Consider the following 130,341-nt stretch of genomic DNA (forward strand, 5'->3'; position numbering starts at 1 on the left):
AGCCAAGCTATTTTCTTACTGATAAAATGAAATGAAAACTCTGCATTACTACTTCAACTGCAATTAATTTGGCTGGTGGCAATGTGGGTATGCATACTGAAATTAAATCAGTCTGGAAACAGAATTACTACATATCTGCATCTAGTTGACTATCTTATAACTACTGTATGTAGTTGAGCTACTTATTGGGTGAAAGTCTGTAACTACAGCAGCACCAAAGTAAGCTATATTGCATCAATGCTTGACTCACTTTTATTATGGATACGAAATGCTGCCCAATTTTATTGACAGAAAATGTCATGATTAAATGATGGTCAGGTCCAAAGCACCTGAAAGCAGGACAAGAAGCAATGGATGGAAACTAGTCAAGGAAAGAAGCAACCTAGAAATAAGGAGAAACTTCCTGACAGTTAGAACAATTAATCAGTGGAACAACCTGCCTCCAGAAGCAGTGAATACTCCAACACTGGAAGTTTTTAAGAAGAGACTGGACAGCCATTTGCCTGAAATGGTATAGGGTTTCCTGCCTGAGCAGGGGGTTGGACTAGATGACCTCCAAGGTCCCTTCCAACTTATTATTATTATTATTATTATTATTATTATTATTATTATTATTATTATTATTATTATTATTATTATTATTATTATTAAAGTTATTCATTTATCTACCATTATATCCATGTCATACATTTATCTACCATATACTTATACATTTCTGATCAATAAATGCAAAAATGTTTATATGTACATTATGTGTGTATATATGTGGTGTATCTGTCTGCTTTGTGGTGGTAGCCAAGCATGAATAAATATTCTAATAAGTTATAACTAACCAGCATGGCTGACTGAGGAATTCTGGGAATTGAAGTCTATATTTCTTAAAGTTGCCATAGTTGGATACCTTTGAACTAACCTAATATTTGAAATTTAAGTACGTGAAATTTACTTTATACTGCTTTGCTGATAATATAAACTCCCTTCCATTTTTCCACAGCAACAATCCTGTTAGGTTGGTTGGACTAAGAGAGTGACTGGACCAAAGTCACCCAGTTGTTTTTACAGCTAAGGCAGGATTTGTACTAACTGTCTCCTGCTTTTTAGCCTGGTGCCTTAATCACTAGATCAAACTGGCTTTCAATTTTCACATTTTATAAATCACATTTATTTACCCATCCCCTCTGGGCCTGATGCATTTGGACCTCCAGGCGAGGTTAAATCTCCTTAGAATCACCTTGACCCTTGCTAACTCCATGGATACATCCACCTTGTTCTCCCAACAACATTGAATAACTGCTTTGCTATGCATTTTTCTTCAGGTTGTTTTTAGTTTCCCAGTGTATTACTGCAGCCTTATCTATATCCTTTTCTTTAAAAAAAATCATACAAGTATGTTTGCAAATGTTTGAAAAGTGTAACTGGATTGGGCTCTGAATACAAATTTGTTTTCAGCAACATGGCTAACCTTCTGCAAATTTTAAGAGAATAAATATATTGTCCTGCTTAAAAAGTCATTTGCACCCTGGAGCTAGCAACATTTCATGCTAGCTACAATAGCAGACTAGTGGTTTGGAATGTAGACATAGACCCCAGGCAGAACAAGCAGATGGAAATGGTAAATTAGAACAGCTCCGAAGGTTATTTTTGTGCATAATCTTAGTGACCCATAAAATAAAAGGTGTTTAAATAATCTGCTACACCAATTCCATGTGAAATAATACAAAATTCTAACAGGTCATGATCAACCACACAGAATTAAATCCCAATTAACTGAAGGTTGCAAAGGACAAATCAAACTATCAATAAACTTGGGTTTAAAAATAACTGCACATGGCTTTTTAAATAAACCCCTGACAGTTGTTTCTTCTAAGAGTTCTATCCATTCAGAGTAAAACAACAAAGTTATCTTTCCCTAGATAACATTTTTTCCCTTGAAGCTTCCCCCACCCCCCACCCCCAATATGGTAATCATGGATTTTTAAAAAAAAGTGCAGTACTGTCTTAAAGTTTGTAATTTTATTCCTCGCTTTAAGAAAAGTTTAAAAACTGTTTTTCTGCCTTAGGATATTTGAGATTTTTAACAATTTTCTCAAGTGTTCTTATATGTGCTATTATTTGAGATGACAGATACCTTGTTTTTTGTTAGAAATTTATCATTGTCTTCACTTACCAATCTGAAAAAGGACCCTCATAATGTACTTTCTTGGGATTTAATTGAAGCACAGGTTTCCCATGGGTGCTGGACTTCAGGAAGTAATGGCAAACTAAGACAGCTTCGCTTTTCACGAAGCTAACAATAGCGATGGAAATTGGAGCTGATGAAGAAACCAGAACAACAGAATTGGAAGGGATCTTGGAGGTCTTCTAGTTCAACCCTTTGCTCAAGCAGGAGACCTTGTACCATTTCAGGAAAATGGTTGTCCAGTTTCCTCTTTAAAACTTTTAGTGTTGGAGCATTCACAATTTCTGGAGGCAAGTCATTCCACTGATTAATTGTTCTAGCTGTCAGGACATTTCTCCTTAATTCTAGAATGCTTCTCTCTTTGATTAGTTTCCATCCATTGCTTCTTGTCCTGACTTCAGGTGCTTTGGAGAATAGCTTGACTCCCTCTTCTTTGAGGCAACCCCTGAGATATTGGAACACTGCTATCTTGTCACCCCTACTCTTTCTCTTCATTAAACCAGACATACCCAAATCCTGCAGCCATTATTCATATGTTTTATTTATTTATTATTTTATTTGTTTTGATTTATATACCGCCTTTTTCCCGAAGGACTCAGGGCGGTTTACAGGACAAATTAAAACAGTGCAATGTACAAAGTAAAATAAAATTAAATTAATAGCCCCGAAACAGTTTAAAATTTAAAATTTAAAACCTTAAAACCCCTCAGTCCAGGCCGGCTAAGTCAAATAAAGAGCCTTGGTGGAGCAGTGGGCTAATGCCTCCTTAAGTAACACCAGCTGCCTGCAATTAGTGCAGGTTCGAGTCCCACCAGGCTCAAGGTTGACTCAGTCTTCCATCCTTCCGAGGTAGGTAAAATGAGGACCCAGATTGTTTGGGGCAATAAGCTGACTTTGTAAAAATGCCGCTTGGGGGCCCCCCGAAAGCCCTAATAAGCAGGCATATACATAGAATGAAGGCTATTGCCAAGCACATTGATTTGTGCTTCTTAGATTGTAAGCCGCCCTGAGTCTTCGGAGAAGAGCGGGATATAAATGGGATTTTTAAAAAAATAGCCAAGTTTTTAGGTCCCGGCGAAACAAAGGAAGGTCGGGGGCGATCCGGAGTTCCACAGGCAGCTGATTCCATAGGGCAGGCGTGCCCACCGAGAACGCTTTCCCCCTGGGGATTGCCCACCGGCACTCCCTGACCGGCGGGACCCTGAGGAGGCCTCCAGCCCCCTAATCGCCAGCTCCTTAAATTCCTCTCAAAGAAGGAGAGGACTTGGGATTATCCAGAGGGCTCCTTACAAACATTGCCCATGATGATATTGTAAAGTAGTGATCTCCAGTGGGTTTTAGAGCCCTCCTCTCTTAATCACTTTTATTGGAAATGCCTTAAAAATCGCTTTTTGGACATGAAGAACATCCAGAAGGACAAGTTTCATTACACCTGCGATTTTCCTTCAATCTGCAGCAAAAGATTTATGTAGGTTGAAAACTTAAAGGAAAACATCCTTAATTTGGAAATAAGCAGCAAAAGGGCAATTAGAATGTTGATTTTGGAAAGATTTTAAACTGACTAGGGAGCCAGATTGACAGGAAACAAGACTGAAAAAATTCTAAGAATATTTCTTGCTGTTTGTTTAAAATCCTATTAAAAATGTATGAAGATCTGAGTTGAAGTATAAGAAATCTCTTCCTGGGAAATGTTCTGGATGAGGAAAAAAACATGATAAGAGAAGTCCTTGTAGTATGGTTACTAGAGACAACCAGGAAGAATTAAAGATTATAATTAAAGGAGACTTTTAATTAAATGAGAACTCCCACTAATACAGAATACAGAAAAATTTAAAATCTCTGGAGGAATGTAAGGATATTTGTCAACAATGTTCTCAGAACTTACTCTTTTAACTATGATACAATAAAATGGGCTTAAAAGAAGAATTAGAAGAGAAGATAGCTGAAAATAAGGCTGTTTTTGTTGTGTCCGGATCGACGACACACACACAGCGAGGTATTGCAGCAATCGTCTTTATTGATACACGTGGAGTCAACTAGGGATCCCCGTCCAGGTGGCTCAATATATGTCCGGCAGCCGCTGGACGCTAGCCAACCCCCGGCCGGGAATCTCCCGCCATAGGAAACAACACCCAACCCAGGCTCGTGGATTTCCCGCCGGTGGGAAACCACTCCCCTGCTAATCTACCTATACAACACCCCTTCCCCCCCAGATAAGAGTTATATTATCTAACGTAATCTTTTAAGTAAGTGGGTGGCTTGTGAGCCCTAACAGGATATCTCCCCGTTGGAATGTCAGCTCTGTTGTTGGTTTCCCCGTTGGGCCTTGCCGCCTGTTGGGGTGTCGCTGCAGGTGTCGGGTCTAGGGGTTGTTGTGTTATTATGAGGGCTGCTGGCTGTGCAGCCGTGTTCCCCTGAGGTGGTGGTTCCACTCGCCTAGGGTGTGTTTCTGTTCCCCTGCCCGATGGTGTAACTACCCGCCAGTCTAGACTATTGTTGTTGTCTTGTGTTATGGGGTCCCCTCTGGGCGCCCCTTGAGTGAACTCTGGAGACCTTTTCCTCAGCTGATCAACGTGCCTCCTGATCTGCCGTTCCCCTTCCCCCTCTATGATGTATGAAAGTGGCCCCGTTTTGTCTATGACTACCCCTTGTGTCCACTTTTCCCCCGGTCCATAGTTCCTGGCCCACACTAAATCCCCAATGTTCAAGGACCTGGTTGCACTGTCTTGTTCTGCTTCAACGGGCAGCTGGTCTGGGTGGAGCCTGTCTAGTTTGGTTGTCAGCCTTCTGCCCCACCTCATTTCCACTGGACTTTTCCCCGTTGCAGTGCAAGGTGTTGTGTGTTGGGCCAACAAGAACTGGGCCAGTCTCTGGTGCCAGTCACCTTGGATGATCCTTTTCAATGCTTTCTTGGTAGTCCTGACGTTCCTCTCGGCCAATCCGTTGGAGGAGGGGTGGAAGGGAGCCGACGTGGCATGCCTAATCCAGTTGGCCTTGAGGAAATCCTGAAATTCAGCAGATGTGAATTGCGGGCCATTGTCAGAGACCAGTACGTCAGGTAACCCATGGGTGGCAAAGAGTCCCCACAAGACCTGTATTGTTTTGGCGGATGTCATGGTCTTTACCGGCACGACCTCCAACCACCGGGAGTAACTGTCCACTACAACCAGGAAGATCTGTCCCTGGAATGGCCCAGCGAAATCTATGTGTATGCGTGACCACGGGTTGCGAGCTACCTCCCACCTGTGTACTGGATTATGTGTCAGTTCTGGCCTAGACTTCTGGCACTGGTAACACCCCGCTACTCTGACCTCAATTGCCTTGTCCAGTCCCGACCACCATAAATGACTTCTGGCTAATGCCTTCATGCGCACAACCCCTGAGTGCCCCTCATGCAGTTCCGTTATGACTGTGTTCCTTTGTACCTCTGGTATGACTACCCTGTTTCCCCACAGCAGGCACCCCTGATGTGACGACATTTCGTCCTTCCTCCCTGAATTTTTCCAGTACCTTTTCCAGCCTGTCAGCAAGGATTTCCTCAATTTTTCCAGCCACCAGGACATCATCGAAGTAAGGGCATACTCCAGGTATGCCCTTTAAGGTCCTCTCCATCACTTCTTGGAAGATGCCTGGAGCTGCAGCAATTCCAAATTGCAGTCTGTGGACTCGAAACGCCCCCTTGTGGGTAACTATCGTTTGAGCCTCGGCGGCTTCCTTAGACACGGTGAGTTGCAAATACGCCTGCGCCAAGTCGAGCTTGGCAAAGATGGTGCCGTCCTGGATTGTCGCGAGGACCTGCTTCACCGTCGGAACCAGGTAAGCATGTTTTTTCATGGCTAGATTAAGGGTGGCTTTATAGTTGGCACAAATCCTCACGTCCCCGTTAGGTTTAAGGGGAGTGATGATTGGTGTCTCCCAGGGGCCTCCTTCTACTGGTTCCAGCAACCCCTGGCCTACTAACTTTTCTAGCTCGGCCTCGATTTTTTGCTTAAGCGCAAATGGTACCCTCCGGGCCTTAAGCCGGATGGGCTTAACCGCTGGATCCAGGTTGAAATTAATGGGGGGCCTTTGTATTTCCCTAGGGAACCATCAAATACGTCTGCGAAATTATCGCAGACGGCCTTGAGGTTTCGGCGATGGACTGTGTTTATTCCCCCCACCCAAATGCCTAGGGCCTTGAACCAATTGAGGCCCACTAGGCTGGTTCTCTGGCCCTCGGTGAGCAGAAGATCTAATGGGCTCTTAAATCCCTTGTAGCTGACGGGTATGGTGACCTTTCCCTTAATGTTTATGGGCGATCTTTGGAAGTCCGCTAGTTGGATTCTAGTTTGTTTTAGGGGAATTTTCTGCCCACTCTTCGCTTCGATATGTGCCAGGGTACTGCCTGAAATAATTGATACTGAGGCCCCCGAGTCCACTTCCATCCTGCAAGGAATACCCTGCAGCCGGACCTCGATTTTTAATTTGGGGCTCAGTATGTGGTTGATCCTGGGGTTCCCGATGTGGTTGACCCCCACCCCCTTCCCGCAGTTGGAGGATCGTGCCTTAGGCCTGGGGTTCTCTCTGCCACTCTGTCAGGGGGTTACCATACCTGAGGGCCACGTGTCGATATCGTGCAGTTGGTTGTCGCACGGTCTACCTTGGCAGATTGCTTGAATGTGACCCGTTTTTCCGCAGTTCCTGCATTTAGCGTTGTGGAACCTGCAGGTCGATCGGGGGTGGCTGCCGCCGCAGCTGCCGCACCTGGCATCGGGGTCTCGTGGTCGGGTTGAGTTCTCCCTCTGGAATCTTTGTTGTGGTAGTTGCTGTTGTTGTTGTTGCCTTTTTGCACGATCCGTGCCGTCTGGGCGGTTGGTCCTTGTCGGCATCTTCCCGAACCTTCGGGCGACCTCGTCGATGTCGGCTTCCCACGTGTAGTCCACCTCCCCACCGTCCACGTGGCTTTCCAGATTGATTTCTGCTGCGGCGCCATTGCTGTTGTGGGGGGGTCGCGTCTCCCTGTTGATTCGTAGGTGAGGAGCTCATCCAGCACCTCCTGCAAGTCTCCGGTGGGCTTTGCGATTATTCTATTTTGAAGTTGTTCATCTCGCAAGCCCAGAACCACCCTGTCGCGGATCCTAATCTCTAAATTATCATATTTGCAACGCAGGGCGGCTTCCCTCACGGCGGCCACGAACTGCGTTATCGACTCGCCTGGCTTCTGGTTTCTTTTTTCAAAGATCCGCCTCCAGTATAGCTCTGATCTCTTGGGGGTGAAGTGCACCCTTAGCTTAGCCAGTAAATCTGCATACGATACGCTTGCCACCGGCAACGGTTGGCACAGTCCTACGGCGACTCGGTAAACCGGTGTGCCGCTGATGGTGAGGAGTGCCGCCGCCTTTTTCCGGTCGTCCGTTATGCCGTTTACGAGCAGGAATCCCTCGACCTGGCCGACGTACTCCTCCCAGTCTTCTGGGTAGTTTGGGTCGAATTCCTTCAGGGATCCGACTTGTGCCATTCCGCTTTCTGTTCACGGCGATCGGCTGCTTTTGGTTGACGGCGATTTGAAATTCCCGCTTCGCGTGTTGCTGGCTTCCGCCCCTTCCTTCGCTGTTCCGCCGATTGATCCCACCTTTGTCGCCACTGTTGTGTCCGGATCGACGACACACACAAAGCGAGGTATTGCAGCAATCGTCTTTATTGATACACGTGGAGTCAACTAGGGATCCCCGTCCAGGTGGCTCAATATATGTCTGGCAGCCGCTGGACGCTAGCCAACCCCCGGCCGGGAATCTCCCGCCATAGGAAACAACACCCAACCCAGGCTCGTGGATTTCCCGCCGGTGGGAAACCACTCCCCTGCTAATCTACTTATACAACAGTTTTGAATATGGATTTCAAACTGATAGGATATAAAATGATATTTACAAACATGTTACACAAGACCAACAAATGAAACTCCTTGAAATTTTAATAGTTAAAAAGAACACATAAATAATAAGTCAGAAGGGTGGTTTGGATATGCTGATCTTAACTCAGAAAAGAGATAAAGGCATTCCTGAGAAAAGGAAGAGAGAAGAAATCAATTTTTGGAACATGACCTAAAAGAAATAATCAAGACTCTTAAAACTAAAACTAAGATTTATAAAATAGGCCTATTTTCTATTTATGTCTTCTCTTTTTTAACAGCCTTTAATAGGTATTTTTAACTATTATTATTTAACTAGGATTGTTTCTGGATAAGATATGGATTTTTAGAGAAAAACTAAGCTATGGTAAGCTATGATATTATAGTTCACCACTTTCTCTAAAAATACTGAGATGAAGAAAAGATGATAAGAAATTAATCTGTGGGACATCGTTTGAAGGGATTAAATATTTTCAATTGTTTTTAGTTCTGTTTCATGGAATTTTGATTGTTTAAGTGATTAGTTTTAAATATTTGTTTACGTACATAAGACATGGAAAGAAGAATTTTAGAGAAAATGAGAGGTACTGGGTAAAGTGAAGGAAACAATTAAGAAATTGCTTTACTTGTTTAATGTTAAAATATGTATATATATTTTTCTGGTAGCTCTTAATGGACTTGCTGATTGAAATATGAGACTTTATTATTTGCCAGCAGATAAAACATGAAATATGGGATGAAGAGAGCTTTGGTTTAAATATTAGAGGTCTTCAGCTATTGAAAATGTTTATACTTGTGATAAAGACAAAAATTTTCTTTCTTTCTTTCTTTCTTATTTATTTATTTATTTATTTATTTATTTATTTATTTATTTATTTATTTTTCTTATATATTTTCCCCTCTCCCCCTTTTTGCACTTTCTATTTTTCTTTCTTATTTATATTCTCCTTAGTATTAGTTTTTTATCTTCAGACAAATAACAACAGCAACAGCAACAGCAACAGCAACAACAACAACAACAACAACAACAACAACAATAACAATAACAATAACAATATCAATAACAATAACAATAACAATAACAATAACAATAACAATAACAATAATAATAATAATAATAATAATAATAATAATTGTTCTTATCTCAGGTCTTTGGGAAGTACTCAAGGATAAAAACAACAAAATCAGTCTAAACATCTAAGTAACTGTGTGATGAACCATAATAATAATAATACAAAGAAAGGAAATTTATCAAAAAATATCTTCAGTTGTCAAAATCAAATTATTTCTTATAAAATTGAATTAGAACTAGAAAGGGAATCATATTTTTATTTTATCTTTGTAAGGCATTTAGAACTTGTATGATAATGGGGTGATATATTAACATTCTAAACAAAAGGTGGGGTAGATCTAGAATTAGGGAAATTTATCTATTTCTAGTCAGCTATGAAGCTAACGTTGCAGTCAAATATCACTGTTTCACTCTCTGATACATTAATATCAAGGTTGTTGTCTATAAGGTGCTGTAGGGCTTCATAGAACCGGTCAATTTCATCCTCTTCAGAACCGGTGGTTGGGGCATAGACTTGGACTATTGTGATATTGAATGGTATCGTGATATTGAATGGCCCTGCACGGCATAGCTCATAGCTTCATTGAATTACGCAAGCCCCTTCACCACGACAAGGCAGTAATCCATGAAGAGGAAGATCAAGATACTGATAAGTAAATGCCTCCTTCCCTATCAATGGAACCAAGTTATCAGTTTTATACTAATTTCCTCAAAACTCATAGTAAAATTCTTAATACCTCACCTACAGAAAAGATGTACTAGGGACATTGAATGAATCATTAAAAACATTTTCTGTAACCTTAAACTCATTCCAAATTATTCTGAAATTACTCCTTACCTCCTGCCATAAACATGGCCAGACTATTATCTTGAATGAAACCAAATTTTAGTCTGCAATGTAAACCTGTTACTTTTCCTATTTTGCATTGGTAATTTTCCCATATCCCAAATTTCCAATTTCCAATTTTTCAATACTGCCTTAGTCCTAATTAGACCCAGTTACATAATTTACATGGGCTCTTTAAAACATAAGCAATATATGGCAAGTTTCAATGTTGCAAAAGAAAACACATCCTTTCAAAATGAATAAATAAAAAAGGTCTGTAAATGAAACAACTGTGCTATTATAGCAGAGTGTGATTAGATTTGGCAGTATTTGTTGATGTTTTTCCACACTTTCATGGTACACATTCATTAGATGATAAACTTTCATGCCTGAATGGATTTTTCAGTCTCTAAAGATCAAATGTATCATAAAAAAATCAGATGGTACAGAAATATTGCTGGCATGAAATTATGTAACTATCATTACCTATGGATCCTCATGACTGTTTTGTAACCTGTACTTCTATATTCTATTTACTCTTGAGAGGAAGACATTATAGTTTCAAAAGACATCTATAAAGCTTCCAGTCTTCATTGGCTACCGTGAAAATCTACTCCAACATCTGGGGAAATATTTATATTTTCAGAACTTCTGGGCACAAGTTACAGATCCCATATTTTATCCAATATATGAACCAAGCTGAATCCTGCTGACATCTATTATATTCCTTGAGGTATTAAAGCTATTGCAGCCTGCATTTTTTTCTATTTTAGTACTATATTTCCAAGAACATATTTTCATTCCTTCTTTCTTCTTTTCCTCCTTATTGGTTAAAAATAATTTTACTGCTATTTTATACTGCTTTTTGAGATTTCTGCTTGATAGATTGTATTATTTCAGATCAAACAGATTAACATTTCTGTATTTCTTTGTTTTTGTAACTTCCTCTCATATTAGTAAACTGGGTAACATGGAATTGAAACTTATACCAGCTGAATATATAAATGAATGTCTAATAATCTGATTTTTCCCTGGTGATAGTCCATAACTCTATCACAGAATCGAATTAGAATAGAATAGAGCTGGAAGGGACCTTGGAGGTCTTCTAGTCCAGCCCCCTGCTCAAGCAGGGGAACCTATACCATCTCAGACAAGTGACTGTCTAGCCTCTTCTTAAAAATCTCCAGTGGTGGAGCACTCATGATTTCTGGAGGGAAGCTGTCCTCACTGTCAGGAACTTTCTCCTTAATTCCAGGTTGCTTCTCTCTTTGATCAGTTTCCAACTATTGTTTCTTTTCCTGTCCTCTGGTGCTTTGGTGGATAATGTGACCCCCTCTTCTTTGTGGCAGGCTCTCAAATACTGGAATACTGATATCATGTCATCCCTATTTCTTCTTTTCTTTAGACTAGCCAAACCCAAGTCCTGCAGCTATTCTTCATATGCTTTAGTCTCCAAGCCTTTGATCATTTTAGTTGCTCTTCTCTGAACTTTTTCCAAAGTCTCAAAATCTTTTTTATAGTATGGTGACCAAAATTGGTTGCAGTATTCCAGGTGTGGTCTTACTAGGGTTTATAAAGCAGTACTAATACTTCGCGTAATCTTGATTCTATGCCTCTGTTTATACAACCCAGGATTGTATTATCTTTTTTTGGCTACTGCCGCACACTGCTGGCTCGTATTCAAGCGATCATCCACTAGTATTCCAAGGTCCCTCTCACAGTTACTGTTTTTGAGTCAGGTGTCACCTAATTTGCACTTATACCTTTAACTTTCCCTGTTCTGTTGTAGGCCCAGTACTCTTCAATATCTTCATAAATGACTTAGATGAGGGAATAGAAGGGGAATTCATCAAAACTGCAGATGACACCAAACTGGCAGAGTAGCCAACACCCCAGAAGACAAACTCAGGATCCAAAAAGATCTTGACAAACTTGAACAACGAGCCCTATCCACCAAAATGAGTTTCAATGTGGAGAAAAGCAAAGTCTTACATTTAGGCAGGAAAAATCAAAGATACAAGTACAGATTAGGCGAGACCTGGCTTAAAAACAGTAACTGTGAAAGGGACCTTGGAGTCCTAGTGGACGATCACTTGACTATGAGCCGGTAGTGTGCAGCAGCCAGTAAAAAAGTTAATACAATCCTGGATTGTATAAACAGAAGCATAGAATCAAGATTATGCGAAGTATTAGTACCGCTTTATAAAACCCTAGTAAGACCACACCTGGAAGACTGCAACCAATTTTGGTCACCATATCACAAAAAAGATGTTGAGAGTCTGTAAAAAATTCAGAGAAGAGCAACTAAAATGATCAAAGGCCTGGAGACTAAAACATATAAAGAACAGCTGCAGGACTTGGGTTTGGCTAGTCTAAAGAAAAGAAGAAATAGGGGAAACAAGATAACAGAAGGGAGGGTCATGTTATTCACCAAAGCACCAGAAGGCAAGACAAGAAACAATGGTTGGAAACTGATCAAAGAGAGAAGCAACCTGGAATTAAGGAGAAACTTCCTGACAGTGAGGACAATTAACCAGTGGAACAGCTTGCCTCCAGAAATCATGAGTGCTCCACCACTGGAGATTTTTAAGAAGACAGTCACTTGTCTGAGATGGTATAGGTTCTCCTGCTTGAGCAGGGGGCTGGACTAGAAGACCTCCAAGGTCCCTTCCAGCTCTATTCTATTCTAATTCGATTCCGTGATAGAGTTATGGACTATCACCAGGGAAAAATCAGATTATTAGACATTCATTTATACAGTATATTCAGCTGGGATAAGGTTCAATTCCACGTTACCCAGTTTACTAATATGAGAGGAAGTTTCAAAAACAAAGAAATACAGAAATGTTAATCTGTTTGATCTGAGGCTATACAGTCACTTGTCTGAGGTGGAATAGGTTCTCCTGCTTGAGCAGGGGGCTGGAGTAGAAGACCTCCAAGGTGCCTTCCAGCTCTGTTCTGTCCTGTCCTGTCTTGGCTTGTCCTGTCCTGTCCTACCCTACCCTACCCTACCCTACCCTACCCTTCCCTACCCTACCCTACCCTACTCTACTCTATTCCTGAATGCAAGAAATCAAACATATTTACCACAATCCCCTTTTAGTATCATTTGTGAGTTCTCTTAGTATGCAGATAGACAATACTTTTTGTGTTCATAATATTTAACATTAATCCAGACTTTTCACTTTCTATTTTTGGTTTCATAGTGAGTTCTTTTAAGCCTTTCTTTAGTTTCCTTGAATATCTTTCAAAATGCAAACTATTTTTAATTTTGATTTCAATTAATTTAATAATAAAAAATATTAATATTTATCCATTTATTTATTACAAATAAATGAACTTGATATTATTAGCTACCCTTTTATTTGAACTGAGACCATTCTGCCATTTTGGGGATGTATCCAAGCTAATTATAGCTACTTCATTGTTTTTATATTTTTCTTATCCATAATAGAAGTATTGAAACTGCTTTGATATGACATGACCCATTCCAGTCCATGTCAGTTCCCTGATTCCAAAAATGTCAATGTTCAATCTTGACATTTCTGCTCTGACAACTTCGTACTTGCCTTGGGTCATAGTTTTCAGATTCCACAAGCCTAATGTTGCAAAGATATACAAATCTTTGCAACATTAAACTTTCCTTTTGCCTTTAGGCATATCAGCAGCTGTATATTCTTTCAGCTTTAATCCAGCCATAGTAAATATAAGTGAAGTTGTATTTAGCCTCTGTTCTTCCCTAGTAGTTCATTGCACATTCTCCAACCCAGTGAACTCATCCTCCAGTGTCATGCTGATGTTATCCTGATGGTGAATGTTCATTTTCTTGGCAAAACACTGGAGTAAGCTGATGTTTCCTTTTCCTTGGATAATGTAGTCTTCTCTACCAAATTATAATTAACAGTATAACTGAGATAGGCAACCCACTCTTTAAAATAAGGTGATGATTCATGAAGTTATGCAAAATATAGTTGGCTGCAAAAGAAAGCATCAGCTCCCAGAAACATCTTTATTTCCAAGAATGGCCATGGATTCTGCTTAAATCCTCTAGAAATTCTGAAACAATTTTTTAAAAATGTCATTGCAGCCTACTGTTTGAAAATGTTAGGGAGGGATAGTAAGAGCTGGAAATTTGGCATTCTAGTAGGTCTGGAATTGGTCACATTCCTTCCATGGCCATTTTGCAAACAAAGAGTCTAGCTTCCATTACAACTGAATCCAGTGCCATAATTTCTCTTAACAATATTTAATTCTTAAATTCACAGCAACGAATGCTCAAGGACTTACTCATTCCTGCATTTTCATCATAATGAAGGAACTATGCTGATTGGACAACCTGTGTCTAGGTACTAAGTTAAGCTGGCATCAGATCAGTCACTCAAATATGTTAGAACACGATGCTTGCTGTCAAATATATTAAAAATCATTTTTTCAAGAAATGTCATTGGATATTATACATGAATTTACCCAAAAGTAAGTCCCAACAAAGTGTACTAGAATGTAATAGAATGAGATATAATTCTAGTAAGAACAGTACATATGAGTTAGAATTATAATAACTTTCTAAAAGAATAGAAGATTGTAAAGAAGAGTAAGCTATGAAATTAAACATATATAAATGGTGAATTTTGAAGAGATGGTTGGTTGGTTGGTTGGTTGGTTGGTTGGTTGGTTGGTTGGTTGGTTGGTTGTTGGCTGGTTGGTTGGTTGGCTGGTTGGTTGGTTGGTTGGCTTGCAAGATAGTAACTTCATATCCCTCCTTTGACCAACAGCTTTGGTGATACATCAATAATAAAAACCTTATGGATTGAAAGTATCATACTCTTGACACCATACTTACCTTAACAGGAGTATCCAATAGGCTAGAAAAAGGCAAGATATTTGTGGGGGAAAAGAGAAAATATCTTGTGCCATCAGGTGATAATGAAGGTTTGAGCAATATGTGCCTCTCCAATAATGTTGTTGGTTTATAGCTTTCATTATCTTCATCATAGGGCATGTTAATGAGGAATATTTAGGCAATGGAATATAACAAAGGGCATCACTGTTTCCGAAAATGCAGTCTGTTTCTAGATGCTACTTTGTCAAGAGTAGGTATCAGGATTGCAAATTTACTCAGTCCATTGTTTGGATGAGAAGTAACTAAATATCAAAAAAGCTCCTTTATCAATGGTCAGATATTCCATTTCTGCTCTATTAATCAAATTGTGGCAAAGCAGAAGGAATACTTTAACAATTTTCTATTTTATCATCTCAGCTCCAGGCAGTCATATATTTTTCTTTTTCTTTTTTTCCCATTCAACAGATTGAATACACTGCTTACAACATAAACAGCGTTGCTCATTTGTACCCTGTACTTTCCCGATAAGCTATTTTAAGAAGCCCAATCTGTTAAAATATCTGCTGCCCTCATATGTGAATTACTGAATGGATTGTACCCAAAATTGCACGGAAGAGTACACAACAATTATATATGATGACACAGTTATATTTAATCAGCTTAAACAGCCAGCTCCATAGAAATAAAAGACATTGTTTATTGTCTCTGATGATGACTAGCCCAGATAACATTCAAAAGTAAGCAATTCTTTGTCAGTACAGATCACGAGCATTGAATATATTGCTATGATATAATCTCATATCAGGAAGCATCATTCCCCACATTAGTAGAATAGTACTGCTAAATCATCTATTTTGGGCCTTAAACAAAAGCTGGATTGTTTTTAAAAGAATGGCCAGATACCCATAGCTATGTGAGACAGTTTTAATGGTTCTTTCTCTATTCTTATTCTATTCTCTGGTGAACTCATATTTTATTTGCCAAAGAACTACCATAGCTGCACTGAAAAAATTTGAGACAATCCCTTTGATGGTGAAGAAGAAATATAGATGGTATCTTTATGAAACCATCGATATTTCTTCAGCCCTGATGTGATAGAACTATTCTCCTGACATTTTGTTGGACACATCTTGGAGGTAGTAAGAGCAACCTAGGGGTGTGTGTGTGTGTGTGTGTGTGTGTGTGTGTGTGTGTTCTAATATTTCTTATTATAGAGTCAGCTCAAGTTGCAGCTTCTGCATGAATCTGAATCAATTTGGCTATATTAACAAACAGTACAAGAACACCAAACCTTTATCTGGGCTCCTGAAAGATGCTTTGATTGCATCTAGCACTAGAGATAACAGCTTGTTTTCCTTAAAAATAATGGTTGCTCACTTATTAAAGGAATAAGTTATAACACTCTTAAAACACTCTGCTCATTCCCAAACCAGCAATGTTTTTATGTCAAGAGCTGCTCTATAACATACCCAGGAAAACTCACTTATGTTTCCTGAACTGACTGGTATAACCCTCTGTTCTTCATTGAGATTACAAGCTGTATCATGTTTAGGAAGAAACTAATCATATTTCTTTTTCAAGAGAATGCTGTTCTTTACAAACTGATTCCCAACTGTTCTCTGGGAATCTTGTAAATGTAGAGGCAGTCCTTGATTTATGATCACAATTGGGACCAGATTTTCCATCATAACTTACATGATTGTCAAATTGCACCTGATTTTGTTACCTTATTGTCATGGTTGTTAAATGAATCAAATGGTCATTAAGTATATCTTGCTTCTCCCATTGACTTTGCTTGTCAGAGGTTGGTTAGGAATGACAATTGCATAATCCCAGGACACTGCAACTGTCATAAATACTGTACATCCCAGTTTCCAAACACCCAAATTTTTATTATGTAACTGCAGAGATGCTGCAATGGTCATACGTGTGAGAACCAGCCTTAAGAAACGTTTTACTACCATCATAACTTTGAAAGTCACTAAACAAACAATCATAAGTTAATGACTACCTGTACATCAACTTGCTTTTGTAAATCCTCCAATATTATAAAAAATATACAAATTCTACTGTTTATCATGTAAGATGCCCAAAATCTCGATTGGTGGAAAATGGAAGAAAGAATCATGGTTAGTGGAAAATGGAAGAAATTGTTACAGATCTTAAACTATTCTTTTAATCTGTATTCATTACCCTAAAGAGCCTTGGTGGAGCAGTGGGCTAATGCCTCCTTAAGTAACACCAGCTGCCTGCAATTAGTGCAGGTTCGCATCCCACCAGGCTCAAGGTTGACTCAGCCTTCCATCCTTCCGAGGTAGGTAAAATGATGACCCAGATTGTTGGGGGCAATAAGCTGACTTTGTAATAATGCCGCTTGGGGGGTGTATGAAAGCCCTAATAAGCAGGCATATACATAGAATGAAGGCTACTGCTAAGCTTGTAAGCCGCCCTGAGTCTTCGGAGAAGGGCAGGATATAAATGGAATTAAAAAATAAAATAAAATAAAATAATTCTAAAATCTGTACATAGAGTCTGCAAAACTGGTATTTGTACAAGCAATAAAATGTATTACAACAGGTTTGCCTTTATTTAAAAACATTAGCCTCTGGGCACTATATATTCATCATATAGGTTTTCATCTCTGTGATAAGCATTCACTATATTAAATTAAAAGCAGCATATCATTTCATGAAATCACAATAAATGGCACCAGTCAAAGATGAAGCATGGCACCTGAATTCCACCATATATAGTTTATGAAATATTGGAAATGATCAACAAGATATGTTATTAAAAATGAAGTGATGGAAATAGTGCCAATTAATAAGGAACAGACCACATGCTTAACCACCTTTTTCTGAGGACAAAGGATCATACTCTTCCTACCTCTTCACTTTTCTTTGAAGTAAAAAAGACCAACTCTTAGGGGGGGGAGATTCACAAAAAATGAATTTAACAAAATATGTGCTGCAGTTTGAGAATTGAGATAACACTAATATAGTTTTCCACGAATGATTTACAAAGCACACTATTAGCAATCTTTAATTCAAAGGAATATGTCAGACAACAGAATTATGTCTTTTCCTCAAGTAAAGTTATACTTGTTGTTGGGTGCAGAAATAAGTTCAAACTTTGGTGCCCAACTTTTTCTGTCAGAAAAATGAAATATAGAAGCCAAAATCAGTGTCTGTCAGGTTATGCATATTACCAAACAGGATGTATGGCCTGGTATTTCTCTCCTCATTTGGATGTATGGTAAGCTTCTATATACAGATAGTTCCTGATTTAAGATCACAATTGATCCCTAAGATCACAATTGAACCCTAAATTTTTATTGTTAACAGTTATTAGTGAGTTTTGCCCCATTTTATGATCTTTCTTGCCACAGTTGTTAAGTGAATCACTGAAATTGTTAAATTAGTAACACAGTTGTTTAGAGAATCTGGCTTTCCCATTAACTTTGCTTGTCAGAAGTTTGCAAAAAGTGATCACATGATCCTGGGACATTGCAACCATCATAAATTTGTGCCAGTTGCCATAGATCTGAATTTTGATCATGTCACCATGGAGATGGTCAATGGTCATGAGTATGAAAAATGGTCATGTCATTTTTTTGAAGAGGGAGCATGGTTGATTTCTTTCTCAGAAACTTCTTGTGAAATACATATTGTGGTCCATGTGGCTCTAGAATCTGTTTGCTCTACAAGCCAATATCCTGATGAAGAATTCCTCTCCAAGCAAAGGATTTGGAATTTCCAAATATACTGAACTTCAGTGTTAGACAAGAGAAATATTGTGACACAGATGAGTGCATAGGGCAGAAGCTTGGATGAGTGCATAGGGCAGAAGCTTGGAGATCTCAAAATTCTTATTCCATAAATTCTTTGGACTTTCATTTTTTGGCTTTCATGTCCTATCTTCCAGGCTGACATCACCTGGCATTCTCGCTTTCACCATAATGTGAAAGAAAAGGTTTTTATGCCTTGGACTTTCTGGCAATAAAAAGGTAAAACAGGGGAGGAGAATAATAATAAGAACTAGTCTCCTGGTTCTGCAATTCCTTCTCTTCTTCCAACCCATCAAACCTCAATATATATATAAAATATAAATTTTAAATTTTCAGTATCCAGAATATAAGCATTCAGAGAAGAAGATAAATACAAATATTTTGCAATGCAATAACTGCTTTCACATAAATGTTAAAACAAAACTCTAAAATAAAATGTAATACTCTAGTTGGCAAGAATAATAATAATAATAATAATAATAATAATAATAATAATAATAATAGTAATAGTAATAATAATAATAATAATAATAATAATAATAATAATAATAATAATAATAATAATAATAATAATAATAATAATTTTATTTATATACCGCCCTTCTCCCGAAGGACTCAGGGCGGTGAACAGGAATCTGGTCCTGTCACTGGTGTGCCACAGACGAGTCATGGTGGCATCGGGTTTAAAGTGCAGTATTGCAGGCTAACTCTGCCCACAGCCTGAAATTCAATTCTGACAGGAATCAAGGTTGACTTAGTCTTCCATCCTTCCATGGTCAGCAAAATGAGGATCCAGACTGTTGGGGCAATACGTGTGTGTGTGTGTGTGTGTGTGTGTGTGTGTGTGCAAATTATTTAAATTGCTAATAAAGAATTTAGGGAGGCTGATATGGCCATTACGAACTTCTTATGTTCTCATCAGTCAGTCATACTTTATCTGAGATTCAAACCTGGGCTGATTATATATTAGGCAGTTGTTTTAACTCCTGAGCCACAAGTTCTTTCTCTCTTTATTAGCTAGGAAGCAAGGGAGATATATGTGTTAAGTATTGTCAAGTCTTTTGAATGCACCTTGCTAATTGAATCTCAGATAAAGGATATGACTGACTGATGAGAACATAAGAAGTTCAAAATGGCCATATCAGCCTCCCTCAATTCTTTATTAGCAATTTGAATAATTTACACAAATAATGAGCTGTCATAAGTTGTGACTATATCCAAGAAAGAAAGATTTAATTAGCAAGGTGCATTCAAAAGACTATATATATATATATTCCTTGATAAGATTAAAAATGCGAATCTCAGGCATATTAAAATTAACAAACAAAGCGAACACTGGGATGGAATAAGAAAAACTAAAACAGTTTTTATTGCTAAAAAATCAAGCTTTCGTTGGCTAACTGCCAACGTCGTCAGGATGGAAACGCTGGGGTGGGGAGATCGCGTTTATACTGTTGGTGTCTGCACTCCGCTTATGGAGCGCATCACCAGTCTGTTTGTTGAGGCCGGCCATATTCCTTTGAGTTGTCGCACATCCATTTTGGGGGGATGTAGTTGTCTCTGGGTGTCTGTTGTCAAACGTGGACTGCTGACAGTTCCATGTGTTATAGCCATAGCTCTAGTCATTGCCCATGTTCTTATACCAGAGGTTCTAAATAATTGTTTCTCTTCTTCCCTGTGTTCTACAATGCAGGGTGGTTGTGTGTTTGTGCAATCTTGATTTTGATACAATGAGGCGCTCTGTAAGTGCTTGCGCTGTTTGCCTCCATATCGCGCACATCATTCCTCTTCCCAATTCCTTAGTGCCTGGTATGCAGGGGGGAGGTCTATGTCCCAGTTGATAGAGGAGTGGTTTGAAAACCAAGCTTCCTTAAACAAACAGCCATCTTTAGTGTTGTCACTGGCAATTGCCTCAGTCCCTGTTAGATTAAAGACATGGTTATGTGTAACCATGTGTGCCCACACCTGTGAATGTTGTTCTTGTCTTCTAATAGCAAACTTGTGTTCGTACACTCTAGTCCTCAGTCGTTTTGCCGTCTCCCCAATGTAATTACAATTGCAATTTTGGCATGACATCTTGTACACGACCGAGGATTTTTCTTCATTGGGGAGTGGATCTTTAGGGTGCATGACACAAGCTTGTAAAGTCCGATCAGGTCTGTGGGGAACATTGACCTTGTGAGGGGCTAGTATGCACACTGTGGCCTTGGATACACCGTGGTTATAAGGCAGTGTTATCCATGATGTTAAGGCATTTTCACATTGATGGTGGGTAGGTTCACCTGGCCTGCTGTATTGTCTAATGAAGTTAGGTGGATACCCATTTTTTCTGCAGACACAATAAAAGCGGCATTTTTCTTCCCTTTTTGCCTTATTCGTGCTGCAATGCGTGTCTATACATTTAAAGAGGATCCTAATACAGCTGGCCTTATGGGTTGTGGGGTGATTACTTTCATAATGAAGTATCCTGTCTGTATGGGTGGATTTACAGTAGACCGATGTGTGTAACGAGCCATCAGGTTGACATCTAACCAACACATCTAAAAAGGCCAAAGCCCCATTGGTCTCTTCTTCCTCAGTAAAGCGGATATCAGGATAGATGGAATTCAGCTTCCTCATCAGCCTGTCCTTGTCCTGCCTTTTGACGATCACAAAGGTGTTGTCCACGTATCTCACCCAAAACCTGAGGTGATACGTGGATATAACCTAGGCCTCTAACTGTTGCAGGACTGCCTCTGCAATGACACCAGAGATGGGGGACCCCATAGGGGTACCCTTCACCTGTTCATAAGTGGTGCCTTGAAACGTAAAAAATGTTTTCAGACATAGGGACATAAGCTGAAGCAGATCTTCGTTGCTAAGTAAATCTTGATGCTGCTCCGCTCCCTGCTGTTGCAAGTGGTCCCCAATTACAGCAAGTGCTAAGTCTTGTGGAATTGAGGTGAATAGGGAGGTGACATCATAGGAAACCATTATCTCCCCCTCCTCTATGCTGACAGATCTAATTTTCTCTAAAAATTAACTAGAGGAGTTCACAGTGGTATCATTGTTCATTACATAAACTGCCATATAGCCATTTGGCCAGCCCCTAGGTTGGAGTTCCCCTAAATGACACAATGGGTCTTAGGGGAGCTCCTTCCTTATGGATCTTAGGGAGTCCATAAAATCTGGCAGTAGGTGTGTCTCTGGGGTGCATAGTTCTTAAAGCCTCCTCTCCTATTTTCCTTTGTCGTTTTAATCTCTCCAATATATATATATATATATATATATATATATATATATATATATATATATATATATATATATATATATATATATATATATATATATATATATATATATATGTATATATATATGTATATATATATATATATATGTATATATATATATATGTATATATATACGTATATATATATATATATATACATACATATATATATATATATATATATATATACATACATATATACATATACAACATACACACACACACACATATATATATATACACACACACATATATATATATATATATACATATATACATACATATACACATACACACACACACACACACACACACATATATATATAAAAAAGAGGAACAAACCACTACCACATGCTTCTCCCAGAAGAAGGAAGCTGAAGCCACCAGCCTGAGGATGACAGATGGGATTCCGTCGAAACGTTGCTCCTACACCTTCAATTCTACGCGGGGAAAAACCCGAATGACCAAAGATCCATATATATATATATATATATATATATATATATATATATATATATATATATATATATATATATATATATATATATATATATATGATTACAAAGTATCACCACCAACACCAACACTACCAACATCAACCCCAAAGATAACGAAATCCCTTCACTATTGCTATTCTGATATTAAAGAATTTGTTGTACAGATTGGAATAACATTTCAGTTTCTTATTCCAAATCATAACAGATTCTAAAGAAAAAGTATTTTCCCATATCCAAGTTAGGATAAGCGTAAAAAACTGTAATACACACAGGTTTTGCATGTTGTCTCTCAGTCACCCCAGAGAAATAAAAGCAGGAAATGTACAGAAAAATAAACATCAATATTCTAATGCAAATTCTTTTCTAGACTTATCTATTCCTTCTGAAGCAGAAATCTCTTGAAATTAGACGTTTCCATTTGGATCTCCTTTTTTCCTAGAATTTCCAAATGTCAGTTGGGGCCTATGGGTATCAGTTTTAGTCCCTTTCTATTTTCACCTCTTCTGGCTTGGTTTTAAAAAGAAAGGATAAAATGTCTCCCACACGGAAGGATTTGTTTGGCATGTCTACGTGACAAAAAGAGCATCTGTATCTTGGTGCTCTGGTGTTGTTTGAATTGACAGACTGTCTATCTGTATCAATGTCAGTAGTCTGTACACTCATAACAAGAATGTCAACATCACCAACCTATTGCCTGAAGTGAGGCTCTCACCTTGACCAGAGGGAAGGCTAAACCTGAATCTAAGCTTAGTTAATGGCACTTAAATTCCATTGCTATCAACCACAAATATGGTTTAATGTTCATTCCAGTGGATGTGATTAAATAAATTTGATTGTGATATATGATTTCATACTTTCTGATGTTATTCCTAGCAACTGCCATGATTCAGATCCAAATTGACATCAATCATTTGAATATAATGAAAAACAAATACATCCTACTCTTTTGTGAACTCAAACTTTTCTAAAATAGTACTATTTTCAAGCATGCTGCACAATACTAAATCCATTAGAAATAATTAAACATTTCTAAATGTTTAATAAATGAACAATTAAAAATAAAACTGCCATAATTGTCCCATCAATAGTCCCAGTTTACACTTTCAAAATACAGAGTGTGCATCCATCAATCTCTAAAACTGATCTGAGATTTTAATAAGAACCTCTGTCTTATATCCCATGTATAATTAAATACAATATGCCACATGTTTATTTTAGTAAGCATAATGAATGCTTTCACTCATCTACAATTCTGGCTCCTCTCACTGAAGTTTCACATCTCCTCCCTTGGTCATGGATAGATGAGAAAGATGATAGCAACAAGGCATAATGGCGTCTTCTTCTGCCATTTGTCTGAGGAGAAGAGAGGAGAGTATCAAGATCCAGAGGCAAGATGAGCCATGAATCTCAACCATTGGGAAACATCCTGTCATTTCAGAAAAAATGTTGGAAAATGTCTTCTGGAGCAAAGGTTGATCTGATTTTACCCCAACATAAGCTGATAATCAACCCTCAGCTATTAATTTGAGACTGTTGCTACCCAAATTAGAAGGCTTCTAAAATTTTAATCAAATCACATACTGGTCACTGGTCGGTGATTTTAGCCATACTCATAAGGCCAGCATTAGATAAATGTTTACCCCAAAATAAGTCCATTGCCTGCTTTTTGCAGGGCTGAAACTATGTGTTAGTAAAAAATAACACATTTATTTTTCCAAAATTAAGTTATTCAGTTGAAAATAATCCAGTAACACATAAACCCAAAGATCATATTAATTCTTGAGCGCAGAAGCATATCCTAATTAGATCTGAGAGGTGAGACATCCAGTTTATTCTCAAACTCCCCAAAAATCCAACAAAATCAAAAAAGTGACAACCAAACAACACTATACAATATGTACCCTGATGTTGCAAAGCTAAAACTAGCCTCTGTTGTAGTGGGTTATTCCAACTTTTGCCTCAAAAGAGCATTGGAAAACACACACAATATAAACATGGCAGTATATTTTAAAAGGAAGGGACACGGTGGCTCAGTGGGTTAGGACGCTGAGCTTGTCGGTCAGAAGGTCGGCAGTTTGGTGGGTCGAGTGTCGCATAGCAGAGTGAGCGCCTGTTACTCGTCCCAGCTTCTGCCAACCTAGCAGTTCAAAAGCACATAAAAAATGCAAGTAGAAAAATAGGGACCACTACGGTGGGAAGGTAACAGCGTTCCGTGCGCCTTTGGCATCTAGTCATGCTGGCCACATGACCACGGAGACATCCTCGGACAAGCGCTGGCTCTTTGGCTTTGAAACGGAGATGAGTACTGGCCCCTAGAGTTGGAAACGACCAGCACGCATGTGCGGGGGAACCTTTACCTTTTTTTATTTTTTAAAAAGAAAAGAAAGGAGCAGTGTTTCCATCTGAACGATTTATTTGATCACTGAGAAATTAAACCATAAAATCTAGAAGTTGTAAAACTTCACTAATTTTTCCATTATTGTAGCAGCCTTATTAATCAACAAAATTTGGGGAACTTTTTGCTCATCTTTAACCCAATTCTATTAAAGGAAATAGTTATGGACTTTACAAGAGATCAACTATTCTATTTTTAAATGAAGAAACACTGATTAAAATAGAATTAGGGAAGTACAATCTATCTAATCTATAATTCAATTTCCCTCAAAAAACATTTTAATCTATATCAGATTAGCCTTTTCTAGAGGGAATTCCAGAAAAATATTGTCTTCAGTTTTTTAATTAAGTCTTAAGGCTTAGACTACATGTTGTTTCCCATTTTATGTCATCTTGGAAAGGTCTCTTTAAATCGTTTATGACAGGTCTATACATTCCCATCCAAACGTTTCAATTATTTACTCAAAGGGAGGCATTGCTCCATTTTTCAATGGTTTGCTTTTGTCCCTTCCAGGTGAAGCATGGGCTGATGGAATTCGACAGGGCTTCCCCTCCAGCAGCATGCTAAATCAAATGAGTTAGGCTTATTTTTTGATGGAGGCAGATATAAATGACAAGCACCTGCCAGCCCACAGCTGCCCTCCTACAAGAATTATCTGGCTTTGACAGAATGCACTTTTTCAATAAACCAAGGAAAGATTATTTCTACACTTTTATTTTTTATGCATTTGGCCTTCATATTACTTCTAAATTAAAGTTACTACTTGCACCAAAAAGGGCTGAAGAACTTCACTAGAGCCAGTTTGTTTCCAGTGTTTAAGGTACCAGACTAGAGACTAGGAGACTGTGAGTTCTGATTCTACCTTTGGCATGAAAACCAGCTGGGTAATTTTGGGCCAGTCACCCTCTCTCAGGCCAATTCATTTCACAGGATTGTTGTTGTGGGGAAAATAGGAAGAGGAAGGAGTATTAGGTATGTTCTGTAAAAGCAATAAAAAGATGGGGAAAGTATCTAAAAATAAATTTTCCAAACAACATTTTGTTTAGACTTTTCTAATAGCTAAATTGAACTTGGGGGTGGGGGAGAGACTCAGCTTCATTCAAAGCAATGACATTTTCACAAGATAGTTTGTCTTGAGGTACATTGGACTTGTCAATCAAACCTACTAGAAATCCAGAGAAATTTGTTAGATTAAGAACTGTTGTAATGCTCAGCCCAGAGGAGAGAGAAGCATTGGAGCTCCCTAATTTATCATCAGATCACGTTAATGTATTGTAATGAAGATTTTCTCTCAAGCATTTCTTTGAAGAAAATATAAGAACAGCAGTGGTAGGTGAACACAGAAAGATGTAAGCAACTTTTAATTTTTTCATGTAAATAGCACTTGGGATTAATTTTAATGTTAAAAATTCAGTTGCACTGACTTTTTAGCTCACCATAACGTACTGAATGTAAGGAACAACATGATTTTCTTTGGCATTGCGTCTTTATCTGTTACTCCATCTGCTCCTGTCTCTTAGATTGCTAATCTTTACTTCCCATCTTTGGGCATATCTGCACTGACATGCAGAAATGTCAACTGTAGTTGAAATAAATAAAATAAGTAGCTCGTCACTGAATGATGAGAATCCCAATGTTTATCAGTGCTACAGGCAACCATAAGGAACCATTTCTGAACAAACAAATATTTGCAAGAGAAACACGGCTGTTATATCCCCATGTCAACTCTCAAGCATACTAACCTATAATGGCTTAGCTATAGCAATAAGTCAAAATCAAGACCAAGTGGAACAGAAAGGTATAAACCAAAAATGACATAGAAGGAGGCAGAGTTTTGTTTACATATTCCAGTTAACCATTGTTTGTTATGATTTATATAATAAAATACAATTGATGAATTTGCATAACACCTTAAGCTATAAACTGATTCATAAAACAAAATGATTTGTTGTTGCTTATTTCAAGGTTTCCTATTTAATATGGTGAATTTTTGATAACTTTGAACCGGATTTTTAATAAAGGAGAAATGATAGTTTGGTAGCTAAGAAGCTCCAGCTTACAAATATTCAGATATTTTACAGATCACCAGAACAACATTGTCAGTAATGAAAATGAGAGTGGAAAGAGAGTTGTGATACAGATTTATTTAATTCCCTTTTTATGTACAAAGAGGTGAGAATCTTGTTGCTTCAGGATTGCCAATAGCTTAGGCAAGGCAGAAGGGTTTTTTTATTATTTCTTGTTGATTAGCTGAAGGCAGAACATTAATTGACTTACTACTTCCTCCATTCCAACAAGGACAAAGATTATTGGTAAGACTGCTTCAAGATATGTATTTGAAAGAATGTAGATATAAAAATAGGGACGCGGTGGCTCAGTGGGTTAGGACACTGAGCTTGTCGATCAGAAGATCTGCAGTTTGGTGGGTCGAGTGCCGCATAGCAGAGTGAGCGCCTGTTACTCGTCCCAGCTTCTGCCAACCTAGCAGTTCGAAAGCACGTAAAAAATGCAAGTAGAAAAATAGGGACCACTACGGTGGGAAGGTAACAGCATTCCATGCGCCTTTGGCATCTAGTCATGCCGGCCACATGACCACGGAGACGTCCTCGGACAAGCGCTGGCTCTTTGGCTTTGAAACAGAGATGAGCACCGGCCCCTAGAGTTGGAAATGACTAGCACGCATGTGCGGGGGAACCTTTACCTTTACCTTTAGATATAAAAATAGTGCCAAATGAAAATGACTTCATCCCACCATGACTTCCTTATCTTGACTATCTTTATAGTGGCACTATTTTGCCTTTGTTTTATCTGAAATAAAAACTCCTGTAAAATTATGTGTAAATACAGTATGATGCATCTCTGCTGAACTTAATCTTCATTACATAAATTATTTATACTATTTTTGCATTGTTTGAAGGCCTTGTTTCACATTCATCTCAGTGTCACCGTCTCATCCCTCAAGATTTATTTTTTATTTATTTATTTATTTATTTTATCAGAAACACCTTTTAGATCAGTTATAAGACTTTGTTTTCAGAAAGACAAATTCAAAGTATAATTTTATTTCCCATGAAATGGAAGATGTGACATTGAACATGTCAGTTATGTTTTTTATACCTTTAATATTTAATTTTTATGGAATCTTTGGCATGCTTAATAAGACAATTGAGTTACATTCAGTAATCTGGGAAGCAGGGACTGAACCTAGATGTTGCTATATCCTGATGATATCACAAGGTTCACATTTACTCAAATACAAATTGGTATATTAATGATTACTTTTTATGAACTAGTCAAACACCAAAATTTTCTCTTTTAAAACTACAGCAGTCATGTGATAATGGAGATGTTAATCTCCATGATTTTACTCTATACTATTGGAAATATTTTGTTAACATCAGTAAGGTAGTGAGTTGAAATTATATACAATATGGTTCCTTATGGGCTAGCTGAAGAATTATTGCTTGGCTTTCTTGAAACCTTGACCAGTACTTGGTTCCATATATAATAAGAATTACATTATATTTCCCACACTTAAGGCAAACACATTTGGACATTATTCAGTTAAAAACTTAAAATTATTAATTCTCATGAGAAATTCTTTGGAATAGTCCATATTTAAAAGTAGCTTAAAAACATTTTGGAAATTATTTTGGCCAGGTAATCTATGCTTAATTGGGTAAATTAAAGCCCTAAATGGCATGGGTCCGGATTACTTACAGGAGAACCTGCTGCCGGCGTCAACTTCCCTTCATCCAGTGCGCTCCCACAGAGAGGGCCTCCTCAGGGTGCCGTCGGTCAGAGAATGTCGGCTGGTGGCCCCCAGGGGGAGGGGGTTCTCTGTGGGCGTGCCAGACCTTTGGAATCATTTACCGGTTGAGCTCCGGATGGCTCCTGACCTTCGCTCTTTCCGCCGTGACCTGAAAACTTACCTATTTGAACAAGCCGGCCTGGTCTGATGGGTTTGGGGTATTTTAATTGTAATTTTAATTAACTTTTTACTGCAATTGGGCTATTCCATTTAATTCTCATTTTAATTTTTGTATATTGTATTTTTATTGCATTTTATTGCCCTGTACACCGCCCTGAGTCCTTCGGGAGAAGGGCGGTATAGAAATTAAATAAAATAAACAAATAAATAAAATAAATAACACAACTTCCTAGATCAGGTAGCTCAAGTATTTATTTATTTATTTACAAGTGAAAGCTGTCTGATGTTCTTGGCTTTTTATAAAACTGCTGAATGGATGCCTCAGGATACTACTTTACTTTCCTTGCTTTAATATAACCCCAGGCTCATGTGATTAAAATTAAGTAGAACAAGAGATTCCTAAATTAGTAACATGAGCAAAACATACTAATTTGGATATTCTGCAGCGATCACTCAGAATCGTAATATAGTTGATTATTCCCTGGAAAAAAAAGAATAGAATTTGCTCACTTGAACTGATAAGATGTTGCATAATATTATGCTCATTCGTTTTATAAAATAAAGTAATTTTCATTTCAAACTGGTTCATTTGTTTCAGTAGGAGAGAGGGAGAGATGGAAATCAGTAACCATTTGCGGAAAAAGAAAGTATTACTTAGTATCACTTAAATTGTTATCTGTTAATATCTTTCACTTTTAAGAAATATTTTCTGGTTTATTGAAGCATTCACTATCAAGCTCCATAGTACAAAATACAATATTATTAACTAGCAGCAACAATAGTGAAGGTCAGGTGTACACATTGCACTAGTCATTGTCATTGAATAAATCACAATTGGACATAAACACTACTGTATCGAGCTCTGACAAACTACAATAAGTGGCTGAGTTCTTACCTTATACTAAACCTTAATCAATGTGACTTTGTGCAACGTGTAAACATTTGAAGCCAGACCTCTATTCCAATTTATTCTCTCAGCTTTAAGAAATATATCTGGGAAATTGAATCATTTGATCCACAGAGAAGGAAATGCACCTACAGCGATAATTACAGTGAGGTAAGAGCACTTAAGACGTATTAAGCCTCTTTTCTCTCCCAATCTGTAATTCATGCAGAAAATATGTAGAAGTGCCATAGTAGTGTGGCTTTGTTATATCTAATCTAAGGAAAAGCAATATCCCTCACTCCTTTTCAAGGAGCAGGCGGCAGCCATGGCTATGGAGTTGATTGTGCTCATTCCTAGAGTGGGAGAATTTGTTCACAGTCACCCATGCCTATGTCACTTCTTATTTGGACTACTGCAATGTGCTCCAAATGGAGCTACCTGCGAAGACCATCTGAAACTGTCAAGCAGTCCAGAAATCAACAGTGCATACACTTCTCAGTTCCCAGAGTTTTGCTCATGTTACACCACTGCTGCATGAGTTGTACTGACTTCAAGTTTCTGCAAGATATAATTCAAGATACTGGCTATTTATTTATTTATTCATTCATTCATTCATTTTATATGCCACCTGTCTCACTATGCAGAGTGATTCTTAGCAGCTTACAATGGCATAAAAGCATAAATATAAAAGCATTAGGAACATTAAAATTAAGAACAGTTAAAGGAGGTTTAAAAACCAGGAGCACAGGTAGTACAGGGGTGGAGTTTTGTCTTGCCACTGAAGGTGAGATCTGCCTCCATCCTTCTGGCCTTCTGGAAGGGCCTTAAAACCTGACTTTGCTGGTTGTCCTGGGGCACTGCTGGGGGTGCCAACTATTTCCACCATAGCGCACCCCCAGCAGTGCCCCAGGACAACCAGCAAAGTCAGGTTTTAAGGCCCTTCCAGAAGGCCAGAAGGATGGAGGCAGATCTCACCTTCAGTGGCAAGATGTTCCAGAGGCCAGGAGACATAGGAGAGAAGGCTTTTTCTTGATCCTGCTAGCCAAAATCCCTTGGCTGACAGTGTCCATAGAAGGCTTCTTCTGCTGGAGTGAGTAGGGTGGGCCAATCCCATTGGTGCGACACAGTCCCTCAGATAACCTGGTCCCATACCATGAAGGGATTTAAAGGTGATAACCAACACCTTGAATTGGACCTGGAAACAAACTGCAATCAATGCAGTTTGCATGACAGCTCCACCCAGGGGTCTCCAGAACTATATGCCCCACTGCATTCTGAATCAGCTGTAGCTTGCAAATACTCTTAGCTACCACATTTGAAGCCCTGCATGACAAGGGGCCAGGCTATTTGAGCAACTGTCTATTTTAAGGAAATGCACCCATCTCACCAAACTGAATAGATTTGGAACACTAGAATTGTCTCTATTACATATGGCCATTTGATGGAACCTGGAAATAACATTTTTCTGTACTAGCATCTACCCTATAAAATAGCCTCCATCCAAGATACAGAAGGCCCTTATCTTCCTTGCCTTCCAGAAGACTGTTAAGACTTCGCTTTCCCCTCCGGCATTGGGCCAGGATGAGAGATAAGTCCAGCATTTTGTATTCTTGAGATGGAGTATTAGGGCACTAGTGTTACATAAGAGCTATAATTTAGTTGTATTTGTTGCTGTTATAGGTATTTGTATCCTAGGCATTTTTTATATATAATATAGGCAGTCATGTAATTTTTTAAAAATAGGTAAATCATATTTACCTTCAGAAACGAAAGTGCTCACACTTTTAAAAATAATCTTTTTTCTGAGCAGCTTTCTCAAATTTGCACAAATGTTTGGATGCCTCTTTCCAACACACATGGTTTTGTATAAATTTTTCAAACTGAATGGTATGCATGGTAGGCAGTGCTAGGCATTGGCAAGGTTCACATGACCCACTAAATCATTAAATGAGCAGTCATATGGGCTTGATGTGTGAACCCTTTCCATGTGATTAGTCTGTGGGTCTCTGGATTGTATGAATGGGGTAAGTTTATTTATTTATTTATTTATTTATTTATAATGAGACTTGTATGCCGCCCTATCTCCCGAAGGACTCAGGGCGGCTAACAACAATAAAATACAAATAAGTACAAACATTAAAAAAAGAATTAAATTATGTCAAAGTCCCACTAAAACCAATAAAAACATTTAAAATCATAATTAAAAACCCCATTATCATCAGTCCAGGTCGGCCTGTTGGAAAAGATATGTCTTAAGGTCACGGCGAAAGAACCGAAGGTCTGGGGCAATCCGGAGCTCCCAGGGGAGTTGATTCCACCAAGCAGGTGCCCCAACAGAGAAGGCCCTCCCCCTGGGGGTTACCAGCCGACATTGTGTGGCCGACGGCACCCTGAGGAGGCTCTCTCTGTGTGAGCGCACAGGGCAATGGGAAAACGTTCCTGGCAGCAGACGGTCCTGCAAATATCCCGGGCCTAAGCCACGTAGGGCTTTATAGGTAAGAACCAACACCTTGAATCTCACCCGGAGGGCAACCGGTAGCCAATGCAGCTCACACAGGAGGGGTGTAATATGGGAGTATCGGGATGCTCCCATCATAACCCGCGTGGCCGCATTCTGCACCAGCATGAATAAGCATGTCATGCAAACAGCTTTTCTCATCTCATTGATGTAAGAGACTATATGCCAGCTCATACTATATGAAGCCCCCCAAAAAGTTTGACTCTGTTCTGCTTGCACAATAGGTGAGGCATCAGTATAAAGACAGTTGGTAAGAAATAAGGTGCAGCCTTTTCCTATGATACCTGCAGGATTTGCCTTGCTTACAATCTCTTTTCTTGCTTATTTTGTGAGGCCTGTAACCTTTCTATTCCTCCAGGATGTACATACAGACATTCAGGTCAGCTATCCAATCACCATTTCCTTTCCTTCTTTCCCATAGCAACCATCTTCTTTCAACAGCTGTGATTGCTTGAAATATCCCAGGTTTTCCCTTCATGTCATTCTGCCTATTCAGTCTTGTTGCCTTAATCGTATCATATCTTTTCTAGTGTTCTCAGCATGAAATGGTTTCAAAAAATTGTTCTCTTCTGTTTTGATGCTTTGCTTGTATAGCCTTTCAGGCTATAAATAGGTTAATGTAATTCATATGTGAAGCTCTTAGTTTTAGGGAGAGCACTGCTAAAATCACCATCAGTATATCTCTATAAAAGTAATTTTATATAAAAGACAAAATATTCTTTTGAACGTTTTATTCCAGAAGAATTTTTCTGTTATGGTCAGTAAAATTCAAAAATATTATTTAAGTACTGTTTCATTATTTGCTCAGGACTGAACATGTTATTTTACTGGACTGTATGTAGAAACAATGGTGGGAGAAATTCCCCATCAGTAACAAAACATAATAATAATAATAATAATAATAATAATAATAATAATAATAATAATAATAATAATAATAATAATAATAATAATAATAATAATAATAAACCTTTATTGTCAAAGTACAACATGTGTACATTGAAATTAGCTGAGCCTCCCCCCATGCTCTCTCCCCCCAACACACAGTGACAACAAACCCTCCATCCCACCACACTATGTGAACCAACTACACCACACACTGGCCTCCCAAGTCAATTCTGCATAAGATTATGTCCTATTTAAAAGCCTAACAGCCCACGGATAAAAGCTATTTTTCAGCCTGTTGGTACGGCTGGCTATATTGAATGCTGCATATTAAACAAAATGCTAAAGGACACCATGTGAATATCCTGTAAAATATAACCAGAGAACCTGTGGGCCTCCAAATGCTAATTTATTTTATTTATTTATTTTATTGCATTTATATACCGCCCTTTCCCTGAGGACTCAGGGCGGTTTACAGGGAGTTAAAAATCAACCATACAAAAGTTAAAACCCAATTTAAAAAATATTAAATCAACCCTGTACTATTAAAATCCCCGATTAAAATAAATGTCTCCTCAGCCTGGGCCCGAGAGCTCAAAGAGCCAGGTCTTTAGGCCCCGGCGGAATGATCGGAGGTCGGGAGCAGTCCTCAGCTCCACCGGCAGCTGGTTCCAGAGGGCAGGCACCCCCACTGAGAAGGCCCTATCCCTGGGTGTCACCCGCCGGCAATCTCTTACCGGCGGGACCCTGAGCAGACCCTCCCTGTGGGAGCGCACTGGGCGAAGGGCGTTTGATGCCAGCAGCAGGTGTTCCCTCAAATACCCCGGACCCAGGCCATGTAGGGCTTTATAGGTGATAACCAGCACCTTGAATTTCACCCGGAGGGCAACCGGAAGCCAATGCAGCTCGCGGAGTAGAGGTGTTACATGGGAGTATCGGGAAACCCCCATTACAACTCGCACGGCCGTATTCTGCACCAGTTGAAGCCTCCGAGTGGTCTTCAAGGGCAGCCCCATGTAGAGAGCGAATTACAGCTTTCACAATCTCTCCCTGTTAGCATTGCTATCTTCTGCTAGTGGAAGTTATAATTCAGAAGCATCAAGTTGCTTAAAAGATGGCAAAAAAGATGGCAAAAAAAATCATTCAAGCAATAGCTCCTATAGATTGCTACTTGTCAATGAAACCTAAGTTTCTAAATCTGGGTGAGGCAGTTGTCTTCATGATTTATTCATACATTTAAATGACATCTGAGAAAAGTGTTTTTGGTGTAATGTATTATATTGTCCTTATAATTATACTTCACATAGGGGTGGATTTTCTATTATGTAAAATGAACAGATTTTTATCCTTTATTTTGGACTTTTTTTAAAAAAAGCCAAAGATTTACTGTTCAGAACTGCAGCTGTTTTTACTTTGAGTGGGCCAAGATTAGGTCCAAGCAGCCCAGCACTAATTGTGTTGGCCATAGAAGTGCTCAGTACATGTTCACCACATTGTTCTCTTCATGGCACATAAAAAAAAAGAATCCCCCACATCTATATCTATAGCTTTCTATATAGGTTCTGCTGCCCCTGTGAACTTGAAAGATAAAAGCTGGAACAACCAAAAGCTAATGCTTTGGGGACCATTCAAGCTTATGTTTCCAGTGGCCCTTTTAACATAGATAATAGTTACTATGAATTCTTCCCTGTAGTTCATTTTTCTCTCTTTCCTTAGTTTTGCTTGCCTTGTCCTATTTTGCCAGTTAACTCATATTGTTTACTGATGTTTAATAAATAAACCTCAAGCTATAGTTTTGGCTAGTGATGGGGGTTTCCCGATACTCCCATGGAACACCTCTACTCCGCGAGCTGCATTGGCTTCTGGTTGCCCTCCGGGTGAGATTCAAGGTGCTGGTGATGACCTATAAAGCCCTAAATGGCTTGGGTCCGTGATATCTGAGGGAACACCTGCTGCCGGCATCAAGCTCCCTTCGTACAGTGCGCTCCTGCAGGGAGGGTCTTCTCAGGGTACCGCCGGTAAAAGATTGCCGGCGGACAATACCCAGGGGGAGGGCCTTCTCTGTGGGTGCACCGGCCCTTTGGAATCAGCTGCCTGTAGAGCTTAGGACTGCCCCTGACCTTCGTTCATTCCGCCAGGACCTGAAGACCTGGCTCTTTGAGCTTTCTGGCCTGGTCTGAGCATATTAATTGGGATTTTAATTGTATTTTAATTGTAATTGGGGTTTTATTTCAAGGTTAATGTAATCATTTTAATTGTTTTTAATTTTTTTGTAATTTGTTGTATTGTTTTTAAAAAAAACCTTGTGAACCGCCCTGAGTCCTACGGGAGAAGGGCGGTATATAAGTCTAATAAAATAAAAATAAAATAAATAAATAAACTGAATGTACTGTAGGGCTTGCTTATATTGGATGCAAACTAAGCTGGAAAGTGCCCATACCGTGTTTTCCCGAAAATAAGACCCTTTCTTATTTTATTTTATTTTATTTTATTTATTTATTATTTTATTTTATTTTATTTTATTTTATTTATTTTATTTTATTATTTTATTTTATTTTATTTTATTTTATTTTATTTTATTTTATTATTTTATTTTTTTATTTTATTTTATTTATTTTATTTTATTTTATTTATTTTATTTTTATTTTGCCTACAAAAGAGGCACCAGGTCTTATTTTCGGGTGGGAGGGTGTCTTTTCCACGATCTCACCTTGCTTGATGGCACCAACAGCCTTGCCCAGCCGCCCCACTTCTGCAGCCGAAGGAAGTGCCTCTGCAGCTGATAATGGAACTCCGGCCTGCATTTCGCCATCCAGAAAGACCTCTGCAGCCAAGAGCTACAGATTGAATCATGGGAGGCCTGGCTGCAACGATAAGCAGGTGTGGGGCGTATGAGGCAGCCCGTCTCCCCCACCCTAGCTTGATTTTTAGGCCTGTACCTTGCCCCAAAACTAGGGCTTATTTTGGGGATAGGGCTTATATTAGGCCCACCGCCAAAAATCAAGCTAGGGTAGGTTTTTACAAAGTAAAGGGAGGAAGTCTAATTAGACCCATGCTATACTATCTGGCCAAGCAAGAGTTAGTGGCAGATGGCAACAGTTACATTTCCTAGAAACTTGTTTTCTCTGTGAGTAGGTTCCATGGATGTGTTAGAAAAACATCTCCCTCTCCAGACTGTAACTGATAAGAATCAGATGAGAGAACATATTTGATGTTTTCATGATGTGTGCTTATGGAGAGTAAGACGTATTGATTTTAATTGCTTGACATCTGCAAGCCAGAAATAGATTGAACCATATTTGTTGCAACAAACAGCGCAGATTTCTATCTCATAATATCTCTGTGGCATTTGGCAAGAAGCACTGCAATATCTGAAGGAAAATGACAGCAAATTTAAAATAATCTTCCAAAAGGCAGCAATACATATACATGTACATGCCTATCAAGAAAAATCTTTGTCCAGTAAATTTGTACATGACACACATATGTCCATATGTACAAATAAGTGTCTGTCAATGGCAGCAGCCATACTGAAAAAATGATAGGGCTAGGATAAAATTGTACCTTTATACTACTTGAATACTCACATTAAAACTACATCGTATACCCTTGACCGAAGATCGGTACACTCTTTCCATCTGGAATGGTCGTCCTCTTCCACTGAGAGCACAGTTTTGGGAGGGATGCACATGGAGCAGTGAGGGAGGAAGGGGACATCTGCCTAGCCAGCCAGATCAGCAGAATCAACCCTGGTGATCAATGGGGTGACTGTTGTGATTCAGGGTCAGCCTGTGGGTTCGGCAGTTGGGTCGGATGACTCAGATGAGGGGGAGGAGGGGGGTGTTGAAGAACTTGCTGATGATGGCTTTGAGGCTCCGCAGAGCCCCCAGCCAGGCCCCTCCTACCTGGTGGAGACCCAGACCCAGCTGTGTGAGCCTGACAGTGTGGATGAAGATGACCCACAGCTGGCCCTGTTCAAGGACGCCCGACGCAGGAGGCAGTCAAGTAGGAGCAAGCAGAGGAAGGCTGTGGGACTTCTCGGAAGGTGGCAAAGAGAGGCCACGCCCTGAACTCTTTATAAAGGGAATGTTTGGGGGAGGGCTGGTTTGCTGAAAGCAACCGCTCCGATAGAGTTTCAAAGCTCCGGTATCTTGTTTCATGTTTTGTTTTTGTAATAAATTTGGCAGACGTATTCCAGCCTTTTGCCGTCTGTAAAGGGGTTGCCTTTTCTGCAAGGCCGGTAGCAGGCTGGTACAGAACAGTGACAGATGTCGCAGCCAGATTGCCCTCACATCCGTTAAAACTACATTAAAGTAAGCTGAACACAAATCAATCACTGTCTGCATCCATCCAACACTTTCTCACACACACAGTGAAACCCTTTGCACACACACGGGCATGTACAAATATACACTCACACACACACTCCTCATTATTTGCAACAGAAATAGCTAAAAATGAAAGGAAGGAAAGATGAAGATAGAATAAAAGTACTGCAGCATGAAGGGAAGAGATGTGGTAGAGTAAGAGGTCATGACAGGGAAAGGGGGGAAAAAGCAGCTAATCTTCAAAGCATCTGTGCTTTTCAGCAGGGAGGCTTGAAAATTATTTGGAACCACTTGCTCTTTCTTTTTCTTTTTTAATAGTGCTTGCTAATGTAATTGTTGGAATACATGTTAGAATGTATTTTGCATAGCAAAATTACAGAATTATTCAGCCAGTACATGGTAATGTTTAGTTTGCATCTATGGTTATAACCTATGGTTCCTTTACATTATATTATATTATAATCGTTAAGTGTTTAATTTTATCTGTATGGCTATGTAACCATCCTCTACTTCCAATCTGTATGGCTATATAATACTGTAATCCTCTGGTACCATTTCTATATAATAAAACAGAATTTTCTAACAGTAATTAATGAATGCGAGACAATTGCCAATTCACTAGTATGCAGGAAAACAATGAACTACAACAGGAAATGACACATTCACAAAAAGAAAACTAATATTTTGTGAATTCCACAATGCTGTGAATCTAGAACACAGTTTTGTATCAACTGTATCTCACAAGTGAATCTGGCTCTGTGAAAATGTTGGAGACAATGGAAAAGACATAGGTGTTTTTTAAAAAAATCTTTTTTTGTGTGCTTCATGTCCCCCTTTTTTTCTTTCGGAACTGATAAAGAGCCTTTGCTTCTTTATTAGCCAGAATCAGTTCTTTCACATTCAGTATTAAAGGTATACAACACCTATTTTTCATAAGAGGCTAACACAACTACATATGTTAACTTTTGCACAGTAATTGTATGTGCTGGTTAAATTTTATTAGCATCAGTTGTAGCTTTCTTAATGGAATTGTTTTCCTAAAGAAGCTAGAAAGTTGTATTGAAAAAAGAAGGTACTTACAAAGACCGTTGATTAGAAAAGATAGGAATCTATGTTAAGACATTTCTGGGATCCTACAGCTCTCCAGACAGTTGGCTGTTTTGTATAGCTCTGCATAGCCCAGAAGCCTAAGACAGCAAACAGCTACAAAATATGTCCCAAACGTGTTTGCAAAACTGTATTGTTTAAGTTTTGAAACATGTAATCTTAAATATGTGTAGAATTATCATATCTAACTGAATGTTGATCATATCACTGACCTTGTTAACAGGATGATTTTTTGGATGCCATTGAAAAGGCAAGAGAACTTTTAGTCCAAAAACTTGGACATAGCTATTATTCAGAATTTCTGATTCCTTTGATCTGTAATACTTCTGAGTTCTTGTTTACAACTTTACCATTCCTACTAATCTGGCAAAAGCAAGCAGAAATCCACTTTTAAGATTGTCTGGGACACTACACATCCTCTTCACAACCTGTTTTCCTTGTTACCTTCTGGGAGGAGGCTCCGTGGTATCTGAAGCAGGACCTCCAGATTCAGTCACAGTTTTGTTCTATACAGTATTAACCTTATAAACTCTAAAGCTTCCTCCTTCCGTTATGTATTCAAGATGGACAGTGATTAATATTTATATGTTACTTACATGCAAGGGTGTAGGTCTATACATATGTTGTATATAGTATGTTTAAATGTGTGTTGTGTATGTGTACACTTTGAGAGCAAGCAACTAAATTTCATTTTTAATGTATGCCATTGTGCCCACAGTAAAAAATGACAATAAAGGTTACCTTATCTATCTATCTATTTATCTATCTATCTATCATCTACCATGTTTCCCCAAAAATAAACCCCACCCCCCCAAAAACGACATATCCTGATTTTGGGGGGTGGGCCTAATATATGCCCTACTCCAAAAATATGCCACAATGGGGCAGGAGGCCATGCGGCACATCGTGCCACTGCCACAATGATGCTAGGCAGGTGGGGGAGGGGGTGGACCTGCCCCACACACCCGGCACCCAATTCCTTCAGACACCCCCCCCCAAGCCAGGCCATTCCTTGTTCCCTTTCACTTCCCTCCCAAGCCAGACTGCCATGCTACCCTATGGAGGATAGGCAGGGTAGGCCTGTTCCCCCTCTGCCATTTCAGAGCCAGGGAGGAGTGACGGTGAAATGCTCCACTGCCATTGTGTACAACTGGAGGGGCTTTCTTCACACTCCATCCCACAGATCACCTGTCTGGTGGCAGCCACCACCTCTTTCTCCTCCGTTAACTCTCCCATGGCTTGCGCCATGACTGGGCAGCACTGACAAGCCTCCTCTGCCACCTCCCTCCACCAACCCTCTGTCGCCGCTACTGGAGAGAATGGAGAATGGGAAGTTGGAAGGTCTGACTGAACTTTTTTTAGTCCCATGAACTCCCTTTCAGCAGGAGAGAAACACACCAGAGCTGGAAAGCAGATTAGTGTTGAATGTTTTTGCTTTCAGGAGGAGAAGCAGCAGGAAACGGGGCTGCCATTTTGAGAACAGAGAAAGGAGATGTGGGGTGATGCATGGCGGCAAGCAAGTGCTCTTCTCTGCTCTGCATCGTTCCACAGAGCTGCTCTGCTTCCCTTTCTCCATTCTCTCCAGTGGCAGCAACAGAGGCTGACGGAAGGAGGCGGAGGAGACTTTTGCCACCCAGTCATGGCACAAGCCACAGGAAAGTTGACAGAGGGGAAAGAGGTGGCAGCTGCCTCCAGACAGGTGGGGAGGAGTGTGAAGAAAGCCCCTCCAGTGATGCACAGCAGCAGTGGAACCTTTTGCCATCACTCCCCCCTGGCTCCGAAACAGTGGAGGGGGACCAGGCCTACCCTGCCCATCCTCCGTAGGATAGCATGGCAGTCCAGGTCGGGAGGGGAGTGAAAGGGAGCAAGGTATAGCCTGGCTGGGGGGGGGAACCTGAAGGAATTGGGTGTGGGGCACGTGGGGCAGCTCTACCCCCTCCCCCACCTGCTTTGCATGATTGTGGCAGTAGCAGTGGGCCAGCAGCCATGCGGCTCCTGCTGGATGGGGTTGATGGTGCCGCCACTGCAAGGTGAAGCAGGTGTCACAAAAAATATAAGGCACTACCCGAAAATAAGACCTAATGCCTCTTTTGGAGGCAAAAATAATATAAGGCCGGGTCTTACTTTCAGGGAAACACGTTATCTATCATTTTTGTATGTCGTCTTTATTTGTATATACTACAAGCAGCCTTGTAATATCATAAACCATATTCTTTTCATCCTCTATTTTAAATGCAAAAATACAGAAATTTTCCCTCAAATAAACTGCTTCACTTACAAAGTCCAATATATCCTAGGAATTTTCTGCTATATATTGTTACTGGGATACCAACAACTTCCTTCAAGTGATAACATGCCAGACCTGAACTTGTTACACAGAAGTAAAGATTACAGTAAAAGGATTAGTCACTGTTCTTTTTTTCAAATCTGCTGGTGTTCCCTACCTTTCTAGTTTTTCTGATATTAAATATATTTGATATATTGTTGGATTCCTCTTAAAAATGCACATATTTCTTTGCTAACTCTGTTAATGATGACAATATTAAATGGAACTATTTCTAAAACAGAGCTGCTACCAACTGTCTTCATTATTCCAGTAGATTAACTTCCTTTGAGAAATATGAGAAGTGTCAGTATGAAGGGGGGAAAAATGAGACATTTTCAGAAAATATAGTTTAAATTTAGGTTTCAGTGACCTAAAATAAATTCAGCAATGCCCTCTCTGTTAGAGCAGGTCCTGGTACTAAGACAATATGTCATGTGGCTGCTCTGACATAAGTGCTTTTTCATTTATCATTAAGAGCACTCTTATAAATATCTGAACTTCTAACCTTATTTTATGTTATCTCGGCTGTGCTCACATGGCATGACATCCTTAATTTATTCAGAGATGGCGGTATAAATACCTAAAGACCATCAAATGTGGTGTTAGGAAGGTACAGTTTTGACCCAATATAGCCCCTGTTATGCCATTTATTTGAGGTAAGAAGCCATCCCTGGTCAGTTGTTTAATCTGAATCCAGTTAACAATGGAAGTTGCTATATTTTGCCTCCTCAGTTCTTCAAGAAAGAATTTGGGCTAGAAAGCAACTGGAAAAGCCAAGGTCTCTGTTATATAATTTATTGCCAAATTATTATAGCCAGTGAACACATTTTCCTTGTACTGATTAACTGAATAGTTACAACCAACCACATATCACCAGTTTAGGTTACCTTCAGCCAAGACCTTCACACTTAAGCCTGAAAACATTCAGCCCTAAATATAATAACTAACACTGTTTGAGAATTGTGTTTGCATTCCCAATGTAGATGGAAAAGCCACTGGGTGTTCTATTTGCCTATAATTCTGGTTATGAATTAGGAATGTTTTCTAGATTACTTGCATGTATTCCTTTTTCTTTCTTTGTGGATTTATTGTAGCTGGAGATAGTTTTTCTTTGTTGCTGATAATATCTGAGGTGTGGGAGGGGGATTTTTCAGTTCTCTCTCTGGCATTTTCTTTCTTAGAGTATTCTTTCTATGTACCTACATTTAGACTGCAAGTTCTCTGGGGCAAGAAAATTATAATTATAATAATAATAATAATATAAAGTTGGAAGGGACCTTGGAGGTCATCTAGTCCAACCCCCTGCTCAGGCAGGAAACCCTATACCATTTCAGGCAAATGGCTGTCCAGTCTCTTCTTAAAAACCTCCAGTGTTGGAGCATTCACCACCTCTGGAGGCAGGTTGTTCCACTGGTTAATTGTTCTAACTGTCAGGAAGTTTCTCCTTAGTTCTAGGTTGCTTCTCTCCTTGACTAGTTTCCATCCGTTGCTTCTTGTCCTGCTTTCAGGTGCTTTGGAGAATAGCTTGACTCCCTCTTCTTTGTGGTAGCCCCTGAGATATTGGAACACTGCTATCATGTCACCCCTCACCCTTCTCTTCATTAAACTACACATACCCAATTCCAGCAACCGTTCCCTATAAGTTTTAGCCTCCAGCCCCCTAATCATCTTGGTTGCTCTTCTCTGTACCCTTTCTAGAGTCTCAACATCTTTTTACATCATGGTGACCAAAACTGGATGCAGTATTCCAGGTGTGGCCTTACCAAAGCATTGTAAAGTGGTATTAGTACTTCACTTGATCTTGATTCTATCCCTCTGTTAATGCAGCCTAGCACTGTGTTGGCTTTTTTGGCAGCTGCAGCACACTGCTGGCTCATATTGAAGTGATTGTCTACTAAGACTCCAAGATCCCTCTCATACAGTAGTTACTACTATTGAGCAAGGTACCACCTATACTATACCTATGCATTTGATTTTTCCTGCCTAAATGTAGAACCTTACTTTTTTCACCATTGAATTTCATTTTGTTAGATAGTGCCTAGTGTTCGAGTCTGTCCAGATCCTTCTGTATCTTAAGCCTATCTTCTGGAGTATTGGCTATTCCTGCCAGCTTGGTGTCGTCTGCAAATTTGATGAGTTCCCCATCTATCCCCTCATCCAAATCATTAATGAAGATATTGAAGAGCACTGGGCCCAGAACAGAGCCCTGGGGCACCCCACTACACACTTCCTTCCATGTAGATGCGGTTCCATTGAGGACCACATGCTGAGTACGGCCTGTCAGCCAGCTACGAATCCATCTGGTGGTAATGCTATCTAACCCACATTTTTCTATCTTATCAAGTAGTAGGTTGTGATCTACTTTATCAAATGCCTTACTGAAGTCCAAGTAAATTATATCTACAGCGTTCCTCTGGTCCACTAATTTTGTCACTTGGTCAAAGAATGTAATAAGATTTGTCTGGCATGATCTGTTTTTGACAAACCCATGTTGACTTTTAGTGATGACTTTGTTTGCATCAAGGTGTTCGCTGATTTGTTGTTTGATTATCTTTACCAGAATCTTCCCAGGTATTGAGGTCAGGCTGATAGGTCTGTAGTTTCCTGGATCTATTTTTTTCCCTTTTTTGAACATGGGAACTACATCAGCTCTCTTCCAGTCCTCTGGTAGTTCCCCAGTGCTCCAGGATCTTTGAAAAATATAGTTCAGTGGTTCTGAGATCACGTCTGCCAGTTCCTTGAGAACCTTGGGGTGTAATCCATCTGGTCCTGGTGATTTGAACTCGTCTAGGCTGGACAGGTGCTCACTTACCATTTTCTTGCCTATCTTAACTTGCGTTTCTATTCTGTTTTTTATGGCACTGGTTTGGGTAGGTTGGACTGTTTTTTCCCTTTGTGTAAAGACAGATGCAAAAAACGAATTAAATAGTTCTGCTTTCTCCCTATTGCTTGTCACCTTCTTGCCACTTTCCCCCAACCTGGATTTGTTTCAGGTTGATTTTTGACTGTAGAAAAAGAAATTCATGTATAGATTTTTGTGTTTTGTGTTTATCAGACTTCAAATGAATTTCAGCAGAAGATATCAGGCAGAATTCTTTCCATAGGTCTGTATTTGGGTCTTACTGCTTCACACATTCTGAGATCTGGACCCACAATATTCCTTCTTTTAAAGATAGCATAAGGTTGCCCAAGTTTTGGCCAGGGAGATAATGCTGTATGAATTTAGATGACAAGACATGCAGGACTGACAATCAATTGATATGACAATCAACTTTGAATTGGACCCAGAAGCAGATTGGTAACAAATGTAGCAACTGCACTATTAAATCTGTTACTCCCAGATTAGCTGCTATATTTTGGGACAGTTGTAGCTTCTGAGTAGGGTGTATTACAGTACAGTAACAATTATTGATTTGTTTATTTTTTAAAAAGAAAATGCTTTGCAAATCTTCCATGTTAAACCTGTCAGTCTTTCCTGCATGGAATGGGAAGAATCAATTACAAGTTGCTGACAACCATAAAATTATTTAGAAATAGTTTTTCATCATTATAATTTAAGTGATTGTCTGAAGGACCAGAAAAAAGATGAATGTTAATGTTAATCTGTCAATGTTAAATTTGTAGATATGGAAAACAGACACAGCTGCACAGTTTGGAGATATTGGCATAAACACAATCCGCTGTTCTCCTTGCTTCATCTGAAAGAGAGTCTAATGATGAAGCAAAGATTATGTATAAATAAAACATGAGGATGGATTGCCAGACTCAAAAATAGTCTCATCAAAGCTGGTTGTTTTTCATATCTAAACAGCCTAATTTATTATTATAATATATCTGTATTATTTGGGATAATTCCACAATAAAACCAAATATGTTGTTCTGGTGCAGTGAGGTTTAACTGTATTCCATGTAATAAAAAATGGAAAATTATGTCTGAATCAGAATTGTTATTAAATAGCTGCCAGTAGATGATGACTCGTTGGCAGATGATGGGCATCTGCAAGTATATTTCTATAGAGTCTGAACTAAGAACAAGACCTTGATAATTTTTCTCTTTAATTCTGAAAAAGGACTTAAGTGATCACTGAGCCACAGTTATGCTCTTAGAAGACATTTGACTACTATTTTCTCCCTTCAATAAAAAAAATTGTTCCAAGTGATCAAAGGAGAATTTTATTGCTGTAATATACAAAACATTAGCAAACAAAAAACTACAGCAAGGAATAATTAGTACTATTCCAGACTAAAAATATCCCGAAGTGTACAAAAGAAAAAAATCAACAAAATAATCCATAAAGAGAGTATGTGAGGAAAAACATAAATTTGCAGATATTAAAAAAGTAAAAGTATGAAATCAGATTGATCACTCTTGCCATTATATCATAAAGTGCCAGTTAGAAAGCTGAGAGTGGATACATTTCAGTCCAAAACTTTAGGCTAGAGTGATAATTTCTTTCCAAAAATTCAAAAATATTTTTAGCTGCATTTGAAGTTCATTACCGTAGTTTCCGGCGTATAAGACTACTTTTTAACCCATGAAAATCTTCTCAAAAGTCAGGGGTCGTCTTATACGCCGGGTGCTGAAAATTTAGGGACAGGGATGGCTGGAAAACCTGGAGCAGATCTCCCATTTAGTCTGTGCAGGGAAAGCGGGACCAATTGGAGAAGAAGCTGCAGTCTGTGATTTTTTACAGGCTGGGGTCTGGGCGTCTTTCCTTCTAAAGTTGAAGAGCAGCTGTAGTATATCCCAACTTGAAAGGCAGGTGGGGAAGGCAGCAGCCAGAGCAGCGGCTTAGCTCTAAGGACACATTTGACTCAGGAACTGGGCGGGCTGGCTGGAAAACCTGGAGCGGATCTCCCATTTGGTCTTTTTTTTTTAAATCCCATTTATATCCTGCCCTTCTCCGAAGACTCAGGGTGGCTTACAATTTAAAGCACAAATCAATGTGCTTAGCAATAGCCTTCATTCTGTGTATATGCCTGTTTATTAGGGCTTTCACACACACCCCAAGCAGCATTATTACAAAGTCAGCTTATTGCCCCCAACAATCTGGGTCCTCATTTTACCTACCTTGGAAGGATGGAAAGCTGAGTCAACCTTGAGCCTGGTGGGATGCGAACCTGCACTAATTGCAGGCAGCTGGTGTTGTTACTTAAGGCTCTGCGCAGGGAAAGCTTTAGAGTGAATTAGGAAAAGTGAAAAAGTGAATTAGGAAAATAGGGAACGGTTGCTGGAATTGGGTATGTGTAGTTTAATGAAGAGAAGGGTGAGGGGTGACATGATAGCAGTGTTCCAATATCTCAGGGGCTGCCACAAAGATGAGGGAGCCAGGCTGTTCTCCAGAGCACCTGAGAGCAGGACAAGAAGCAATGGATGGAAACTAGTCAAGGAGAGAAGCAACCTAGAACTAAGGAGAAACTTCCTGACAGTTAGAACAATTAACCAGTGGAACAACCTGCCTCCAGAAGTGGTGAATGCTCCAACACTGGAAGTTTTTAAGAAGAGACTGGACAGCCATTTGTCTGAAATGGTATAGGGTTTCCTGCCTAAGCAGGGGGTTGGACTAGATGACCTCCAAGGTCCCCTCCAACTACTACTACTACTACTACTACTACTTATTATTATTATTATTATTATTATTATTATTATTATTATTATTATTATTATTATTATTATTATTATAGTTTCATCCACTTGCACTGTTATATGTTTACATGTTTGATGACAAACAGCCTTATGTTTATAAGTGACAGTTTTCCTATTAAGCACCTGCATGTCATAAGCATTTGAATTAAAATTACCATATTAAAATCAAATCTGATGTTTTTTAATTTTTATTTGGTGTGCGTTGGAAGAGGGGTAGTCTTATACGGCGAGTATAGCCCAAACCCTATAATTTAACAGGAAATGTAGGGGGTCGTCTTATATGCCCAGTCGTCTTATACGCCGGAAAATACGGTAACTATAAATTTCTTCATAAATGATTAAATTCCATATTTGGGAGTACATAATTCAAGATCTAATTAATATTTCATATCTTATTTACATTACCCAAAGTTTGTTCATATGAATATTAGACCAAAATGGGACACCTATAGGGCAAATCCAAATTATATGTGACAGAACCCCTCAAATATATTACATCTTCACCATAAAAAGCTTGACACCCAAGCCATCTTAAACATTCCCTGAGATCTCCAATAAACCCAAATGTGTTCCCAGATATGGTTCTGAGTCAAGAAGCAAGTATAATCTGAGCAGGAACTACATGATGGTTTGATATTTTATATTTTGGGTTAATATCATTTTTTCCCCTGCTCCTCTGATTTTCTTGGTTTTAGCAGAGGATTTTACTACTAAACAGAGAGGGTTTGTTATACAAAAGTTTCACCACTGCAAATATATTCACAAGAATATCTATTGTGTCTATTAGCTATCAGTTATGATCAGGCCAAATCAGATCTAAAGTAAAATGCTTTCAATATAGAAGGGCAATAAGTACAAACTCTCCTACCTAAAGGAATTTATTTTGGTAGGAAGCTTATTTATTCCAGTTCAGCTAGATATTTAAGTTAAATTAAAATGTGTATCTATTACATATTTGTAGTATTACATTCCTAATATGATTTTTAAAATCTATTTTTACTTTGGCCACAAGTAACATGCCATCCAAACCTCAGAACATGATCTTCTAAATCTAAAATGCTCTAATTTCTTAATAATAACTATTCCTTTATCCAAACCAAACAGCAGGCAGCAAAATGCAAAGACAAATGCAAATTTCAAAATTCAGGAGGGTATATAATTAGCACATTTTAATGCATTACCAACAGCTGTACTAGAAAGAACCCATGTAGTCCAGAGACTTACCATTGTAAATAATGGATAAAAAATAATAATTCTACCAATTACATCCAATGTTCCTCTGAACTAAGGAAGCCCTATTATTTTATTTTATATGCTATTTTTCAATTATTTGTTCAGAATATGTCAAAATAGCTACATCAGGATTCTGTGCTTTTCTAATATTAGCAGTTCAGTTAATATGTTTACAGTAAGAATCAAAGAATTCGTATTCTATTGCACTGGAATCTCTTAAGCTTTTTTTCATATGATTAATTAATCTTTAAGACAGGCTCTCTATCTCTTATATATGTGTGTAATTTTAAAACAGGTTTTTCCTCCTTTTTTAAATTGTATCTTCTATATAGGAGAGTTGTACCTATTTCTGTCTTTAGACACCAGATGTTTCTTACTATTTTTAATCTATTAAAACTGTCTATACAGGCACTCTACTATTAATTTTTCAGTTTTAAAATCAATATTTAAGTTATGCTGAACCTCCCTTTCCCAAGAATTTTCATAAAAATAAATATTCCCACCAAGCCCCCATGCATGAATCCTAACATTTGCTTGAAAATTACTGATATGGTACAAGCAGAAAGCTTGAAAGATCAAAAAAACTGTCTTTTTTATCATTGCTTCTTAGGCAATAACAAACTCCCATTGGTGGACTCATAGGCAAAACCTGCATCTAGATTTACAAAGCAATGCCTTATTAATATTTCATTCTTTTATTTTCCATAATGAATTGGAAAATGCCACTGCTCCATCATTATAGTACAGCTGACAGAAGGGAGTAAATTAATTCCAAAACTTCCAAAGAGGATTTTATTATAGCTATTTAGGGGAATGAAATTGGGCAGAGAAAATCTAGTTTCTATTTAAATAATTGGGGCAATTTATATTGTGCAAATGTTCATGGCCTAGTCAGATGTATCAGATGTTTCAGGACCAATTTCAGATTTATCTTCATGAAACAGTTTAAGGTATGAAAAGGCAAATTGTGGCTGGTAAGCAAGAACTACCTGTATCTGCTACTAAGTTTGTTGTCAGGGACCTCTTAGCACTGGAAAAGGTAAGAACTTGTAGTAGTCTGAAAAGACCACTATTAGCTGTGGAAACTCCCCGAGTAACCGTAGGTGCTATCCTGTCTTAGCACCACCATTAACCCAGGGTGGTTATTAAGAAGAAAAATTGGAGATGGGTATACTATGAATGACATCTTAAGCTCCTGGAGAAAAGGTAGAATATAAATCTAACAAACACTATTTAGAATTATTTGTGTTATAGAGCCTATAAATTGTCCAAACTAATCTAATATACTGAATATGGATATTTTGAAAGAATTTATATGTGGTGAGTACACAAAAGGAAAAATGCTTTTAATGTTTAATTCCTTTTTTAAATGCCTCCTATGGGTATATATATATATATATATATATATATATATATATATATATATATATATATATATATATATATATATATATATATATATATATATATATATATATATATATATATATATACAGTCATGCTCGAAATTGTTGGCACCCCAGAAATTTTTCCAGAAAATCAAGTATTTCTTACAGAAAAGTATTGCAGGAACACATGTTTTGCTATACACAGGTTTATTCCCTTTGTGTGTATTGGAACACAACAAAAAAGGGAGGAAAAAAAGCAAATTGGACATAATGTCAAACAAAACTCCAAAAATGGGCTGGACAAAATTATTGGCACCCTTTCAAAATTGTGGGTAAATAAAATTGTTTCAAGCATGTGATGCTCCTTTAAACTCACCTGGGGCAAGTATCAGGTGTGGGCAATATAAAAATCACACCTGAAAGCAGATAAAAAGGAGAGAAGTTCACTTAGTCTTTGCATTGTGTGTCTGTGTGTGCCACACTAAGCATGGACAACAGAAAGAGGAGAAGAGAACTGTCTGAGGACTTGAGAACCAAAATTGTGGACAAATATCAACAATCTCAAGGTTACAAGTCCATCTCCAGAGATCTAGATTTGCCTTTGTCCACAGTGCGCAACATTATCAAGAAGTTTGCAACCCATGGCACTGTAGCGAATCTCCCTGGTCGTGGACAGAAGAGAAAAATTGATGAAAGGTTGCAACGCAGGATAGTCCGGATGGTGGATAAGCAGCCCCAAACAAGTTCCAAAGGAATGCAAGCTGTCCTGCAGGCTCAGGGAGCATCAGTGTCAGCGCAAACTATCCATCGACATTTAAATGAAATGAAACGCTATGGCAGGAGACCCAGGAGGACCCCACTGCTGACACAGAGACATAAAAAAGCAAGATTACAGTTTGCTAAAATGTACTCGAGTAAGCCAAAATCCTTCTGGGAAAACGTCTTGTGGACAGATGAGACCAAGATAGAGCTTTTTGGTAAAGCACATCATTCTACTGTTTACCGAAAATGAAATGAGGCCTACAAAGAAAAGAACACAGTACCTACAGTGAAATGTGGTGGAGGTTCAATGATGTTTTGGGGTTGTTTTGCTGCCTTTGGCACTGGGTGCCTTGAATGTGGGCAAGGCATCATGAAATCTGAGGATTCCCAAAGGATTTTGGGTCGCACTGTAGAGCCCAGTGTCAGAAAGCTGGGTTTGCGTCTGAGATCTTGGGTCTTCCAGCAGGCCAATGACCCCAAACATGCGTCAAAAAGCACCCAGAAATGGATGGCAAGAAAGCGCTGGAGAGTTCTGAAGTGGCCAGCAATGAGTCCAGATCTGAATCCCATTGAACACCTGTGGAGAGATCTTAAAATTGCTGTTAGGAAAAGGCGCCCTTCCAATAAGAGAGACCTGGAGCAGTTTGCAAAGGAAGAGTGGTCCAAAATTCCGGGTGAGAGGTGTAAGAAGCTTATTGATGGTTATAGGAAGCGACTGATTTCAGTTATTTTTTCCAAAGGGTGTGCAACCAAATATTAAGTTAAGGGTGCCAATAATTTTGTCCGGCCCATTTTTGGAGTTTTGTTAACTTTGACATTATGTCCAATTTGCTTTTTTTCCTCCCTTTTTTTGTTGTGTTCCAATACATACAAAGGGAATAAACCTGTGTATAGCAAAACATGTGTTCCTGCAATACTTTTCTGTGAGAAATACTTGATTTTCTGGAAAAATTTCTGGGGTGCCAACAATTTCGAGCATGACTGTATATATATATATGTAGACCTTTGGTCATTCGGGTTTTTTCCCACGTAGAATTTCCCACGTGGGAAAAAAACCTGAATGACCAAAGATCTACATACAAACACCCGCGAAAACCTCAGAAAACATTATAGATAGATAGATAGATAGATAGATAGATAGATAGATAGATAGATAGATAGATAGATAGATAGATAGATAGATATAGATATAGATATAGATATAGATATAGATATAGATATAGATATAGATATAGATATAGATATAGATATAGATATAGATATAGATATAGATATAGATATAGATATAGATATAGATATAGATATAGATATAGATATAGATAGAGAGAGAGATTTATGTTTTAATTGTCTACCATCCAGAGTCGCTCTGTAAGTGAGATGGATGGCCTCCAAATTTAATACATTAAATAAATAAAATAATGGTAGTAGAATGCATATCATTTTGGAACTCTTAAATGAGTGAAGAACATGGGTATTTTTGTTATAATTTCTGCTTGTTCTTGGAGATAATTACAAATACAAATTACTAATATACAATAATAGCAAAAAGAATATTGAGAACATTAAATGATGCACAGCCAACAGAAAAGACAAGATTCAGAAGTGGCTACAGGTTGTTCAGCAAGTCATTGAAAGGCAATAAGTACATCATATGCATGGCTTTCATTGACTATGAAAAGGCATTTGACTCAGTATCCCAACAAGCAATAATCAAGGCATTCCTTAACCAAGGTGTAGACAGTGCTTACATAAACTTAATACAAGCAATATATATGAAAAACAAGGTGTATGACAAGGCAATACAATATCACCTATCCTTTTTTCAGCCTGCCTTGAAGAAGTATTCTACAAACTAGAGTGGGCAAAAGATGGAATAAAAATCAATGGTGCCTATTTAAATCACTTAAGATTTGTAGATGATGTTGTTCTCTTCTCACAAGACCCAGAAGAGCTACAAAGACACATACATCCAAGAGATACACAAAGCAGGAGAACCATTTGGCTTAAAAATAAACCTGTGTTTAATGAATTCACAAAAGAAAGAAAAAAATTTATACCTGGAGAAGAACTAGACGTAGTAGACCACTACATATACCTTGATCAACAAATTTCAATGGAAGGTGATACAATAAAGGAAACTGAACTACATGTTAAATGTGATTGGCAGGCATTCAGCAAGCTAAGCATAATTTTCAAGAACAACATCCCCCTATGCCCAAAGAGAAAAGTTTTCAATCAGTGTGTGCTACCTGCTCTAATATATGCCAGTGACACATGGACAGTAACCTCAAAATCAATACAAAAGCTATGAGCTGTGGAAAGATACATGCTCGGCATTACAAGACAAGATAGAAAGACCTGCACATGGTTTAGAGAACAAATGAAAGTATACAATATCATCAAGACAGTAAAGGAATTGAAATGGAAATGGGCTAGTCACATAGCAAGAAGACCAAACTGGACCAAGGCAGGCATAGAATGGATCCCGCTTGATAAAAAGCATCCACAAAACAGACCAAAACAAGATGGATTGATGACACCAACAATGATTGTGGGCCCAATATAGCTCAGGACTATATTGGTTGGAAAACAATTGACATATATAGTGATGATCTAACCACCTTATATCATAAAACAATTCCAGAGTCATTTTAATATGCTAGGATGAGCTTGTAGAATTTATATCATAGCCCAGGATATTTTTTAACAAAAGCTTTACCTGGTGAGAGGACTTCATTGGGAAGACTACATTTGATCTACATGAGCTACGAAATTATTCACAATGATTCAAAGCTTCAGTGTTTTAACATAAATGTTCTATTTGTTTCTCTAGCTTTCCTGCTGATTCCTTTTTATCATGATGTCAGCCAGTGGGAGCTCACCTGTTTCTCTTCAAGAATCTGCCTGCCTTCTTCAGGCTAATTTGTTTACCCCCTCCTCCCAGGCCATACATTTTGCCTACTCTCAATTACAATTTTTATGACACCAGAGCAGTGTCAGAGAGAAAGGAGTTTTATAGAAAGACTCCAGACTCATAAGTTTGTTTTACCTAATTTAGTTTTATAAAAATAGCTTAAAGAAATGAAATACAATAACTCAGTTACCAAAAGGATAATCATAATACTAAGGATGGCCCCGGATCTCCAGTCCTTTCGCCGCAGCCTTAAAACATTCCTTTTTCATCAGGCTGACCTGGACTGACGACAGGGATTTTTAAAATGTTTTTTTAAATTTTTAATTTATTAATTTTAATTTATTTTATTGGGGCTGTTAATTTAATTCTTTTTAACTTTTGTATCACTGTATTTTATTGTTGTTAGCCGCCCTGAGTCCTTCGAGAGATAGGGTGGCATATAAGTCCCAAAAATAAATAAAATAAATAAATAAAATGTTTTGTTTTTAGATTTATTATTTATTTATTTATTTATTAAATTTTTATATTTTTTTATTTTTTTTTATACCGCCCTTCTCCCGAAGGACTCAGGGCAGTGTACAAGGCAATAAATATCAAAATACGAAATACAAAAGTTAAAAAACATTAAATAATTATGCCCGATATGATACATTAGTTAATATCCATGTTAAAACCCCAAACCCCAAACCCATCAGACCAGGCTGGCTTGTTCAAATAAATAAGTTTTTAGATCACGTCGGAAGGAGCGAAGGTCGGGGGCCATCCGGAGCTTAACTGGTAAGCGGTTCCACAGGTCTGGCGCGCCCACAGAGAACGCCCTCCCAATGGGGGCCACCAGTCAACATTCTCTGATCGGTGGCACCCTGAGGAGGCCCTCTCTGTGGGAGCGCACTAGACGGAGGGAGGTTGACACCGGCAGCAGGTGTTGCCGTAGGTAATCCGGGCCCATGCCATGTAAGGCTTTATAGGTCATCACCAGCACCTTGAATCTCACCCGGAGAGCAACTGGAAGCCAATGCAGCTCACGGAGCAGAGGTGTAACATGGGAGTATCGGGAGACCCCCCAACACAACTTGCACGGCTGCATTCTGCACCAGTTGAAGCCTCCGAGTGGTCCTCAAGGGCAGCCCCCATGTAGAGAGCATTGCAGTAGTCTAAACGAGAGGTCACGAGCGCATGAGTGACTGTACGCAAGGCATCCCTGTCCAGATAGGGCTGCAACTGGCGCACCAGGTGAACCTGGGCGAAGGCCCCCCTAGTCACAGCTCCTATATGATCTTCTAAGGAGAGATGCCAGGATGCTTCACTTAGGTCCTAATTATAGGTTGTTGAATACTTGGCAATTGAAATGACATCAATCTTTGTAAAAGCAGCTTATTTTACAGTTGGCTAAATATTCTAAAGGACTTGAAATCATTCTCCTATGATCTGCTGATTGTGTAGGAAGTAGTGCTGCTTTCAAATCTGACAACTTGTGAAATAATTCAATGTATGTATCTAGGGAAGACACTGAAGCATTCTCAGAGATATCTAGGATCTTGAAATACTCAATAGAGATTATCAGTCAGGGATCAAATGTTTGATTTTCTCATTAAGAAAAAATACATTTTCTTGTACTATCATGTCTACTCTGTGGCCTAAATATGATCTTGAACACAACATTAAAAGCTAAAACTACAAAATGACATACTCAGAGGGTCCAGTTCAGTTTTAATGAGAAATCATAGTTTCCAATTATGCAGATTATCTTGCATATGCCTCTCAATTACATAACTCCCCACTCCACCACTGTTTAAAGCAAGTTCTGCTTTAACACATTTCCTTTTCCAGAATAAAAATATAGAACTCAAGCAAAAAAATAATAATCACAAAGAAGCTGCATGTATATACACACAATGAAAGAGAGAGACTTGAAATGTATTAATCAGATAGGAAGACACGTTTCCCCTTCATATAAACACAGTTATTAGATTAGGATTTTTTAATATAAGAATAGAAGAAATTGGAAGAATGGGAGAAAGCAGAATAGGCAGGATTCCAAATATCACTCCCTGATATCGTTGCTTGGGAAAGGCTGCTTGTCTGCTTACATTTAAGTTTTTTTTGATAAGCATAGCTTGTTTTTTATTTCCTTCCTGTTCCTTTACTTCTTTCCCCAAACTTCTCTGTATTCCTCCTGTTTTGCTCATATCCCCACAATTTCATTTCATTTCATTTCATTTATAAATGCACCCTTCCTGTTTGCGTCCTGTTTTTTTTTATTCTTCTGCTAGCTAGAAGGAAAATAATTGATCAGATGGGAGATTCTTATAAACAGAACATCTTATTTTACAAGCAATTTGGGGCTGCCCTTGAAGACCACCCGGAGGCTTCATCTGGTGCAGAGTGCGGCTGTGCGGGTAGTGATGGGAGCACCCCGATACTCCCATATTACACCCCTCCTGCGTGAGCTGCATTGGTTACCGGTTGTCCTCCGGGTGAGATTTAAGGTGCTGGTACTTACCTTTAAAGCCCTACATGGCTTAGGCCCGGGATACTTGCAGGTCCATCTGCTGCCGGGAACGACTTCCCATCGCCCAGTACACTCACACAGAGAAGGCCTCCTCGGGGTACCATTGGCTAGACAATGTCGGCTGGCGACCCCCAGGGGGAGAGCCTTCCCTGTGGGAACGCCAGCCCTATGGAACCAGCTCCCCCCTGAGCTTCGGATGGCCCCAGATCTCCAGTCCTTTCGCCCCGGCCTCAAAACACTCCTTTTCCACCTGGCTGACCTGGACTGACAGGGATTTTAATTATGTTTTTAATTTTTAACTCTAATTTTTCATTTATTTTAATTTTAATTTATTGTACAGGGACCTTTAATTTTAATTTTTATTTTAACTTATGTATTTATTGTATGTTATTGTTGTTAGCCGCCCTGAGTCCTTCGGGAGATAGGGCGGCATATAAGTCCCAATAATAAATAAATAAATAAATAAATAAATAAATAAATAAATAAATAAATAAATAAATAAATAAATAAATTTAATTAGTAAATACTAATTCAATTTTTGAAATATATAATTATACACATGCACACATACACACAAATGTGGGATATGTACAAATTTACTGGAGAGAGGTGGGGTTTGTTTTAGTTTGAGTTGGCAGTTTAATTTTACAGATAGGAAAACTGAGCATTGAACACGGCCACTGGGTTTATTTAAAAAAAATGGTATCTACACTATCTTTTAGGAGCCAGAGATCTTCTTACTTTCAATGTTGCTTTTCTTTGATTCAGGTATGCATACAAAACTATGAAAATACATTTGATATTACAAGAGAACACAAATATGTCATCCGTATGTAATATGTTAATCTAGAACAACATATATTTAGTAGAGCCTAATATATTAGGAAACACATTATTTCTATAAATAGTTATGGTTATTAGAGAATTGTACTTTATTGTACCATTTTTCATCATTCTTAGTAGTTACAGTATAGTAATTTTATGCTACTGTAATTTCTCACATTTGAATACCACTAGTCCAAAGAAAGATTTATTTTAATTTGTAGTGTTTTGCAATAACAAACCTAGCAATGAACGCTGAATAATATATTATGCTTCATCATTTTATAGGCATTAGGAACTAACAACTACATTCACGGTGAAAACTGTTAGGGAATCAATGTTAATCAATTCATCCTCAGTTCAGACAATATACATCAAATCAAGTTTTTTTAAAAAAAATCCTTACTGCAAGGAAACTAAACTGCAATTACTCATATGAAAAATAATTTGGATTTTGAAAATGAATACTGTCCTGTACCAGCAGTTTTTCTTTTAGCCATCTCCCATTTTCCCCTTAATTTTTCCTATTTACATAAGACACCTAATCTTTGCATATAAATATTTTACCAGTTTCAAACTTCAATAGATTGAGACCTTTTAGATTATAGGATACATCTTATATAAATAATCACCCTTTCATATTGCCACTAAAATGATTTAATCTGGTATACAATCACTTTTAAAACACTATTTAGTAAACATGAAGTCTCTTTACCTTATTCTGTGATTTGGAACTGATGGGTTCCATATTCTGACCTCAGCCTCACTCACTATGCAGACGATCAAAAGCCTGTGGGAAGGTATTTCTTATGTCTTGGAGAGAAAAATCCAAGATAGGGCAATTTTGTAATAAAAAAAGCAACAACTGCACTTTGGAAAGGTGTTCCTCATTCATCAGATGTATTAATGTTTCTGTGATCATTTCGGTCACTCTTACATTTTCTATTATGTGGGTCTTCTGAATTGACCATTTCAATTAGCAGCATTGCAAAATTATAAGGTGCACCATTTTGATATTAGTACTGCTTTGTTTGGTTATCAATAACAGACACTCGCAGATACAGAACTTTTATTATACACATTAGAAAACTACAACATTACATTACTTTTTGGCATAATCACCATTCAAATTGAGGCACTTGTCATAACGTCTTACAAGGTTTGAAATTCCTTAGTACTAGTTTTTCAGTGCCAAATCTGGGCTATGGGGAGGGGGCAGGTGATCAAAAACATCCCAGTGGAACTGCTTCAAAAGTTCTTGGGTGTGTCTAGCAGTGTGCAGGTGAGCATTATCGTGAACCAACACCAAACTGGAAGTGGTGCCAAAGAAAATCCCACCAAATGTGAAGCTGTCGAGGGAGCACTGCTAGTGAAGTTCCTGGAGCATGGTTTGACCATCAATTTAGAAGTCTACTGTGAAACATTGTGAAACTCAGAAGAGCCATCCATAGCAAGCATTAGGGCATGCTGACTTCCGGTGTGGTTCATGATAATGCTCGCCTGCACACCGCTAGATGCACCCAAGAACTTCTGAAGCGGTTCCATTGGGATGTTTTTGATCACCCCCCCTATAGCCCAGATTTGGCGCTGAGCAACTACTACTAAGGAATTTCAAACTTTGTAAGAAGTTATGACAAGTCCCTCAATTTGAATGGCGATTATGTCAAAAAGTAATGTAATGTTGTAGTTTTCTAATATGTATAATAAAAGTTCTGCCTGGTTATGAGAGTGATCAATCATGGATTTGAGATTGTATTTACAACCATAAAATGAATTAGAATTGAAATGTTTTGTAGACACTGATTGGGCTAATGATGTACAAGATAGAAAGTCAATTTCAGTATTTGTTGTAATGTTTGCAAACACACTAATTGGCTGGAAATCTAGAAAACAGATTTAAGTTGCATTTCCACAGCTGAAGCAGAATTCATAGCATCATCAGAGTCATGTTCAGAAATAACATGGTGTATATATATATATACAATTGTTAAAGAATTTGAAAATAACAAACATGTATACAAATGGCAACAGGTGACAATAAAAACCAGAAGCAAACATGTTGACATAAAATATTGTAATGTCAGAGAAGCAATGAAAGAAAATGTAATAGACCAAATTTATTGACCATCAGAAGATAACTTGGCTGACCTCATGTCAAAGCCATTGGGTATGCAGAAACACAAGGCTCTTATGAAACAACTTGGTTTAAATACTGTTCAGCTATAAATTGAAGGGGTGATATTTAAATTTAGTAGCTGGGTTGTGCCAGAACATGCAGTTGTGATTGATTGGAGAATGCTGGTTCCTGCATGTGGCAATCTGCACTGTGATTTGTTGCTGGGGTGTGGAGGCGGAGTTTCCCTTTCCCCCCCCCCGCCTTTTTCTTCTGTATGCTTTGTGTGTTCTGTGATCTACCTCATGATGTAGTGATGTGCCTATCTTGTTTGCTGTATATATAGATGTCAAATATATTTATTTATAAAAAACTACAAGTTTGTGCTAGCATATCTGTCTTCATTTGGACACTTGCTGCACAATTTCCTGACAAGAAGCAATGGCATTTTAGCAGCACAGAGCTTTCCCAAGGAGGAGGGAGTACATTCCATTAAAAAGAAGCCCAAATTAAGAGACTACACAGTCCCAATCTGGGGGAGAGGGGGAAGAGGTTCGCAGTAGCCATATCTGGAAATTCTCAGGCTATACCTTGTAGGTTAGAAGGTTATAACTTTAGATTGGCAAGATCCGTCCATTAAGCATAAGCAAGTAAACAATTGGACTCAGTTCGATTTTGCTGTGTTGTCTTTGGATTTGGGCCCGACACAAAAAACCCTCCTATTCAACACACATAAGATTGGAATGAGCAATCCTTAGTCTTGAAATTCCAAATATTCAATTTAGACAGTGTCTATGCACTTTTCTGATATACTGCTTTCCTGAGACTTTTTAAACTTTCAAAAAATAGGTACTGCGTTTTAAAAATGTTATACAATGTTATAAAGTGCTAAATAAATTTAACAAGCCACTTCTAAGATTATGTTTGAACAGCAGACTATAGGCCAGAGGCATCAGCATGATTGAAGCCTGTCCCCATTATACATATCTTTGACATCAACACATATACAAAACAGGTGCTAATTCAGTTGTGCTGCTGTGATTGCCATCTTGGCTGTTCGGACTCTCCAAACTCCTCCATTGACTTTAGTCTTCATGTATTACAAGAGGAAGTGCTTACCATAAGACCATTGTTAGCCACAGTTAGTATATTCCTCCTTCATGCATAGTCACCAACAAAAGGATGGTAGTATTCCTTTAGACTTCCTCTTACATAAAAGGAACTATATATGGATATAAACAATTTCTTGAAAAGCACACTAAGTATATACAAATAAACCTCCTTCCCTTTGATAGCTCTTCCACAGTTAAGTGAAGTATTGAAGATGAAAATATTTTTATGAGAATTATAATACCACAGTCTTACTAAGTATCACTGAAACTAGTTGCTATGTATTTCACTTATGTATAGGATTGCAGTGCAATGAACTGTACAGAAATGGAACATAATTTAGAGGCAGGAAACAATTTGCTTCAGAGATAACAGATTGGTTGTAATTAAAAGAGATGTGCATGACAGCTCTGTCTCTCTTCATTCATGCATTTGTCCTCTTGTTTTATGGGACACTGATTTCATCCTGAAATAATCTGTATAAAAGACACTCACTATAATCAGAATGGCCAAATACTTCTTAAACCAAAGAAGGAGCAAGAAAAAGGAAACAGTAGAGAAAAGAAAATATGAGCAACTTTGTAGTTGTGTTCCAACGTCTTCCCCAAGATCTTTTGCATTTTATTCTCCATTTTGGTTAGTTACATGGCCACTGGCTTCCACCAGGCTTCTGCATGCACCTTTTGACAGTTTCACAGAAAGGTCCACAATACAGAGTTTCACATGTGGGAAATGTTCTTACATTCAAAATAGAGTGACAAACAGTTTCTGGAGAAGGTCTTATTAAACAGCAGGGAGAGAACATAAGTTATCACACAGTACCTGGCAACAAAGCATCATAGACGTTGAATAGACTAGAACAATTTTATCACAAAAATCACAAAAAAGTAAAGAATTTCTCTGTTATGCAAAATATACATTTTAAGATCTATTTCATATTTCCTACTTTAGATTTACTAATATTGTTTTGTGGTCATTTCAATAAAAAAACTATAATATATTTTACTGCCCATATTTTATTTCTTTCAATACCTATGAGGTAACAATGAAGTAAATCAAAACAACAACAAAAAGCATCTATACAATTCTGGCAAAGTCTGTGATTTTTTTTCTTCAGCTTACTTCTTTCACCTGCATTCACACATCTCTGATCCAGATCAATCTAAACCATCTCTTGGCATATTCAATAGAATTCATAAAAATATAGATAAAGCAAACTGAGAGTGCAAAAACTTCTTGCAAAATCCTATGACATTAATGTTCTTAAGTTACAAACTTTGCAAAAATACAGTTGCTATGAGGAAATGTATGTGCTCACATCACTATTGTTAAATTGTGTGCCTTTTATGATCCACAGTATGGCCTGTTGTAGTGACCAAGAAGAATACACAAAAAGTTCTGTTGCTCTTTTTTCATGGGGTTTCAGAGATGCAGCATCCCTTGGCATAGATGTCTAAAGCTGATATTCCATGCACACATATCTTATTTACAGTTGACTCATCAATAGTGACTAATAACTGCATCTGCTGGCAGCAGTTGTTAAAATTGGTCCTTAATCCTCATAACAAGCTTGACTTCCATAGGAAATTAGAAGAATCTCTTCAAGGCGTTAGGTGATGATCAGGGCCCATTCAAGAGGAGCAGTCTCTTTCCAGTACAGTCCTTGGTATGGCTAAATTCCATTGTCCCTTTTTCAGCAGTCAAAAATCCATGATAAATTCTGTATAACACTGTAGCCAATAATAGCAGCATCATATATTAATTTCTTGATGAATCTATTTACATATTAAATATATGTACTGTACAGCTATATCTGCAAGTGCTATTACCAAAATAAATGTACATCTACATGCATCTTATGCAAACAATGTTACATGTTTAGATAGACTTTTTTTCTTAGCAATCCTAAACATACAAAAATTTCAACAGTCTAAAGGATCTCTTATAATACTTTAAAAAAAAACCTGTAGTCTTTCACATTGTTGGTTTTTTTTCCTCACCAGCCCAAAACTTCATATCTGCAACTAAGTTCATAGTGTTGCTTAACTCATGTCACCTTGTTTTTATTATAAAGAAAAAGCAGTTGTAGAGAATAAAATTTGAACATAAAAATGAATGCAGTTTGTAAAAATGTGGGATTGAAGCCGCAATCCTAATGAAATGACAAAACCATTGCTAAATTCCACCTTCTGAAAAATGTTAAGGAAGTGGCCATTTATCAAGCTATTCTTCGCATATGCATAGATACATGTGTCTAAAAGTGGGGGAAGGAAGCAAGTGCTTTTAGCAGTTAAACTTACATGAAAAGAGCAGCTTTGAAGAAGGCAACTGTGGAACATGAAGACAGATGAAAAATACAGACAGGAAAACTGTGACACAACAAACGTGACAAAGCATTTAAAGAAAAAATAAAGAAATATTGACAAATAAATTGTGAAAGCCTTAGAGTTAGAGGTTTAAGGCTGGTCAAAACCCCATTTTAGAACTATTGTCCTCTTATAGCTGTGACAAACCCAAACAAAAATTAAACTAAACTAAAGAACAGAAAAAAAGAAGTCTTGTCACTCTGCATCTGAAAATGTTGAAGAATCCTGGAGAAGAGAAATAACTGTACTACCAAGCAGCACTTGCTAACTTAATATTGCAAGCCTGGATTGTGTTTACCTTTCTTTCATGTTTTGTGCCTTCCCCAAGCCATTAAGAAAGAGATCTGGCCTCTGCTTGCGTGTACCCAGTAATGACAACCTCTTTGCAGTTATCTGTGTGCAAACAACCGGAAATATTCAGAACTCTGATATATTAACCCAGTTCTAAAATAAATCAATCAAGAAATAACATTTTTAAAAAAAAATAACTTAAAATAAATAAAAGAGAACCAAAATAAACACAAACTACCCAATCCCACATGCAGATCAATCAAACATCACTCTGATTTCAATAAGATGGTACAATTAAAACAACAACAAATCTACACAGTCCTTGGTCATCTAAGGTTCCAATTAATCTGCAAGATGGATTTCAAGTAATGGAAACAGAATGGTCAATGAACATGATTAGACTGAAGTCACATCCTATGCAATTATGACAAGATCTAACATATTCAGAACAGGTTGGAATCACAAGAATGAAGGTCTAATGGAATAATTATCAATGGAAGCACATTTATTTAAATATATCTCCCTGAAAATATGGTCATTTATTTACACTGTTCAGTTATTTTATTGCTGTGGTAATGTAGGACAATAGCAGTGAAGAGGAATGAAGCCTACTGTACTTCAGAGGATCTTACAAGCAAAATTAAAATCTTCAGCTATCCAAGTGCTACTGTTGGGACACTAACAAGTATAACACAGATTTATACTTCTGTCAATAGAACTTGGTTAATGCTATAGCTATTCCATTAGTTAATAAGCAGCATTTAAATTGCAGTAAAGTAATCAACTTATAGCCTCTGGTTTACAAGATAGATGGGATGGGAGATCGAGAGCGTCTTAGACAAGGTGAGCTGTAAGGTGATATTACTGGAGACAGTCTCAGGGCATTGCCTGCCATGCCAGTTATGTTGTTTAAACTTCTGGATTTTTCGTAGCCTTTCATGAGAAAATGCAGACATTAGTTGAATTCAGTCAGAAAATAGACAAACAACACAACACAGTGCAATGTAATAATATGTTTTCCATGGGTGCTTATAAAAGTCCTAATATTTTCTTAAATAATAGACAAAAAATAAGGTGTAACTAGTGATATTTAAAAAACAAAAAACAAATGCTAGAACTGGCTCTCCTATAGTGTAATTCAATATCATAGTTATAGAGCATATTAGAAGTGAGCATTAGGCTGGATGCCCTCCCCTTCCTTCACTTGTAGTAGGATCTTGTTCTATTATCATATCTAAATTAGAAGCTACTAATTTAGGCACAGCAGATGTCCATCATTAAAATCTATGTCCCATGTGAGTTGGGCAAAGGTGATAGAGAAGGAGTCACCCAATATTTCACAAACTATAGTTTCAACATAAATGAAATATGAATTTACTAAACAAGTTTAGTCTGTGGCCTACTTCACTAAGTATGATTGATCTATGTTGAAGCAGCAATGGATTCTTTATCAAAGCAACTAATTCTCAGGTAAATGCAATATACACAAAATGGCATTCTTATTTGGATTACAATTTCATATAAGTTTAACTGGGAATAAGTTCCACTTACTGTATAAAGAATCCATTGTGAAGCAACTAAAATATACTGTATATTGTAACTGAATTATACACAAAATAAAGATGATAATTCTTATGACTTTCATAAGATGTATAATATGTATAATAATAGTCTCTTTAGCTACAATCTAAAGAAGTCACTTATTTCCAAGGAAATATCCCTCTCGGGTCTTGGGAGATTCTCAGTCATCCAGGTCATGGTTGTCCCATGAGGCAACTTTTTTCATGAGCCAACTGACTTCCTTGTTTTTCTTTGAAGATGTTTCACTTCTGAGAAGCTTCTTGGATGAAAAGCGAAATGTCTTGAAAGAAAAACAAGAAAGTCCAGTTGCTTTATCAAAAAAGCACCTTTGGGTCTCACTCTTGTGTAAAGAATTATGTATCAAGGCAAAATACACAGTACTCCTTTCTGGAAATTTCTCCTCAAAACCACAGTCCTCTAAGATAGGTTGGGTTGAGAGAGAATGAATGTGAGTTTCCATGACAGAGGTTGGACATGGTCCAAGACTTCCTGGTCTTGGTCTATAAATTAACTATGCAGGTTATCTTGTCAATAGGAACTGTAGAGGATGAGATGAATAGAAACACAAATGCTATTTGATCTCAGAAACAACAGTCCTTTAAGGTAGCACCCATAATTGCTGCAAATACACCAGGGTTTCCCACAACAAACACATAAAATAGGGATGACATACCTAGGGATGTAAAAGAAATCTGTGGGAGCAGATTTGCAAGATTCCCCAGTATGGACTCTGTTGCAATAAAGACAGTAGCACTGAACTGAGTCCGCTAGTATCCATCTTTCTCTGGTCAAAAATCCGCATAAAAATTCCATTTGTTTGTGAAAGATGCATCTGAAAAAGAGTGTTATGTTTCTCAATGCTGCATACAAAAAAGGGGTAGTTACATAAATATTAAGGAAATGTACATTTTAAAAGGCTCTACTTGGGAAATTTATGAAATAAAGATTAGCATCATGGAAATTTGCTTTAAAAATGATTTCTTGGGGAATTTATATTAACAACTATATACAGCAATAGAAAGTGTATACTAAAATGCCATATGTTGTGGAAAACTGTGAACAAAAGTGGATATGGATTTTTAAATGCTGCTTCCAGATCCTAATGCAAAGTAGTATTTAATTTTTTACAAGAAATAAACAATAAATAACCATCTCTTTTGGGGTTTTTTTTAAAGATTGGATTGAGATTCAAAGATGCATGGGACCTAGGCATGCCATTGAACTTTCATTAGTTTGCTGCAGGGAAAAATGTAGTAACACCGGTGTAGCTGAAGCAATTTTCTTTTCAACATAGTGGAACTATCCTTAACTTAATTGCTTTGGGTAACCATTTTCTTCTTTCAGTTTAAACACTTTGTAAAAAATAGTACCTTAAAATTTTTGTTTCTTTTTCAGAACTTTGTTTTATCTACCTGAGTTAATTAAGCCATTCTTCTACAGCATAAACTAAATTACAATAATTAGCAACTGATTTACATGTAAGCCATCCCACAGCAATTTCCAATTGTTTAGAAATTGATCTAAAGGAAAATGGTCTAAGCTACATCTATATTCTTTCAGGTAGACAAATGAAATCATGAATGAAACAGTGACATATTTCTCAATGAATTAATGAGCCAAAGACATTTCTAATATGAAACAAGAAAGGGACAAAGAAAATATGAAGGAAAAATGCATTGATCTGAATATAGTATTTCCTATAGCATGTGTTCACATCTGCTTTATTTCAGGATTATTTGTTCAGAAGAATAGTAATAATATTTATAGTCTGATGAAAAAATCCATACCTTTCCTGATTCCTCCATCAGTAGCACACGGGTAATCACCTGCTGTCAGTAGAAAACATGTTCCCTCTCTTCTGTTTTTGTCTCGGGTACTAGAGCGTCTGATTGGTGGGGGCCTTTCCATAGGTGACAATGGCTGCTCACTTTCTGTATTGTCTTCACCTGATAACACTGGTCAAAGCACCATGCCCATTTATATCATATAGCCAATGAATAAATGAGACATCACAAATAACTTGCCTTATACTCTTACTACTAAAGGTAAAAAAGAAGAATAAGCAGCAGTAAGTTATGAAACGAAAAAAATGTTCCTCATAAAGTTGAAAACCTATGACTTCCTAAGAAGCAAACTGACCATTTTAGATTGATGCTGTCTTCAGTATTTAAAAAGGCAGCAAATGGTGTTACTATAGCATTTCATTCACCACTGAAAGAAATCAATTGGCATTTACAACAGCAGGTATTATATTTCTAAATTTAATAATTAATAATTAGGGAATTCTTCTGGATTCATCCAAAATATTTTGCTGTTTAAAATAAAAGTGGTGGCAATCTCCTGTTTATTTCATGAGGAAAAATCACTGAGACTAGGATCTTTCTTCAGTTCTGGCAGTGAGGCAATATATTTCACAAGATAGGGTACAGCTCTGTTTTCTAACACTTCACCATTGCTTTTACATACGCAACACCTGCAGTCTAAGGCCCATCTTTCACTCGACATAATGTTAGACTAAGACACTAATGAGTAACTTAATGTTATTTAATAGAGATTGTAAGTCACAAATTTAAATGCAGCTCATGACCTATCATCTGTAAGATGTTGATAAATGTGTTACTTTGAAAAATATTCATAAGGCAGCAAAAGCAGGAAGGCATTAATCAAAAGGCAACGTGCAATACAGCTAGTGGCTAAATTCAGTGGGTAAGCCCCAAATTGTATAGGTAGAATATGTTGCAAGGTTTATATGGTAGACAATCAACTAGTGGTCCTTAGCAATTCACAGAGATCTGCTGTTTTAACAGATATGTCTAGGTTCCCTCTGTTTCAAATTTTGCAACTTCAAAGGAAATTTGGTTTTTCTAGGTTGTCTGTTAATAATCTGCTAACACTACAGAACTCCCTTTTATATAGAAGTCTTAAAGTTCCCCTACCTTCCTACTAACACATTAATCTAAATTCTTTTCTATGTTGTCTCCTTTTCAAAGAAAAATCTGTACTCAAGGACCACACCATATTTTAGCTCAACTGTGGAGCAGATGATATTTACAAAAAAGGCTAAGCTATTTTCTCCAATCATGTTGCTCCCAAGATAAAGCCATCTTATTTGGAAATTATTGGATATAAATCAGATTTCAAGAAAACCAGGTTGGGGAAGACTGTAGTTCTTTAATAATATCTAAGCCCTTTCATTAACTGACTAAAAATAATATTATGCAATATATTAATATTTTTTAAGATAGAGCAATTTTATTGACAGCAGTGGAAACTGATGAACATATAGACATTTGAAAAAAAATATAAATTTCAGCTTTGATCATCTATTTCATTTCCCTCTATTCTCTCCTCACCAGCACCCATTACCCTATTCACTTGCAAACTGTGCCTTCTCCATATTGGGATACGATAGAGAAAGCTCATGAAACATAAAGATTGTTTCTTCATTTCTGCATTTTTTAAAACTCTCTCTGAGTGTGTATATCAGATTTATTAAAATTATATCTAAAGAATTGCACTTTTATTATTTGAAAGACAATTGGTTGAAAGAAAGTTCCATTTAATTTATCAGTATTTATATCCAAACAAACACATGGAGGATCGCGGTGTTAATAACATTAAGAAAATACTGTATGGATTATTTACTTTAGACAATTCTAAATTACAATCTTGTAGCATTCATACCTTAGTCTACTTAAGATAAGGTACTTTTAAGTTTAGATCCTAATCCAAACTAAATATATTTTTACTGATCTTAACTTAACTTAAATTTAATTTATATTTGTTTCCTAGGTCAAGGATAACAGCCGTAATTGTAAAAAGAGAAGTGAAACTTAGATAGACAAAAGATGTCATTATTCTTATAGAATTTTAAAACTACTACAAAAAATTGTTCTGCTCTGTGAATATCAGAGAAATTACTACCTATTCTAAATTATGAAATGATAGTATTATTATAATCTAGAAAACACATTTTTGTATTATTATTTGTTCCATTACATGTAAATTAGACCTGCCCTCTCATCTTAGGATCCATGAATCCTTGACTCTCAGAAAGCTTTGGCTTCAATGGTGACTAGTTACCTAAAAGCCACTCATTTGGGATAGGACTAACTTACTGTGTGTTTAAGTAATGTAAAGATTGCTGCTAGTATTTTGCAACACCAGCAAACAAGGGAAACATTACATAAGATAAAAAAAATCAATAGAATGACAGCATAACTGTATAGCACAAGCATGTGCTTGAACTAAACATCTGTACAATGCAGTAAGCAAAAACAGAGGAAGCCACCACTAAAAAAGAAAAAGAAGAAACAAAAAGCAACTTAGCGTTCAGAATACATTTAGCAAACACTTTATAGAAAGCAATTCACAGATCCAAGAACATCTAGCTACTTTGCCATTTATGAGACTGGGGCCTAAAGACTAGTTGAAGGGAGAAGTGAATAATCTAACTCCTTCAGCTGTAGAAAGTTTAAATGCTTTCTCATTCTTTATATTGCCAGACATACCAGACATGCATCTGGAATTGTGTCCTACCTGATTTATTATGTTCCATCAGCCGGTTGTCTTTGCCAAGACAGACTTCTCCTTGTGTGCTATTGCAGGCCATATTCAAGTCTGTCTTGCAAAATGTAGGGGACCGTGCCTGAGGAGCAGGTGGGATGTGCTTCTTTCTCTTTCTTGGAAGCTTCTGTTTTGCCATGGCCAGAGAATAGTACATTCCAAAATTGTTGACAATAACAGGCACAGGCATGGCTATGGTCAGCACTCCAGCTAAAGCGCACAAAGCACCCACTAGCATGCCTGACCAAGTCTTTGGATACATGTCTCCATATCCAAGAGTAGTCATGGTGACCACAGCCCACCAAAACCCAATGGGGATGTTTTTGAACTCTGTATGTTCACTAGCTGATGGGTCATTGGGTTTGGCACCTATTCGTTCAGCATAATAGATCATGGTGGCAAATATCAACACTCCTAATGCCAAAAATATTATCAGCAGCAAAAACTCATTGGTGCTCGCACGGAGTGTATGACCAAGCACCCTGAGGCCAACAAAATGTCGAGTGAGCTTGAAGATTCTCAATATTCTCACAAACCTTACCACCCTGAGGAAACCAAGCACATCCTTAGCAGCTTTAGAGGAGAGCCCACTCAGACCCACTTCTAGATAGAAAGGCAAAATCGCCACAAAGTCAATGATATTCAAGAGGTTTTTTATGAATTCACGTTTGTTGGGTGAAAAAACAACACGGACTAAAAATTCAAATGTAAACCACACCACACAGACTCCTTCGACATACGTTAGAGCTGGATCTGTCTCTATTTCATACTGCAGAACTGGCTCACTACCTTTGATAGGTTCTGTTTTGTTTTTGATGGTATTAAATGCTTCATGGGTTTCCAGGCAAAAAGTGGTAATTGAGAGTAGGATGAAGAATAAAGAGGCAAAAGCAATGAACTGTAAAGAAAGAAAAAGAAAATACATTAGAAAAAGACAGTAAAGTCTAAGAACAATATTACAATTAAAACCTTTGCCCTAACTTATATTAATTAATAATTAAGTACTATAAAGGAAAGGGCTAAAATATAGAATAGGATATTTCTCATCTAGGTTATTTTGATATTAAATAAATTCACTTAATTTATGCCTGCCAAAAAAGACATTGCTAACATTCTCAAGAAGAACTGAACTGACAAGTTTAAAGAATAAAAAAACAACGGATAGGAAAGTATGGAACAGAGTTATTGTGAATTCTGTGGTGCAAGGCACATTTACCTATATTTCCCTTTCTTTTTTTTCAATGTTGTGCTTTTGATTTCCTTGCTATTTCTTTCTGCATTTTACCCAACAAGATTGAGAAGAGCATGATATGTATGTATATAAGTGGCTGACATTATGTATATCTGCAAATAGTAACAAAATACACGCTTCTGACAATGTACTTAAGCAAACAGATATTTAAGCACTAATGCAATAATATATACAGTCCTCACTTTTATTAAATTCACTGAAGTTTATGTCAAAGAAGAATGTTTCCAAGACTGAATCTTCATTCTTTCCAAAATGTTCCAACATTACCCTTTATCTTTGGAAGCGTCATTGGAATGGCTTGCGATTTTACTCCATATAATGGAACTAGGATAAATGTTAAGGTCTAATATTATATACTTTCTTTCTCTGTCTGACAGAAAACAGTGAGACAAAGTCGCAAGGACAAAAATGTCCTCACATGTGGAACCAAATGTAATACTTATTTGGGGTTTGATAATATTCCATCTTTAAATAAAAGTAAAGTAAAGATGATCTTGAATGGAGCTCAACATCTAGTGACTACATAGACGCAACCATGTAGACTATTTTGCAGATGTCAAGTGGTTTGCCATTGTTTTTCCAGCATGTTTTTCTACTTATAGATCTAGAAACACAGAGTAAACTGGGACGGTAGAAAGTTAATTACGCAAACTACCCAAATACTATTTTTCAAAAAAGGGAACTATTATTGCAAGCTTCAGTTGCTCAAGACACAACTTTGCTTGATCATAAATAATAAGGGCACAATGGAAATTCACCATTCTTATTATTCTTGATTAGCTGGAGAAGCAGGGAGGGGATTAATTCAAACTAGAACCTTCCATAGGAGGAAGAGGTACTACCAAAGCAACAGTCAGATAAAAGGGTGCTGAGCCCTTGTAAGAAAGTAACATGAGTAAACCTCTCAGACAAGCCCCCCCAATTCACATGATTATAAAGAACGAGAGGGAAGAGGGAAGCACATTCAGAAGCACATTTAGCTGAAAAAAACTATAGTTCTACAGTACATGCGTTCTTTTCTCCATTCATCCGCTTATTAGAAATTTGGCTTCTAATCCAGATTTGTTGACTACCAACTGTCTTTTGCTTTATAATACCAAATTGAGTTGCTAACATTCATTATGAGCATTAAGAATATTTATTGTTAATTCCATAAATGAAATAATGGTAGGCAGGTAAAATAATAGGTAGGTAAAACATGACAGAAAACACACAAATGAGAAATGCAATTTGGCCTACTAAGTAAGAGAAAGACTTAAATGTTACAGTTGAAAATCATTTTCATGTTTCAAAGCATCCCACAAAGTATTCTGCCAAACCCTATATTTGTTGTCTGAGAAGCTCAGGGAACTATTTGAAGTTCATGTTCCTGTTCTCTGAGGCAGAAGAGACTTTTTATCACCACTGTGAGGAAATCCCAGCAGAATTATCTTCTGGGGAAGTATAGGCATAATCAGACAATAGAGGTAGCCCATATCAACCCTTTGAAAGGATTTGGAATTTCAATACTTCTAGTAGAAGGTTCAGTAGAATACTTTAGACAGTTTCTAAAGCACCTAAACAAATGATTCATATAGACCTAATAAATGTACACTTATGAATTCTTGTATGTTATTCCTTTGGAATTCATGTCTCTAATCGTATTCTTCAAATAATCAAGCAATAATCAGTCAACCAGTATTATATACAAGACTTTCCTCCAAAAACTCTGTTGACCTTGGTGAAATTTCCATTACAAAAGTTCCTATCCTCAACAATTTTATTCATTATACAATCATTTTATAATATAATACATCAGTGAATATGATACATTCACAGTTCCAAAAGAAAATTTTCAAGACATGCTGGTACTTCTTAGAAATTTTGTAGCTAGGGAAACATTAGAAACACTCTTCCCTTCCTATATAATTTCATTTTATGGCAGCCCTCCCAAGTGTCTTCTAGAATAGATAACTGGTACAATGCCTACCAGGATAAGTATATGATATGTTGTAATTCTGTGAGGTTTTTGTTCAGCACATTAGAAGAAAAAGGGGTGACATTAAAGGAGGATCCAGCAACAATGAAGCAAATTGATGAAAAATGAAATTATATAGGCTTAGTTGTTAAGGCCCAAATATTTAGCATTTCTAGTCCCTTTTGCTTGAGTAAGAAGCATAGTGTCATCATTTATTCATTAATTTGTGTGATACCGAAAGTTACAAGTCATGTATCTTAGCAATACATTAGGATTCTGAACATGTTCAGCTCTGACCACTATCCTCACAGCCATAGTGATAGTGGTGTTTTGATTTCAACATACATCAAGAAATATGACACCATTATCCATGCAACACATCACTTCTTTCTAAATAATATATATGATCATTCCCACATTTTCTTCTACCATTTGAGTATATCATCAATTCACTACTGTAATTTATGTTTGAATTACTAAAGCATGTAGATATGTCCTATCTACAACTAACCCTTCCATTACAGATCTCTGGTCCTTTTATAGAGGTAAGTACTTCTGAGAAAAAGGGAATAATGGGACTATAGATTTGGTTTGAAGTTTTCCTAAGCTTTCATATATATATGAAAGCAATTATATATATATATATAATTGGTTTTAACTATAACCATCTCCAGTGCCTGGCGTACAGCGTGTTGTCTTGGTTTATATTTTAACAAGAAAAAAAGGACAATAATAATTAATTAAAAATCAATAATGATTAAATTTGATAAGTCCATAATTAATATATTAAGTAATGTATATTTCTTTGATCTTCCCTTCTCCCATTTATATTCACCTTCTTCAACCTTAACCAAAATATAATTCTTAATATTTTCAATATATAAATGATTAGATACATGCATTTTTAGGGATGCGGTGGCTCAGTGGGTTAGGACGCTGAGCTTGTTGATCAGAAGGTCGGCAGTTTGGCGGGTCGAATCCCGATTGCCGCGTAACAGAGTGAGCGCCTGTTACTCATCCCAGCTTCTGCCAAAAGCACGTAAAAATGCAAGTAGAAAAATAGGGACCACTACGGTGGGAAGGTAACAGCGTTCCGTGCGCCTTTGGCATCTAGTCATGCCGGCCACATGACCACGGAGACATCCTCGGACAAGCGCTGGCTCTTCGGCTTTGAAACAGAGATGAGCACCGGCCCCTAGAGTTGGAAACGACTAGCACGCATGTGCGGGGGAACCTTTACCTTTGCCTTTTACAGGCATTTTTTTATATTTATACAAATAATAATAATCTCTATGTTTAACATTTTTTTCTTTTTTTTTATTGAAAAGTTTTAAAATACAGTTTTCCTTTAAGAGTCCCCCCTTCCCCCTCCCTCCTCCCCCCTCCCTACCTCCCCCCCTCCCCCCCTCCCCCCCCCGACTTCCCAGAGCTAAATACAAGGTATATATATAAAAAGCAATCATAAATAATCATATACTAACAATTATAAACTCTAAAATCCATCACTCTCTAGCTTATATAAGATAAAACAAATAATAATAATATTGAATATATATTAAAAAAAACTAAGATAATAAAGAAAAAAAAAGAACGAAAGAAGACTTATTCAAATGCTACATAAAACTTCTTAACCCTATACTTGTTCTGGATAAAATCAATCCATTTTCTCCATTCCATAATATAGCGTTCTTGCGAATGATCTTTCAAATAGGCCGAAATCTTCGCCATCTCTGCCAGGTCGGAAACCTTTAAAGTCCACTCCTCTATGGTCGGCAGTTCCTCTTTCTTCCAGTATTGGCCTATCAAAAGTCTTGCCGCCGTAATTAAATTCAACATCAACTTGGTGTCCACAACTGTGGCATCTGTAATTATTCCCAACAAAAAAAATTGCGGACAAAACTTTAACCTCTGTTTAAAAATCTTCTGCATATTCCACCAGACTTTTATCCAAAAAGCCTTAACCTTTTTACAAGTCCACCATATGTGAAAATATGTTGCATCTTCATCACCGCACCTCCAACATTTAGGCTGATAATTCGGATACATACTTGCAAGCTTATATTATTCTTATAACCATCATCTCATTAGTTCAGCATGCATCCTATTTTCATAATTTTTGTTTACACTTAATTTCTCTTATATTCAATCCAATTCTTATCAGTCATAATTTCTTCATATGTTAGTCATCTAACTGTCCAAATTTTCCCATTTAGGTACATCATCCCAATATTTTATGTCATGCATTATAAAAATACTATACTTTTTATCTATCTTACAGTATCTAGATATAACATCCTTTTTAATCAGTTAATATTTCATGTATATTAATAAAAGTTACATCAGCCTGCTATTTTAACATTTCATATATTATAGAACATACTATATTAATTAAATCTCTTATCCTTCTTGTTATAAGGTCCCTTTAGGTTCAAAATTCTCTATTCTTTTAGCCATATTCAAACAAATGTTTATTGACATAATAGTCCAGCTGGTAGGACGAGTCAAATCTCTTGTATCTGTCTCTGGTCGTCTTCTTTTGCTGAGTAAGTTGATGTAATCCGCTTACCCAGCAGTTCCTGTATTTTAACAAATGTTGTTGGGAGTACAGAAGATGAAGTAAGTAAGATGAATACTTTCTGTCTCCCAAACTCTGATGGTTCTCCTGATAATTCTATAGTCCATTCCATTTTTCTTGTTGTATCAGAACCTTGTAGATTTGTTCCTGTTTGCATTAAATTGTAATTCTTTTCATTTGTTATTTCATCTGTTTGATCACAGTCTTCTAATTTGTAGTCTGTTATCTGATTTATTTGTTCATTCATTCTTATTTCATGGGTGTTTTTTAATTATAGATTTAGATTGGAAATATGCTTATTTCAATCATCAAAGTTGTTTCAAATTTCCTCATTGTTTGAGTCTATTGTCATTTGTATTTGTCCTAACATTACATATATTTCCTCCTGGAAAGTATTTATCTTTCCTTGAAGTATTGCTTTTGGAGGCCCTTGATTTTCCAAGCTAAGTTCTTTAGGAGAAAATATTGAATGTAGCGTCCTGTCATTTTTTGATACGTATGTGATATCCATGTTGTCCCCCCTTCAAATAATCTTTCATCAATGTTTTAATTCAAAAATCAATTTATCAGTCAGTCAAAATCACAGTTCAGTGTGTTAAGCCACTTTAAATCCTTCCTGTAGATTCTCCTCTAAAAGATTAGCCAAAAGCCAAGGTTTTGCTTTTCTATAAACAGTTCTTAGATTTAAGCAACAGTCCAGGTGAGTTTTTTGTTTTTGTTTCAGACACTTTTTAATCTTATAGCTGGCTGTTCCTTTGTTCCCAGCTGTCTTCAAGGTTATTTGCAATTCAAAGGAACAACTTTTTCTTTGTTTCTAGGCATTCCGCCAATTTCTGAGCCCTTATTGTTAGTGTTCTATTCTCTGATTCTCCACTAGATGTCAGAAGTTTGTTTGTTTGTTTTTCTTTTTTTCAATCAAAAAGTTATTTTTGTTATATATTTTTATAATTCCATCAAAAACTCTTTAGGGTATAATCTTGACAGTTTTTTAGTTCCTAGATTTGTCCAGACTGTAGTATTTTAAATCAAATTTTAGTATATCTCTTTCCTCCTTAATATATATTTGCCACTTCCATCTGTAAGGGAATGCGGATATAGTCCCCTCCCTTCACTTCCGGAGGTCTTTTGCTTTGAGGATCTTTCTCAAGGATTCAATTAGTAGATAGAAGAAAGAAGATCAGTACTCTCACCAATTCCAAGCACGCTGTTCACCGATGTTCAGGTTTGTGCTCTAGGACTTTGGCTGCAAGCAGCTTGGGCTAGATGCTGATCCCATGCTAGCCTTTCTCTTGTTGGGTTAGGAGGGCTTCCCCTGGATCAAACAAAGCAATTGCCATCACTTCATAATCAACAAGGTGCCCCTTCTTCACACTCTTCAGGTCCCCCTAGCAGGACGAAACTAGCCATGGGGAGCGGAGGTCTGCTCTCACCTGGCCACGTGCTATGAGCGCATAACTGGAAGTGGGGGGGACTTTTAAAAAACCAAACTCTTGGTCACATTACAAGGACAGAAAAGATTCCTCTTACACTGTTATGGGATAAACTTTCATTAATATGGAATGTTAATGATGAAACTATGCTTCATATAATACAGTGCAATGATTTCCATATTTAATTTTCAGCTGGCAAAAAAATGACATTGCAATTCAGCTCTAGTGCTCTACAAGGGGTTAAGTAGCATTCATTCCATAAAGTTTTTATAGTTCATAATAAAGTTTTGTCTTCATTTTAGCCATATTTACTAAGACAAACCATAACAAAATTAATATATAATTGGGAAAATTTGAAATAATACATATAATAATACAATAATATAATATAATAATAATAATATAATAATACAAATAATAATGCATATCGAGTCACTTGATACATTATCTAAATTATATTTTGAAGTAAGAAAATGAAACTTTTGTTTTAAATATTTTGATGTTTATTTAAAAAAATGCTAACAAAACCAGTAAAGTATTATTCAGAGAAGTTGTCATATATATAATGTTATGAAACAATAACTGCTCTAGAGGAATTATATTGGAAACAGTTCATTTCAAAACACTTTAGAAATAACTCCTCTAGGAAAAATCCTATGCTTATTACACAAATATAAATGGCAAAGAAGCATTAGACAACATATAGAAAGTGGCCACTGCAAGTTTCTTGCATAAAGTTTGGCATATTTTTCTGAGGAGAAATGGTCAAACTCTATTCAGTGATCATTGGTGCCTGCTTTCCACAAAAGAGAGATCCCAAACAATAGAAAAGCAGAGGGTTATTTTTTAAAAAATAAACTTTGAGGTTTGAAGGCAGGAAATTTAAAGGATTTGTGAATACATTTTTTGCAAGTGAGATAAGTGTTTAAATAAAGGAAAATGTATTTTTTTTCTAATATAAAGCAAAATTGTGCTTTTGTAACAAGACAACTGAGGTAAGGATTCCATTGTGAAGAGGATGGCATGTTGGGATAATCAAGTGTACATGAATAACAGCGGTTTCTCATCTCCTGTTTTCTAGATGAACTTTTAGGTGAGGGCTTTTTTTATTGTTTTCCTAGTGATAGGAAAAACGGACGTGGTGGCTCAGTGGGTTAGGACGCTGAGCTTGTTGATCAGAAGGTCGGCAATTTGGTGGGTCGAATCCCGAGTGGCGCGTAACAGAGTGAGCCCCTGTTACTCGTCCCAGCTTCTGCCAACCTAGCAGTTCGAAAGCATGTAAAAAATGCAAGTAGAAAAATAGGGACCACTACGGTGGGAAGGTAACAGTGTTCCATGCACCTTTGGCGTCTAGTCTTGCCGGCCACATGACCACGGAGACATCCTCGGACAAGCGCCGGCTCTTCAGCTTTGAAACAGAGATGAGCACCGGCCCCTAGAGTTGGAAATGACTAGCACGCATGTGCAGGGAAAACTTTACCTTTACCTTTAGTGATAGGAAGCAGGAACATGGCCATGTTTTACATTAGTCTTGGACTGACCCAGTTTAGATTTGGTAATGGGGAGGGAGAAAGGACAGTAGAGGGAAATGGGGGGAGTCTAGGGGGGGCAGAAAGAGGCAGAGGAAGGGGAAATAGTGTACAGCTTTATTTTATATATTTTTTCTATCACAGTTGCTATTCCTCCAGGAATTCAGGCAGCATACAATAGCAGCCTCTCTTCATTTTCTCCCCACAATAACGAAACTGTGAAGTAGGTTAGATGAGAGAGACTATCTAGCCAAGTCATTCAATGAATTACTGTAGCTGAAAGAAGTTTTTATCTGGATCCACTCATCTAGTATATGTTAACTATTACATCTCACTAGCATTCATAAACTTTAAAAAAGGAAAGTAAATTTTCATCTGTGAAATAATTTTTTCAAATTAAATTACCTTAAAAATCCAATTTTAAAAAATGAGATTAAGGTAGCTTCCTTAAATTTCTCTGCTAATTTTTGGCTAGCAAAGAAAGCATTTTAAAACACAGACTATTATTAATATTTTAAAATCATAATTCTGATCATTATTCTAACAGGCAGAACACAACATCATTTCCAAATGATTCATATACTGTAAGAAGCTGGCATTATACAGAAAGGAAAAAAAACAGACCAAATGACCAGATTTTCTTTAAGAAAACAAGCAATTATTATCTCCTTACAAAAGATACTCTTTGTGGTTTATTATAAGAATCGTCTCTTTTTCAATATTCTGATGGAACTTATTATTCACATTTCTAACTGATAATAAATATCCTATATTATTTTAGTTTAATAGTACAGATTGCATAATCACTTCTCTTTTTATTAAAAAGACAATGGAGTGGGAAGAGAAGAAGGATAGCAACAAATTTCATAAAATAGTATCCTTTTATAGTTTATTGTGTGAATTCATCTTTGAAAATCATTTATGGAAACCTGCTTTTCAATATTCAGCAAAGAACAATGACATGGAGAATGGCCAACTTCATTAAAATATATTCAAAGAACAGTACAAAGTTTTCCAAAAATACATATATTTTTGCAGGATAAGGATAAATAGTGACAGAGAAACCAAATGTTTAAGTGTTAGATGCCAGTATTTTGACTAATTTTTAATATGAACTTTTATGCAACTATACTTTGTATATATTGTATAAGACTTAATTATACTAATATAATAAGATTCATCTGGACAAAATGGCAAATTACTGTTTATAAAATTATTTAGCTGTGTTTAATTTTAGGTATGTATTTGATCTGAACTGAGAATTCTAACAACAAAACTCTTAAAATCAATTGGAGGCACTTCAGCAATTCCAAGAAACAACAAGAAAAATCTGCAGCTTGTCATTGCTTAGCAGACTGAGACAATGGATCCATTTGCAGCTGCATAAGATGCTCTGACGTATTCATGATATCAACAACCAGACAAGGGATGAATAACCCTGTCCCTTTAACTGACTTAAATCTAGATAATTGAAAATGATAAACCAAAAGGATATAGGTCTGGAAATGACCAAAGGCTTAACCACTCTATCAGATACTTCAATGAACACTTATAAAAACCCTTGGAATAGAAAGTGAGATGACTGAAGATATCTTGGGGAAGATCCCATGTAAACACTTAAAGCCAAAGGTAAGAGACAGGGTAGGGATATTATTATCCTGGGACCAGCTTAGATGCTTAAAACAAATGGACATTTCTCGCCCTGATCATGTTGAGTTCTTGCAGGGCTCAACAGCATTAGTCAAATGCAAGGAAACTGGAAAAAGAGGTTACAATATCAACTAAGGATGTTGACAGTCTCAACATAATAATCTCAACCTGATATCTCTCTTTCTAATATCATGCTGATTTCAACTTATGAAGATGCTACATTAAACCTAAATGCTTGGAGGTTTTCAAGAAAAGATTGGATAACCATTTGTCTGGGATGATACATGGACTCCTGCTTCAGGCAGGGAATGGAAGTTGGACTAGAAACCTCCAGGGTCCCTTCCAACTCTATGATTCTATGTTAACCTGTACCAGGAATATAATATACTCTCCACAGTACAGATTCACACCGCCACCATTTGAAGACTCATAAATCAGAAGCCCCAGTTCCAGAATTAGTCTCACAGGAATCAGTAAAAGATACATTGGTGTTTCTTTTGCAGACATCACAGGGAATAAAATATATGGGGCATTATTTTTCATTATCAGAGTTTGTAGTTCTCATCTGAAGATTCTATCCTGTCATCAAGTGTTAGAATCTATCTCACTGCTGAAGCTGCAAGTATTTCTGGAGATCCCTCCAGCAAGATGATTCAGATTTCAAGTCCTATTTCCCAAACTTTGCAAAATATCATCTATCTTGATGTATGCTGTTGCCATATAATCTTTTCCTGGTCTCATGGAGCATTGCTTGTTAGTAAAAGATCAGACACTTCCTTCCTTATACAGTTGTGTTGTTTTTTTTTGTTGCTTCAGGAGAATTTGATAGATAAAATGGATCAATACTTCGACTAGTAAGAAGTGTGGTAGAGTAAATGCTGGGCTAGATCTGTTTGTCTCCACAGGTTTACAAGCAGAAATTATTAATCTTTTTCTATGTGCCCATTGGGCTATAGCAATTCTAATTGAGTTAAATGCTATAAGTATGTGTTTATCTCCCTTGCAAGTTAAGCAAATGCGACATGAACTGAAGTATATTGATAATTCACTATTCATTTACCCAGCAGCATACTTCAATTATGATAGTAATTTGAGTTTCAGAGTAAAGCCTAAAAATAAGAGCCTATTTTTACAAGATCATAATTTTCTCTCTACAACTGAGAATGAGGTTTATTTCCCTGCACACCTCTCCAAAAACAGGACTTACAACTTGGCAGGTTTTTGCTTAGCACATCTGGCATTTTGAATGGAGTTAAAGCTCAGTAGTGAGGACATTTATCTTTTGTCCATCTCTAAAATGACAAGTTTTGATTATTTGATGATGTTGTATGGGGAGTCGATGCCCTCTAAATGTGGTTGTTTGTAGATGTTTCATTACCCAACTATGTAATGTCAGTGTAAGTGTGGAGTTTGCTCCCTGTTTATATAGTTGCTTGTTCTGCCAGTCTTCATGGGGGTGTAATTTTCCCTTAGCAGGTCATTGGTTGTTCTTTTCCGCTTGATTGATATTAATTCCTGCTTATCTGTGTATTGACTGTTGCAGTAGGAGTGTTCTGATCTTTTTTATTTCCCTCTTAGCTTTTTGTTCTCTTTTTTGAATGGTGTATACATACAAATTATTTCTATGTGTCTACTGATTTGTCTATTGACATATAGTTTAGCAGGAACAACAGAGCTCTCTGTAGGGGACCTGAGATTGAAGAAGTGACATACCACCAATAAGGGTGAAAGGGGATTTTTTTTAATTTTACATACTGTATATTACAGTTGGTTGGATCTACATTAACACTGCATTGGGTTTCATAGAATCCAGAAGATAACATTCTTCTGGAAAAGGTTCCCAAACATTTAAAAAAAAATAATCAGGGCTTAATAAAGTATTCTGCTTCCATTCTTGCCTCTAAAGAAAGACCACAAAATAAAATGGAAACCAATGGCTGTTTAGAAATTCCTATATTTTATTCAATGCATGCATTATACTGAATCTTCCTCACAAAGACATAGTAAGCCATAGAATTCTCTCCAGGGCAGAACACTGACACTCCTTGTTCTACAGACCTATAAGAAGATTTTTATTTCAAGTGCATATTCTAAATAATTTTGGAATCTTCTTGATTGTAGTGGTTTTTGTAATATTTTTATGATGCTATATTCTATTGATAGCCAATTTTATACTGATTCTGTTATTTGTATAGCTTTTTCACTTTATGGTTATTATTTTTACTAAAGGTTTGTCAGTTCATTGTATTTTATATATTAAACATATTGTTAACACGCAAAGCAAGAACATGAGTTGACCTATGCTGTTACAAATGGGCTACATATCTTCCCCTTTGCAATGCATGCTACTTATTAAGAAAAAAGGTTAAAAGTTTCTCTGGGATTGAAACTCTGGGAGCATATTCATTTGTTAACAAATACCTTGTTCACTCAATTACTCCCAATTCAGAAAGCGCTCCAGGATGATTCCTGGTTGAGAGACCACCCGAATATCCTGACAAGACGGGACAGTCTGGCCTGGCATGGGGATAAACTCTACGTCCCACAAACAATGTGGCAAGGGGTACTTCATCGGTGCCATGACGCTAAACAGGCGGGCCACTTCAAGACGGCAGTTTTGGTGGCCGCGAATGAAAGCAGAGATTGAGGATTATGTCCGAGGTTGTCACATCTGTGCCATTGCAAAACCCCGTACGGGGAAGCCTTTGGGATTATTACAACCAGTGGCAGATCCTACCAGGCCCTGGCAGGACATCGCAATGGATTTTATTGTTGAGTTACCAGAGAGTCGAGGCTACAATGTGATCTGGACGGTGGTCGATCTCTTCTCTAAGCAGGCGCACTTTGTGCCCTGTAAGGGACTGCCGTCTGCCCGAAAGCTGGCCTGGATGTTTATTACACACATCTATCACCTACATGGAGTACCCTGAAGAATCATCTCACTCCCGACGCTGACTTTGCTTTTGTGCTTTTGAGCTGAATAAAGCCTTTTGTTTGTTGCATGTTCCTGCTTGGAAATTCCTGCTTTCATCCTACGAAGGACGTGTTTGACAGTAACCTTCGACCCAGCGTCTTTTTTTTTTGGAGTTCAAAATGTTTTTTGTTGCATGCAGAAAAAAAATTTGTTTTTTCTGTAGCAGTTCATTGATTTCATAAATGCAACACAGTATAGTTTTTTTATACATAGCATAAAGGTAAAAAACGATATATGCAGGGTTATCTTCATTTTAGATATCCCAGTGTTTTCTTTTCTGTGGGAAACGGGTCCAAATGGCTCTTTGAGTGTTTAAGGTTGCCAACCCGTGACCTAATCTGTTGAGAGCTCACTAGTTATTGTTTTTATCTCACAAATTATAATATAATATTCTTTGCATGATCTCAGTCCTAGCAAGCAATACAAAAATCTGAGCAACTGGGACCAGAACTTTCATCACTAAGAAATCAGTCAAAATTCAGCATCACCTGGCTGTGTAAGAAAACAAAGAAAAAAAGAAACAAAATATTTTGAAGCACAGGAAAACAAACCTGGCAGACCCAATGTAAGATCCACTGATTTTACATCCACAGAGTGGCCAAATTAAAAAAGGACAATATATTGTTTATCAATTTTGAACTATTTGCTATATATCTAACAAGTCCCAAATGGATAGCCTGTCATTCATCAGTCTAAATTGTTAAATTTGTTTCAACTGGATTGGATCCAAAGTAATTCCAGTGAAATGCACCATGGGAATTTTTTTACACAACTGAAAAGGATTTAAATAAATCATCTACCTTCTTCACATCCGTTCCCACTGTTGTGATTCAGGGTCAGCCTGTGGGTTCGGCAGTTGGGTCGGATGACTCAGATGAGGGGGAGGAGGGGGGTGTTGAAGAACTTGCTGATGATGGCTTTGAGACTCCGCAGAGCCCCCAGCCAGGCCCCGCCTACCTGGTGGAGACCCAGACCCAGCTGTGTGAGCCTGACAGTGTGGATGAAGATGACCCACAGCTGGCCCTGTTCAAGGACGCCCGACGCAGGAGGCAGTCAAGTAGGAGCAAGCAGAGGAAGGCTGTGGGACTTCTCGGAAGGAGGCAAAGAGAGGCCACGCCCTGAACTCTTTATAAAGGGAATGTTTGGGGGAGGGCTGGTTTGCTGAAAGCAACCGCTCAGATAGTGTTTCAAAGCTCCGGTATCTTGGTACGTGTCTTGTTTGTTTTTGTAATAAATTTGGCAGACGTATTCCAGCCTCTTGCCGTCTGTAAAGGGGTTGCCTTTTCTGCAAGGCCGGTAGCAGGCTGGTACAGAACACCCACCATGTAAATATACTTTTTCATCAACTAAAACTATAATGCAAACAGATGAGTTGACCCAACTTATTTCTTTTAAAGTCAGAACTGGTAAGTCAGTATAAAGACCAGCTGATTTTATATCTGGTCTTCCATTGATTCATTATTGTTCTTCATGTTTTTTTGTTTATATCATTGTATTTTGTAATACATTGGTATTACAAAAGAACAAATAAAAAGATGACTACACTTTCCTGGCTGGTCAAGACCTTGCAAGGGGTGGCATGTTGTTAGATCCATGTGGTAGTGAATGCATTTTCAAGAAAAGGGGAGCTTCCCTGACTTGGAAGGTGGTGAGGTTTTGCCCAGAAACCAACTTTCAACTTATCTTGCAAGAAATGGATTGTCTGAAGTTTTATTAGTGGAGATTCAAGAAAAGACATAATACTAAGACAACATTGATTGTACTTTTTGATAATCTGTGGCAGGTTCGGGATGGGAGAATTATATTGCTCCTGGATCTCCTTGATTTCTTATAAGCCTTTTGATACTATCATCAAGGTGTCCTTCTACATTAGGTCAAGGATTGGGAGTAAGAGGTACAGGAGTTATGGACATCAGCGCTTTCCTTTTTCCAAGGTCAGAGGGAAAGACGTCATTGATCAGCATATTCAGTATTATCATCCATATTATCAGTATATCTTGCTGGATGAGAAGCAAAATAACTACCTATTTTCCCGTGAAAGTTCACATTAAAATAGATAGGAGTGTTTGAGCATCTGCACCCCCCTCCACCTCCTCCATGAAAAAATAGCATACATTCTCCAAAGTGAAGAGAGATCTATTAAACAAAATTATCTGCAAGTTCTCTCATGTTTCCCTTTGTCTTCATGAAGTTGACCGCCAACCTTTATAAAGACAGCTATCAATGGAATGTCAGCATAAGCTTTAAGGACTATTGAAGGACCTTTTTCTTCTCACACTATTCTTTCTGCAAGAAAAAACTGGTTGGTGCAAGAGCCAAGCTAGGAAAAATAAATTGCTCTTACTGCCATTAGCCCTACTAGCTCACCCACTCAATCAAACCGATCTTCCCAGAACCTTCTCTCCATCCCTTTTCAGCTACTTCTCCAGTGCACCACTCACCCATCTGATCTTCCCAGCATCTTTATGGCATCCCTCAAACCTAGTTGTCTCAGCTGCCTCAATATACCATCCAGTCTTCCTTAGCATCTTGTATCTCTCCCCTCTCCCTCGCCTCAACAGAAACTCAAACTTGACATAAGTGCCTGATTTTCCCATAGATCTGCAGACCCATCAGATCTTTTTTTCCCTTCTCTGGAATTTAAGCCTGAAGCATGCACAAAACTACATCTGTTTTTAGCAAACCATAATGACTACTGTCAGACTGCTTCTCCAAGTAATGACTATATCCATTAACTCAGGTGCTATCTAGGTAACAGTTTTATCCACTAATTTAAAAAGAAAAATTTGGTCCACTAAACTGAGATCCAGTAAAGTGATGTATTGAAATACATTCTAACATTCCTAGTTGAAGCACAGCATGGTGAATTTAAAAAATGACCAGGTTCAAGATCATTGTCAGCCCTAGAAGGTCACACAGTGACATTGAACCAGACAGTATTTCTCAAGTTTTCGTTGGGAGAAAAACATGAAGAGGGAGCCCTAGTTTCTAGAGATAAAGCAAGATGTACAGTATATCTGATAAAATAAACAGATGCAGTTAACTTTTGAGGGAAATGAAATGTTATTTTTAATATAAGTTTAAAATTTATTAATATTTATATTTCTTAAAAAAAATGGAATACAGCAAAAGTGCTTCATGCATATTTAACAAGATTACAGTTTGCAGCACAAAACTGAATTATTTTGATTGGGCTGTTCTGTTCATATTTAACAAAGCACATAATAGCAGCACCTAGCAACATGGAAGGTCTTGAAAAATCAGAGTTGGCCAGAAAATCATAAGGCTGTAGGTTATATTGGGAAGTTGAAAAACCATCCCAGAAGAAAGAATTGGCCAACTATTTCTAAGAAAATTACATGGACTTGTCCATGTAGTCAACAATATTCCAATTTGACTTGTGCCCCTCTTATGCTTTCATTATATTTGATCAAAGGCTTTTAATGTGGAAATAGGCTTATTATAGTATAATAATGACATGTCAGTGTATTTTATTATGCGCTAAATTTGAGGTGCAATAACATTTCATAAAAAGAACTGGGGTATTAATTTGGGGGGGAAAGGAAGAACTTGGTGATACAGATTATTGTCACTATATAAGCACTGCAGCTGCAAAATGCTTTTGATCCAATATCTAAAATAACCCTAATCATTCTTGGATGCCTACTAATATACAGCTGGCAACCAAGCCACAAAGTGCTAATGATGTCCCTTCCTTCTAACAACTCTGAATATAAAATTCCATCTAATTTGTATGTATAAGCATAGAATATTAACATTACTTTTCCCTGTACTTGGAGTGAGAATTCTTTTTTATATATAAAATAAAACAACATCAAAAAATTATATCCATTAAAAGAAAGAGAGAAAGAGAGAAGAAAGAAAGAAAGAAAGAAAGAAAGAAAGAAAGAAAGAAAGGAAGGAAGGAAGGAAGGAAGGAAGGAAGGAAGGAAGGAAGGAAGGAAGGAAGGAAGGAAGGAAGGCTAATCGATTGCCTTTAGAAATTCTTTAAAGCACTGGTATTAAAAAGTACAAGAGGATTCTTAATCTAATATTTTTCTTGTTAAGCTAATTCAGAAACCATACACTCCAAAGTATTTTTTCTACAGTAACGAAGCAGATGTCTCTGGGACATTCACAAATAAAACCTCATTCATAAATCATTGGGGGGAAATGTTCACAGCATTGCCTAATCTGATTTTAGAGAATCAGAAGATACTTAGCTCAATGATATAGTAACATTGTAATGTTTACAATGTAAGAAATAAAACTGTAGCATTCATTTACACATATGATTGTGCAAGAACTGCTTGTTAAATCTTACAATAATCCAATAGCTAACATCCATAATTCTTCTCAGGAAAATTAAGAGCACACTCTATGGCACTTTTAGCTTCTTAATGAAAACTAAGATGTAAATATCTTGATAAAAACATTGTTTAAAGACATAAATAAGGGTTGGTTAGTTGAAATTGAATAAATAAATATGAATTTCAGTTCTGCTGTATTTCTACATAGCTGAACACATTACCCGCATGCCATCTGAAAAAGTCATAATTACAGGTAGTCCTCAAATTACAACTACAGTTGAGCCCTAAATTTCTGTTGCTAAGCAAGGAAATGAATTTTGCCCAATTTTACAATCTTTTTTGCCATACTTATTAAGTGAATCATGCGGTCATTAAGTAAATCTGGCTTCCCCCATTGACTTTGCTTGTTGGAAGCCAGCTGAGAACATTACAAATTTACAAAATTACAAAACTGATCCTGGGACAGTGCAACTGACATAAATATATGCCAGTTGCCAAGTGCCCAAGTTTTAATCCCATGGCCAAGGGCATGCTGCAAGCCGTAAGTAGGAAAACCAGTCCTAAGTCACTTTTTCAGTGTCATTTTAGCTTCAGCTTCTCACTAAATGAATGGTTTTAAGTTGTATAGCTTATTTCTTATCAAATAAGATATTGAAATCTTAAGTTAGGTCTTGGAAGATTTGACTGCTTGCAAGGATTACATTATAAGGCATATAGTAAACTTAAAAACAACTTTTTAATTGGGTTTTAGATTTACTTTTGGGGCTTGAATTTAATTTAATTGTTTTAATTGATTTTGATTTTAATTTTTTGTATTTCATGGTTCCAACTGCCCTGTAAACCGCCCTGAGTCCTACGGGAATAGGGCGGTATACAAATTCAATTAAATAAATAAATAAATAAATATACAAATAAATAAAACACATATCCAAACTTGTATACACATGACATTTGAAGGTCAAAGGATATATTGCAGATTTTTTTTTATTTTAAAAAAGCATTTGCTGTTTATGCACTGTGATTTGAATAATTCAAACTGTTGTTCATATTGGACTAAGAAAATTACCTTAAGTTGTAAAGAAATGTACACATTCCACAATGCAGACAGCCAAAAATGCAATCCAAGTTGAATTTCTATGATGAAAAAGAGTAATAACTTGTACTTGCTGAATTGTGCATTTTTTTAAAAAAATTGCCAATGATAATCCAGAAAAAATTGTTTGAATTTTTTATCCAGGGGCACTGGATCAAGACTGTGGCTTGGTCTGGAGCATTTCAGTCCTTTGTCTTTTATGTTATCATGATCAGATCTAAGTAAAATTCTCATTGCAAGATTTTTTTTTAAACAAAAATTAAAAAGTACAAACTTCTCTCATCACATGCTATAGTCCAGGGGTCCCCAGCCCCCGTTCCGTGGACTGGCACTGGCATGCCAGAAACTGGATGCAGGCAGTACATGAAACCACGCCCCCTCCAGTCCACAGAAAAAACTCTCCACAGAACTGGTCCCTGGTGCTCAAAAGGTTGGGGACCTCTGCTATAGTTTTCTTCCTATTCTCTCCTACTCTCTCCTATTCTCTGGGATGGCTGCTTGAGGAACAATGTGTTAACTAACATTAAAGCCCATAATAAATGTTAAAATCAATAGAATTATTATTATTTTAAAGATAGAAATATTTAGTTATGATTTTTTTAAAATTTTATTTTATTGCATTTATTTCCAACTGCAATCCAACATCTTGAGAAGAAAGTGTATTTAGCTCTTTCCACTATTATAAACGGGGGGGGGATTGTTTTCAGAAAAGGAAAAGAAGAGAGTCAATATTAACAAAATTCAATAAACATAAATAAATAGATTGGGAAGGGTGAGAGAGAAACATCTAGGAGACATGGCAAAATAGTCATGTTCTTACAGTACTTGAATGAGTAGTCTCATATTCAAGACTAAGCCCAAGTTTGGAAAGTATATTTTAGAATGCTGGTAATGATTGAATCCTGCTGATTGCTGGCTAACACATTTCTGCTGTTTCTTAAAGGGCTTATATACAACTCTTTTATCAGTGAATTGGGGTGTCAGAACTGTGTCCAAAGAATATTCTGATAAAAGGACTTGATGCATCTTCAGGACCAGGATTCACAGGATACAGTGTCACCCCTCAGGAAGGAACTGAAGAGAATTTTTTCTCCTGAAGAAAAATTAATTAGAGATGAAGAACTGCTAGAAACTATGTCCCTTATCCTCAGTCCTATATAGCAGACGCAATTCAGGGTGCAAAAACTGGAATGTAATGAGGCTAACAGCTAACAAAGCAAGACTGCCCTGGCTGATTTGTTAAGCAGTACCTGGGAGAGATGCCCTACTTAGCAAATATAATCAGATAGGACACACTGGCTGCCGTGTATCTTCCTGGATTTCAATTAAACTAGTAGGACCTAACAAAACCTAATAGATTTGGGGTTTATTCAGATTTTGCTTGGTTATAAGAATGCTACCAATTAGAGGCTTCCAAGGTCCCTTCCAACTCTGTCATTCTGTTATTGTCTGTCAGAACTCTATTGCTTCCAATGTCCTAAGATATCTTTTCTAAGCAACCTATCCAATAATATTCCCAGTGCCTTTTCAACACAAATACTGGTGTACTGGCCTGTGCATTTGTTCCCTCAAATTAAAGTATCGACAACACATACCTTTCAAGTCTGCATTTGGACATGTCTAATGAAAAGGAACACACAACCCCCTGGATAGCCCAGTCCACTGCTGTACATTCATTCAGAATCCTCTTTTCTGTAATCCATTTTTTATATCTATGTCTTACATTATAGAATGAAGAAACCATATCTTTATCTTCCTGTGGGCGATATCCATTCATATATTCAAAAATAATATTATATCCCTGACGTGCTCATATTCCCCTTCATGGATTACTGCCTTGTCGTGGCAAAGGGGCTATAGCTATGAGCTATGCCATGCAGGGCCACCCAGGTCATAGTAGAGAGTTCTGACAAAACATGATCCACTGGAGAAGGAAATGGCAGCCCACTCCAGTATCTTTGCCATGAAAACCCCATGGACAGTACCAAAAGGCAAATAGATATGACGCTGGAAGATAAGCCCCTCAGGTCGGAAGGCGTCCCATGTGCTGCTGGTAAGGAGTGGAGGGCTGGTGCTGGTGGTGCCAGATTTTTTTTGGCGTGAGCTTAAATTGACTCCAGAAGATGGTAGAGGACAGGAAGGCCTGGAGGAACGTTGTCCATAGGGTCGCGATGGGTTGGACACGACTTTGCAACTAACAACAATAACAACATGCTCATATTCTAAAAGATAAATATTTCTAATTCATTCAGTCTTTCTTCAAAGAATTTTGTTTCTGGTATCCTTGTTCACTGAAACTATTCCAGTGTCTTTTAAAGTAAATTGTCCAGAACTGGATGCTATTTTGTCTAAAATAGAATAGCATAGTGATTCAGAAATTATATTTCGTAAAGCACTCTAATTGTATATTGGCTTTCTGCTGCCACATCATGCTATCAATTCATGTTTAGTTGAACATATTTAGCTTTATTACAGGCTCAAATCAGCAATGATTTTTTCCCAACACCATATAAAAATCAATTGGTTGGGTGTTTTAACTAATCCCCCAAAATATAACTTCATGTATTTACCTAAAATATAAATATTTTAAATAAATTACATATAGAAAAATATCTAGGTATATGTATCTTCTGTATACAGTAAATATATAGACATATTTCCTAATATAGCAAAGCAAGTCAATACTAGTATATAGTTGCCAATATTTAGTTGATATAAAAATGAAGTGGGTGACTCAATACATCATCTTTTCCATTATGTTTTTTACAATTTTCTAGAAAAGAATCAGATATCTTTAATGTCTAATCTGTTGTGAATAAAGTTTTATTAGTTATAAGGAAACTGAAGTGAAAATAACAATAATAATTTTCCTAATAATACAATTATCATTTGATACAATACAATAATTGTCATTTTAAGCTATGTTCAAATTGAATAATAGCTTTGTATTAAATTAAAATAAAATCCTATATGTACAAAAGAAGATATGGTCTAGTTGGAATTTTAATATGGAATTTCAATTGCTCCTATTTGCAATATTAATTTTCAAATGAAATATCCTTTAAAATGAAGGGCTAAATATACATCTACAGAACAATCTACAATAAATAATAATTTTTTCTTAACACTGTCTTCTGATTCACTTACAGATAATTTTAGAATACATTTTTTTTAAAATCCCATTTATATCCCGCCCTTCTCCGAAGACTCAGGGCGGTTTACAATCTAAGAAGCACAAATCAATGTGCTTAGCAATAGCCTTCATTCTATGTATATGCCTGCTTATTAGGGCTTTCCCCCCCCCAGCGGCATTTTACAAAGTCAGCTTATTGCCCCCAACAATCTGGGTCCTCATTTTACCTACCACGGAAGGATGGAAGGCTGAGTCAACCTTGAGCCTGGTGGGACTCGAACCTGCACTAATTGCAGGCAGCTGGTGTTACTTAAGGAGGCATTAGCCCACTGCTCCACCAAGGCTCTTTTACATTTACTGTAGTGCTAAATTTTACTCCCCAAAAATGTTAGCAATATATATACTGCTAGTTTTTCTATACCACCCTACACAAAATTCTTCCCCTGCCACTTCCATATTAGCTAACACATTTATAACTGAACATATAGACCCAACTAATCCTGGAACCAAATATATCAATATTATACCAATAGCAAAGTCTGACCACAGCACTGACAGCTTTGAACTGACATTATATTTGCCAGCTTACTAAATAGCAATAGCACTTAGACTTATATACAGCTTCACAGTGCTTTACAGCCCTCTCTAAGTGGTTACAGAGTCAGCATATTGCCCCCAACAATCTGTGTCTTCATTTTACCAACCTCGTAAGGATGGAAGTTTAGTTTTAGTTTAGTTTATTGAATTTATATACCGCCCTTTTCCCATAGGACTCAGGGCGGTTTACAAAGTATTTAAAAACGTCAATACAATACAAAAGTTAAAGACAGTTAAAATAATTAAATTTAATCCCTGAACAAATATAAAGCCCCATTTAAAAACTCTCAGCCTGGGCCAGAAAGCTCAAAGAGCCAGGTCTTCAGGTCCCGGCGGAATGACCGAAGGTCGGGGGCAGTCCTAAGCTCCACGGGCAGCTGGTTCCAAAGGGCAGGTGCACCCACTGAGAAGGCCCTCCCCCTGTGTGTTATCCGCCGGCAGTCTTTTACCGGCAGCACCCTGAGAAGGTGAGTCAATCTTGAGCCGGGGAGACTCAAACTGCCGAACTGCTAGCAGTCAGCAGAAGTAGCCTGCAGTACTGCATTCTAACCACTGTGCCATCACAGCTATTATAATTATTATGCATTAAGGGAAAAGTATACTGGAAGGAAGCTCTGAATAAGATATAACTATATATTAACTTATCCTGTTTTTATAGGCCTTTACAATTTAGCAAACTATAAAGTAGTAATTCCAATAAAAATAAAATCATAAAAATCATAAAAATCAAGCCCCAAGCATGCAGTAATAGCATTCAATCCTATAAATTAAAATCCCTGAAAAACAGTTCAATCTTTATCTCTTTTCTAAACAATAAAGGATTACATGAACAGCAATGGAAAACACCAGGAAAAAAATGGATTGTTAACACTGTTCTCCATCTTTCATGAATGAACAACCATAACAGTTTTCATTCCTCTAAAATAAGATTACCGGTACTAGTTTTCTGGACAGATGAATATAAGATAAGGCTAGTATTCTGTGTGGGAATACAGATTTCATATAGAAAGGCATCAGGAATAGCAGCTGAACATAGTAAACATACAACATAATAATTTATCTCCCACGTGAGTAGAATTCATGTATTCCAAAATTACTCTTACCACAAAATTAAGAGGAATACAAAAGTCATTCAGTCTGCTTTAAAGGTGGAATTGGGAGCTCTAAAATTAGCCTGGCCTGCTCTGGTACATTATGTGAAATGAGAAATTGGACTGGAAAATTTGTCCTGCCATAATTAAAAAGTAAAGGTAAAGGTTCCCCCGCACATGCGTGTTAGTCGTTTCCAACTCTAGGGGCTGGTGCTCATCTCTGTTTCAAAGATGAAGAGCCAGTGCTTGTCTGAAGACGTCTCCATGGTCATGTGGCCGGCATGACTAGACGCCAAAGGCGCATGGAACGCTGTTACCTTCCCACCGGAGTGGTCCCTATTTTTCTACTTGCATTTTTACGTGCTTTCGAACTGCTAGGTTGGCAGAAGCTGGCATGAGTAACAGGCGCTCACTCTGTTATGCAGCACTCGGGATTATTATAATTATCCTTTCATAAATCACAAACAGGTATAAATGTTTTGTGATTAGTAGAATGGGATGAAATTTGCAGAAAACCTAGAGAGGTGTGAAAGAATGAAATAATTTAAATATTGTTTCTTGAAAAGAACATTTATCAAAGAAGAAGCATTAAACCATATTTTCCAGTACTGTAGAAGGAGTTGAGCTATGAATTAAGACTTTTCAGGCAATTATATTCATCCAAAATTTCTAAATATCTCATATGCCTAAGGTTGATTTGGTAGTTATTGTTTACACCAGAATTATCATTTAAATGAGAATTAAAATATTAAATACTCCCATCATCTACAATATACTGTAGTCACATAAAATCTGATAAAAATACACTAGACAACAATTTTTTTCAAAAGTTTTGCTTCCTGAAAAATATTGATGTTTGTGAAAGACCCCTTCAAACTGAACATAAATATAATTTTAGAATGGTTGTATTGCGTAGGATACAACATGACCACAGAGACGTCCTCGGACAAATGCTGGCTCTTCAGCTTTGAAATGGAGATGAGCACCGGCCCCTAGAGTTGGAAATGACTAGCACGCATGTGCGGGGGAACCTTTACCTTTTTATCACGTAGGAACCTTGGGACATATGAAATTAACTTTTAATGAGTATTATGTATTTAATCACATAATGTTTCTGAAATGCTGCATGTATTCAACAGGGCTAAAAATGTTTTGCTGCTGATTTTGGTTTATACACAGTGTCCAATGCATCTTGCTGTAATGTCCAACATTAGTCATTCAGAATTGATGGATTCCAGTTGTCCTGATACGATTTTTCCATTGTGCCGATGTCCTGGTGAAAACTTTCACCATGTTTATCACTGACTGCACCTAGATTTTCAGGAAAGAGTTTTAAATGTGAATGCAGAAAATAAATATTCAGTGACATGTTGCACTTCATGATTTTGTATGCTATAAGAAGTTTGTCAACCAGCTGAATGTAGGTTGGTGCTCTGTAGTTGTCCAGAAAATTCTCAATTACATCCTTGAATGCTTTCCTGATTTTCTCTGGCCCCACCAACAGATCTTAGAACTGTTTTTCATTGATGATGTATGTGCACCAACAAAAATGCCTTCAAAATATCCTTGTCATGTCCAAAGTGGTTCATATACCATGTTTTTCTATCAAAAATTCTTTTGGAGCAAACTTTTTTTAATGTAATGCAGCTCTCTTGAATGGCTGTCCCATTTGCATATGTAACAACAGTACTTCGTATATCCAAGCTGCACTACAAGCAACTACTTTTAAATATCCACAGTTATTCTAATTGTACTTGGTGTGCTGGATGTGCTTCAACAACAGATCCATATTTTCATATATTTCTTACATGTGTGCAACATGGCCATGAAGCGTGTATATTGCCATTATGCAAAAACAAAAGATTTCTATAAAATAGTAAGGGATAGGTTAAATTACAGGTTATTTTTGTGATTAGCAGCCAAAAGTCTATCAGATACAAGTTACAACTAAAAGTATTTAGGAAGCAAAATCTTTGTTGTCCAGTGATATCTAATTAGGCTTTAATTAGGATGAACTGTAGACAGTCAACCTTTAGCCTAAACCTACCTACCTACCTACCTATCTATCTATCTATCTATCTATCTATCTATCTATCTATCTATCTATCTATCTATCTATCTATCATCTATCTATCTATCTATCATCTATCTATCTATCTATCTATCTATCTATCTATCTATGTATAAGGAAAAGGAAAAGGAAGAGTGAGGATCAGAAAAAGGAAAGGAGGCAAGGTTGTCATGCAGGAAAAGAAGCTAATTTGAGGGGTAATCCACATGGAGCTCCGTTTCCATCTGTCCTGTTTGCCATCGTTCGCTCCCTAGAGATTAAAATGGATGATCTGAAAGTTCAGCTGGCCATGAACAAGGAGTGTATATTGGAGGTTGGCCCTTGGAGAGCTGTATGCAACAAAATTTCATTTTGATGTATGCCGATTGGTGTACTTTCAAAGTGACAATAAAATTGTTGTTGTTGTTGTTGTTGTTGTTGTTGTTATATGACTAGAAAAAAAAATAAACGCAGCAAGAAGACTGTTAAAAATGCAAAAGTTGGCCCACTGTGGATCATAGTCAAGCCAAGCTTCTGCTTTTAGTATAATAGGCTATAATAAAACTGGCACCTCCAAAAATAAGGAAAATGAGCAGTTTCTGTTAAGTGATATTTCCTTTACAAAATGTTATTCATTTACATTTACTCTCTGCACCAGTTACTCTAATTCACAACATTCTATCTTCAAGATTACATGTTTTCATAAGATCAGCATTTCTCTGTCCATGTTTAACAAGATCACATACTGTATATATTCTAAGCAAAGGAAGTATTCTATGATATTAGAAATACTGAGAAAATATATACTGCTTCTACAAAGTATAACTCTCAGTCACCAGAAATTTAACACTCCTGTTGGAATATCTGCTACAGCAAGTTAACCTTGAGAAGGTGCTGAGCTGCAGACATTGACAACAAAATGTTCCTTGTGCTAGGAGCAAATACATTCTCCTACAGTCATATCCAAAACATTTGTCTATCTCCATATTTATTTATTTTTATTAAGCAGGCAACTGAACTGGGGCATGATAATTTGAGCTCTCCGAAGACAGACATAGCAGTACAGCTGGCATGTCCTATGAATATTCATCTGATTTTTTTATATGTTAGATGGGAGATTACATTTTACCCACATCAAAAAAATTCTGTCAAAGATGTAAAGATCAGTTTTATAAGTATATATGGAACATATGGATTCAGAAGCTATACTTCTCTTTTTTACCTTATGAAAGAAAAGATCTTTAACTATGGGCTGCATCATCTATTCTATTTAGAAATAAGAGTATTTCCCACAATACTTTTTCAAATACAGTATGCAAAGGGATAACTTAAACAGTTACAGTATGTGATCAATTTATGTAAGCAAATTTTAAAAAGTGAAAGATAACAATAAAGAAAACAGTCTATTCTATGATTAAATTTCTTTCTCTGTGATAGCACAATGAGGATTCATAGGATATTATTTTTTAAAAAGATATAGTGTATTGATATCTACAAAGATCAGAACTGTACAAAGCATAGTATTCCCTGTGATGTTGTATGGAAGCCAAAGAAGCACACTGACACCTTTGAATTTTGGTGCCAGAGGCCATTCCTGAGAATACCATGGATACCCAACAAACCAATGGTTCATCAAACAAATCAACCCAGTGTCCTCACTCAAGTCACAAATGACCAGGCTTAAATTATCCCAGTTTGGACACATTATACAAAGATTCAGCTCTCTAGAAAAGGTTCTAATTCTGGGAAAAGTAGAAGGAAATAGAAGAAGATGGTGACCAGGTGCAAGGTGAATTGACTCAGTTATGGTGGCAATGGATGCATTGTTGAAAGACCCGAAGATCAGGTTAGGGACAGATATCTTTCTGTGCATTCTGAAATAGTCTGTGCTTTGTTTTTCTACCACTGTCATTGTATCTTCATTATTCATTTTTATTTCCTTTTTAATGGTCTGGAAAGGCTGTTAAATTCAACTGAAATAAATAACTTTTTGAGTTAAATATGATTATATTTAATATTATTTTGTAGTTCTCTGAACATTTAGTACAAAGCAATGAGATTTAAACAGCCTAGATATGCACAGAAAATATAAAAATATATCTTTAAGAACCTACATAAATAAATCAAGGGATGAATTGTTGGAAAGGTATTTTAAAGGTTAAATACTACTATTTATACCAAAAGAAATCCCCACTCCATGTTAAAGTTTAAAAATGAAATGTTCCTTATTTCATTGTGTACACAAAGCATCACAAGTTGAATTTCTCTGTGCCACTTTAAAGCTATTTCTTTGATAACTCCTGTCTAAATGGTAAGCTGGGCTGCAATGTTTTTCATCTGGATTTCAAAGACATGTCATAGTTAATGAGCCTCTTTCAAATTAGACTGTCAGGCTGCAGCTGGCTCTTGGTTCTTGGATACATATTCAAGGCAATTTACCTACAGAAATGATTACGCTTTCTCTGTGTTAAAGGCAGATTGGTTTATATTTATTTCTCAGCTTTTTATGCCAGGCCCTAGCTTTGTCAGATAAAAAGAATTGACCTCAAAGGCTACATAGAATATGGTTGTGGTCTGAAAGATTACCACAAAATTGATCCTAGAGCACATGGGGCAATTCTGGATAGTTTTTAATGCACGCAAAACAAATTGGAGATATCTAATTCACAGTCCTGCCCTGAGGTTTCTGTCTCACATTCCAATATGAAATTTGGCTTAGGTATATAGCACACTAAGTAGCAGTGTACCTTCAACAGGAAAAAAAAATGTTTTTAAAATACTGCCAATTCTGAAAAGTGTCAAACATTTTGATTCTGATATTGGCAGGTCCTTCTCAAATCAGAATGTCCTGGCAATCATTTTTACTAATTTTGAATAGGTGGCAACATTACAGAGAGTGGAACAACTTATTATGGTAGGATGAGTCCATAATGGCTGAAAACCATATTCAGAGTTTAAGCAGTAATGGTCTACATCAAACTGAGAACAATAAGTCTGTCTTGGGGCAATATTATGAAACACTTTTTTTCATGAGCTGGATAGCACAACTGTTGAACTGCTCATTAAATTTGGAGATGTTGCAAAATTGGAAGGTTTGACCAATGCCCAGGAAGAGAGAATGTGGCTGTAGTCAGGACCACTTTGAAGACTGGATTGAAAAGAAAGCTGAAGAAGAAAGAATAATGCAGAAACAAGTTGGGAATTCGTGGCTTTGGAATATACCTTCAAGAGAAAGAATTGGGTATAATCATTGACAGCAAGATGAATATGAGCCAGCAATGTGAGAAAGTTACTGGAAAAGCTAGCACAGTTCTAGGCTGTATAAGAAGAAGTGTTGTATTAATATGAAGGCTTTATTCCCCTCTGCTATGCACTAATGAACCACACTTGACTTGTACTTGGTATTTGCTTCTGGTCACCATATCTTCAAAGATTTGAACAAGTTAGAACAGATTTAGAGGAGAGTGGCAAAGGTGCTGCATGGACATGGATGAGAAAAAAATGGAATGCTTAGCCTTGAGAAACAAAGATGATATCAATGTTTGACTACATAAAAGGGTGCCATAGGATGATGCTCAGTAACTACCCTGCATTTTACATTGCCACAGAAACTAGGATCAAAAATAATCAGTATGAAATGCAATTATCTAGATCAGGGGTGTCAAACTCGCAACGTCACACGACATGTCATGACGTATTATGACTTTTTTTCCATTGCTGGCAATGGAGTGGGTGCATTTTCGCCATGAGGCATCTCTCCTGTGTGCTGGAAGTTTGACACCCATGATCTAGATTGCACTTAAATATAAGGAAAACCTTCTCACAAAAAAGGCTTGTATAATAGATTATAGTCTATCTTGACAGATGTCAAGCCCCCAATTTAAATATTGTCAGTGCAGGATTTATTACTATTTCCACAGATAATGATTTTCATTTCCTCTATCTTTTAGTCAAATTCCAATTCTCTGCCATTTTACCCACTGGTTGTAGTTCTGTAGCTTTTCTGTGGTAGTAATATGGAATAGCATATAACTTCTCTTCCTCTTCTGCAGATCAGCTTTTGAGATACTTGAATATTACTGTTATATCTCTCCTTGATCTTATTTTCTCCAACTAAACATACCAAGCTCTTTCAATCACATCACACTGATTTTGATTTCCAGACTCCTGGCTGTTCCTTTTCTAGACAAATATGATTTGCACATATCCTTTTAAAATGTGTTCCCAAACATGGGTGTCCACATAAGGATGCTAAAGGGGAGAAAGTGTCAAAATGTATGCTATTAAATCATTTACAAAATCTCCACCCTTTTATACTTATGTGATGGTGCACAAAAGTACATAATGGGCAGAGCCTACATTGTAACATCTAGACACATGATTCATTGTTTTAGTTTCACTCCAGTTAGTTTCTGCAACCAGTGCATTTTATTCCAAATGCAGACTGAATAATGCAAAATACAGTTGTGCTATTATTTACTGTAAGTGGATACAATTATTCTATTAATGCAGATTACAGAATTTACAATATTCAAATGCTCCATGTTCTATTTCTGCTTACATTATTTTCTCTATTATAGCTTGGGATTTTAAAGGTATTTCTCAGTTGGGAATTGCACTATGTAATTAAAACTCCATAGACTAATATAAGAAACTATACAAAAACAGCTAAATGACCACTGCAATGGAATATTCATGCTACTTCAATTTATCAGTATTTTTCTGATGCTGTTAAGTCCTATAAGGTCACAGTGCTAAAGCTATGCTCTTTGAAGGAAAAAGTTCATTTAAGAAGATGATTATGATAGTTAATCCTAGTGCTTTTACTCTATAATCACATTTTAAAGCTGTGGACTTTTCTTCTCAAAAAGTAAGGAGTCTAGAAGTAACAATAAGATGTTGTCACACATATGACTCATTCAAACAGCTGCATGTATTATTGAAGGCAATGTGACTTGTGATAAAAGTAAAACTTCAATGCTTTATAAAGGATGTTTTTCTGTTATCTGTAGTTCTACAGAATTAAATTTGAATTTTTATGTTTTTATTCATTTAACAAATAGCAGCTTTTACCTGATGATATATAATGTAATGTAATCATTTACATACTGAGCATTAACTACTATATTTACAGGACAGCTTCAGGACAGATAAGCTTATTTCAAACCATTCTACAAATCAAAATGTTCCTGTATAAAAAAAACTAGCTTATAAGGGAGAGTTCCAATGAACCATTTTCTCAGATACGATTGTATTGTACATGTTAGCACACCAGATAGATGTTAAAGGCAATATCAAGCAATTTTAGAACTATTTGACCACAAAATAATCCTGTGAATGATTGTTTGCAGTATATATTTATGTACAATCCCCAATAGGATGGATCCACCAAAAATTGTTGAAGTGCATATCAAACTAGAGAGAATTATCAATAGGATACTATCATGATATCAAGATAACCTAGCTCCGTGGTGGCGAACCTATGGCACACGTGCTACAGGCGGCACACAGAGCTGACTCTGTGGGCATCCGCGCCATTGCCAGGCTCCTCCCCTCCCCCTCTCCACGCATGCAGAGTCCAGGAACAGCTGCAAGAGCTGGGCGGGGTGAGGGAACCTATACAATGAGCAGTTTTGGCAGAAGAGTGAATGAGTGGCCTTTGGAAGCGACCAGTGGTGGGTTTAAAATCATTTAACAACTGGTTTTCTGGCTTACCTTCCCTCTGTCTTGGTCAGGCTGGGCTGCTCAGGGGGGTCACCTGGGGTGGGGGCAGGAGGGTGGGGGTCATCAGGTTCTGGCTGGGGGAAGATGAGGGGGTCTGGCTAAGGGGGTGGGAGGGCTGGGATGCCTCCATGGAGGAAAGCCACCCCCCACCAACTGAGCCTCTCATCCACACTGCAGTCATGTAGGATTGCATAGAAGGGGCACCAGGAAGGGGGCTGAGAGGTGGCCAGCAGGGGGGGAATCAGCCACCATCTCCCTTCTGCAGTGCATCCCCATCAGTGTGGGAAGAGACAGCCCTGGGATGGCTGGAAAGGAGCCCTCACCCGGTATGGGCCCTGTCTACATGGTGGCTCTGATAGGAGTGGTGGCTGCTGCTCCTCCTGCTGCTCTGAGCCCCTTGACCGGCCAACCACACAGAGAAGTAGGAGGCAGCGGTGGTGACCCCTGCATCGCCAAGCCCAGCTGGCCGCAGATCTGGAAGCAAAACTGTGCCAACCATCCTCGCTGGTGCGAGCAGCAGCGGGGGAAGGTGAGCTGTGGCGCACTCCCCGCTGCCACCCCACATTGTCCTGCATGCACGGAGGCACACACAGGATGATGTAGGGCAGCAGTGGCAAAGGGTGGGCGCATGCCAGATCCTCCCTTCCTCTGCCGCCACCGTCCCCACCAGTGCGAGGATGGTTGGCAGAGTTTCACTTGAGGATCTGCTGCCTGACACCATCAGCCCCTGCACAGAGGCCAGCGAGTGCATGGGGGCCGACGGTGTCTGTCATCAGCCACAGCATGCTGGCTGTCCTGCATAATGGCGGACTGACCATGGAGCCCCATTGGAGCAGGCAGAAATGGCTCCAGGACAGCCAGAAAGAAGCCCTTGCCTGGCCTGGGCCCATCCACTCAATGGCTCTGACAGGGTTGGCTTCTGCTGCTGCTCTGACCGGTCAACCATGCAGGGAAGCAGGAAGGGCAGCTGGTGCACAAATCTGCTCCATCATTGGGCTGCTAGTGAACAGCTGAGGCAGCTCCAGACCCCCGGCTGCTCCTCCACCTCCTCCTGCTTCCCTGTGTGGTTGGCTGGTCAAGGGGCTCAGAACAGCAGGAGGAGCAGCAGCCCCTGCCCCCATCAGAGCCACCATGTAGACAGGGCCTGCACCAGGTGAGGGCTCCTTTCCAGCCATCCTGGGGCCATATCCACCCATGCCAATGAGGCTGGCATGATGCAGGACAGCCAGAATGCTGTGGCTGCTGATGGACACCATCGGCCCCCATGCGCTTGCTGGCCTCTGTGTGGGGGAGGCTGATGGTGTCAGGCAGTAGCTGCTTCAGCCCCTGCCTTGCCTTGCCTTGCCTTGACCTGCAGCAATTGGCACACCCGTCCTGCCTTGCCTCACCTCACTCTGGAGGACGAGCCTCCGGCCCACTGCCCCACCCACCAGAGACCCCCTGGATCTCCCCCAACCCTTCCCAGCCCCCACAGGCGTCCCTCCCCACAAGCATCATTGAGGTGGCCACACCCACCATGGCCACGCCCACCCAGTCAGCCATGACCAGCCATACCCACCCAGTCGGCCACGGACACCTGGCGATAAATAAATGGGCTTTAGGTTGCAGTTTGGGCACTCGGTCTCTAAAAGGTTCACCACCACTGACCTAGCTCATTGCTAACTAGAGTCCTGTAATAGTGATTTGGTCTGAATCTAAATGATAAGAGATAAAACTCTGTTGTAGAAATAATATAATAGTATGGATATTAAAAATGGTATTGAAATATGGTGAAATTAATGGATTTCTTCTCTTAATAAGGTATATATAAAATTGTAAGGGATACAGTGGCTCAGTGGGTTAGGACACTGAGCTTGTCGATCAGAAGGTCAGCAGTTTGGCAGGTTGAATCCTCAGTGCCGCGTAACAAAGTGAGAACCTGTTACTCGTCCCAGCTTCTGCCAACCTAGCAGTTCGAAAGCACGTAAAAATGCAAGTAGAAAAATAGGGACCACTACGGTGGGAAGGTAACAGCGTTCCGTGCGCCTTTGGCATCTAGTCATGCCGGCCACAAGACCACAAAGACGTCCTCTTTGGCTTTGAAATGGAGATGAGCACCGGCCCCTAGAGTTGGAAACGACTAGCATGCATGTGCAGGGGGACCTTTACCTTTACCTTATAAAATTGTAATAATTTTAGAATTTCATTAGTGATAACTTCATGAGTTCATATTGACTTGATTCATGTGGCATATTTTGTGATGATTTGTTTTAGTTTTCTTCCTTCCTTCCTTTCTTTCTTTCACATAATTCCATGCTGCTTTTCATTTCTATGTAGAATGTAACTACTATTCATGTTTCTTAATATCTAGTTATTTAGTACATGAATTCCTAAAAGAAATTAGAAATTTTAAAGAAAATCTTTTTCTTAAAAGAAATATGGAAGGAAGATGTTCCTGTAGTTTTGAACTGTGTCCTTGAAATGGCCCTCGAGATTTTGCTCTTTCTTCAGTTGTGTGGGATATGACTGTTTTAAGAGGAACAGTCGTCATTCAAAATCAGATGGCCTCCAACTATTTCCAAGCAATTCTTTCCTCCCTCAGCATCCAATCTCATTACTCAAGAAGATTAGTAAAAAGACTTCTCAGAGAGAAATGCAATAGTTATGCCTTCCATATTCCATATTTAAAACAGGAATAGGAAAAGTCAGCTATGATAACTAGCATAGTAACAACCTTAACCTTTGATGACCTCCTGAAGTTCCATTCCCAGTTCATTAGTTGACCAAAAGTTATGCTCCTTTTATTATTTATGGTTCACAGTTGTGGTTGCTGCATATTCACTTAACATAAAAGGTAAAGTTTCCCCCGCACATGCGTGCTAGTCATTTCCAACTCTATGGGCTGGTGCTCATCTCCATTTCAAAGCCGAAGAGCCAGCGGTTGTCCGAGGATGTCTCCGTGGTCATGTGGCTGGCATGACTAGATGCCAAAGGTGCATGGAACGCTGTTACCTTCCCACCGTAGTGGTCCCTATTTTCCTACTTGAATTTTTACGTGCTTTCAAACTGCTAGGTTGGCAGAAGCTGGGACGAGTAACAGGCGCTCACTCTGTTACGCGGCACTCGGGATTCGATCCGCCAAACTGCCAACCTTCTGATCGACAAGCTTAACATACATTTATATTATTATATTCTTTAACTTATGGTTCATTTGTTAGCTTGCCTTCCTCCTTCGTCAACTTCTGGTGCATGAGGAGGAAGGCAATCGGCAGCCCCAGCGGGAAGAAGGGCAGCAGAAAACAGTGCAGTCTGTGTGTGCACCTGCTACAAGCTCACCCGTCAGCCATGCTCTCCATGCCTCAGATCAGCTGTAGCACACTGTGGAAAGCATGGCTGATTTGGGCAAGGCAGGCGCACAGACAAACTTTGCTCTTTTCAGCAGCCCTTCTTGCCACTGGGGCTGCTGCTCGCCTTCCTCCTTCGCCAACTTCTCACGCACAGGGAATCTGCACTGCCCGCCTCCCCCCCCATGCCTTCGCTAAATCAATCACCTGGCTAGAAATGAGGTTTAGCAGGCCGAGCACGCAGGCAGAATCTCTGGGGAGGTGGGCGGTGCAGATTCCCCATGCATGAGACTGGGTTGTTTTTTCCCACTGCTGGATTTTCACTGCCATAATGTTTAAGTTTCTTTAAAGTTTACTTGATACAGAATGGAAAGCATCTGCATTCTGCATTAAGTAATCTTTAAAGAAATTTAAACAGTATGGCAGGGAAAATCTGGCAGCAGGGGAAAAAAACCTAGTGTTTTGAGATGCCAGACTGGCATGCATTCATGCAGCTCCTATCCCCTTGCTTGCTGCAAAGCCAAATTGGTGTCCTCAGGCCATTCCTTTCAACCCATTTTGGAGCTGGTCCAAAAGCGAAGGGAATGGTTCCTGTTAGAGATCAAACTTGATTTGGGTGACAATATTATATAATGGAGTAAAAGCACCTTTAAGAAGTTAAACGGCCTAAGGGTGTGGCTGTAATTATTCCACATAAAAGAGAGTTAGATGTTACACATAGTTGCTCTTGTATATGTGTTTGATGTTAGTGTTTGGATACCTCTTGTTTTCTTGTTTGCTAACTTGATATTTATTCTCTCAAGAATCAACTGCTTGCTACAGTGTATATTGTTTTTGATATTGGTAAGCAGCTTTTGTATTTTGATACTATGTTTTTATGGACTGACTTTTATGTGCATGATACTGGATTGATACTTGGACTATTTCTTACTGTGTTTCTTTTTGTTGTCTGAGTAAAAATAAGTTATAAAACTCGTGTTAGTGCATTACTGTTTGCCTAAAAGTCCCAGTACAACTTCCACTGTGTATTAATAATACTCTGTTAAACAAACCATTTTTTCAACAACATAATCTAACAATGGTTATGGGCCCAGATCCAGTGTGGTGCTGAGGACAGGCACAGTATTGTATTTATATTTCCTAACTGAGTTTTCAAATTCAGACAATGGCACAAGGACTATTCAATCCATTCTGCATTACCCGGCTTGATGGGTCAAACTATGTATCCTGGTCTACACAATGTAGTTTGCTATTACAAAATCAAGGTCTTTGGAAAATAGTCCATAATCCTCCTGATGTAACTGCCTGGGATCCAACTAATGAAGAAGATAACAAGAAGATTGTAGACTTCAATAAAGACAATGATAAGGCTTTATCTATCATTGGGCTAACATTAGGAGACCAACAGCTAGTCCATGTGCGTGGAGAAGAATCTGCTGCTAAATGTTGGGCTAAGTTGAAAAAGATTTTTGTTCGGGACAGTGTTGGTGCTCATATAAATCTTACCAGAAAGCTATTTAGAGCTAGACTGGAAAAGAATGGCGATATGTTAGCTCACCTTAACTTTATAAAAGCAACTTTGTTGGAACTGCAAGAAAAAGAACTTATTTTCTCAGAGCTTCGCCAGGTTTACATCATTTTATCATCATTGGATGAGAGCTACAATGCCTTTGTATCGTCCTTGGAGGTTTTGTCCAAAGAAGACCTAACTGTTTCTTCAATAACTGGAAGGTTGTTGGAAGAATCAAGATGTCGTATGGAGAGAAAACAGTTGAGAGAGCCATTGCAACAAGAAATAAAGAAGACTGAATCTGCTTATATTTTAAGGAAATGCTTTAATTGTGGGTTAAAGGGACATATTGCTAAGTTTTGTCAGAATAGTAATTGTCAGAGAAAGGAAAGCCATAGAAAGAATAAAAAGCTGATTAATGTAGCTGTAGCTAATAGAACTACTAATAACCACAATTGGTGGGTGGTAGATAGTGGAGCTACACACTGTATTTCAAAAATAAAAAGGGATTTTGAGAATATAAGGTCTAGTAAAAAATATATTTCTATGGCTAATGGCTGGAGAGTCAAGGTCTCTGGAGAGGGTAAGGTTTACTGTTCATTTTTAAAACAAGATTTGGAAATGCTATATGTTCCCAGATGTGATTATAATCTATTATCAGTTAAGGCATTATTGGAAGCAGGTTTTAAAGTTACTTTCCAAGGGGAGGAATTCTTATTCAAAAGAATGAAGTGAACTTAATAGCTAATATGAAAGACGGTTTGTTTGTAATTAGCAATGATCCTATAATAATGGCTACTACTTGTACAAATCAAAAACCACATGATGAATGTATTCATTTATTACATAGAAGATTGGGTCATGTGAATTTTAATACACTAAAAAGAACTGTAGCTTTGTCTAATGGGTTTAAGTTAAAGGCTTATAAGAAATATCTACAGTGTAACGTATGTGGTAGAGAAAAGAGCAGGGCAGCACCAGCTAATAGGTTAGATGGATTTAAAACCACAACTCCATTAGAACTGGTATTTATGGATTTGATAGGTCCTATGAAACCCAGTTTAGGGGGTGCTTGCTACATATTAAATATTCTAGACCATTATAGCAGATATGGGTTCTGTTATCTCCTTACGTCAAAAACTGAAACTATACAAACAATATCTAATTGGCTCAAGTTTGTACAAAGGAAAACTCAGTTAAATGTAAAAACCATAATAACAGACAATGGAACTGAGTTTGTTAATAAACAGTTCAATGAGCTGTTAGTTTAAGAGGGAATAGAGCATAGACGTACAGCTCCTTATAGACCTCAGCATAATGCATTTGTTGAACGGAGGGGCCAAACATTGCAAGCTATGATTAGATCTATGATTGAAGATTCTGGTTTACCTGATAGCTTATGGGGAGAAGCAGCAAAATGTGCTAATCATATTTTAAACAATGTGGTTAGTTCAGCTACAGGTAAAATTCCTTATACCTTATGGTATAAGAGAAAACCAAATCTTAGTTATATTCACACATTTGGGACACCTGCTTGGGTACATATTCCAAGTTCAATAAGAAATAAAGGAGAACATAGAGCTAAACAATTATTTTTTGTTGGCTATGAGTTAAACCATAAGTCTTATCGGTTCTGGGAGAAAGGTACTAAAAACATTTATTGTAGTTCTAGCGCTGTTTTTCAAGAACAGTCAGGCTGGGAAAGGGTAGAAGATATTGTATATATTCCTCAACAAGATTTAACTAACTCCTCAAATGAAAATGATAAAGAAGAGGAGGAACCTGCTAGAGAGATCAAACAAGAACCACTGATAGTGGAGACAGGAGAGGAAGAAGATAATAATGTAAATGTACCTATAAGTCCAATAATTCTCAGAAGGTCTAACAGGGAAAGGCGACAGCCTGATCGTTTCGAGGCAGGTTTAATTTGTCAAATAGACATTGAACCTTCTAATGTTGAAGAAATAAAAATGTATCCTGAGAATGAAAGAAAGAATTGGAAAGTAGCTATGGATAAAGAAATAAAGTCTTTGCAAGATCTTAATGTTTATCAAGAGGTTAAAATACCTAAAACAGAAAAGTTAATTGGATGTAAATGGGTTTTTAAACTGAAAGAAAGTGTTACAGGAGAGGTAATACATAAAGCAAGATTAGTTGCTCAAGGATTTGCACAGAATAATAGTGATTATGATGTAGTATTTTCCCCAACGTTAAGAGCTTCCACTCTTAGGGCTGCTTTAGTTTGGGCAGCAAATAAGAATTATAGTATAAAACATGTAGATATTGAAACTGCTTATTTGCATGCAACATTAAACCATGATATATATATGAAAGTTCCATCAGGAATAGAAAGTAAGGTAGGGTACTGTTGGAAACTGAATAAGAGTTTGTATGGTTTAAAACAGTCAGGTTATGAGTGGAATAGATGTTTAGTAAAAGAGTTAAATAGTTTGGGATTTAAAGCTAGTATTGCAGATCCTTGTTTATTTATAAAACAGCAAAATAGTGAATTATCATTGTTATTATTATTCACTGATGATATTGCTATTATAGCAAAAGATGAAACAGAAACTGAAAGAATAATTTCAGGGTTAAAAAGAAAATTTAGAGTAAAAGATCTAGGAGCTATTAGTCATTATCTAGGGCTGGATATTGTCAGGACTAGTAAAGGATTTAAACTGTCTCAAGCTAAGAAAATTAATGGTTTGCTGAAACGTTATAATATGGAAAACTGTAAACCAGTAAAAACACCTATGGTTCAAGGTTTTGAGAGTTCAGCAGATAACAGCAATGTCTTTGATAAAAAGATATATCAATCATTAATAGGCAGCTTGATGTATTTATGTAATTGGTCAAGACCTGACATAGCATTTACAGTTAATCATTTAGCTAGATATTGTGAGAATCCTACAACCAGATGTTGGCAAGGTGCGAAAAGAGTTTTAAGATATTTGAAACACACCATACATTATTCTCTATATCTAGAGCCAACAAAGGAATTGGAACTAAAAGCATTTGCAGATGCTAGTTTTGCATCTGATACTGTAACTAGGAAATCCACTTCAGGATTGGTTGTATTATTGGGAAACGCTTTAGTAGGATGGAGGTCTAACAGACAGAAGCATATAAGCTTATCAACAACTGAATCCGAATTTTCTTGTCTATCTTTATTATGTACTGAGCTATTGGTATGGAAACAATTATTGTTTGATATGGGTTTAAATTGTAATGAACCAATAAAAGTGTATGAAGACAATCAAGCAGCTATAAAATTAGCAACTAATGCTGCAGTGAAAACTAGATCAAAACATACGGATCTACGGTATCTAAATGTCAGACAATGTGTTAAAGATAATTTGATTAAACTGGAATATTGTGCAACTGAAGATAATATTGCTGACCAGTTTACTAAAGCTCAGGGTGCTATAAAGCATAAATCTGTTTGTGATATGTGTAATTTGAGATTGTAAAAATATATGTATAATATGCCACCCAAAAGGGGAGATTGTTAGAGATCAAACTTGATTTGGGTGACAATATTATATAATGGAAGGGACACGGTGGCTCAGTGGGTTAGGACGCTGAGCTTGTCGATCGGAAGGTCGGCAGTTTGGCGGGTCGAATCCCGAGTGCCGTGTAGCAGAGTGAGCGCCTGTTACTCGTCCCAGCTTCTGCCAACCTAGCAGTTCGAAAGCACGTAAAAATGCAAGTAGAAAAATAGGGACCACTACGGTGGGAAGGTAACAGCGTTCCGTGCGCCTTTGGCGTCTAGTCATGCCGGCCACATGACCACGGAGACGTCCTCGGACAAGCGCTGGCTCTTCGGCTTTGAAACGGAGATGAGCACCGGCCCCTAGAGTCGGAAACGACTAGCACGCAAGTGCGGGGGAACCTTTACCTTTACCTTTACCTATTATATAATGGAGTAAAAGCACCTTTAAGAAGTTAAACGGCCTAAGGGTGTGGCTGTAATTATTCCACATAAAAGAGAGTTAGATGTTACACATAGTTGCTCTTGTATATGTGTTTGATGTTAGTGTTTGGATACCTCTTGTTTTCTTGTTTGCTAACTTGATATTTATTCTCTCAAGAATCAACTGCTTGCTACAGTGTATATTGTTTTTGATATTGGTAAGCAGCTTTTGTATTTTGATACTATGTTTTTATGGACTGACTTTTATGTGCATGATACTGGATTGATACTTGGACTATTTCTTACTGTGTTTCTTTTTGTTGTCTGAGTAAAAATAAGTTATAAAACTCGTGTTAGTGCATTACTGTTTGCCTAAAAGTCCCAGTACAACTTCCACTGTGTATTAATAATACTCTGTTAAACAAACCATTTTTTCAACAACATAATCTAACAGTTCCCACCCCACCCAATTGCTGCGGAGCTTCATTTCCAAAGATCCTCTGCTCAGGCTCCAGACAAACCGAGATCTGGGACTGAAAAAGCAGCAATGGGAGCAAAGGGTTGTTCAAAGGAGGAAGAAGAAGGAGAAAGTGGAAGATGTCACTACCAAACAGATGAGGTGTGACAGGTGTCGGGGTATGGTAGGCCTGGCTGCAGGGGCTCTTCAGCACATTAAGCGGGAAGCATGGGGCAGCTGCCCACCTGCCTCGTGGCAGCGCCCCCCCACCTTCCCCCCCTGCAAAGAACCAGTTGTTGAATTATTTGACTCTCACCACTGATTGCTTCTAATACAGGTACTCCCCAACTTACGATCAGAACTGAGCCCAAAATTTGTGTTTTGCTAAGCGAGACAGTTTTTAAATGAATTTTGCCCCCCTTTACAACAAACGTTCTTGCCAGTTAAGTGAATCACTGGAGTTGTTAAGTTAGTAACACAGTTAAGTGAACCTGGCTTCCCCATTGACTTTATCAGAAAGTCACAAAAGGTGATCACATAACCACAGGACACTGCAATTCTCATAAATGTGACTCTGATGCCAAGTGTTTGAATTTTGATCTCATACCATGGGCATGCTGCAATATGATAAGTTTGAAAAATGGTCATAAGTCACTTTTTTCAGTGCCTTTGTAACTTTGAATGGTCACTAAATGAACTGTTGTAAATTGAAGATTATCTGTAGTCTAAAGAAATAATGGATTTAATTCAGATTTGTGTCTTGTGAATTATTCATTTCACATGGATTAATGCAGACATGTCAAACACAAGGCCCGGGGGCCAGATCCGGCCCGCGAAGTGGTTTCATGCGGCCCGTGAAGCCATCCTGGAAACAGTGAGGGAACGGCCCCCACTGCCTTGGCCCTGGCCCAGAGACCCTCCTTCTGCCAGAGACCCTCAGATCTGTCCCACTCCTGCCCAGGCCCCCATAGGCACCCTTGATGCAAACGATGTAGAGCTGACCACGCCCACCCAGTAGGCCATACACACTCTAGCCACGCCCACCCAGTAGGCCACGCCCACCCAGACCATACCCACCCGGCCCCCTGAGGGCAAGCGCAATGCTGATGCGGCCCTCAATGAAATTGAGTTTGACACCCCTGGATTAATGCATGTTATCTATGTTATCTACCATATAGCCATTTGCCTGAAATGGTATAGGGTTTCCTGCCTGAGCAGGGGGTTGGACTAGATGACCTCCAAGGTACCTTCCAACTTATTATTATTATTATTATTATTATTATTATTATTATTATTATTATTATTATTATTATTATTATTATTTACCTTATAATCATTCTGTTAATGTTATGAAGGAAGTATTTTAGTTTAATTATAACTGTTATGTAAACTGATTTACCGTATTTGATATACAAACAGATGTATATTTGATGTATATTTTAAATTTTAAATATAAACAAATGTTAAAATCTGAGAAATTGCCATTTCTTTCTCTCTTTCTCTCTGTGTATGTACATATATACACACACACACACAGAGATAGATATAGATAGATAGATAGATAGATAGATAGATAGATAGATAGATAGATAGATAGATAGATAGAGATAGAGATAGAGAGATAGAGAGATAGATAGTATTAAGATACGTATATGAACATTTAAAGCCAACTTCTGTTCCAGATAGACTTAAGCAAACTATGGCTGAATCATGATTTTGAAGTGTTTCTCTGGATTATTATAGCATACTAGAATGTGGATATATGTATGTACATTTGTATACATTTATTGTTTGAAATGACATTGCAGATAATCCACAAAACATTCATGGCAAAATAATGGGAAATATTTTCTGAGACTAATAAATGGCAGAAGGATGCTATTTTTGATGAAAACAAGCCAGAAGCTGATGTGTTTCCATGGCAACAAGAGGAGCATTAGACAATTGAGCCAAAGATATGGAAAATGCAGATGCTGGGCAGTAAGGAATCTCATTCTCTCCATCTCTGTAACAACAACAAAGAGCCAGCCATCTGATTGCTTTTTCTCAAGCTATTTCAAAAAATGTTAAAAGAATCTCTCAACTTTAATTTATACCAGCTCTGGAAAATATGAATATAACATAATAAGACCCATAATAAATATTTTGTATTGCCATTGTTGTATATAATAATAGTCCTTTCATGCCACAGACTCTAAAGAACAGTCTTTGTCAAACAGTGTGACTGAAAGTTGATAGTCTGTCCTGATAAAATTGTTTTCTAAACAAGTATATTAAACTTGTATTTCATAATACATAAAATGAATAAACAAATGTACCCAAATTCATTTCCTAGGAACAGTTTCAAAACCATTTTCTACTAGAAATTATGTGTAATCACTATTTAAAACTTGTTGAGCATGAAGCTTCTAGTGTTTTTTGAAGACATGGATTATTCAGATCCATTTTTATCTGGATTCTAATCTAGATATAAAACAGAATTAGCTTGGGCCTGCCTGATACAATAACTTTACTGGAATTGGAGATGGGGGAATGCAACTTGGTTACTCAACCTAAAAGAACAGACCAACAATCAACTCCACAAGAGACTAAGACAGGGGTGTCAAACTTGCAACGTCACGTGACATGTTGCAACGTATCACAACTTTTTTTCCATTGCTGGCAATGGGGTGGGCGCGGTTTCAGCATGACACATCCGGCCCGTGGGCCAGCAGTTTGACACCCCTGGACTAAGACTACTTTTTTGAGAGTGGCTATAATAACAGAATATTGCAAGTATGGTTGCACTCTTCTTATACTCAGCTGAATCAAGGAAGTGTCTAATGACACTCAGCTGCATTTCTCTAACATCAAAAGGTGAGAAAGTTAGACATGGCTTCAAATGATTCTTGAATGAAGTTGTGAGGGTTGATAATGACCTTTAGGATGAATTTCATTTACATGGAAGCATTGTGTTAGTGCTTCTGGACCAAGGAATTAAAGAAATTACTTGCCATGGAGACAGTGTACCTTAACCTTCAAGAAGCATCTGGAGATGTTCCTGGAAGCAGGACTTAGAAGGGCCAGTTACCTGATAAGACTACAATATCAAATGAAGCAACTTTTTGATATAGATAATCCTTTGCTCTCTGTTATTCAGTCTATAAATTAACAAAAGGGATGAAAAGTGAGGCAGCCAATGGTTACAATGAAAAAGTTCCTAAAGGATCTTTTCAAACTGTGACAAAGTGCACGACAGTGACAAATGACTGCTATGGAAAGACAAATTTAGTTTTGTGTTTATTAGAGAAAAGAATTTGAAAGTAACATTATCAATATTCTAATGTTGTTGTGTAAATCTGTAGTACAAGACCACTAAAAATGCTACATACAACTTTGGATCTCACATTTCAGAAATGATTTTGTCCAGCTTCAAAATATGGAAAAAAGAGCAATCACTATCATCAAGGAATTGAAACAATTCTTTCTGATGAAATCTTAGTCTAAATAACCATATACTATAGACTAAAGAAAAAAAGTCTATTGAGTTGGCCAAACTGAAATTATTATAAAAAATTAGAATTATCTATTTTGAAAATGCTAGCTTAATCTTATGCTTTTTAATTTCTGCCTTATTACACTGGCCATGAACATCTTCAAAATTAAAGTTTCATAAGAATGCCATAAATTAAAAGAAAATCTTCCAAATTATAGCTATGGCATAGAGCAGGGATGTCAAACTCGCAACATTATGTGACGTGTTGCGACATATCGTGACGTTTTTTCCATTGTAGGCAATGGAACGGGTGCGGTTTCGCCATGTCGCATCCAGCCCATGGACCGACACTCCTGGCATAGAGTAAAGTGTTTGGGACAGAAAAGATACCATCAGAAACTACTTTTGATACAAAATGAAAGCAACTATCTTTAATAAATATGAAGCAAGAGCATGAGTCATGGGAAGTCTAAAATTAGTAGTCCGTCCTCCTTTTTCCTATAGCAATTACTCAGTCTTCACCCACATACAGTCAAAATGTTAATCCATGAGGATCAACTGCCTTCATACATTGATCTTCAGACCCCCAATCGAAAATACTCTGCTATTCTTTATAAATAGTTAGTTGCAATTGTGTGTGTTTTTAAAGACAAACCTTAATATATTAAATACTAGGTATGAAGTATGGAGCTTAATTATTTGTTTTATTTAGATTCAGTTGAAATGTACTGCTTGATTGCTATTTAAAATAACCTCTGTTTGAGGTGAATCTAACTAATCACATGAACATAATAGCATTATCTGTCTTTGGCAAATGTAGCACTAGTCAATGAATTTCATAGGATACAAGATGTTCATTCCCTTCCTTTGTGATTGCTTTAGAAAAGAAAATACTAATCATATAGATTAAGTGAAGAAGATCTGATATAGATGACTATAGCTATATAGAAATTTTTGAAAAGTCTAAGGTCAATGTCACATTCAAAAGCAGGAAAAAAGGAAATTCTAAAATTCTAATATACTGTAATCACATATTCCTTTCTTTTACATTTAATAGAAATTATATTACAAATCATTTTGTGAATCAAGGGCTTATCCAATAGAACTTTTTTTTTGATGCCTACAAGTCATTGTTGATATCTGGCAGAAGTCTGAATAAACACATACAATTTTTTAGAAGGTTTTTCTGAAGAGGTTTGGCTTTTCCTGCTTCCAAGGACTGAGACTGGCCCAAGATTGCCTAACTGGTTTTGTGCCTAAGGCGGGACTAGAACTCATGGTCCCCCGTGAGTTTCCAGGTCTCTAGGTTAGTGCTGTAACATACATTAAACTGGCTCTCACAAATATTTATGTCAATATAAATAGCAATTTAAATCTGCTAATTCAAAACTACATCCCTCTGAGTTTACTATTTATTCTCCAGTAAATGCATTTAAGATTAATATTAATATAGGAATCTTTGTGGATCTAGAAATTAAACTAAGGCCAAAACAAAGATAAGTTATATGAAAACAGGACCAGGATATCAATAAGGAAAACTGCATAGAAATCTTTTGATATATTTCTTAGAAATGTAAGGATATGTCTGTATATTATAAAAACATATTTATAAAATACAGTTCCTGATGAATAAAGAAATTCAGCTTTTTATCATGGAGGAGCAAGAACTATGTCAACCAACCTTTCCGAGTTTAGTAATTTTCACATCTTTTTATCTTTGAATGGTAGAAGTTATAAGCCAGGATTTCTGCAAATTGTTAGAGAAGAATGGTATTTATTTATTTAAAAATTTATACAGTTTCCCATCTTCCAACCAACTCTGAGCAACTCCCAATCAAAGGTCTACTTTGAATTAGGCACAATCCCACTTCAATCAACACATAACACTGATTGGGGTTATCAAACGTCTAAGTAATTCAATTATTTTCGTGTACTTTTTAGTGAGTTTCAAATGCATTTTTTTAAAAAGTATACTTCTTTCTTTCTCATAATATTGTTGAACCTTGGTGGAGCAGTGGGCTAATGCCTCCTTAAGTAACACCAGCTGCCTGCAATTAGTGCAGGTTCGCATCCCACCAGGCTCAAGGTTGACTCAGCCTTCCATCCTTCCGAGGTAGGTAAAATGAGGACCCAGATTGTTGGGGGCAATAAGCTGACTTTGTAATAATGCCACTTGGGGGCCCCCGAAAGCCCTAATAAGCAGGCATATACATAGAATGAAGGCTATTGCTAAGCACATTGATTTGTGCTTAGATTGTAAGCCGCCCTGAGTCTTCAGAGAAGGGCGGGATATAAATGGGATTAAAAAAAACTATTTTATTTATCATGCTAATAGACAGCAATATAATAGCCTCTTTCCAAGCTATTATATTCTATACACCTTAGAAAATAACATAGTTGACTTTATACCTGTGACTTAGCTTTGGATGGAGCACTTCCTGGGATTTTTAAGAATGTAGACTAGGATGGAAAACTGAACTATATCCTCCAAAAAGCCAATGGGAATAGATTCTATATTGTTTCTAAATTGTATTATTACCAAGAAAACTATGTATGTCTCCATATAGTTACCAGATATCAAGCTTGATAGCCACACATATCTATTTCTTATGTACTGTATATATGGTATTTTTGAAAAGTATACTTTAGTAATCTGAAAGTTCTATTCATATCATACTATGGTGTGTATATGTATAGTATGTGTGTATGTGTACACGTTCACATTCACATACATATACATACACACAAACTTTATAACACTTTACACTTAGGTCACCCCAGTAGGTCACCAGCCATCCAGTGTTGGTATTCAGCCGGTTCGCATCACTTCAGCAGAACTGGTAGCTAATTTTTTGTTGCCCAGGCCCAGAATGGACTTCCGGAAGTGGCATCAACACAGAGAAACGGTTGTTCACATATTTGAATCCCACCACTGCAGCCATCCTAACCATAGTTAAAAGACAGGACCCACTCATTCTACAACCTGTGTCTCTACAGTGAAGTTCATACATTTTTTGAAAGAAAATTATTTTACAGTACCAGAAAAATGCAGCGGGCAAGTTGGTGAGATGAGATTTAGTGAAACCACTGGGATTTTTTGTATTCTCCCTTCTATTCATCCTCCCAAGTCAATAGCTCAATGTAAATAGATCTTCCTTTCATATGTAGGATATGCTGGCTGGTCATGTGCAGCCATAGCTAGGAAGAATAAACAGGTTACCTGAAAGAAAGCTTAAGATGAAATGGAAGATGGGTGATTAGGCTTGTGCTACATCACAGTTCTTTATGCACCTACTGCTTTGGTGCAGCCTTGGTGGAGCAGTGGGCTAATGCCTCCTTTAGTAACACCAGCTGCCTGCAATTAGTGCAGGTTCGCATCCCACCAGGCTCAAGGTTGACTCAGCCTTCCATCCTTCCGAGGTAGGTAAAATGAGGACCCAGATTGTTGGGGGCAATTAAGCTGACTTTGTAATAATGCCGCTTGGGGTGTGTGTGAATTAAAATAAAAATAAAAATAAAAATTATGCTTAAAGCAAGTGAGCTTGGAACAAATTTACCATATCAGTGGAATATTAGTGGTCTTTTTGATAAGTGATGGCTTTTTTATTTTTATTTTTATTTTTTTATTTTAATTCCATTTATATCCCGCCCTTCTCCGAAGACTCAGGGCGGCTTACAAGCTTAGCAGTAGCCTTCATTCTATGTATATGCCTGCTTATTAGGGCTTTCACACACACCCCAAGCGGCATTATTACAAAGTCAGCTTAATTGCCCCCAACAATCTGGGTCCTCATTTTACCTACCTTGGAAGGATGGAAGGCTGAGTCAACCTTGAGCCTGGTGGGATGCGAACCTGCACTAATTGCAGGCAGCTGGTGTTACTTAAGGAGGCATTAGCCCACTGCTCCACCAAGGCTTTAATATAACTAAAACTTCAACAGCCCTTCCCGGTGAGGGTCATTTCCAATAGTCAGTTACTTTACATACATCCACAATCCATCTCTCCATTACAAGGTAGAGAGATGAAGCTACTAAAGTTCACAGTCCCAACTGGAACAATATAGTGAAAAAACAAATGAAACAGAAGTATCAGTTGAAGTTTTCCCTTTGGAAATAACACTACCTAGCTGACTATGACAATAAAGTGGAAGTGAAATTAGTTTAACTTTTTTGGCTTAATTACAAAAGTAATTATTGTAATTTAAGTAAAAACTGCTTAACTATTATAACATTACCAGGGACTTTTATAACCTTTAATGTCAGTTTATCCATTAAACAATCAGCTGCAAATGTTAGTTGTTATTAACTTCTATGCTAATATGTATTTTAATACATAAGTGGTCACGTTTTTGTTTTGTTTTTCCTAGCTTTTTCCTCCATGCAACTCTTTCTGAAATTGAATTAATTTAAAATAATGTTCAATACCAAGTCATATTCTTTTGATTTCTTGTTCTTAGAAAAATCCTCCATTGTCATTTGTGGCTCAATAATTAATATTCAAAATAAACTGCCTCTAAATAGATTTTTCCAGGTGGCATTTTTTTCCATGAAACTTTTCATTCATTAAATCATCTAAAATAGTGGTTATTATTTCCAGACTACACATCAGGATTCAACACTTTAATGCATCTGAACAAACATATATTTCTTCACACTGAGATTCCACTTATAGGCAAAGGGTAATACAGAATGTTTCTCTAGCTTTCTGTGGATCGTTTTAGATGAGGAAGCACTTACCAGTATTTCATATAATTCAGGAAAAACCTTGCCACTTTGTTGTGATTCATAAATTGACTGTTAGTTTATTTGGCATATTTGCATTTTTATCATTGAATGTTTATTCAAAAGTGTGCTAGCCAGTTGAAAGTACAGGTCTATAAAGTATAAATGACCCATTCTGTTCTATTTCCCTGCCATAGCTATTCTACAGGATTTCAGATCAGTCCTGCATAGATGTAACTCATTTGTTTTTGCTAGTATCTGCTAGTATTCTATTAAGGATCAAATGTTTTCTTGCAGTAAAGGTAAAGGTCCAGTTGTGTCCTACTCTAGGGTGGTGCTCATCTCTGTTTCTTGGCCAAGGGAGCAAGAGTTGTCCAAAAACATTTTCTGTGGTCAAATGGTGAGCATGGCTACATGCCAGATGTGCAGGGAGCACTGTTACCTTCCCACCAAAGTGGTACCTATTAATCTACTCACATCTGCATGCTTTCAAACTGCTAGGTGAGCAGGACGTGGGGCGGGGGGGGGAATCAGATAAAGCTGCTTGTTAAATATTTGACACTCTATTCTCATTTAGGCTTACTTCAGTGGACAGGCCTATAGATTCTTTTGAAGTTTCACAACTTTGTTATTTAATCAATAGTGAGATATTACATAGTTTCATGCCAGTTTTTATTGTTAAGACTTTTCCCACAGTATCTCTTAGAAACAATGTTCTCTTTTACACACCTGATTTTCAGGATACTAGAAAAACTAAACCATTTCCTGAATAGATGCCACCTTTGTCACACACAAGAGAAATCCAGACTTATATCCAACATATTCCTACCTCCAACCACTGTCATCATTTTTAAAGAAATTGGACAGACAATCTATTCATAGAACATACGCCAATCTGAGCTATTAGGGAAACAGTCATGACAAATATGCAGATGTAAGAATTTGGACTTTTGTGCAATGTACTTGATTATGGTTAGTCTTCAGTAAGGGAATGGGACCTTGGTTACTCTCCCTTTCTATGACAACCTTCTAATTTCATACTCACTTAATACAATAGAACAGGTATTGTGCAACATCTGGGTATCAAAATAATGTTCATAACTATCCTTAGAACACCCTCATGAATCCAGGCCTATTTTGTGTAATATTAATATATCACTATTTCAGCTGTTATAACCACAGATATATGAGGCTAATGTACATGGCAGGAGCTTGTTTACCTGAGATATATATGCTGGCAAGAAACTTACCTGTGCCAATGCAACATCCAATCACCATTATAAGCATTGATCTTATGTGAAATGGGGGGAGGGGGGAAAAGGCAACCTTCCCCAAACTGGCTAGATTATGGACAGAAACCACATTGGGGAAGGTTACACTAAACTGCTTCTTAAGGTGGTTGCAATAGTGATATATAACAAGGCTTTTCAACCAGTGATACGGGTACCACCTGTGGCACATTGGCACCTGGCAAGTGGTACGCGACCATCCTAGAGAAGTGGTAGCGGGGGAGGGGAATGAGCTGAACCAGTGGCAGTACCGCACAAGCCTGAGCGAGAGACGGCTGGAGCTGCAGGGCTGTCAGGGCTCAGCGGAAGTGCCAGGATCACCGCCAGGCTCCAGCTGGAGCTTGGCGCTCATCCTGGTGCTTCTGAGCCCAGAAGAAGCACCAATCAGCTGGAATGTTGCAGCATTTCCAGGGTCTTGTGTTTTACATTCAGATGCTTGGCAACTGATTCATATTTATGACGTTCACAGTGTCCCAGGGTCATGTGAAGTGACCAAAACCTGCTGCAACCACCCAGCAAAGGGGGGGGGATAAAAACCAAACACACCCCCACCCCTGCCCCACTGCCAATCCTCAACAGAAATGCTCACAACAATGAAAACCTCAGACAGGAGGAAGAATGCTGCCAGGCAGGCAGGCAGGTGTCTTGTTCAGCTGTGGCTTGGAGGGCACTTTTTTCAGTGCTATTGCAACTTCAAACAGTCACTAAGCGAACTGTTGTAAGTCGAGGACTACCTGTACTTCATCAGTTTTTTTCCTTTTTTTTTTTTTTGGTCATCAAGTTTTTGACACCTTGCTAAGCGACTGGTGGTACTCGGATGTTGCCATATCCTAAAAGGGGTACAATGGGTGAAAAGGTTGAAAAGCCCTGCTATATAAAATAAAGACAGTAAAAGTTGGAATTCTACTTCCTTCAGGAGATTCTTTTGAACAGACACGTTCAAAATAGGATGGTTTAGCAGGGGGCTTTCAGAGATTAGGAGCGCTTCCTACTCTCTGTCTAGGTGCGCTGTCCCTCCTTCCCCGGCTCTTCTGGCTTACCCTGGCAGCGCGGGAAGAATAGGGGTCCTCGAAGAGCGCCCACATGCGCGGTTGGAGCCTCTTCCAGCGGCCGCCCTTCCCGTCAAGAGGGGACCCGTTAGCAGAGGAAGACGAGGAGGCGCCCATAGCACCCGTGTCCTCGATGCCCAAGCGCTTGGCGGCTAACTCGTCATCGTCGGGGTCGGCAGGCGGCTCGCCGGTGATCAGGTCGGGCGCCTCGAAGATGTCCAGCGCCTCCTCAGCGTCGCGATGCTGCCTGTAGGTCATCCAACAGCAGGGCTCCACGTCGGTCTCGTCGATGCCCCAGAAAGCCAGCTCTTCCTCGAAGAGCGGCCCGCACACGTCGGCGGGGCAGTGCAACTTCCCGGTGCGGTAGTAGTTGAGCACGTAGGCGAAGACCCCCGGGTGGCGGTCGAAGAAGAATTCGCAGCAGGCGCCGCTCCCGCCACGTAGGACACCGCCGCCATTGGGGCGCGAATTCCAGCCGCTCCCGCCCACAGTATCCAGGGGGCCGCCGCCGCCGCCGCCGCCGCCTCCAGGGTTGGGGAGCGGGTTCGGGGCGGGCAGAAGCGGCTGCTGACGGTGCTCCTCTCCGCCGCCAGGGGAGTCGCCTTGGGACTGGCAGGCGAGCAGAGCCAATCGGGTGCCCGGCAGCGTTTTCAGGGTGCTCCGGTAGGTCTCGTGCCTGGTGCCCCCGACATTGAGGATCACCCTCTCGTTATCCTCGAGCTTCCCCATTTCTGTGGCTCAGACATGACTGCGGGCGAGAAGGAGAAGAAGAGACAGGCAATGTGCAAGGCGCTTATTCTAAGGCCGCCTGTGGAAAGACAATAGACTACTAAGTGCCAAGGAATCCAGCGGGTGCGGGAGGAGAAAGGAATCTTCTCCCAATGCGTCCTATGGGGAAAGGGAAGGGATCTTTTAAAGGAAGGGCCCAACCCAGGAACAGGAACAATCCCAGAATCATAGCACTGGGAGCCCTCTTTCAACCTAGACACATCCTTTGGAAGCCGGCTCCTGCTTGTACCCACGGTCCTGCACATCAGACAAATCGTCCCACTCTGGAATCTTCGTTTCCCCTTTCCCTTATCTTTCCGTTCCACACTCTTGTCCTTACCGCATCTCCTAATTTGCCCTTTCAAAGTTCTTTCCAAAGTGAGGGTAGCAGGCAGGTTATTGGACCTCAGCAGCGATAAAGTTGCTCTACAACGACTCAGGAACAAACCTGGCACTCCTAATAGCTATTGTCCTGGGCAAAATCCAGCGCAGGGTCCTCACACTCCTGCAAAACCATCCTTATTTAGCTTATTATCAGGTGGCTTCTTTCCCTCATCCCTGTCTCCTTCTCTCTTTCCTGTTCCAATGATGGTCTGGACTCTTCCTATAAACGTGCGCCCGCCCACCCATTCCAATACAGTCAGAGCTAAAAGGCTATTTCCCTTTAGCGTTTTAGCCGTCAGCTTGCTCAACCTTACTCATATTTCGTCTTTGGAATTCTTGAGTTCAAGTTCTCTAAACTAAAAGGTGCCACCTGCCCATCTTCTAATTTTTTTCTTTTTAAAAAAACACCTCCAGAAGACACTGGAGCTGGACTGGTGACAAAAACAGTCTTTACGCCCCTCCCCAGCAAGTCGATCTGTGGGCACACCCTAAACAGGACCAATCTTGATGTAACCTTAGCAGCAGATTCCTATCGCCAACATCTTCGCCAGATTTTATTTGTCAATTGATTAACAGAAACATCCTATGATGGTCGCTCCTCCTCTGCCCCCCCCCACTTATTTTCACATTCATCTGAATACCTTAATGACGGAGAGAAAGATTTTTCTTCACGTTCCAGCCGCTCTTTGTCCTTTCTCAGTTGCCTCCAGACTTCTTGTGTGTCCGTATCAAACGAAGAATTCCTCCTTGTGCGGCTTTTCCGTCCATCTTCAGGTGTCCGTTCCAGCGCCCTTGACTGCCAGCTCCGAACGCAATAAAAGCAACCCCCACCTGCTGCTAGGAAACCTATCTTCTGTCCTTGTGCAAAATAGATGAGACGCTTTAGCATCAGCCAGACAAAAATCATCACAAAAACATGGGGGATGGAAAGCGTATCAACAGAATGGACTCCCAGCAAAGGAAGGACTCACTGCTGCTTTAATCAAGCGACTCATCAGCTGGCCCCTGCTATGACTCCAAGGTGAACCAGAAACGCGGCTCCTCGCTTTGCTTCCCCTTTTAAGAGACGGCAGAGGAAGGGAGCTGTCCTTTCAGCACCCCTCTCCCGCAATTACTGTTCGTGACAGGGACTTTTTGCAATTGTTCTTTCTTTGGATAGTATAATTGCCAGAATCATTAAAAACAATCCTCCAAAAATTAAATACATACAAAAACGCTCTAAAGAAAGCATCGTCTCTCTTTTTTCCCCTTTACATGCTGATTACACCAAAACAGGAGGATCTAATTTGATCTGATAGGAGCAGCAAAAGTGACACTCAGCTACAGGTGAGAATGACACAGAGAACCTGAACACTTTGGCAGAATACTTATTGGTTTCAAAGATGCAATGACTAACCACCTTAACACTGAAGGAAACATAATGACGATGACGATGATGATGATGATATTTCTTTAGGTATCTGCTTCTGGTTTTACATCTCTATCCCACTGATCATGCAAACTAATTTATTTATAATATTCTAGCTATCCCTGTGAATAAATATCTTGGATCAGCACAACCTACCAAAATACTTAGGAATTCAAACTTAGTAGCATGCACTTAATGGTTCCAAAGTTCTAGAGAATCTTTTAGAAGTACCTTGAATTGAAGAAAAACATGAATGCTTCAACTTCCTTCAGAAAATGAAGAGAGAAATCACTCCACCACACAAATCTATTTTAAAATATCTTTCAGTAATGGATCTGGAGAAAGATGCAGTCATAAAAAAGGAGTACAATTCATTTATGATCATTTTTCTCTTTTGAGCAGGGTTCAGGGAATCTGAAGGAGGTCAGGCTGAGATGTGTGCTTCCCGTTCAGATTCTAAAGTTAGACTTTTTTGTATTTGATAGGCATTTATCACTGAAAATCTCAAGAATTTTCTGAAGATAACTATGAAATATTTAAATGTACTACTATCTTTTACATACTCTCTCAACTGAAAATCAGTTTGATCTCCAAAGTAATCACTGATATTTCCAAGATATCAAAGGAAATGTATATTTTCACTGGATAATGTAAATATACATAGGAGACACCCTGAGAGAAATGGCCCAAATAATTCTGCACCCAATAAAGTCTAGGGATGTATTTGCAATGCAGGTAACTTTGCATTGCTTAAATCAAATTTATATATGTGTTTGTGTGTTCATTCCTTCATTTTATTTTATTAGAAACACATTCTGTGACTGTATGAGATGTTTTTGGATTAACCAGTCAGGCCCTGGGAAAATATTTTCTTTTCTTTATATCATCATCTTTTAAAAAAAATCTCATTAACGGTGGATTTCAAAATTATATTTGCAACTATAAAATTATTATTAAATTCTTTCTTGCATATTATGTTTTTTTCTTTCACTCTTATTAATGCTCAGGAAATCAAAAACAGAATATATTTTAAAAACACAAATAGTCCCCAGTCTCAGGTATCCATGAAGAATTAATAATACATGAGACTCCTACTACAGAGAATTCAGTGACAAATATTATTGAAAGATAGTTTAAAAGAATCTGCTTAGCACCTTTTTCACATCTGAAAACAAATTGAAATATGAAACACATTTGTAATAGTCTCTGCTTCTACTTATGTGAAATTCTATTAACACAAAGTAAGTATATTTAAGTCACAGATACACATGCACATGTTTATTAGTGTAAGTAAAAGAGGATAAAAAGGCAAAGCATGATATACAACTTTTTCCCCAGCATAATAAGCATTTCCCAATGTGTCTTATCCTAGTATTTTCAGCTTCATAATTCACTTTATTGTCCACTGATTTTCTTTTGTGATTGTTTTTAAACTAGAAGCCTAGTGCAAAACAAACATTTGGAAAAGAAATATGGAGCATTTTGAGTTCAGGAAATTATTTGACATACCAACACTGAATGTAAGTCACAATGCTGCCATGCAAAATCCATCACTGCCAAAGACCTCCTTAATTTCTGCTGCTGTAGTTAAAACAATCAAAACTCACATCATCTGGGAAATTGGTAGATCAAACCTATTTGATCCACACTCCTGCTTTGAAAGATAACATCAAGAATGCATTGCTGAACTATTTTTTGCTCTCAGGCATCCTTGTGAATTATGTCAGTAACTATCAGTATCTGTGAGAAGGGTTGTGTCATCTTGCCCTTTCTCATATCTCTCCCAGGGCCTCTGATCCATCATGTTTTTGCTGAACAGAAATGTTACATATAAAAAAGCACAAGCTCAGTGAAGCAATTGATGTGTGGCACATGGAATTATTTTGTAGGCTGCCCGACAACTCTGTGCACATTCTTATACTCTATTTATTTTGAACTTCAATGGTTTTTCTGGAGACAGAACCTATCAAATATGTACTTTTAAGGCTACAATTTCTAATAGATGTTTGCCTGTGCTGAAATTCTTTAACTACAATACAATAACAACTTATATAACTAAATTTCCTAAATATTGTCAAATATGAGGCTGAATATCTAAACATCTTTATTTTCATTTGTGGAACAATTCTAATTGTTCAGAGATACACCTAAACATAAGAATGTGAACAAGATTTAAAGGGATATGGCCATTCACGTTAGGTCCTTATTTATATTTGCTGCCTATTTAGGCATGGATTTCCTCACTGTAGGTAGGAACTATGAAGATTTTACTTTATAAAGTTTTAAGAAATAATTAAAATAATTGTCAAGGTTCCAATAGACAAGACCAAACAAATCAAAGCTCCAAGGCTTGAGATTTCCTCAAAGAGCATGTTTATTGGTTACATAGTATCAGTACCATCAAAAGTGAAACCAAGTCGGAAATTCCCTTCAAAGAGAGATAATATTACAAAGTTGAACTTCCCATCCCAATGCTATACAATCAGCTATGTTCCCCAATAGAACAATTTGGCGGTTTTTCTAATCAAATGCTCTCACACACACCCATCTAACTGACAGAAATGACCTTGGTTCCAATGGGACAGTAAAATGTTTAGACTAGTAAAAATCCTCTGCACCTCCTCCCATTTCTGAGGCAACCTAGAATGAGCAAAATGGCTGCAGCCACGTTCATTGTAAAGTTGACAGTCGAACCCTCTAGGAAGAAAGCAAGTCCTGCAAATGAAACAAACTGCAAGTTAAGAATCCTCCCTGGGTTTATGTGATATTTATCATAAAACCTCTGAATCAATCTGTCTACTTTTGCAGCAGAACATTTTACCCAGGTAGCCTCAGATAAAAGGTAGCCCTTCCACTGGACCAGATATTGTAATTTGCTCTTATACAATCTGGAGTCAAGAATGCGTTTTACCTCATAATGAGTTTCTCCCTCTACCAGAATGGGACCAGGCATTTTGGGGGGGGATTGGCCACAAGGACAATTCCATCACTGGTTTTAACAAACCACAACAGAAAACAGAGTGAACTTTCCCTAATAGACGTGGGAATTGCAACTGAACTGTGACAGGATTTATAATTTTGACTATGGGAAAAGGACCAAGGAACTTGGATCCCAATTTTTTACTCAGTAATTTTAATCTAGATATTTAGTGGAAAAGTAAACCTTCTCCCCCACATGAAATGGCTTCATTGTAGAGTTGACAATATAACTTGTTCAAGAAGACTTTTGATATCTGAATGTGACCATTTAATTATTTACTTCTCATTTTGGCTTATTCTTGCAAGAACTTATATTTTTGGTGTTATTTGTCATTTTTAGCTTTCCACTGTTTACTATGATGTACTCTGGGTGTTTTTATTACAAATTACAAATTATAACCTACTGATAGCTGACTGGTGGTAGTGACCTAAAATTGAATAAATAAATTCTACTTACGTTCAGTTGAAAAATAAATCCCTTTATGTCATATGAATCGTACTTTTTCATTGTCTGAGATCATTCAAACCCTTTCAGGTTTTGCCATGCAGCACAACAAGGTATCGTGCAGAGGGATAGGAACAGACACATATGGGGCACAACAGGCGGGGCCAATATCCTCATCCCCTTTTAGTCCATACGTATAACATATAGCAGAAAGCAGGGCAGGGCAGGACTTTTGCCTCTAAGCCTTTTCTTTCAGTGGAATGCCTGTTCCAGAAACATTTTTTCTGGCTCTGGCTCTCTTTTTTTATCATGAATTGTTAGTTTCTAATCAATGAGCAAATCTATGCAAGATCAAGAATTTTACCTGCAGTTTCTCATTTGAAGAAATTTCAACCTTCTTGATTTTGTAATCTGGATGTATTATCAACCTCCATTACTAATTAACTATTTTTGTGTGATACTACATTTTGTGTGAGAGAAGTCAAAACACAATCACAATTGCCAGACAACTACTACTAGGGCCTAATGAGGTATTTGTGTTTCTTCAGATACTGCTAAAAGTTGGCTCATAGTATCTCTGAAATGGCCATGTTAGAAACTATAATTCACTTGGGAGCTTTAGGTTATCTATACTTGATGAAGGGGTTCCTTTCACAAGTAGCTTTTTGTTTAATGTGAAGGACCATTTCTATCTTTTATCATCCAAAATGTCTACAATTCTTCCTGAGAATAAGATCTATACATTTTTGCAAAAGAAAGAAGGAAAGAGACATTTAGACATAGTCATGTTCTTTATTATTTAAAACATTGTCAGATATACAGTATTTCTTAACTCTGTTTCTCTATATAGGTTACAATATTTTGTATATATTTTATGTACATATTCACAACACCCTTAATCTCCTGAATATTAGGAAAATTACCCATGAAAAGTAGTTTATGATTGTGTAAATGTTTGAAGAACAAAGAAGCTACCAGCTTCACCACTTTAAAAAAAACCTGTATCGTTTGAGAGAAAAAACAGATTGTTGCATTCTTGCATTATCAAAAGCAAAGAATAACACAGGCATTTAAACACTATTGCACATAATTCTTCCTGAAAGGAAAAAAGAAAGTTTCCTTAAAGCTTTCTTAAATCCATAGCCGCTTTATGTAACAAGGCTTTCAATGCAATAAAAATTCAGCAATAAATAACTCTGAGAAATGAAGGAAAAATGTCTTAATGTGACACAGTGTTTTGTTAACTAAAATATGAATAACAATGTTTTTAATGTATTTAATGATCATATAAGTACAGTTTTAAAAACTGATGTACCCACAAACTAGTTTGTTATTTTTCATGTTATCCACATGCATATCACCTCTTTACAAATAAAACTTTAAGAGATACAATATAAAATTACTGAAATTAAAATATATACTTATTTTTAAACATAGATTTCAACAAGTATTGTTCATGAAAGGCCAGAATGGATAAATACATCTAAAAATTGCCTATCATACTTCAAGGATGGTATGTTACTAAAATTGCAATAAAGTTTTTTTTATTTAAGAATTTTTAATTAATTTTACTAGTAATTTTAAACATGTACTCTCTTGGCCTTAGTGTTTTAACTTTTTTTCTCTCTTAATCAGTTATACACATTTTATATTTATCTTCATTTTAGAATGCTTAATTATTAATATTTTACTTGAATAATGTATTGAACCACAAGGATAAAAACAATACTAAACAATTCTGAAATTTACATATTAAATAACATACTTTTTAAGACTAAATACAATTTATAGAACTTAACTAGAATTCAGAGAGGAACAAAACACATCTGTCTTATTTCTGTTCACAGCGTATATTAAGTAACAATAGCATTCAATGTTAACCACAAAAACCATTGAAGAATGTTTTAACAAAAGTCATAAAAATAAATACATATATATGTTAGAATAAGAATGTAATAACTAGATGAAAACCAATGGAGTGTTAGTAATAGTTGCAATGTCAATATGCTACACCTATTAACAATAGCTAAGCAAAACTAAAACTAGAAGAGGATGAGATTTTTTTACATTATATATGATACATATTCAGGAAATCTGGGAAGTCAATTAAGTAGCATCTCTAAACATGTTACACTGCAAAGAGATAAAAGACCTTCAACTTGGTTTATGTGCAAGTAAGACCTACGTGGGCATAGTCTGTTCTACTAAACTGATTCACATCTGTGCAAATTATCTTTATTATTTATCTCTATAGCAAACCTAGGTGGGACTGGCTTCTGTTCAGATCATCTAGATCTTTCACCTTTTACTAAATGTGAACAAGATTGGAACATTATTTATGCAGCTTGAAGGAAGACTATAGGCAATAGTCTACAGCCAGAAGTTAGAAGATTTTTAAAAAGTTGTTGGGGGCAGAGGTTGATCCAGAAGTAGGATGGAAGATAAAACAAAAAAACAAGAGACAGAACAAAAGAGTAATGTGAGAGCTAGTAATGGAGTAGCACTCTGCATATGTCCTTTTGGGAGTTTTTGCATCATCTTGCTATCTACTTGGGACTAACTGGTATTCTGAGCTTAATGAGAACTTTGAGGGGTTCCACAAAGTGTGACTTGTTATCTCACTCCACCCCTTTTTGGATAGCCATCCGAGCCAGTTTAGCTTGACTTATAGCTGACACTTGCTTACTACTAAATGTATTTGCTTAGTCCCTACTTCTGTAGCATCCTTAGTCATGTGATGCTGGCACTGGTTTGCCACTTGGCCTTAGCCATGACCCAACTCACCTCTTTAGGCTTTCTTCAAAAGCATCTCAAGCTGACCTTTTTCTAGTCTTTCTCACCAAGTCCCATCAAAAACTGGCCCCTTTTAGAGACATTCTGCCTCTAGTACATTCTTGACCTTCTCTATTACTGCTAGGATTCAACATGTCCTTGGCATTGTTTCTTCCCTAGTGTTTCTGTTGCTGCTGCAGATGCAGATAACATCTGCAGGGATGCTGTTTTCCATGCTAGCCAATTCTCCCTCTGTGTATAACTCTTATTGCTGAGAGTTCAGCAACTTAACTTTCAGCTTCGTTCAGCTTTACTGCTCTATGGGATTGAGAAGCTTTCAGCTCTTTCCAACTTCTAAAATGAAGGAATATATTTTTTTTCAGCCCAATTTATTACCTGCTGTACTGTACTTTCTCTTATCGTGTCAGCATTGGTCAGATGGAGCATTTACAAGGAGCAAAGAAAATAAGGGACTATGGGCATTCCCTTCCTCATTCCACAAAGTTACATCCTGTCCTAACACCATAGTCATGGAATGCTCTACAATGAATAGTGATTTCAGCTTTTTCTGAGAAGCTGCAGTTATATGTCTAACCATTTGCAGCTATGATCAACAGTTTCTGAGGAAAGTACTCCAAAATTAGTTTCAGAGTTTCCAAACATTGTCAAACGATATTGTGCAGCTTTTTCATTTTTTCTACGAAAGAAAATAAACATTAAACATCTGATAGAAAAAATGGGAGGGTGACTAAGAAAACGGGAGGGTGGGTATCTAGCTGTCCCATGATGTTCCGTAGATAAATAAGACTAATTATATGCTAAAAACCTCACCTAGAATTATTGTTTTCAGTATGTGAAATTATTTGAAGACAACCAAATCCAATGCTTAACCAAAAGACAATCAATCTAATGGATTAACTCAAATTTATGAGTTAATTGCAAACCACATCATCAGAATGTTTTATCTTTTGCCATTCAATTTTTCTGTACATATAATCTGCCCCTAAATTCCCTCAGTAAAATGAGAAATATACCTTTTTTAATCTCATTCTTCTATCTAAAAACTACTAAGTAAATCAGTTCACTAATATAGACAATGTTTATAGTGTTAAAGTGTTAACTTCTGAAATGTATCAAATAACTGATTGAAAATAATGGAGTACTTAGGATAGATTTGTGTTTGTGCTTGAGTGTGGCTGTGCACAAATACATGTTTTTGAATCAGTTTTGATTTCTTTTTATTGTAGTAAAAATTCTCAATAAAAATATTGTTTAAAAATAAATCAGATTTTATTTCTGGTAATTTCCTGGACTAGCTTTCGTAGTTTTCTTGGCAAGATTTCAGAAATGGTTTGCCATTGCCTACTCCCTAGACTGAGAGATAATGATTGGCTCAATATCACCCTGCTGACTTCATGCTTAAGGCAAACTAGAACCCACAGTCCCCTATTTTCAGGCTAGTACCTTAAGGATATATCAAACTGGCTCTAGGATAGAAAATAACATAATACAGCAATTACAATAAAAATAGACATTTTAAAAATATATTTCAGTTCCTAAAAAAACATATTTTTAGCCACCACAATGATAAAAATTAACATTGGGAGAATGCAGTACTATGTTTCCTACTTCTATTTTTAGAAAGGAAAAAAATAAGATTCCTTTCCGTCAAAAACTCATGTTGATGAAATAGCAAAAACCTTCAAGGCTGGCCTATTACCTTTTTGTCAACCATGAAACAAGAACTTTTAACAGAACTGAAAATAGTTCCATGAATTCAGCCCTAATAATAATTTCTAGTGCAAATCATCTTTGGAACAACCAACAGTGATAAAACTAGCTCAAATGAAAATTCCTGTCAGTTGAAAGTGAAATAGTATTCTTTTTTTAAAATGTTGTAAATAAAACTTTTTTAGTTTTAATGTCTATTCAGTTTTTCAAGACTGACCTATTACTTCCATTGTCTATTTCTGTGGGAATACCTTATGCTGGTATTGCTTGATCAGAAGCAAAATGTGTTGGTTTAAGTTAAAAGAGGATGATCTAAAAAAGATATTAATTAAGGATGTCAAAGAAAGGTAAAGAATGACAGAAAACATAGGCTGATTCTACCAAGAATATTTGCCTGAAGCTATAAAGAGACGTGTTAGAGCTTTCTCTTCCTTCTCCTCCTTTCCATTTCCTTCTATGAAAGTAAAAAGAGAGTAAAAACAAATGGAAAAGGAAAAGAAGAGAGAGATGGCGTTTGAATCTCCAAAGAGTATTCCTGATGTTCTTTGTACCAAGCAGAAAGAGGCTAGTAGCACAATGAGCAAGACAATAATACCACGAAACTCTTCACAGATTATGAACGTGATTTTTTTTCTTTTCTTTCTTTACAAAGCAGGCAAAGGAATGATATAACTGCCCGTGTCATTAACATAACAATATGCATTTCCACTATAA

At 37.7% G+C, this 130,341-nt stretch overlaps 1 protein-coding gene across 6 annotated transcripts; it reads right to left on the reverse strand.

The window, feature by feature from the left end:
* Positions 1 to 60,853: 60,853 nt before the first annotated feature.
* KCNC2 (potassium voltage-gated channel subfamily C member 2) lies at positions 60,854 to 119,869 on the reverse strand (the record flags this gene model as incomplete). 6 transcript variants are annotated; one of them, XM_081331259.1, is made up of 4 exons in its annotated part: positions 60,854 to 60,963; positions 65,259 to 65,426; positions 68,011 to 68,935; positions 119,132 to 119,869. In XM_081331259.1, the coding sequence occupies 4 exons, from the start codon at positions 119,867 to 119,869 to the stop codon at positions 60,854 to 60,856; spliced, it is 1,941 nt and encodes a 646-aa protein (XP_081187385.1). The 6 variants fall into 6 exon arrangements, with proteins under 6 accessions (XP_081187385.1, XP_081187387.1, XP_081187389.1 ...); XM_081331261.1 differs by lacking the exon at positions 60,854 to 60,963 and adding an exon at positions 61,193 to 61,992; XM_081331260.1 differs by lacking the exon at positions 60,854 to 60,963 and adding an exon at positions 62,690 to 62,823 and having other exon boundaries at positions 65,298 to 65,426.
* Positions 119,870 to 130,341: the final 10,472 nt, after the last annotated feature.

Source organism: Vipera berus, assembly GCF_964194415.1.
Source record: "Vipera berus genome assembly, chromosome: 6".
In the NCBI taxonomy this organism is placed as follows: Eukaryota; Metazoa; Chordata; class Lepidosauria; order Squamata; family Viperidae; genus Vipera; species Vipera berus.